The 144,179-nt window shown below is 34.2% G+C and overlaps 11 protein-coding genes across 19 annotated transcripts; 8 read left to right on the top strand and 3 right to left on the bottom strand.

The window, feature by feature from the left end:
- Positions 1 to 9,566: 9,566 nt before the first annotated feature.
- Positions 9,567 to 11,442, top strand: LOC145949224 (uncharacterized). 3 transcript variants are annotated; one of them, XM_083077612.1, is made up of 3 exons: positions 9,861 to 10,141; positions 10,422 to 10,456; positions 11,137 to 11,442. In XM_083077612.1, exons 1-3 carry the CDS (start codon positions 10,065 to 10,067, stop codon positions 11,268 to 11,270), a joined length of 246 nt encoding a protein of 81 aa, XP_082933738.1. In that variant the 5' UTR covers positions 9,861 to 10,064; the 3' UTR covers positions 11,271 to 11,442. The 3 variants fall into 3 exon arrangements, 2 of the variants coding, with proteins under 2 accessions (XP_082933738.1, XP_082933733.1); XM_083077607.1 differs by having other exon boundaries at positions 9,865 to 10,141; positions 10,405 to 10,456; XR_014434881.1 differs by lacking the exon at positions 10,422 to 10,456 and having other exon boundaries at positions 9,567 to 10,141.
- A 41,221-nt stretch (positions 11,443 to 52,663) lies between these two features.
- On the bottom strand, positions 52,664 to 54,984 carry LOC145959136 (sugar transport protein 1-like). The gene is made up of 3 exons (XM_083077603.1): positions 54,697 to 54,984; positions 53,590 to 54,545; positions 52,664 to 53,445 (listed from the first exon to the last, which is right to left on the bottom strand). Exons 1-3 carry the CDS (start codon positions 54,830 to 54,832, stop codon positions 52,999 to 53,001), a joined length of 1,539 nt encoding a protein of 512 aa, XP_082933729.1. The 5' UTR covers positions 54,833 to 54,984; the 3' UTR covers positions 52,664 to 52,998.
- Positions 54,985 to 75,737: 20,753 nt separating this feature from the next.
- Positions 75,738 to 88,454, top strand: LOC109803781 (T-complex protein 1 subunit theta). Its single transcript, XM_083077600.1, has 13 exons — positions 75,738 to 76,022; positions 76,409 to 76,671; positions 76,771 to 76,917; positions 77,008 to 77,169; positions 82,139 to 82,216; positions 83,301 to 83,434; positions 83,553 to 83,625; positions 83,703 to 83,780; positions 83,931 to 84,053; positions 84,266 to 84,360; positions 86,162 to 86,371; positions 86,605 to 86,662; positions 88,106 to 88,454. The coding sequence occupies exons 1-13, from the start codon at positions 75,875 to 75,877 to the stop codon at positions 88,169 to 88,171; spliced, it is 1,635 nt and encodes a 544-aa protein (XP_082933726.1). The 5' UTR covers positions 75,738 to 75,874; the 3' UTR covers positions 88,172 to 88,454.
- Positions 88,455 to 90,054: 1,600 nt separating this feature from the next.
- Positions 90,055 to 93,036, top strand: LOC109804345 (riboflavin biosynthesis protein PYRD, chloroplastic). The gene is made up of 4 exons (XM_020366162.3): positions 90,055 to 90,676; positions 91,531 to 91,829; positions 92,004 to 92,697; positions 92,895 to 93,036. The coding sequence occupies exons 1-3, from the start codon at positions 90,305 to 90,307 to the stop codon at positions 92,620 to 92,622; spliced, it is 1,290 nt and encodes a 429-aa protein (XP_020221751.1). The 5' UTR covers positions 90,055 to 90,304; the 3' UTR covers positions 92,623 to 92,697; positions 92,895 to 93,036.
- Positions 92,762 to 95,118, top strand: LOC109802617 (T-complex protein 1 subunit theta-like). Its single transcript, XM_083067914.1, has 4 exons — positions 92,762 to 92,803; positions 92,899 to 93,104; positions 93,333 to 93,390; positions 94,867 to 95,118. Exons 1-4 carry the CDS (start codon positions 92,762 to 92,764, stop codon positions 94,930 to 94,932), a joined length of 372 nt encoding a protein of 123 aa, XP_082924040.1. The 3' UTR covers positions 94,933 to 95,118.
- A 1,847-nt stretch (positions 95,119 to 96,965) lies between these two features.
- On the top strand, positions 96,966 to 99,921 carry NDF5 (NDH-dependent cyclic electron flow 5). Its single transcript, XM_020365097.3, has 3 exons — positions 96,966 to 97,573; positions 98,337 to 98,798; positions 99,529 to 99,921. Exons 1-3 carry the CDS (start codon positions 97,064 to 97,066, stop codon positions 99,727 to 99,729), a joined length of 1,173 nt encoding a protein of 390 aa, XP_020220686.1. The 5' UTR covers positions 96,966 to 97,063; the 3' UTR covers positions 99,730 to 99,921.
- Positions 99,922 to 100,103: 182 nt separating this feature from the next.
- Positions 100,104 to 103,887, bottom strand: LOC109803493 (protein SINE1). Its single transcript, XM_020365096.3, has 3 exons — positions 103,611 to 103,887; positions 101,704 to 103,033; positions 100,104 to 100,894 (listed from the first exon to the last, which is right to left on the bottom strand). The coding sequence occupies exons 2-3, from the start codon at positions 103,024 to 103,026 to the stop codon at positions 100,400 to 100,402; spliced, it is 1,818 nt and encodes a 605-aa protein (XP_020220685.1). The 5' UTR covers positions 103,027 to 103,033; positions 103,611 to 103,887; the 3' UTR covers positions 100,104 to 100,399.
- A 1,285-nt stretch (positions 103,888 to 105,172) lies between these two features.
- Positions 105,173 to 105,763, top strand: LOC145954158 (uncharacterized). Its single transcript, XM_083067910.1, has 2 exons — positions 105,173 to 105,401; positions 105,477 to 105,763. Exons 1-2 carry the CDS (start codon positions 105,173 to 105,175, stop codon positions 105,761 to 105,763), a joined length of 516 nt encoding a protein of 171 aa, XP_082924036.1.
- Positions 105,764 to 109,126: 3,363 nt separating this feature from the next.
- On the top strand, positions 109,127 to 114,251 carry LOC109804311 (Pentatricopeptide repeat (PPR) superfamily protein). 7 transcript variants are annotated; one of them, XM_083077584.1, is made up of 4 exons: positions 109,127 to 109,600; positions 109,677 to 112,854; positions 113,058 to 113,224; positions 113,546 to 114,251. In XM_083077584.1, the coding sequence occupies exons 1-2, from the start codon at positions 109,502 to 109,504 to the stop codon at positions 112,737 to 112,739; spliced, it is 3,162 nt and encodes a 1,053-aa protein (XP_082933710.1). In that variant the 5' UTR covers positions 109,127 to 109,501; the 3' UTR covers positions 112,740 to 112,854; positions 113,058 to 113,224; positions 113,546 to 114,251. The 7 variants fall into 7 exon arrangements, with proteins under 7 accessions (XP_082933710.1, XP_082933712.1, XP_082933707.1 ...); XM_083077586.1 differs by having other exon boundaries at positions 109,677 to 112,917; XM_083077581.1 differs by having other exon boundaries at positions 109,677 to 112,951.
- Positions 114,252 to 115,406: 1,155 nt separating this feature from the next.
- Positions 115,407 to 116,225, bottom strand: LOC109815344 (subtilisin-like protease SBT1.5). Its single transcript, XM_020380053.2, has one exon. It carries the CDS (start codon positions 116,223 to 116,225, stop codon positions 115,407 to 115,409), a length of 819 nt encoding a protein of 272 aa, XP_020235642.2.
- A 2,363-nt stretch (positions 116,226 to 118,588) lies between these two features.
- On the top strand, positions 118,589 to 120,555 carry LOC145954151 (uncharacterized). The gene is made up of 5 exons (XM_083067904.1): positions 118,589 to 118,916; positions 118,989 to 119,222; positions 119,323 to 119,446; positions 119,525 to 119,664; positions 119,738 to 120,555. The coding sequence occupies exons 1-5, from the start codon at positions 118,589 to 118,591 to the stop codon at positions 120,553 to 120,555; spliced, it is 1,644 nt and encodes a 547-aa protein (XP_082924030.1).
- Positions 120,556 to 144,179: the final 23,624 nt, after the last annotated feature.

Below are 144,179 nucleotides of genomic sequence, written 5' to 3'. Positions count from 1 at the left end.
CCTTGGGTTGAGCATCTAACAATGCAAGGGTACATAAAAATCCATGGAAGAACAAGGACAAAGGAAACCTGAAGAGCAAGGAAGGCGAACGACTGGTATAGGTAATACAGGTATCATCTTGTCTACTCAAACAAAGCATATTCTATATAAAAGTAGATCACATTTGATGCACTAGAATATTCATACATATACCACTCTGTAGAATTAGAACCACAGTACGAAAGCAAATGCAGTAAACCACTAAATCTGAATATCCCTCAGAATGTTGTAAGAAACTACAACGTCTAAAATCTTTGACCGGTGAAGAATTCACATTCGTAAACGTAAATCATAGTCAAATGCGGAATTTACAAGAAAATGAAACATGAGTTTTTCCAAAACAAAATAACAATAATGAAATCCTAAACTAAGCCTAACTATGCCCCGATGCCACATATCCTATCAGAACACGCCCAGCTGAAGCCTAAGCCTCATCACCAACATCCTCATGTTGATGATCACCTGCAACACAATTTAAACACATACAAAGAGAAACAAGGGAGTGAAAAATATCTCACTCAGGTTCAGGTGCAAAAGTAAATATTAGACAACACATACATAACAAACATAATGTGACACCCTCTACCGCACATTCATGATTACACAATAAATAGGAATAATTAAAATCTTTCATAAATGAAACCAAATTCTCAAATATCGTACGTAGAGGAAATTACAATGCCGAAATTACAAAGGAAAGAAATTGAGGTTTTCAAAACAGTTCAATGGAAACAACATTCTAAACTAGTCCTAACTACGCCCCAATATCACATATCCTATCAAAGCACGCCCAACTGAAGCCTAAGCCTCATCACCAATATCCTCATGTTAATGATCACCTGCAACACAATAAAATACACATAGAACAACAAGGGAGTGAGAAATATCTCACTTAGGTTAAGGTGTAAAAATAACGGTCAGGCAGCACACACACAAATCATAACAAAGCACAACACAAACACACGTTAATCAAGCACAAATCAAGTCATACATACATTAGTAACACATACATAGTCACTCATTATGCAATGATGCCATGGACTCGACTCACAAATGCATGCATGTGGCGCTAGTCACATATCACATGGTGCATTGCCGCTAGCAACACACAAATAGTAGTCTAGGAATGCATGTCGGCTCAACCATGCACTCTCAACTAGATGGATGTACTGCTAGGGTCACGTCGGGATAGTGAAGCCGCGCAAGATACGTCCCATGCACACAAATAGGCAGAACTAGGCCTTCCAAACCACACTTGTGACACCCTTACTAGCCCAACACATATATTATAATAATGAAAACTTACAAATAAATTTTTTTAATTTTGGTAAAAGGGTTCACATGAAAATCGTCGAAATTATTCTTCAATAACTACAATAATAAAAATGAAACGCAGGAGTTCACAAATCATTTTCAAAAAATAATAATTACAATCCAAATCCATATAAAAAGGTTTATGTCCTAAAAGAATCCTCTGCCCCGATGTCACAATATCAGAGCATACCCACAATTCAACTGTTGGCATTCTAGATGCCACTCGTAGCCGAATCCTCCTCACCTAAAACATCCACAATTTATACGGTGAGAAAAGAAAATATCTAAATGCAAAGCACATACAAACACACCACAGTGTAATCTCATCATAATTCATTACTTAATGAAACATTTACAAACATTATATGTACATATCATAATTTATCAATCATTCATCATTTTCACATCTCAATTCACAATTTCCTCAATCCATCACAATCCACATAAATCTTACAATTAACACTATGTCAAGACCACGCCACAACTGACACAAGTGATACGGGTTAATTGCCTCACTCATCCCACACCATGCCAGGGGCACGCTCGTCCTTGTAGCATCACTTACCCAAGGTTCGTCTCATCCCTGGTCATTAGTGTGAGGAACCACAATCACATCAAAATCCACACAATCTCTTGCAATTAACCCTATGTCAGGCCTGCCATATTTAACATAAGTGATGCATGTTAATTGTCTCACTCATCCCACACCATGCCAGGGGCACGCTCGTCCTTGAAGCATCACTACTCAAGGTTCGTCTCATCCCTGGTCATTAGTGTGGGGAACCACAATCACAAACATATTTACATTCATACAACATCTCATCTCCTATCTCAATTCTATATTACATACCCAATTCCATATCACATACACAACAGATAAGTCCAAAATAACGGTTTCATACATCTCAAGCAATTCGCATCTAAGTCATGAATTTTTATCAATTAATATAGCAATAACATTCATAAATTAATATAATAAACGATTTAATACAATCTTAACATAAATAGTAAAACCCCCAATTATTTCCTAAACCCAGCTCACAAACAGTTTTCTACAATTTTGTTCTCTCTCCCAGATCATCATTCTTACAAATTAAATATATATTTCTAATCCTCAACACATATTGAATCTAATGATATCATTAATTCCTCAAATAGAAATAATCTAATTTTTTCAAAACCTAACTTACAGACACTTTTCTATAATTTCGTTCTTTCTTCCAGAGCATCATTTTAACAAATTAATCATATATTCATAGTCCTAAATACATACAAAATCAAATAAGACCAATAATTCTCCAAACAGAAATAATTATAAAATTGCTCATAATCCTAAGAGATTCTTCCTCTACCCAATTCCCTCATGTAACTCTACATATAAATAATTCCTTTTTCCCTCGTACCTGGATATGTAGAAGTTGAACCTACACAAGATCTGGTTGGTCTCCCTCGCTGGGTTCCCCTCGGTCTAATGCAGAAAGTAGAGAGAAAAGAAGAGAGAGCAGAAGAAAAGAAATCAGAAAATGAGAGGTGTGCCTTTTGGGAGTGGCAGAGAGCTCAATTTATAGGCCTCAAAGATCGCCGGAATGGCCCGTTCCAAATTCAGAACGGTCCGTTCTGGACCCTAAAATCATGGGTAAAAATTACACCCAGAACGGCCCGTTCTCAAACCAGAACGGCCCGTTCTGGTGTGCATTTATTACTCACAACTGCCATAGCCCGTTCCATGCCCGTTCGAACTTAGAGTTTAAGGCTATTTTAAATAGTCTGGAACGGCCCGTTCCAACTTAAGAACGGCCCGTTCTGGGCTATTAACTCACATACAATTTGGTAGTTTGGAACGGCCCGTTCCAATTCCGGAACAGCCCGTTCCAAGCTACTAAATCACATACATTTTAGTAGTTTGGAACGGCCCGTTCCAATACCAGAACAGCCCGTTCCAAGCTACTAAATCACCCTTATACCTTTATAAAATTACCAAAATACCCTCAATAAAAATAAATAAAAAATGAAATAAAAACTGGGGTGTTACAATTCTCCCCTCCTTTTAGAAATTTCGTCCTCGAAATTACCTGAAGCAAATAAAAATGGATATGACGCTTTCATCTTCTCCTCTAGCTCCCAAGTAGCACTTTCAGGTGTAACTCCTCCCCAAATAACTTTCACCAAAGGAATTTCCTTTCCCCTAAGTTGCTTCACCATTCGATCCTCGACTTTCATCAGGGTAGCTTCCACGGTTAGTTTCTCCTTAACCTCAAGATGATTCGACTCAATCACATGCGAAGGATCATGGATATATTTCCGAAGTTGGGAAATGTGGAAAACATCATGGAGATTTGACAGATTAGGAGGCAAAGCAATTTGGTAGGCAACACTACCGACTCTTTTTAGAATTTGGAAAGGACCAATAAATCGGGGAGTAAGTTTTCTGGATTTCAATGCCCTGCCAACCCCAGTCCACGGAGTGACTTTCAAGAACACATGGTCACCTTCTTGAAATTCCAAGTCCTTCCTTCTCCTGTCAGCATAACTTTTCTGTCTACTCTGAGCTGTCCTCATCCTCTCTTGTATCAATATAACCTTATCAGTGGTTTGTTGCACAATCTCAGGTCCTAAGATAACATTATCACCAGGCTCGCACCAACACAAAAGGGTCCTACATCTCCTACCATACAAGGCTTCATAAGATGCCATACCTATACTAGAGTGGTAACTATTATTATAGGTAAACTCTATCAAAGGTAAAAGACTATCCCAACTACCCCCTTGGTCCAACACACAGGCTCTAAGCAAATCCTCTAAAGATTAAATAGTCCTCTTATTCTGGCCATCAGTTTGAGGGTAGTAAGCAGAACTAAGTCTAAGTTGGGTCCCCAAAGCTCGTTGTAGGCTCTCCCAAAACCTAGAGGTGAATCTAGGGTCTCTGTCTGAAACTATGCTAGATGGTCTCCCATGCAATCTCACAATCTCATCAATATACAGCCTAGCCAATCTCTCAAGACAATAACTAATGTTAATAGGTAAGAAAAGTGCACTCTTAGTCAACCTATCAACTATAACCCAAATGGAATCATGCCCTCTCCTAGTCCTAGACAAAGCAACTACAAAATCCATAGAAATTCTATCCCACTTCCACTCGAGTATACTCAAAGGCTGAAGTAGTCCTGAAGGTTTCTGATGTTCTATCTTAACCTTCTGACACACTAAACAGGCACTCACAAATTCAGCTATATCTTTCTTCATCCTAGGCCACCAAAATATCTTCCTAAGGTCTTGATACATCTTAGTTTCTCCTGGGTGAAAACTAAGCTTGCTCCTATGACCTTTCTCTAGGATCAAACGTCTAAGTGTAGGGTCACTAGGCACGCACACTCGGTCTTTAAATCTTAACACTCCATCTACACCCAAGGTAAATTCTCCTCTAATACCTTGTCCTATAGCCTCACATCAAGCTTCTAGAAATGAATCCACTAACTGTGCTTCTCCAATTTCCCTCAACAACTCACTAGTTACCCGAATCATACCTAGTCTCACACTACTAGGGGTCACCTCACAAGTCAAACTCGAGTCTCTAAATTGAGCCAAAAGGTCCATCTCCCTAATCATAAGAGAAGACAAATGCAAAAATTTCCTACTTAAAGCATCAGCCACCACATTGGCTTTGCCCGGATGATAACTAAGATCAAAATCATAATCCTTAAGGAACTCTAACCATCTCCTTTGCCTCATATTTAATTCCTTTTGGTCAAAAAAATACCTAAGACTCTTATGATCACTAAACACCTCAAATTTTGAACCATACAAATAATGTCTCCAAATCTTAAGTGTGAATACCACAGCTGCTAATTCAAGATCATGGGTGGGATAATTCTTCTCATGTATTTTCAATTGCCTAGATGCATAAGATACAACCTTTCCCTCTTGCATTAACACTCCACCCAAACCCATCTTAGAAGCGTCACAATAAACCACAAAAGTCTTACTATGGTCAGGCAACACTAAAACAGGTGCACTAGTCAACTTTTCCTTAAGGGTTCGGAAACTATTCTCACATTTACTATCCCATACAAACATAACTTCTTTCCTAGTTAAACTTGTCAAGGGTAAAGCTAACTTAGAGAATCCCTCTATCAATCTTCTATAATATCCAGCCAATCCAAGGAAGCTCCTAATCTCACTAACTGACTTAGGTGTCTCCCTTTTAAGCATTGCCTCAACTTTAGATGGATCTACTTCTATACCTCCACTTGAAATCACATGTCCTAAGAAACTCACCTCCTCTAGCCAAAAGTCACACTTAGATAACTTGGCATAAAGTTGTCTCTCCCTGAGGGTTTGAAGTACTACCTTTAAGTGTTACTCATGTTCCTCTTTAGTCTTGGAATAAACTAGTATGTCATCTATGAAGACAACTACAAATTTATCCAAGTACGGATGAAAATTTGGTTCATGTAATCCATAAAAATTGCAGGAGCATTCATCACACCAAAAGGCATTACTAGATACTCATAGTGTCCATAACGAGTCCTAAATGTTGTCTTAGGTACATCCTCACTCTTAACTCTAATCTGATGGTACCCCGATCTAAGATCAATTTTACTAAATACACAAGCACCCACCAACTGGTCCATAAGATCATCTATCCTAGGCAATGGATATTTATTCTTAATGGTCACCTTGTTCAACTGGCAATAATCTACAAACAATCTCATGCTACCATCTTTCTTTTTAACTAAGAGTACGGGTGCTCCCCAAGGTGATACACTAGGCCTCACAAACCCCTTCTCCAACAAGTCTTCTATTTGTTTCTTAAGCTCCACTAACTCTACAAGTGACATCCTATAAGGTGCGATAGAAATAGGTCCTGTTCCTGGTACTAAGTCTATGGAAAATTCTACTTCTCTTCTAGGTGGTAATCTAGACATATCATCAGAGAAGACATCCGAAAAGTCACACACAACAGGCAGTTCATTTACCAAAACATTACTCTCAAAATTCAAAGAAGCTAACAACATGTACACTTGGGCATCCTCTTTTAAAAATACCTTAACTTGGTTGGCAGTCAAATAATCCTTACTCACTTTTTCAACAGGCTCACCAAAAATAATAGATTTATCCGCACAATTCAAAAGGACATGATTGGAAGATAACCATTCCATACCTAGAATAACATCTAGCTGACTTAGAGGCAAACAAATTAAGTCAACCATGAAATCTCTACCATCAATAATCAAAGGACACTTTAAACAGACATTAGAAGTAGACACTGAACCACTAGTTGGTGTCTCTACTATTAATTCAAAAGACAAGGAAGAAACAGGTAATTTTAATTTGGACACACACGCATGTGATATAAAAGAGTGAGTCGCACTAGAGTCATACAAAACAATTAGAGGAGTTCCATTGATCAAACACATACCCTGTATTAAGTCTTTGGATTGAGTAGCTTCAACACCACTCAAGGCAAACACCCTTCCTGTCGCTCTAGGTTTACTAGCGCTTCCTCCAACCTCTGTTGTTCCGTTCTTGTTATTAGGGCATTCATTAGCTTTGTGTCCCTTATGTTGACTGTTGTAACATGTTATTGCTCTTGGTATCCGACACTCAATTGCCCTATGCCTTGGCTTCCCACAGTTGAAGCAGTTGTTGTGTGGAATAGAACTCACATTCCCTCCTCTATACATTTGACTAGCTTGGCTCCTTTTTTGCACAGAATCTTGATTATTCACTTTAGAATTCGAATTCCCGGCAGACTTGGTGTAAGGTTTACCCTTACTAGATGACCCAAACTTATTATTCCTCATGGGTCCTCCACTCTTATAATGAGTTACCCTAGCACGGTTGTCCTCATCATATACTCGGCACTTGTTTACCAATTCATGATAGTGAGTGATCCCTTGATAATTGAAAACTTGTTTAATCTCAGGTCGAAGACCACTCACAAACTTCACACATTTTTCCTCCTCATTGCCCACACCATCATACATAGGGCAGAATCTAACCAAGTCTTCAAACTTAGTCACATACACAGCCACAGAATCCTCTCCTTGCTTCAATTCAAGGAATTCCACTTATTTCTTATGTCTTACATCTCGGGGAAAGTATTTCTCCAAGAATAGCTGCTTGAGATTCTCCCAGTTCACTTGGGTACCTGCAACTATCATTCTTTGCAAAGCACCTTGCCACCAGATGCCAGCCTCTCCAGAAAGCATGAAGGTAGCCAAAGTCACCTTCTGTATCAAATGACATCCCATAGCTTGGAATATCTTTTCAACTTCAAAAATCCAATCAGCAGCTCCATCAGGATTATAACCCCCACGGAAGCTTGGCAGATTATCACTACAAGAATTTCGCGGATTAGCGAGGGAATTTAGCGAGGGATATAAATCCAAGCTATTTCCTCGCTAATTAGCGAGGGATTAGCGAGGAATACAGTCCCTCTCTAATCCCTCGCTAATTAGCTAGGAAATAGCTTCGATTTATATCCCTCGCTAAATTCTCTCGCTAAATAGGATCATTTTGCGACCAACCTTCATCTCCTCGCAAATCCGTCGCTAAAGCTAGTGCTTATTTAGCGAGGAACTGAGGTCCTCGCAAATCCCTCGCAAATCCCTCGCCAAATTATGAGCTAAAATATAAAAATGAATTTTTCATTTAGCGAGGGCGTTTTCTTGTCGCAAATCCCTCGCTAATGAGTTATAAGTATAGCCCTCGCAAATGCCTCGCAAATTCGTCGCAAATTAGTGAGGGAAAAGGTTTTTCGCTAATCCCTTGCAAATAAGAGATTTCGTTGCTAGTAGAATTTGAAATTCAAGTATTTGTAAAATTTATTGAAATAGTATAATTTCAAATTCTCCCATAAAAGTAAGAATTTGAAATTTCTCATATTTTTTTCTTTTTATTTTACTTATATATATTTTATCTTATTTGTTATCTCTTCATTTTTTTAATTATTGAATATTTAAAAATATTTTTAAAATTATAAAATATTATCTAATATTAATTTTAAAAATTATTAAATATTATCTAACATTATCTATTAAATAAAACTATTGATTAAAAGATAAAGTATATATACAAATTTTTAGACTTAATTTATTGAACAAGAAATTCAATATATATAACGTAATTACATTCATTAAATAACTCTTTTAAGAGTTACTTTTGAAGTAACTGAATTTTCACTCATATATATTTTTTAAAACACATACACACAAACACACACACACACACACACACACACACACACATATATATATATATATATATATATATATATATATATATATATCATCATAAATTTTAAATATAATTTATATGTTTACAATATGAATTTAGTCCGTATATGTTTTGTTTTCTTAATTATGATAATTTAAAATATTTTTGTTTATTTTGATTTATATTTGAATTTAGTCTCTGTAAGTTCATGTTTTCTCAATTTTAGTTCTTTAAATTTTAATCCATATAAATATGGATTTTTCAAATTTTAGTTCTTTAAATATATATTATAATTTTCTTTTACTTTAGTTCATGTAACTTCGTACTAACAACTAAAAATTAGAAAGAAAAAATATAAAGTTATATTGACTAAACTTTGAAAAAAAATATTATAAAGATTGAAATTGAGAAAGGATAATCCTATAAGGATTAAAAATAATTTTAAAATATTGGAAGGATCAACATTAAAAAACTTTAAATTAATATTTAGCTTATATTTCATATATAATATTTGAAATATTAAAGTAAGCATAAATTATATATATATATATATATATATATATTAATCAATTTTATCAAGATATTTGTTAATTATCATATTATATATAAAGGAAGTTTTTTTTTTCTAAACAAGTATCACGATTTTTTCAAAAACGTTTTTGCTCAACATGTTTTTTTTCTCTATCTTTTTTAATAAATTTAATTTAATTTACCTTCTCTCCATAACTCTCTCTCTCTCTCTCTATATATATATATATGTATATATAGATACATATATATATATATATATATATATATAAATAAAAGTATTCAAAATAAAAGCAATATTAATATTATAAGAGGTAAAAGTAATAAATACATGAGATTTAAAACAAAACTAATTGTATAGAGTAAATATTTCACTTCATTTTTAATGTATTTTAAATTTTTTTCAAATGCCAATATTTTATTATTTTTAAAACTAAAACAACAACTTATTACTGTATAATTTTTTTCTTATATTTATCTTTTTTAATATTATTTTGGAATTTAAAATAATATGATATTAAAATTATAATAATATATCTTTTTGTATATTTTTATCAGTATTATTTCTATTTAGCTTATTATTAATTTTAATTATAGTTTAAATTAAATTTATTTATAAAGATAAAAGTTATTTAAATTTATCAAATAAAAAGTTTAAAATATTTATATTTAATAATATAATATGTTTAAAAAATTATATTAACTAATATTTTTTATATTTATATAAAATAAATGAAAAAAGAGTTGTTAGTGCCATATTTTTTTAGTTTCCTCCTAAACCCTATGAGTGAAATTACTTTTTCAAAGGTGAAAGGTGAAAGATGAGGTCGATGAAAGGTGCCAGCCCTCTCTTCCTCCGCGTACAAATCGCCAATACGCACGGCGCCTGAATTCATCAGCGTGGGCCTTCCACTGCACGAGTAAAGCTAGAATTCTGACCTGTATTCCTGGGATTATACATTATAATGATACTAAGATTCAGTTACTTGATCTTCCTGGAATTATTGAAGGTGCTTCTGAAGGCAAGGGACGTGGGAGGCAGGTAAAACTAAAATTTCTCATATCTATAATTCTGCATTTTGCACTCTAACTGTTCGTAGAAATGCTTGATCGAGGTTCTTTTATTTTGTCTTTCATTATTCTTCAGCATGCGTGCTTTGTTATTTAGTTCGGGCAAATTGGATAAACTTACAAAATTACATTAAATTAGTTATATATTTAATTTTAAATAAAATTAATTAAACAATTATTTAATTTCCTTTTGCTCTTTGGTTTTCAATCTAACAAACTTCGCTTCCTTCATAGTATTCTTCAACTTGCAGGAATCTTACGAGGACCAGTTATATTCCTTATAAAGGTTCATAATCTATTTACTTTGATTCTTTCTCATGATTTTTTAATCACGTGTCTGCACCTAATAGCAAGTGATGAGTAAATATCATAAATTGCATTATAATATTAGAAATTGAAGAAAAATTATAATATTATAATATTAGAAATTGAAGAAAAATATTCCAAATATGCAACTGGGTCGCTTCATTATAATCAGAGATTAACATATAGTTGTGCTGATTAGTGTTATATTTTTTAAGTCATATGTTTGATTGAATTGATATAGTGCATGTTTCATTATACATACATTTTCCGGGTGTCCCACATTGTCTGTCTCAATTCTCCGGGTGCGGTTTATATATCTTTTGGACAATTTCACTTAATGTTAATTGGTTTTAAGATTAAATCTAACATCAAAAGAACATTTGTGATGTTAATACTGCAATGCACGGTTCACTTGTTTTTCCAAAGTCACCTAGTAGAAGTCCTTACTTCCTTTACAACTCTCATAAGTTAATTCATTTTTCTTTCTTCTCCTCTTCTCCCTTGTTCGTTGCTTTGGCCCCTTGGCTTATTTTATTCTGATCTTGAATTCTCCAATTGCCTACATCTTTTGTCAACGAACTACGTGTTCTTTGTACAGACTTCCCTCAAAACTCTTCTGCCTGTGCTAACAGTTCTAATGCTCTTACACTTCCCTGTTAGGAAAAGCTGGTGGCAAAGAAAAAAGTGACAATGAGATGCAAGGTGAAGAAGATGAAGGAGGTAGTGACGATGAAGAAGATCAAGATGGAGAACATCAAGAGGATAGTGAAGACGAAGATCAAGAACTTGATTAGTCTCATAGTCTTATCTTATGGTGGTGTAGTATTCAGGTTGTGGTAGATCCATACGGAACTGAAAGCTGCCATTGGAAATTTTTCATATGAAGCATTCAGTGGTTGGGCTGTACAATTCACATTTGTTAAAATACATAAATTTAGAGTAATCAAATGATGTTGAGTGTGACTACTTTTTCTAGTTTTTAATAATTATGTAGTTGATTCAGATTTATTTAAAATATCAAATTAAGTGGCATATCTACAGGGATTCATGAGAGAATAATGTATATATATAGATAAATTAGGAAGGTTTCGCAAGATATTAGCGAGAGATTAGCGTGGTATTCGCGAGGGAACTCAATCCATATGCTTTGATGGATTTGCGAGGGTTTAGCGAGGGATTTGCGAAGGACATATTGCGAGGGTTTAGCGAGGGATTTGCGAAGGACATATTGTGAGGGTTTAGCGAGGGATTTGCGAAGGACATATTTGCGAGGGATTAGCGAAGGACATATTTGCGAGGGATTAGCGAGGGATTAGCGAAGGATATATTTGCGAGGGATTAGCGAGGGATTAGCGAAGGACATATTTGCGAAGGTTTTGCGATGTTTTAGCGAGGAAATATTAAATGCAATTAGCGAGGGAATTTAGGTTCTACATTTGCGAGGCGGGTAGCGAAGAATTAGCGGAACAATTTTGCGACGGACTCGCGAAGCTGGTTGCGAGGGAAAAGCGAAGGAATGTAGCGAGGGAATTGCGAGGGATATGCATCCGTCGCTAATTAGCGACTTGAATTTAGCGAGGGAATGATCCCTCGCAAATCCCTCGCTACTCCCTCGCTATTCTGTTTAGCGAGGGATTTGCGAGGGATTTGCGAGGGATATTTCCCTCTCTAATTCGCAATTTTCTTGTAGTGTATTTCGCTGGAATCTCTCCAACCAATCTATCTCTGGTCGTTGGTTCAAATTACCAAGAGTCTGATCCATCGCTTGTAGAGCATCAGCAATTGCACGATCGTTCCTAACTCCTGCCATTACTTTTCTGATCACCAGAAAAGTTAACAATTATACTATACGTAAACAACAAACATAATCAATCATAGTACTAACATATCAACAAATTCCTCAATCAAATCATTCCATCAATTATTTACCAAACAAGCATAGTAGACTCATAACTCACGGTCGATTGGATCGACCTGCTCTGATACCACTAAATGTGACACCCTTACTAGCCCAACACATATATTATAATAATGAAAACTTACAAATAAATTTTTTTAATTTTGGTAAAAGGGTTCACATGAAAATCGTCGAAATTATTCTTCAATAACCACAATAATAAAAATGAAACGCAGGAGTTCACAAATCGTTTTCAAAAAATAATAATTACAATCCAAATCCATATAAAAAGGTCTATGTCCTAAAAGAATCCTCTGCCCCGATGTCACAATATCATAACATACCCACAATTCAACTGTTGGCATTCTAGATGCCACTCGTAGCCGGATCCTCCTCACCTAAAACATCCATTATTTATACGGTGAGAAAAGAAAATATCTAAATGCAAAGCACATACAAACACACCACAGTATAATCTCATCATAATTCATTACTTAATGAAACATTTACAAACATTATATATACATATCATAATTTATCAATCATTCATTATTTTCACATCTCAATTCACAATTACCTCAATCCATCACAATCCACATAAATCTTACAATTAACACTATGTCAAGACCATGCCACAACTGACACAAGTTGTAACATCCCAAATTTTCTACTAATACTACAAATAATTATTATTTATTTTTGTATTTATGAAGATTATTTCCTTATAATTATTTTGATTAAGTAAATGAGTTTGATTGAATTTTTAAAGGTTTTTATTAATAATCATTTATGAAAATTATTTTGTATAATATTATTAATTATGAAATTTTTTTATAATTATTATTTAAAGAAAATCATGTTTTAAATTGTATTGATATGTTATTTTAATTTGATATATATATATATATATATAAGTATTTATTTATTTATTATTTAAAAAAATTCTGGATTTTGATGGTCTCGGAACGGGCCGTTCCACATTGGGAACGGGCCATTCCAATTCGAGCAAACATAGGAAAAATTTCAACCCAGAACGGGCCGTTCCAATTTGGGAACGGGCCGCTCCGGATGAGGTTTTAGAGAACAAGTATTGACCCCAGAATGGGCCGTTCTGGTTTTGGAACGGGCCGTTCTAGGAGAGGTTTTTGCACATGTTTTATTTGTCCAGAACCGGTCGTTCCGGATTCGGAACAGGCTGTTCTGGCCACGACCTGATGCTTATAAATAGAACATTTTTTTCACTCTCTAAAACTCATTTTTTTCATTTTCTAATCTTCTTCCTCCTTTCTCTCTGAAGACGACGGGGAACCTAGAGGGGGCAACCAACAAGATTCGGCTCCTGCTTATCGAGGTAAGGGGGGAGTGAGAAACCTCGCTCTGGGTGTGGGATTGTATGCTGGGTAGTGGGATTGACCCCCAATCCTGTGTTTGTTGCATTTTTTGTATGCTTATGTATGAGGGGTTTTTCCCAATTGTATCTATTTTACCTATTGTTTTCTTATATGTAATTAATTGTATGAATTGAGATTTCTATGGGTTCCTATGGGAAACCCTAAGGGAATGCATTGATAATTGTAAGAGGTAAATTTTAAATGTTTTCTGTTTTACCTTCTGAGTTTTCTGTTGTGTTTCTTGATATTTGCTGAGTGTAAATATGTATATAATCTTGAAAATAAACAAGTTTTGATATGAATTAGAGTGCTCTGTGGGTTCCTTTGGGAACCCTATGAGAAACAAGCAAAATATGAATATTTTCTGTTTTGCTTTCTGATTGTTCTGATGTATTCCTTCTTGAATGAGATGTATAAATATGTGTTTATTTTTGAAAATAGATCAGTTTTGATATGATTTTGAGTGCTCTGTAGACACTATGTGAATATGATGAGATGATGTGAAAAGTGATAATGAGACATGATAATGTGATATGGGAATGAGAAATGATAATGTGATATGAGAATGCATAGAGTCTTGATTGACATGCATCATTTGCCTAAGTGTTTTAAGGGTACGATATGGAATACACCGCCAGAGAAGGCCCCCTAGTGTAAAAGCTTTGGGGATTAGTCCTTGGGGATAGCTCGGTTTGGAAGTCCCAGTCTCGCCCATTGTGTGCATTGGATGTACCTTGTGCGGCTTAGCTATCCCGACGAGACTCTGGTAGTATATCCTTCTAGTGAGAGTGCGCAGCGGGTGTGACCCGGCATGTACTCCTAGACTACTCTTCGTGTATTGCTAGCGGTAATATGCCATGTGATGTTTTACTGGCGCCACATGCATGATAATATGTAGTCCGTGTCCATACTTATGCATTTTAATGTTATATGATAAAGTGATGGTTTATGTCTTGGATGAGTGTGATGTTATTATTAACTTATCTATGTTATACTTGTTTTATTTGTGTTTGGCTATTCGACATACATTTCTACACTGTGAGCTAGAGTGAGATGTTTCTCACTCCCTTTTCTCGTGTTGTTTTGCTTTGACTATTATACAGGTGATCATCAGCGTGAGGCTGAGGATGTTGGTGATGAAGCTTAGGCTTCTATGTTGGGTTTTGCTCTGATAGGACATGTGACATCGGGACATAGATAGGATTAGTTTAAGATGTTCTTATTAAATTATTTTGGAAAATTCAGTTTTATTTCTTTGTAATTTTACTGGCATGTTATTTGGATTAAGTTTATGAGTGTGAACTCTTTACCCTTACGTGGTTGGAAATTTTATTTTTATTGACTTTTTTTTATAACTACTGTATATGTATGTTGGGGTAGAGGGTATCACATTAAGTGGTATCAAAGCAGGTCGATCCAATCGGCCGTGAGTTATGTACTTATCGTGATTCTGTTGTGTACTCTGATTGTGTCTTATTTGTTGTGTACTTTGATGATGTTTTGCTTTGATGATGATGATGTTCTTCTTGTTAAGTTATTTTGTAATTAGAGGAATGATAGTCATGATAGTGTTAGCTAATACCATTATGACCGCTCTTCTTCATTCTTATGATTGCTTATTTGTTTGATACTTCTTGCTTACGGAAGAAGTAGTGGTTGAGTGATATCGCTTGTGTTGCAAGCATATGTGCGAGTAGTGGTAGACGAGATATTGTGCTAATATTATAGGAACTATTGAGGCCTTAGACTTGGGTAAGACATTGATTATTTTTAGTGTATTAAGAGTTTACGATTGGTGGAATTTTTTAAAGCTATAGTTGTAGCGATTGAATCTAAGGATGATATATGTTGAGAATTGGAGTTTTGGTATTCTTAAGGAGTGATTGAAGTGTTGATGATTTCTATAGTTTGATGGTTGCATGTTGACCTTTTATGGTTTAGGTAGCATGTGAATTTTATTTTCTAAGCCTTTTATACTGAATATGTGAGTTGTTTTGGTTTAGGATTGTAGTGGAAAGCTTGAATATGAAGTTGAGGTGTGAGTTTGGAAGGGTTGAGGTATTTTTGTGGGCTTAGATACATTGATATACTATTGCTGTTTGGTGTAGAGGATATTTTCGCTGCAGTCTTGTTGTTCCAGTATGAGTACCATATTGACAGATTTATATTTTATGGTCTTCACAAAAGTTGTAGCCTTGGATGTTATCTTTCCAATGGAACTGGAATCAGGTAAAACGGAGGTCTAGAACTCTAGTTATAGCTACTTTGGTGATCAAAGGTCTAGCTGTAAGCGCTGAGTATATCTGCTGCGGTTTTTGAGATTTTTAGCTAAGAAGATGATTTTTTTAGAATCTTATGTCTTCATAGGAGTTGTAGCTTATTCTCTTAGCTTTCGTTTGATATAGGTTTGAGATCATTTGGATGAGTATAACTCTCTGTGTGTTATTTTCTTTGATAGTTGTTGAAAGGAGAAGTAGGCTGTAATAATGTTTTTGGGTTAGTAGGCAATGCAAGGATAAGAATTGATTTTGTTAAGATGTTTTGAGGTGTTTTCATGTGGATTGAGAGGTTGTTTAAGATTGTATGATGTTATGTGGTAAGGGTTGTTCATGTACATGCTTATGGATGGTATATTTGAAGGTTTAAAGTAGGTATTCTAATATGATTTAATATGCATGTATGTTGATATGTGGATAGATGATCTTAGGGATCAATTGGTGAATGTCGTGTGGTTAGTGAGATTGATCTTAGGGTGTGATATGATCATATTGTAGTTGAAGGTGGAGATATATTCAAGACGGTTGTATGTTAAGTTATCTAAGTATTACTATTTTATTTTATCTTATTTTATTTTATTTTATTATTATTTTTTTATTGTATGAGATAAGTTTTCTAGTTCCTGTAAATTCTAGTTGAGGTAAACATGGATCTGTCTCAGGTAGAAGTTGTGTTTAAGTGGGGAGATATCTAAGCCAGTTAGTGAAGATAAGAGTTTTATGAGGTTAGCTTATTATTATTGGAGATTTATTGAAAAAAATTCTAAGATAGCATTGCCCTTAACTACATTCACTAGGAGGAGTATTCTCTTTATGTGGGATAGTAAGTATGAGAGTAGTTCCAACTCTTAAGGCAAGATTGACTAGTGTTAATATTATTGGATTTTAGTAAGCCTTTTGTGGTATATAGTAGTACTTATAAGATGAATTTGGATGCATTGTTGATGCAAGAAGGAAAGGTAGTAGCTTATGTTTCTAGGCAATTGAAAATTCATGAGAGGAACTACCTTATCTATGAGTTAGTGGTTATGATATTACATTAAGATTTGGAGACACTACCTATATGATTCTAAGCTTGAGGTATTTAGTGATTGTTAGAGTCTTAAATATCTTTTGACCAAAAGAGATAGTTGAAATTTCTTAAGGACTAGGATTTTAATCTCAGTTGCTATCTAGGTAAAGGCAATGTGGTGACAGATGCCTTGAGTAGGATGATCTTTCATCTATCATTTCGATGATTTAAAGGTTAAATTTGATTGAAGAGTTTAGAGATTTAAGCTTGATTTGTGAGCTTACCCTTAGAAGCATTGAATTGAGTATGCCGAAGGTGACTAGTGAATTAATGGATTAGATTAGAGGAGCCTAAGAGTTAGATCCTTTCTTAGTGAACCAAGTGGAGAGGATTGGTAAAGGTATAGATAACCCTTTTCGAGTGGAAGTTGATGGTGTTTTGTGGTTTCAGGATAGAATCTATGTGCCTAATAATCTAAAATTAAGGAAGATGATCTTAGAAGAAGGCAATAAGAGTACTTTTAGTATTCACTTAGGAGCTATTAGATGGATTAAGACCTTAGGAGGATGTATGAGAGTGGCGTAGCGGAAGCGTGGTGGTCTAAGGTGAAGAGAGGAGTAGAGGAAGTTGTGGACTTGTGTGTAGTATTCCAAAAGTCTAAAGTGGAACATTAGAAAGTCTAAGGCAGGAGACATATCCATTTTTATTTGCTTTAGGTAATTTAGGGGACGAAATTTTTAAAAGGAGGGGAGAATTGTAACATCCCAAATTTTCTACTAATACTACAAATAATTATTATTTATTTTTGTATTTATGAAGATTATTTCCTTATAATTATTTTGATTAATTAAATGAGTTTGATTGAATTTTTAAAGGTTTTTATTAATAATCATTTATGAAAATTATTTTGTATAATATTATTAATTATGATATTTTGTTATAATTATTATTTAAAGAAAATCATGTTTTAAATTGTATTGATATGTTATTTTAATTTGATATATATATATATATATATATATATATAAGTATTTATTTATTTATTATTTAAAAAAATTCTGGATTTTGATGGTCCCGGAACGGGCCGTTCCACATTGGGAACGGGCCATTCCAATTCGAGCAAACATAGGAAAAATTTCAACCCAGAACGGGTCGTTCCAATTTGGGAACGGGCCGTTCCGGATGAGGTTTTAGAGAACAAGTATTGACCCCAGAACGGGCCGTTCTGGTTTTGGAACGGGCCGTTCTGGGAGAGGTTTTTGCCCATGTTTTATTTGTCCAGAACGGGCCGTTTCGGATTCGGAACAGGCCGTTCTGGCCATGACCTGATGCTTATAAATAGAACGTTTTTCACTCTCTAAAACTCATTTTTTCATTTTCTAATCTTCTTCCTCCTTTCTCTCTGAAGACGACGGGGAACCTAGAGGGGGCGACCAACAAGATTCGGCTCCTGCTTATCGAGGTAAGGGGGGAGTGAGAAACCTCGCTCTAGGTGTGGGATTGTATGTTGGGTAGTGGGATTGGCCCCCAATCCTGTGTTTGTTGCATTTTTTGTATGCTTATGTATAAGGGGTTTTTCCCAATTGTATCTGTTTTACCTATTGTTTTCTTATATGTAATTAATTGTATGAATTGAGATTTCTATGGGTTCCTATGGGAAACCCTAAGGGAATGCATTGATAATTGTAAGAGGCAAATTTTAAATGTTTTCTGTTTTACCTTCTGAGTTTTCTGTTGTGTTTCTTGATATTTTCTGAGTGTAAATATGTATATAATCTTGAAAATAAACAAGTTTTGATATGAATTAGAGTGCTCTGTGGGTTCTGTGGGAACCCTATGAGAAACAGGTAAAATATGAATGTTTTTTGTTTTGCTTTCTAATTGTTCTGATGTATTCCTTCTTGAATGAGATGTATACATATGTGTTTATTTTTGAAAATAGATCAGTTTTAATATGATTTTGAGTGCTCTGTAGACACTATGTGAATATGATGAGATGATGTGAAAAGTGATAATGAGACATGATAATGTGATATGGGAATGAGAAATGATAATGTGATATGAGAATGCATAGAGTCTTGATTGACATGCATCATTTGCATAAGTGTTTTAAGGGTACGATATGGAATACACCACCTGAGAAGGCCCCCTAGTGTAAAAGCTTTGGGGATTAGTCCTTGGGGATAGCTCGGTTTGGAAGTCCCAGTCTCGCCCATTGTGTGCATGGGATGTACCTTGCGCGGCTTAGCTATCCCGACGAGACTCTGGTAGTATATCCTTCTAGTGAGAGTGCGTAGAGGGTGTGACCAGGCATGTACTCCTAGACTACTCTTCGTGTATTGCTAGCGGCAATATGCCATGTGATGTTTTACTGGTGCCACATGCATGATAATATGTAGTCCGTGTCCATACTTATGCATTTTAATGTTATATGATAAAGTGATGGTTTATGTCTTGGATGAGTGTGATGTTATTATTAACTTATCTATGTTATACTTGTTTTATTTGTGTTTGGCTATTCGACATACATTTCTACACTCTGAGCTAGAGTGAGATGTTTCTCACTCCCTTTTCTCGTGTTGTTTTGCTTTGACTATTATACAGGTGATCATTCGCGTGAGGCTGAGGATGTTGGTGATGAAGCTTAGGCTTCTATGTTGGGTTTTGCTCTGATAGGACATGTGGCATCGGGACATAGATAGGATTAGTTTAAGATGTTCTTATTAAATTATTTTGGAAAATTCAGTTTTATTTCTTTGTAATTTTACTGGCATGTTATTTGGATTAAGTTTATGAATGTGAACTCTTTACCCTTACGTGGTTGGAAATTTTTTTTTTATTGATTTTTTTATAACTACTGTATATGTATGTTGGGGTAGAGGGTGTCACACAAGTGATACGGGTTAATTGCCCCACTCATCCCACACCATGCCAGGGGCACGCTCGTCCTTGTAGCATCACTTACCCAAGGTTCGTCTCATCCCTGGTCATTAGGGTGAGGAACCACAATCACATCACAATCCACACAATCTCTTGCAATTAACCCTATGTCAAGGCTGCCATATTTAACATAAGTGATGCGTGTTAATTGTCGCACTCATCCCACACCATGCCATGGGAACGCTCGTCCTTGAAGCATCACTACTCAAGGTTCGTCTCATCCCTGGTCATAAGTGTGGGGAACCACAATCACAAACATATTTACATTCATACAACATCTCATCTCATATCTCAATTCTATATTACATACCCAATTCCATATCACATACACAACAGATAAGTCCAAAATAACGGTTTCATACATCTCAAGCAATTCGCATCTAAGTCATGAATTTTTATCAATTAATATAGCAATAACATTCATAAATTAATATAATAAACGATTTAATACAATCTTAACATAAATAGTAAAACCCCCAATTATTTCCAAAACCTAGCTCACAGGCACTTTTCTACAATTTCGTTCTCTCTCCTAGATCATCATTCTTATAAATTAAATATATATTTCTAATCCTCAACACATACAGAATCTAATGGTATCATTAATTCCTCAAACATAAATAATCTAATTTTTCCAAAACCTAACTTACAGGCACTTTTCTATAATTTCATTCTCTCTTCCAGAGCATCATTTTAACAAATTAATCATATATTCATAGTCCTAAATACATACAGAATCAAATAAGACCAATAATTCTCCAAACAGAAGTAATTATAAAATTGCTCATAATCCTAAGAGATTCTTCCTCTACCCAATTCCCTCATGTAACTCTACATATAAATAATTTCATTTTCTCCTGTACCTGGATATGTAGAAGCTGAACCTACACAAGATCTGGTTGGTTTCTCTCGTTGGGTTCCCCTTGGTCTAAAGCAGAAAGTAGAGAGAAAAGAAGAGAGAGCAGAAGAAAAGAAATCAGAAAATGAGAGGTGTGCCTTTTGGGAGTGGCAGAGAGCTCAATTTATAGGCCTCAGACTTCGCCGGAACGGCCCGTTCTGGACCCTAAAATCATGGGTAAAAATCACACCCAGAACGGCCCGTTCTCAATCCAGAACGGCCCGTTCTGGTGTGCATTTATTACTCACAACTGCCATAGCCCGTTCCAAGCTCGTTCCAACTTAGAGTTTAAGGCAGTTTTTAATAGTCTGGAACGGCCCGTTCCAACTTGAGAACGGCCCGTTCTGGGTTATTAACTCACATACAATTTGGTAGTTTGGAACGGCCCGTTCCAATTCTGGAACATCCCGTTCCAAGCTACTAAATCACATACATTTTGGTAGTTTGGAACGGCCCGTTTCAATACCAGAACAGCTCGTTCCAAGCTACTAAATCACCCCTATACCTTTATAAAATTACCAAAATACCCTCAATAAAAATAAATAAAAAATGAAACAAAAACTGGGGTGTTACAACACTATCCCCTAGGACTCCTCCAAGATGTTTCACACTCGGAGGGCCTTCCCTAACAGTGTACTCCATATCATACCCTGTCACATAAATGTATATGATGCATGTCATACATTCACAAACTCGTGGACTCATCACTTTACTTGTCATGGAATTTTATGTCTTATCTCATCATGTTTCACATTCTCATAGTCATCTCTTATCTCATTTCATCACGTTTCACATTCTCATAGTCATAGTGTTCACAATAGCACATCATTCACATCATGTCTTATGTCATTTGTTCACATTTCACATAGTCATACTCATAATTATTCCTCATAGGGTTTCGCACAGGAACCCACAGAGCACTCTCATTCATATCAAAACTTATTTAATTTTGAAATCAAACACATATTTATACTCTACATCACACAAGGAACGCAACAGAACATTCAGAAAACAAAACATAAAACATTCATATTTTGCTTGTTTCTCATAGGGTTCTCGTAGGAACCCACAAAGCACTCTAATTCATATCAAAACTTGTTTATTTTCAAAATTAATCACATATTCATACATCACATCCAACAAGGAACACAACAGAACAATCAGAAGGAAAAACAGAAAATATTCATATTTTGTCTGTTCCTAGAAACATGCATCAAGCAAGGGATTCGGGGTCAATCCTGCTACCCAATAATTATTCTCACACCCCCGAGCGATGTGTCTCACTACCCCCTTACCTGGATAAGCAGAAGATGAAGCTAGAGCAGAATCTGGTTGATCTCCTTCTCTTGGTTCTCCTTGGTCTTCAAAAAGTGTGTCCAGAAGTAGTGCTAGAGTCTGTTTTTTATAAATGTCAGAGGTGGCCAGAACGGCCCGTTTCGGATTTGAAACGGCCCGTTCTGGATCTTTTCATCATGCCTAAAATTCACATATAGAATGACCCGTTCTTAAACCAGAATGGCCCGTTCTGGAGTTGAGTTTTAACTCACAACGGCCATGTTTGGAATGGCCCGTTCCAGTTTGGGAACGACCCGTTCTGGGATACTAAATAACCCTAAAATAATTATGAAAATTGAGGTGTTACACATAATACAAGTCACAAGCACAAATCACTTATAAAAAATACACATACACAATCAGCATCACATGAAATGACATTTATCATGCAATGATGTCATACACTTGACTCATAAACGCATACATGTGGTGCCAGTCACGTGTCTCATAATTGTATATCACGTGGTATCACTAGTACAAAAGGGGTAATTTACATATGTTATTTTAAGCTTTTTAAGTTAGAAAAAAGTCTGACGTTAATGCGGGAGACGTAAATTTACGTTTGTTGTGATAGACGACGTAAATTTACATCAGACATTACCAAGACTTAACGTTAAAAAGTTGTAAACCAAAAAAAAACATAACGAGTGCAAGTAGAATGGGCCGTTCTGCTTAGAGAACGGGCCGTTCCACATGATATTAACTAATATATTAACAAAGGATGATCCACCTAAACGCGAAGAAGAGGATAATGTTAACTAATATATTAATAGATCAATACATACATTTATTTTCAACAAATTAGCTAATATATTAAGAAAGAATTTTCCAAACTAACCTCAAACACGAGCCCAATGCAATCGATCAAAAAGCCAAGAACCACCCAAATGCCCAAACGTACACTCAGATGCAATACACTCAAACGAAATATTGACTCAGAAGACTCGTTTTGCACACACACTCAAGATATATATAATTCGAAGCTCTTAGGACGCGGGTAAAGGAAGTGGTGCGGGGGAAATTTGTAGATATTTTACATCGAACCTCATAAGGGCCGACATAAATTGGAAAATCTACGTCGGACACAAGCTATATCCGACGTAGATTTTCAAATTTACGTCGACGCCTATGAGGTCCGACGTAAAAAACTTGATTATAATTTAGAAAATGCCACCGTGTTTTTTTAACGTTGAATTTTTCTTTGCCCGACGAGAATACAGTGACGTAAATTCCATATTTTGTACTAGTGTATGCAGTCAAAGCAACATACCTGGAGTAGTTTAGGAGTACATGTCGGCTTAATCGTGCACTTTCAACTAGAAGGATGTATTGCTAGGGTCTCATCGGGATAGCGAAACCGTGCAAGATACGTCCCATGTACACAAATGGGCAGAACTGGACCTTCCAAACCACGTTATCCCCTAGGACTCCTTTGAGATGTTTCACCTGAAGGGCCTTCCCTAACGGTGTACTCTGTATCGTACCCCATCACATAGAAGCATATGATGCATGTCACACATTCACATGTTCATGGACTCAACATTTCACTTGTCATATCTCATCATGTCACTTGTTCTCATATCACATTATGATACTTATAGTCACAAGGTCACGTATAAGAGATTCCCATCCTCATCATGCTCATAGAAACACATCACTTGCATTAACACAGTAAGGCAGTTCTCACACCATTAGCACCTTCAAACATGGCTTAAAACTTTTATGTTTTCAAAATTATACACATATTCACACTCAGCAAACATCAAGGAACACAATAGAAAACTCAAACATCAAAACAAAAAACATTCATATTTTTCCTGTTTCTCGTAGGGTTTCCCATAGGAACCCACAGAACACTCTAATTCCTATCAAAACATATTCAAACTCAAAATTAAAGATACATTCGTGCTTAATAATTATCAAAGAACACAATAGAAAACTTAGAAGCCAAAACAGAAAACATTCAAATTTTGCCTATTTCTCGTAGGGTTTCCCGTAGGAACCTATAGAGCACTCTATTTCATATTAAAACATATTCAAACTCAAAATAAAACATACATTCATGCTCAATAATCATCAGGGAACACAACAGAAAACTCAGAAGCCAAAACAGAAAACATTCAAAATTTGTCTGTTTCTCATAGTAAAATCATTCCATCATTCATCTACAAAACAAGCATAGTAGACTCATAACTCATGGCTGATTGGATCAACCTGCTCTAATATCATTAAATGTGACACCCTTACATACCATTCACAATATCATGCTATGGATTCTATGACACTTAAAATTTTTTTAGAGTTCTAAGGATCTTTATTTCAAAAACTTTTCTAATATGAATTCTCAAAGAAGTTCCTTGAAAGACTTGCTAATGGGAATGAATCCTATATGCTTTCTTGATTAATCTTGATAAAGCTCAATGTTAAGAACACTTAATATGCAACACTTTGATTCAATTTAAAGCAATGTTATGCATACAAACATATTAATCAAGATTATCCACTTTAACACTCAACCAAGATTTTTGCTCAATGTAAAAGATAAGAGTGAGAAAGAAGAATGCACAAGTCTTTTATCTTGGTTCAGCCACTCCACATGTGACCTACATCCAGTCCTTAATCATAACCTGATCAAGATTTGTTCCACTATCTCAATGAAGAAGTTTTACAAGCATACAACACATGCATATACTCCTACATTCAAGATAACCACTTTCTTGCCCCCAAGAAAGCACTTCTTGTAGAAACCCACTACAAGAACTCCTTACCACTTGAGACACCTACTCAAGATTTCCCTTACACTTTTCACAAAGAATTAAAGGAACGAATTCACCTGGAAGCTGAACAAATCAGACTATGAATTCCAAAAGCAAATCTTAATCTTTCTCACCCAAGAATGTAATGATGATGATGATCTCTTTTCAAAGCATTCCAAAATGTTTTACTTCTTAGTTTCACAAAGAAAACACTCCAAGAAGGTCACAAAGACTTCACAATATGTTTTTTCTCTTTTTGATTCTCAATTCATTCTTTGTTCCGAAGTGTCAAAGTGTGAAAGCTATTTATAAAAATTTTAGAACCAGATAATCGATTATTTTAAAGGATAATAGATTATTTTGTTCTTCATGATTTCTGGAAATCACTCAAGAACAAAATAATCAATTATTTTGCAGGATAATTGATTATTCCAGAGAGTGCTTCCGGGAATAATCAATTATTTCACAAATAATCGATTATTACAGCAAGGCTCTTTTCACTTGTTGCTAGAATAATCGATTACATTTAATGATAATCGATTATTTTGAGTTAATTCTCAAAAACTCAATTTATACTTCAAAAAATCTTTCCAAGTATTTTAAATCATCATCATACTCACTCTTAGTCAATTTAGATTAAAATTAACTCATGCACAAAGCACACACATGCAAAATACGCTAATCAAACCAATACAACTCATAAGAACTTATAAACTATTCCTATTACACATCATAATGGTCATATCTTCTTCTTGACTTGTTTTTGACTTGTTGATGTCCTTGGTCAGCTTTGATTCTCAGAATCCACCCTTTGTTATCATCAAAACTTTCATACTCCAAGTCTGAGTTGATTCACTACTCCATGAATCTCAACACATCATCCCTATGTGAAGTGAGCTAGCCTAAAGGAGCTACACCACCAAACACCATCCATTTCTCTCCTTCATTTTGTGCGTCACCCTTCACCTTCCCAAACACCAAATCCTCCACTTCCATACCCTTGAAGAGATCATCCTTCACATCATATCAACCTTGGAAAAGAGAAAGAATCAACCACTAGCCCTCATGGAAAAGTTAGTTCCATCATGTGGTATTAGAGCCATGGTTGTCTTCAAGAGTTTTATTCGTACTAGTATAAAATAACGCAATACTTATAACTACTCCTCTTACATGAGTACCAATGAAATATAAATCCACAGTATAGTAGTGATCAAATAGTATATTATTTATGTAATATTGTTTTTTGGGTAATATTTTATTTCAATAGTTTGTATTTTATTTAGTTATTTTTATATGCTAAATTATTCAAAATAGTAATAGTAAACTTTAAATCTTTTAAAATTAATAAAATTTATTTTTATTTTAAAAATAGTTTAAAAATAATTGAACTAATTTATCATTTCACATTTCAAAATAAATTTTTTTTAACATAATTGTAATCCTTTTTTAATTAAAATACAAAAAAATTCTCATACATTTTCATAATTGTTTCAAGTAAAATAGGAAATATTTGCAGGTCTATAACCAAATATAAAAACATGAAAATTGATCCCCACTCTTTTACCTTTTAATACTAACACTTAGTTACTATACCAATTTATTTCATTAATATACAAAATAGCGGTACAGTAAAAAATAATTATGAATATATTAGTTTAATGTGTTTAAGTTTATTTTTATAATTTCAAGCTATTGTTAGTTTTAATTTATAACAGAAAAGGTCGATCTAAGAAAATTTATAATTAATGTATACAATAATTAGTTTAATATATTTGTTGATCTTATTATAAATCATCACATTAATTAATATTTGAAATTAAAAAAGATAAAGTAAATAATACTTTGATTTGTAAAATATTTATTTTATGCATTATAACATTTGACATACGTAAATGACTGAAAATTTATTCAACCATGTTATAAATATAAAAAAATTCGAGTAATTCAAAGTATAAACCTATTGAATATGTTGGTAAAAAAATAAATTTGTTAAATATTATATGTATTAAAATACTTATCCAAAATGATATTGCAACACTTTATGAATATGTTAATTTTATGTATTTTATAAAATTCGAGTAATTAAAAGTATAAACCTATTGAATATGTTGATGTCTTTGGTCAGCTTTGATTCTCAGAATCCACCTTTTGTTATCATCAAGACTTTCATACTCCAAGTCTGAGTTGATTCACTACTCCATGAATCTCAACAGTCTTCAGCATCAGACGCTGAGTCTTCGTCTGATCAGAGGATTATCTTTCTTTTAGCTGGTTGTGCTACAACAGCTAGAGATTTGTCTTCTTTGGGAGGCGAAGGGTGAGGATGCTTCCTTGTTGAGCGTGTCACAGCTTGTCCTTCTCTGATCTCTGCCTTAACTTTTAAGGCAATCGTGGGGTCAGAGATTTTGAAGGTAACAGGCATCTTCCCCAGGTTAGCTTTTCCAAAGACAATGGGTTGTAATCTCTTGTCTCTTCCCATTCCCAATATCTTTTGCTTCTCACCTTCTTCAAGAGAGAAGAGGGTGTGATAGACGTTGTGTTCCCAGAGAATTTTATTTAGGAGCATGGTATGAACCACAAAGTCCTTGCAGTCCTTCAAGCATCCTCTCTAGTGATGATAAAGAATTTGTGGTAGATTAAGGGCAAATCCAGTCATCATCTGAAACAGGCAAAATTTGTGCATGTCTGAGATGTTATCCTTGGCTCCCACTTTTATGAAGAATAGACTTGTTTAAAATTTGTTGAAAGATTTTGGCTTTGTCGTCGAGTTTGCTGTAGACAATGGGTCCCTCTTATCCCTCCTTGAGAATGGTCTTGATGACGTTGGTTAAGCCACCAGTGCCAGATATCCATTCCTTATGGTAGAGAAGACTCGTTCTTTCGCACCCAATGGCTTGTGCGATAGAAGTAGGACAGACCCTGACTTTTACTCCAAGCACGGTGCCCTCGAAGAATCCTGGAGATGTCCTAAGGGATTCATAGAACAGCTTTATCAGACTGGGTAAACGACCTCCTTAATGTTGAAGTAGCCAAGGATCCCACAGTCGACCAGGTTTTCATAAATGGGTATTCCTTATTCTTTCATTTGCTCAATGTTGAAGTGATGTTCCAGGTAGATGACTGGTTTTTCCTCTGTAGAGAAGGTATGAGTGCAGGTGGTGGCTTCACGCATTTCACTAGTAATGATGATCGATGCAACTCCTTCATCTTGAGCGGCCATTGTAGTGAGTAGAGAAGGGTTTGCGAGAGGAGAGTTAGGGTTTAAGAAGGAGAAAGTGAGATGCTCAACCCAAGGGGTCAAGCTCTGATACCAACTGAAGTTAGCGGAAAAACACATAGAAGGGGGGTTGAATATGTATGTGTGTATGAAGGAATTTTTTAAATCATTCTCGCAAGAGTAATATTCTTCATCCAATGCACTTTTAAACGTTAGACTGTTATGCAGAACTTGTTTAACATAAGGTCAATATGTCTGCAGGGTTTATCGTCTGTCAGGGAAAATGTTTCATAATGATAATTATTGAAGTTCTTGCATTTTCCTTTTCAAGATAGTTTTTCTTTAGAGTCAAGTAGTAGATAAATCTTTTCAGTGTAATATATCTATTAAACATATTTGCATCTTCGTCTAAGAGATGGTTTTAACGATATGTAAGTATTGGATGAAGTCTTTCACAAGGACTTAATCAGTAGAGAAGGTTTGTTCCTAGTTAAACAAGAAAAATAAAGCAATCATTTTTATACTGGTTCACTCAATTGAGCTACGTCCAGTCTCCTTCAACTGAAGGGTTCGACTAGATATGAAATGAAGAACATTGAGTATTATCATCCACTCCTGGCCCTGAGTATTCTCGACCACTCCTAGCCCGTCGGCTTCACTCACCAACGCTAGTATCCTAAACCACTTCTGGTTCTCCAAGTATTCTCGACCACTCCTGGCCTGTTAGCTTCGCTCACCAACGCTAGTATTCTTAAACCACTTCTGGTTCTCCAAGTATTCTCGGCCACTCCTGGCCGTTGGCTTCACTCACCAACGCTAGTATTTTCTTATCAGCCACTTCTAGCTAGCAGTGAGTATTCTTTGACAAGTCCCTCCGAGCTTTACAAATATTCTTTTCCTAGCCTCTTCAGGCTTTACAACTGATAGATGTGTAGTCGGATTCAAGTGTTTTGGGTTACTCTCACAGAGAGGATACATATATGATCTACACTCACTAAGGTTTTGCTTTCTAAGATGTACACATTTAGAATTCTTTAGTTTACAGAGAGAATTACACTAAGGTACATTTGACTCTATTTGCTCTGTCTCTGATTTTGTTACTTCATGGGCTGAATATAGCTCTTCTTCATGCTTGCACTATTTTGGACTAAACAGCCAACTCTTTAAGGTTTGATGTTGAGGTTTATATAGTCTTGTGAAATCTGCCCGTTGCAATTGTCCGTTGAAGCACATATAGTCGTTTACGACCAGTTTGATCTTCTCATTTAATGCTCAGATTCTTGCATTAAATGTTGCTTCCTGTTCATAGGCAATGCATGAAGTTTCCTTACTCTTTTAGTAGCTATGTCTGAATATAGCAGAGTCCTAGGAAACTTTTGTCCTTTTCTGATCCTATAGTTGTGGAAATATTGTCCTTGCCTGAAAAAGTGATGTACTTTTTCTGACATATGCATGATTTAGCATTTGAGCATGCTCTTCTTCTTTCTTCTTCTCTTCTAATAATTCAAATGAATTCGTGTGTTCTTCTGTGAGTGTACACTACAAGAAAATGACGATTTTGCGACGGCTATATGGCCTACATTGCGACGGTTAGAACTACAGCAAAGACAATATTGCGACGGTTTGGGAACTGTCGAAGAATTGTCCGTCACAAGGCAATTTTGCGACGATTATCAGAATTGTTGCATAAAGCGTCGCAAAATTGGAATTGCGACCTCTGAAGCACCCGACGCACTAACTGCCTCTATATTAATATTGCGACCCTTTTATCAACTGTCGCACCAACTGCCTCTAAATTATTATTTTTTTTTGGATAATCAACTGCCTCTAAATTAATATTACGACCCTTTTTTTAGCCGTCGAAAATTATAATTTTTTTAATTTTAATAAATTTATTAATGTAACAATCCTCATATTTGGCCTCTCAAAGGTTCTATTTCACGATATTTCGCTGTTTAGCATATTTTATCCTTACTTGTGAAATTTTTGGGAAACTTCCCAGAAGGTCATCCATCCCTGTACTACTCCAGGTCAAGCATGCTTAATTGTGAAGTTCTGATGAGTAAGCTACCGAAATGTATATGTATGTTGTCAGTATAACTTGTACAAATTAATTCATTTAAGTCATCCTCAAATATACAATCTCATATTTGTATTATAATAATAATATAATAATTTTATATTACGAATAATAATAATAACAATAATAATAATAATATATTTAGTTACTCTTTATTTATATGTACTTACTTTTATAATTAACATCTACTTATTTCTATTTAAAATTATAATTTAAATTATTTAATTTTATAATTTATAATGATAATATAATTTATAAAATTATAAATATTTATTTATTACATACTTATAAATTAAATTTTAATATTTTAAATAAATTATTAATTAATTTAATATATTTATTTACCTTAAATCAAACATATAAAATTCAAAAAAATGTATTTATCCTTCTTTTATTTTCTAATTATCAACTATTAATAAAATACTAACTTAAAATCTTATCTAATTATATATAATATTCTCATATCAAATTTAAAACCAGATATTAGTTATACAAAAATATTAAGATCATATAGTAAATTGTCAATAAGATTTTAGTTAAATAATTAATGTTTCAATTATATTGTTAATTAGCAAATAATTTATTCCAAAACCAATTAATTTTTTTATATTAATTATTAGTAAAATTTAATAACTTTTAAATAAACAATTAATTGGATCAATGAAATTCAACACACACCATGAGTCATTGAGTGGAATAACTTTACCAAGAGTTATTTTGTAAGTTATCTTAAATCAAACATTTAATTTTCAAAAAATGTATTTATCCTTGTTTTATTTTTTAATTATCAACCATTAATAAAATAATAACATAAAATCTTATCTAATTATATCATAATATTTTCATATCAAATTTAAAACCAGTTCTTACATTTTCGACAAATATAAATTTTTCTGAAATATTCCATCAATAATATAGCTTTCCCTACAAAAATTTTCTCATTGAAAATATAAATTTTCTGACAGATTTAATTTTGTTTTATAAGAAATCATCTTCGATTAATATAACATTTTGCATATATGATTTAAGAGTAAAAGATTTTCAATTTAATGGTTGAATTTACAAAATTCACATTTAATATAAAGTTATTGAGCGGTGTAACAGTTAGTAAAATTTACACCGATGTAATTATAACCCCCCTCATATATATATATATATATATATATATATATATATATATATATATATATATATATATATATATATTAAATGTGACTTTTACTAAGTATTACACCGCTCAATAACTTTATATTAAATGTGAATTTGGTAAATCCAACTGTTAGATTGAAAGTTCATATCTCTCATAGATTATATATACAAAAATTTATATTAATCCAAGATGATTTGATACTTCATTTTTATAAAACAAAAGTGTTGTAATATATTCATTTCAAAATACACTAAAATATAAACACTTTGATTACCTTCCAGTTGTTGTTCAATTTTAACAAAATTTGATATACACTTATAAAGTGATATGAACTTTCAATTTAACGGTTAGATTTACAAAATTCACATTTAATATAAAGTTATTGAGCGGCATAATACTTAGTAAAAGTTACACCGGTATAATTATAACCCACTATATTATATATATATATATATATATATATATATACAGGGACGGATGCACGTTTGGAATAAAATAATATATTTTAAAAAATAAATATAATATTCTAATAAAATAAAAATATAGATTCAACAAAAATGTTTATTTATTTGATATCTGTCAAATTTTTTAAAGAAATTAATTCTCATGTGATAAAAAAAATTTCTTAATAATGAATTAATTTTTTAAAAAAGTTTAATTATAATATATATATATATATATATATATATGTCTTAATGTAATAAATTAAAATAAATAATTTTTTGATAAAATAAAATTTGTACCATGCATGTTTATCTTTTATGTTTTTTATTTATTGTATACGTTGATTTAAAAAATCAAAATAGTAAAATTGTATATATTGATTAAAAAAATGAAAATAAGAAAAATCAGAAGATTTATGTTCCATTTAGAATTGCTATTATAAGATATATTTTAAAATAAATTATCATCTAAAAATATATATTAGATATTAAAAACATATTTATATCATAAATAAATTAAACTGGTTTTTTATAAAATTAAACATATTTATTTTTATATTTTTAATAGTGTTAAAAAGATGGACATTTAAAATAAAATTTATAAAATTTAACATTGTAAATTATTCAATAATATGTGATCTGATAACTCAAAATTAAGTTATAAAATGGTAATTATATTTATTTATATACTCTAACACATCTTACATACAAGATAAATTCATAAGTTTGTTGAAAGATAAATTTATATTCTAGTCACGATTTTGAAATTATATAAAGAAAAAAAAATCGTGTACCTCATGTTAAAGGAAGTATATATAAAATTGTTAATAAAATATAAGTTCATTAAGATAATATACATAATACTTAAAAAAAAACTTTTAAATTCTAATAAAAAAAATTGTCTTGTAGATTGCGATGGTTTATAGTAAACCGTCGCAATGCTGAAAAGTTTGCAACGGTTTATGACTAACTGTCGCAATGTTAAAAAAATTTGCAATGGTTTATGATTAACTGTCGCAATGTTAAACAAATTTTGCGACGGTTTACGATAAACCGTCGCAATGTTGGACAATTTTGTGACGGTTTTGAAAAATTGTCGTATGAAGGGTCGCAATATCAAAGCGACGACGGTTTCTAGATAACCGTCGCAATTTGTCCATCGCAATTTATCATTTTTCTTGTAGTGGTAGACAATATTCAAATTGTCTTTTGAAGCTTGATTTCTCAGGTGATTGCGTGTCATTCTTCGTCTGCGTCTAGTAGTCGACATTTAGTTTAATACATCGACCTTTGTCTGATCATCAGCGTTTTGACTTTTCCTTTTGTCTTGGTCAACCTTGTATATTGTCAGACTTTCCATTTCTTCTGGAGTTTCTTCCTGGTCGTTTGACCATCTTCCGTCTGAGTCTTTATGTTCTGCCTTAGATTGTGCTTGGCATGGTCTTGTTCCTGATTTGGCTTGTTGAGTGCTTATGTTGGCCTTTCATTTTGTATCGTTTGATGTTTATGCCCCTTCGTCATTTTACCTGTTCTTATGTCTTTCTGAAACACTAACTCACTTGTTAGAAATAACAATATATATTGTATTTGTCTCATTCAAAACCTTTTTGGGAATTTCTTCGTTTGACTTAACACTTGTGTTAAGCAAATTCTGCATAACCGTCTAGTATTTAAAAGTGCATTGGACGAAGAAGATTACTCTTGTGACACCCTTACTACCCCCAACACATATATAAATAAATCTTGTAAATAAACTAAAGAATAAAATATTCAACGTTGGTAAAAGGGTTCACATAAAACCTTCATAAATAACCAAAATAATTAAAAATGAAATTTAGAAAGTAAAACTTGAAAGTTTACAAATTGCTTTTAAAAGAGAAGTTATTACTCTAAATACATATAAAAATTTATCCTAGAATTCTCTGCCCCGATGTCACAATATCAGAGCACACCCACAACTCAACGGTTGACATTCTAGATGCCACACACAGCTGGATCTTCCTCACCTAAAACATCCACAAATTGTACGGTGAGAAAAGAAAATATTTTTATATAAAGCACACAAAGAAATTCACAACATCATTTCATCATAACTTGGAATGTTATTTACAAGCTTTTCTATAAATATATCATCATTCTATCAATCATTCATCTTCACATCTCAATTCACAATTACACCAATCCATTACAATCCACACAAATATTACAATTAACCCTATGTCAAGGTCACGCCTGTAGCATCTCTTGCTCGAGGTCGTGCCACCCCCGACATAAGCATTAATTGCCTCACACATCCCACCCTATGCCAAGGTCACGCCTGTAGCATCTCTTGCCCAAGGTCGTGCCACCCCCGACATAAGCATGAGAAATCACACATCTTACATTGTGCCAAGGTCACGCCTGTAACATCTCTTGCTCGAGGTCGTGCCACCCCCGACATAAGCATGAGGAATCACCCATCCCATACTATGTCAAGGTCACGCCTGTAGCATTTCTTGCCTAAGGTCGTGCCACCCCTGGTCACAAGTGTGAGGAACCACGATCACATTCTCATTATTCACATCCACATCCACATCCACATCCACATCCACATCCACATCTCAATTCCACAATACATACACAATCCACACAAAATAGTGGTTCGCATACCCCTCAAGTAATTCACCATGAATCCTCATCGAGATCATCAATTTTATCAAATAATATAACAATAACATTCACAAATTAATATAATAATCAATAGAATTAGCAATTTAATATAATCTTAACATAAACGGTAAAATCCCCAATTCTTCCAAAACCTAACTCATAGGCACTTTTCTACAATTTCGTTCTCTCTCCCAGATCATCATTCTTACAAATTAAATATATATTTCTCATCCTCAACATATACTGAATCTAATGGGATCATCAATTTCTCAAACAGAAATAATCCAATTTTTCCAAAACCTAGCCTACAGGGCACTTTTCTATAATTTCGTTCTCTCTCCCAGAGCATTATTTTTACAAATAAATCATATATTCGTAGTCCTAATTATATACAGAATCACATCAGATCAATAATTCTCCAAACAGAAATAATTATAAAATTATTCATAATCCTAAGGGACTCTTCCTCTACCCAATTCCCTCATGTAACTCTACATATAAATAATTCCTTTTTCCCCCGTACCTTGATATGTAGAAGCTGAACCTACACAAGATCTGGTTGGTCTCCCTCGCTGGGTTCCCCTCGGTCTGAAGCAGAAAGTAGAGGGAAAGAAGAGAGAGTAGAAGAAAAGAAATCAGAAAATGAGAGGTGTGCTTTTTGGGAGTGGTAGAGAGCACATTTTATAGGCATCAGGCTCCGCCAGAACGGCCCGTTCTCAAACCATAACGGCCCGTTCTGGGGTGCATTTAATAGTCACAACGGTCATATTCCGGAACGGCCTGTTCTCACCTCCGGAACGGCCCGTTCTCACCTCCGGAACGTCTCGTTCTCACCTAAGAATCGTAGGCAAATTTAATTGTTTGGAACGGCCCGTTCCAAATCCGAAACGGCCCGTTCCAGGCTACCAAAAGTAGGTCTATTTAGTAATTTGGAACGGCCCGTTCCGGGCTACTAAACCACCTTAATTGGGCTCTTGACCTAGTGAAAATTGGGCTGTTACAATTCTCCCCTCCTTTATGAAATCTCGTCCCCAAAATTTTTGCAATGGTAGACTCCTTGTATCTTGCCTTCTAATTCCTATGCAACCTCATTACCTTATAGATGTACATCTCTATCAATTTCACCAAGGAATTTCTATTATCAATAAGGGTAAAACAAGTAAACTTGGTGAGTCTATCCACTATAATCCAAAATAATCAATTTCTTAAGCATCTCAGATAAACCTATAACTAAGGTCTATCTACACACCATCTCGCTTCCAAAATGGGACGTCTAAGTGCTACAAAAATTCCTAAAGACTTCTAGCATACTAAACACGAGTATACAAATTCCTCTACTCCTCTCTTTATCTTAGGCCACCATGCTTCCGCTACACCACTCTGATACATCCTCCTAAGGTCCCGATACATCTCAATAGCTCCTAAATGAATGTTAAGAGTATTCTTATGTCATTCCTCTAAGATCATCTTTCTTAATTCAAGGTTACTAAGCACCCAAGTTTGTTTTTGCACCTCAAAACAATGTCGATTTCTACTCAGAAATGGTTATTTATACTTCTACCAATCTTCTACACTTGGTTCCCTAAGACAGGATCTGACTCCTAGGCTTCTCTAATCTCATCCATTAATTCACTAGTCACTTTCAACATAATCAATTCAATGCTCCTAAGGATAATCTCACACACCAAGCATAAGTCTCTAAATTCTTCAATAAAATCCAACCCTTAAATCATCAAAAATAATATATCAGAGGTCATCATAATCAAGGCATCTGCCACAATATTGGTTTTACTTCTAAGATCATCTCTAAAGATAAGCACCTAAGCGTAGGTTCACTAGGTATACATATCAGATCTCTTAATTTCACCACTTCATCTACGCCCAAGTCAAACTCTTATCCATCACCTTATCCTATAGCCTCATATCTTGTCACCAAAATGAATCAACTAATTATGATTCTCCAATTTTCTTCAACAATCCATTCGTTACTCAAGTCATACTTAGTCTCACACTACTAAGGGTAACCTTATAAGCCAAACTTAAATTTCTAACTTGAGCCAAAAAGATTCATCTCTCTAATCATAAGGGAAGATAAATATAAAGGTTTCTTACACAAAACATCTATCACCACAATGGCTTTACTCAGATAACAACTAAGTTTGAAATATTAGTCCTCCAGAAATTTAAACTGTCTCTTTTGTCTCATAATTTAACTCCTTCAGTCAATAGATAATTAAGGCTCTAATGATCAATAAATACCTCAAGCTTAGAATCATATAGGCAGTGTCTCTAAGTGTCTCTAAATATTACAACTGCTAACTTAAAATCATAGGTAAGGTAATTCCTCTCATGAATATTCAATTACCTAGACACATAAGCTACTACCCTTCCTTCTTGCATCCATACTCCAACCAACCCATCTCAGAAGCATCACTATATACCACATAAGACTTACTAAAATTTGGTAACACTATGCGATCTTTCCTTTAGAGTTTGGAAACTATCTCACACAAAGACAATAATCTTCTTAGTCAATCTAGTCAAAGGTAATGCTATCTTAGAAAGTTACTCAATAAATATCCAAAAACAATGAGCTAATCCAAGAAACTCATAACCTCACTAATAGACTCAAGTATCTCTCACTTAAGCACAACTTCTATCTTATATAGATCTACGTTATACCTCCGCTAGAAATTACAGGGCCTAGAAAACTCACTTCACATAATCAAAAATCACACTTAGATAACAGCCTAAAACTATCTTGGATACAACTTCATCCTCGTCTCCAATATGATGATATCACACCCTAAGATCAATCTCACTAACCACACTGTAACAACCTATTTTTCGTGGGCCAAAGGCCCAATTCGTGGCCCAGAACGGGCCGTTTCAATTTTGAAACAGGCCGTTCTGGAATAGTGAGTATGGCCAAAATTGTAGAAGCAGAACGGGTCGTTCTGGTTTGGAGAACGGGCCGTTCTGGAATTAGAACGGGCCGTTCTGCTAGGTTTGAGAACGGGCCGTTCTGGTTTGGGAACGGGTCGTTCCAGTTGAAAAATTTACGTAGGTTTGAAGGGCCCAGAACGGGCCGTTCCGATTTTGGAACGGGCCGTAGTGGTAGGTGGGCGAAAAATCCTATAAATAGGCCTCAAATCCTCTCATTTCTACACACCTCTCATTCTCACTCTCTCTTCTCTTCTGTTCTCTCTTTCGTTCCTCTTCTTCTCTCTAAAGACCAAGGGGAACTCAGAGGATGAGGTTCTGCTCCAGTTTTAGTTTCGATCCTTATTTAAGGAAAAAGAGGAGGAGGTTCTGCCCGAGTTCCTATTTATCCAGGTACGGGGGAAAAGGAGATTATTTATATGTAGAGTTACATGAGGGAATTGGGTAGAGGAAGAGCCCTTAGAGTTATGAATAATTTTGTAATTATTTCTGTTTGGAGGATTAATTATCTTATGTGATTCTATATATATTTAGGATTACGAATATATGTTTAACTTGTAAAAAATGATGCTCTGGGAGAGAGAACAAAATTATAGAAAAGTGCCTGTAAGTTAGGTTGTGAAAAATTGGATGATTTCTGTTTGAGAAATTGAGGATCCCATTAGATTCTATATGTGTTGAGGATTATAGATATGCTAATAATTTGTAAGAATGATGATCTGAGAGGGAGAACGAAATTGTAGAAAAGTGCCTGTGAATTAGGTTTTGGAACAATTGGGGATTTTACTGTTTACGTTAAAATTATATTAAATTGATAATTCTGTTGTTTGTTATATTAGTTTATGAATGTTATTGTTATATTATTTGATGATCTAGATGATGAATTACTTGAGGGGTATGTGAATCACCATTTTGTGTGGATTGTGTATGTATTGTGGAATTGAGATGTGGATGTGGATGTGGATGTGGATGTGGATGTGGATGTGAATGTGAATGTGGATGTGAATGAGATGTGATTGTGGTTCTTCACAACTATGACCAGGGGTGAGCACGGCCCGAGATTGTTACATGAGTATCGTGACCTTGGTTAACATGTCAGGGGTGAGCACGACCCTAGGTTAGGGATAACGTGACCTTGGCATAGTGTTATATCAGGGGTGAGCACGGCTCTGGATTGTTACATGAGTATCGTGACCTTGGTTAACATGTCAGGGGTGAGCACGGCCCTGGAATAGGGATAACGTGACCTTGGCACAATGTTATATCAGGGGTGAGCACGGCTCTGGATTGGTACGTGGGTATCGTGACCTTGGTTAACATGTCAAGGGTGAGCACGACCCTGGGATAGGGATAACGTGACCTTGGCACAGTGTTATATCAGGGGTGAGCACGGCCTGAGATTGTTAAATGGGTAGCGTGACCTTGGCATAGTGTGAAGTGCAAGATTTGTGATGATTGGTGTGATTGAGAATTATGACGTGATGACGATGTATGATTGATTGAAATACGATATGTTGAAATATTTATGAATATTAAGTTATAATGAGATAATATGTTGTGTTTTCTTATGTGCTATATATATAGATGTTTTCTCTTCTCACCGTGCGATTTGTGGATGTTTTAGGTGAGGAAGATCCGACTACGAGTGACATCTAGAATGCTAACGGTTGAGTTGTGGTTATGCTATGATATTGTGACATCGGGGCAGAGGATTTTCTTTAGGACATAGATTGTTATATGGAATTAGAATTGTAAATATTATTTTTGAAAATCATTTGTAAACTCTCACGTTTCATTTTTATCGTTGTGGTTATTGAAGAATATATTTGAAGATTCTCATGTGAACCCTTTTACCGAAATTGAAAATTGTTTTTGTTAAGTTTTCATTATTACAATATATGTGTTGGGGTAGTAAGGGTGTCATATTTTGTGGTATCAGAACAGGTCGATCCAATCGGCCGTGAGTTATGAGTCTACTATGCTTGTTTGGTAGATGAGTAATGTGATGATTTGATTGTAACTTATTGATGTGCTAATGTGATGATTGATTTTGTTTGTTTATTTGTGTGCATTGTGTTCTTAGGATTTATTTGGAAGACATGATATAGCTTAGTTGATGATTACTCATTGGTTTTGATATTTCTTACTAATGTAAGAAGTAGTGGTTAAATAGTATCGCTCGTGTTGCGAACACATGTTCCATTAATAGTGAACGAAGCCTTGTGCTAGCCAACTAGAACTTTAGATGTAAGTGATACATTGATTTGTCGAGTGTACTAAGAATTTGCGATTGGTGGAGTTTCTGACATCTATAGTTGTAGCGGTTGAATCTAAGGTGATTGTCTCCTTGGTGAGAGATTGAAATGACGGTAATTCCCTTGAGTGTTAGTACTGGCATGTTAACTATTTATGGTTTAGGTAGCATGTGAGTTGTTTTCATTGAGGATAGTAGTGAGAGACTTGAATGAGAAATTGAGGTGTGAGTTTGGAAAGAGTCGAGGTAGTTTGTGGCATACACTATTGTTGTTTGGTGTAGAAGATATTTTCACTACAGTTTTGTTGTGCCAGTATGAGTATCTTATTGACAGAATTAGATGTTGTGGTTTTCATGAAAGTTGTGGCTTTGGATATTATCTTTCCAATGAAACTGGAATAACATAAAACAGAGGTCTAGAACTTTAGTTATAAATGCTTTGGTGATCAGAAGTTTAGTTGTAAGAGCGGAATACATTTGTGGTGATTTTTTTTGAACTTTTAGCTAAGAAAATGATCTTTTGGGAATCTTATGTTTTCATAAAAGTTGTAGCTTATTTTTTTTAGCTTTCTTTTGAGATAGGTTTGAAATCATTTGGATGAATATAACTCTATGTGTCAGGTAGATATATGCTGTTATGAATGTTTTTGAGATTTTAGGCATAACAAGGTTAAAAATGGATTTGGTGATGTTTTGAGGTTTGGTCATTGAAAGGTTGATTAAAATGATATGATTGGTTCATGGTGTAAAAGATGATCAATTCATACATGCTTAGGGAGGTATATGTTATCATGATGTTTTTGAGTTACTAGGCAATGCAAGGATAAAAATGATTTTGTTATGATGTTCTTAGGTGTTGTCATGTGGATTGTAAGGTTGTTAAAGGTTGTATGATGCTATGTGGTAAAGTTAAGTTCATGCACATGTTATATGGTGTAAAATAGTGATAGATTCATATATATGATTGGGAATGATATATATAAAGGTTTAAATAGGTATTCTAATATGATTTGATATGCATGTATGTTGATATGAGGATAGATGACCTTATGGATCAATTAGCGGGTGTTCAGTAAGGTTGACCTTAAGGTGTGCTATCATCAAATTGGAATTAAGAGTGAGGATTTATCCAAGATAGCTTTAGGCTAAGTTATCTAAGTATGAATTTTGGTTGTATAAGAAGAGTTTTCTAAGCCATGTAATTTCTTGTGGAGGTAAAACGTAGATCTATCTAAGATAGAAGTTGTGCTTAAGTGAGAGATACTTGAGTCTATTAGCGAGGTTATGAGTGTCTTGGATTAGCTCATTGTTGTTGGATATTGATTGAGTAACTTTCTAAGATAGCACTACCTTTGAGCAGATTGAGTAAGAAGAGTGTTATTTTTGTGTGAGATAGTAAGTGTGAGAGTAGTTTCCAAATTCTTAAGGAAAGATTGACTAGTGCACTAGTGTGAGCATTGGCCAATCTTAGTAAGCCTTTTGTGGTATGGGTTGATGTTTCTAAGATAGGTTTGGGTGGAGTGTTGATGCAAGAAGGAAAGGTAGTAGCTTGTGATTCTAGGCAATTGAAAACTCATTAGAGGAATTACCTTACCTATGATTTTTTAAGTTAGCAGTTGTAATATTTAGAGATACTGCCTATATGAATCTAAGCTTGAGGTATTTATTGATAATTAGAGCCTTAATTATTGGTTGACTGAAGGAGTTAATTATTAGACAAAAGCGATAATTTAACTTTCTGGAGGACTAATATTTCAAACTTAGTTGTTATTTGAGTAAAGTCATTGTGGTGACCGATGTTTTGTGTAGGAAACCTTTATATTTATCTTTCCTTATGATTAGAGAGATGAATCCTTTTGGCTCAAATTAGAGATTTAAGTTTGGCTTATAAGGTTACCCTTAGTAGTGTGAGACTAAGTATGACTTGAGTAATGAATGGATTGTTGAAGGAAATTGGAGAGGCATAACTTTGTGGACAAGATATGACGCTATAGGATAAGGTGATGGATAAGAATTTGACTTGGGTGTAGATGGAGTGGTGAAATTAGAGATCTGATATGTATACCTAGTGAACTTACGCTTAGGTGCTTGATCTTTAGAAATGATCATAGAAGTAAAACTAATATTGTGGCAGATGCCTTGATTATGATAACCTCTGATATATCATTTTTGATGATTTAAGGATTAGATTTGATTGAAGAATTTAAAGACTTATGCTTGGTGTGTGAGATTATCCTTAGGAGCATTGAATTGATTATGTTGAAAGTGACTAGTGAATTAATGGATGATCTTAGAAAAAGAACGTAAGAGTACTTTTAGCATTCATTTAAGAGCTACTACGATGTATCAGAGTAGCGCAGCGGAAGTGTAGTGACCTAAGATGAAGAGAGGAGTAAAGCAATTGTATACTTGTGGTTAGCATACTAGAAATCTTTAAGAATTTTGTAGCACTTAGACGCTCTATTTTGGAAGTGAGATGGTGAGTGGATAGACCTTAGTGGTAGGTTTGTCTAAGACGCTTAAGAGATTGATTTTATTTGTGTTTCAGTGGATAGACTCGCCAAGTTTATATGTCTTACCCTTAGAAATCCTTTGATAAAATTGATAGAGTTGTATATCAGTAACGTAGTGAGGTTTCATAAGGAATAGAAAGTAAGAAGAGAGAAGTCTACCATTACAAAAATTTCGGGGATGAAATTTCTTAAAGGAGGGGAGTATTGTAACAGCCTATTTTTTGTGGGCCAAAGGCCCAATTCGTGGCCCAGAACAGGCCGTTTCAATTTTGAAACAGGCCGTTCTGGAATAGTGAGTATGGCCAAAATTGTAGAAGCAGAACGGGTCGTTCTGGTTTGGAGAACGGGTCGTTCTGGAATTAGAACGGGCCGTTCTGCTAGGTTTGAGAACGGGCCGTTCCAGTTGAAAAATTTACGTAGGTTTGAAGGGCCCAGAACGGGCCGTTCCGATTTTGGAACGGGCCGTCGTGGTAGGTGGGCGAAAAATCCTATAAATAGGCCTCAAATCCTCTCATTTCTACACACCTCTCATTCTCACTCTCTCTTCTCTTTTGTTCTCTCTTTCGTTCCTCTTCTTCTCTCTGAAGACCAAGGGGAACTCAGAGGATGAGGTTCTGCTCCAGTTTTAGTTCCGATCCTTATTTAAGGAAAAAGAGGAGGAGGTTCTGCCCGAGTTCCTATTTATCCAGGTACGGGGGAAAAGGAGATTATTTATATGTAGAGTTACATGAGGGAATTGGGTAGAGGAAGAGCCCTTAGAGTTATGAATAATTTTATAATTATTTCTGTTTGGAGGATTAATTATCTTATGTGATTCTATATATATTTAGGATTACGAATATATGTTTAACTTGTAAAAAATGATGCTCTGGGAGAGAGAACAAAATTATAGAAAAGTGCCTGTAAGTTAGGTTGTGAAAAATTGGATGATTTCTGTTTGAGAAATTGAGGATCCCATTAGATTCTATATGTGTTGAGGATTATAGATATGCTAATAATTTGTAAGAATGATGATCTGAGAGGGAGAACGAAATTGTAGAAAAGTGCCTGTGAATTAGGTTTTGGAACAATTGGGGATTTTACTGTTTACGTTAAAATTATATTAAATTGATAATTCTGTTGTTTGTTATATTAGTTTATGAATGTTATTGTTATATTATTTGATGATCTAGATGATGAATTACTTGAGGGGTATGTGAATCACCATTTTGTGTGGATTGTGTATGTATTGTGGAATTGAGATGTGGATGTGGATGTGGATGTGGATGTGGATGTGGATGTGGATGTGAATGTGAATGTGGATGTGAATGAGATGTGATTGTGGTTCTTCACACCTATGACCAGGGGTGAGCACGGCCCGAGATTGTTACATGAGTATCGTCACCTTGGTTAACATGTCAGGGGTGAGCACGACCCTAGGTTAGGGATAACGTGACCTTGGCATAGTGTTATATCAGGGGTGAGCACGACTCTGGATTGTTACATGAGTATCGTGACCTTGGTTAACATGTCAGGGGTGAGCACGGCCCTGAAATAGGGATAACGTGACCTTGGCACAGTGTTATATCAGGGGTGAGCACGGCTCTGGATTGTTACGTGGGTATCGTGAGCTTGGTTAACATGTCAAGGGTGAGCACGACCTTGGGATAGGGATAACGTGACCTTGGCACAGTGTTATATCAGGGGTGAGCACGGCCTGAGATTGTTAAATGGGTAGCGTGACCTTGGCATAGTGTGAAGTGCAAGATTTGTGATGATTGGTGTGATTGAGAATTATGACGTGATGACGATGTATGATTGATTGAAATACGATATGTTGAAATATTTATGAATATTAAGTTATAATGAGATAATATGTTGTGTTTTCTTATGTGCTATATATATAGATGTTTTCTTTTCTCACCGTGCAATTTGTGGATATTTTAGGTGAGGAAGATCCGACTACGAGTGACATCTAGAATGCTAACGGTTGAGTTGTGGTTATGCTCTGAAATTGTGACATCGGGGCAGAGGATTTTCTTTAGGACATAGATTGTTATATGGAATTAGAATTGTAAATATTATTTTTGAAAATCATTTGTAAACTCTCACGTTTCATTTTTATCGTTGTGGTTATTGAAGAATAATTTTGAAAATTCTCATGTGAACCCTTTTACCGAAATTGAAAATTGTTTTTGTTAAGTTTTCATTATTACAATATATGTGTTGGGGTAGTAAGGGTGTCATACACACGACATTCACTAATTGATCCCTAAGGTCATCTATCCACATATAAACATAAATACATAACAAATCATATTAGAATACCTACTTCAATCATTCAATATATATCATCGCTAAGCATGTAGGAATCAATCACCATTTATTCCATATAGCATGTACATGAACCAACTTTACCACATAGCATCATACAACCTTAAACAACCTCTCAATCCACATTACAACATCTCAGAACATCATGACAAAATCGGTTTTTATCCTTGCACTGCCTAACAACTCAAAACATCATGATACCGTACAAATCCAGTCAACAACTGTTAAAGAAATTGATACCTAGAGAGTTATACTCATCCAACTGATCTCAACTCTATCTCCAAAGAAAGCTAAGAGAATAAGCTACAACTCTTATGAAGACATGAGATTCTAAAAAGATCATATTCTTAGCTAAAAATTCAAAAATTACAACAGATATAATCAGCGCTTACAACTAAACCTCTAATAACCAAAGTAGCTATAACTAGAGTTCTAGATCTCCAATTTACCTAATTCCAGTTCCATTGGAAAGATAACATCAAAGGCTATAACTTTCATGAAGACCACAAAATCTAATTATGTCAATACGGTACTCATACTGGCACAATAAAACTGCAGCGAAAATATCTTCTACACCAGACAACAATAGTGTATCAATATATCTAAAGCCACAAAAATACATCAATCCTTCCAAACTCACACCTCAACTTCTTATTCAAGCTTCCCACTACAATCCTAAACGAAAACAACTCACATATCTAGCACAACAGACTTAGAAAATAAAACTCACATGTTACTTAAACCATAAAAGGTTAAAAAACACCAACACTCGAGAAAAATACCAACATTTCACTTTCTCATCAAGAATATCAAAACTTCCAATTCTCAAGATACAACTTCCTTGGATTCAATCACTAAAACTATAAATTCCAGAAACTCCATCAACCATAAACTCTCAATACACTTGACAAATCAATGTCTTACCCACATCCAAGATTCTAATAATTTCTAGTTGGTTAGCACAAGGCTTCATCCACTACTACTGGTACATATGCTCGCAACACGAGTGATACTACTCAACCACTACTTCTTACATAAGCAAGAAGTATAAAAATAAATAAAAAATCATGAATAGCATCAACTAAGCTATATCATGTCTTTCAGCCAAATTCTGAGAAAATAATACACAAGTAAGCACAACACTAACAACACAAGGGAAACATCATCATTATCCTCATCATAATGCAAAACATTGTTAGAGTACACACAATTAAATAACAACAAACAAAATCAATCATCATACTAGCATATCAATAAATTCCACAATCAATTCATTCTATCATTCATCTACCAAACAAGCATAGTAGACTCATAACTCACGGCCGATTGGATCGACCTGCTCTGATACCACTAAATGTGACACCCTTACTATCTCCAACACATATATAAATAAATCTTGTAAATAAACTAAAGAATAAAATATTCAACGTTGGTAAAAGGGTTCACATAAAACCTTCATAAATAACCAAAATAATTAAAAATGAAATTTAAAAGGTAAAACTTGAAAGTTTACAAATTGCTTTTAAAAGAGAAGTTATAACTCTAAATACATATAAAAATTTATCCTAGAATTCTCTGCCCCGATGTCACAATATCAGAGCACACCCACAACTCAACGGTTGACATTCTAGATGCCACACACAGCTGGATCTTCCTCACCTAAAACATCCACAAATTGTACAGTGAGAAAATAAAACATTTCTATATAAAGCACACAAAGAAATTCACATCATTTCATCATAACTTAGAATGTTATTTACAAGCTTTTCTATAGATATATCATCATTCTATCAATCATTCATCTTCACATCTCAATTCACAATTACACCAATCCATCACAATCCACACAAATCTTACAATTAACCCTATGTCAAGGTCACGCCTGTAGCATCTCTTGCTCGAGGTCGTGCCACCCCGACATAAGCATTAATTGCCTCACACATCCCATCCTATGCCAAGGTCACGCCTGTAGCATCTCTTGCCTAAGGTCGTGCCACCCCCGACATAAGCATGAGAAATCACACATCCTACACTGTGCCAAGGTCACGCCTGCAACATCTCTTGCTCGAGGTCGTGCCACCCCCGACATAAGCATGATGAATCACCCATCCCATACTATGCCAAGGTCACGCCTATAGCATTTCTTGCCTAAGGTCGTGCCACCCCTGGTCACAAGTGTGAGGAACCACAATCACATTCTCATTCACATCCACATCCACATCCACATCTCAATTCCACAATACATACACAATCCACACAAAATAGTGGTTCGCATACCCCTCAAGTAATTCACCATGAATCCTCATCTAGATCATCAATTTTATCAAATAATATAACAATAACATTCATAAATTAATATAATAATCAATAGAATTAGCAATTTAATATAATCTTAACGTAAATGGTAAAATCCCCAATTATTCCAAAACCTAACTCACAGGAACTTTTCTACAATTTCGTTCTCTCTCCCAGATCATCATTCTTACAAATTACATATATATTTCTCATCCTCAACATATACTGAATCAAATGGGATCATCAATTTCTCAAACAGAAATAATCCAATTTTTCCAAAACCTAGCCTACAGACACTTTTCTATAATTTTGTTCTCTCTCCCAGAGCATCATTTTTACAAATAAATCATATATTCGTAGTCCTAATTATATACAGAATCACATCAGATCAATAATTCTCCAAAAAAAAATAATTATAAAATTATTCATAATCCTAAGGGACTCTTCCTCTACCCAATTCCATCATGTAACTCTACATATAAATAATTCCTTTTTCCCCCGTACCTTGATATGTAGAAGCTGAACCTACACAAGATCTGGTTGGTCTCCCTCGCTGGGTTTCCCTCGATCTGAAGCAGAAAGTAGAGGGAAAGAAGAGAGAGCAGAAGAAAAGAAATCAGAAAATGAGAGGTGTGCTTTTTGGGAGTGGCAGAGAGCGCAATTTATAGGCATCAGGCTCCACCAGAACGGCCTGTTCCAAATCCAGAACGGCTCGTTCTGGACCCTTAAATCATGGGCAAAAATCACATCCAGAATGGCCCGTTCTCAAACCAGAACGGCCCGTTCTGGGGTGCATTTAATAGTCACAACGGTCATATTTCAGAACGGCCCGTTCTCACCTCCGGAATGGCCCGTTCTCACCTAAGAATCGTAGGCAAATTTAATGGTTTGGAACGGCCCGTTCTGGGCTACCAAAAGTAGGTCTATTTAATAATTTGGAACGGCCCGTTCTGGGCTACTAAACCTCCTTAATTGGGCTCTTGACCCAGTGAAAATTGGGCTGTTACAACTCTTGCGAAAAAAGATTTTAAAATTCCTTCGTACTCACACACAGATATTCAACCCCCCTTTCTATGTGTTTTTCCGCTAACTTCAATTGGTATCAAAGCTTGACCCCTTGGGTTGAGCATCTAACAATGCAAGGGTACATAAAGATCCATCGAAGAACAAGGACAAAGGAAACCTGAAGAGCAAGGAAGGAGAATGACTGGTATAGGTAATACAGGTATCATCTTGTCTACTCAAACAAAGCATATTCTATATAAAAGTAGATCACATTTGATGCACTAGAATATTCATACATATACCACTCTGTAGAATTAGAACCACAGTAGCAAAGCAAATGCAGTAAACCACTACGTCTGAATATCCCTCAGAATGTTGTAAGAAACTACAACGTCTAAAATCTTTGACCGATGAAGAAGTGTAAACTTCTTGGGGTCTGTAGGGCTCTCTAAGCATGGAAGGAAGATTAATGGAAGTGCCTTCCACACTTAGTATATTTTATTGGTACAAGTATAAAATAACTCAATACTTATAACTACCCTTACATAAGTACTAGTGAAATATAAATTGACTATATATTAGTGATCAAATAGTATATTATCTTTTGTAATATTGTTTTTTGGGTAATATTTGATTTCAATAGTTTATATTTAATTTAGTTATTTTTATACACTTAATTATTCCAATAGTAATACTAAACTTTAAATATTTTAAAATGAATAAAATTTATTTTTATTTTAAAAATAATTGAACTAATTTATCATTTCACATTTCAAAATAATTTTTTTTAACATAATTGTAATCCTTTTTTAATTAAAATACAAAAAACTTCTCATACATTTTCATAATTGTTTCAAATAAAATAGGAAATATTTGTAAGTCTATAACCAAATATAAAAACATGAAAATTGATCCCCACTCTTTTACCTTTTAATACTAACAGTTAGTTACTATACCAATGAATTTCATTAATATACAAAATAGCGGTACAATAAAAAATAATTATAAATATATTAGTTTAATGAGTTTAAGTTTATTTTTATAATTTCAAGTTATTGTTAGTTTTAATTTATATTAGAAAAGGTCGATCTAAGAAAATTTATAAATTAATGAATACAATAATTAGTTTAATATATTTGTTGATCTTATTATAAATCATCACATTAATTAAAATTTGAAATTAAAAAAGATAAAGTAAATATTACTTTGATTTGTAAAATATTTATTTTATGCATTATAACACTTGACATACGTAAATGACTGAAAATTTATTCGACCATGTTATAAATAAAAACAAAATTCGAGTAATTCAAAGTATAAACCTATTGAATATGTTGGTAAAAAAATAAATCTGTTAAATATTATATGTATTAAAATACTTATCCAAAATGATATTGCAACACATTATATAAAAAGAATCTAATAACATGTTTTTAATACTTCAAATGATAAAATTTTATATTTAAAAAGAATCTAATTAACAATCTACTTATTTCTATTTAAAATTAATTTTATGATACAATTTAAATTATTTATTATAAATTTAAAAGTTTAAGTAATAATTTATATATTTTAAAATGAGAAGGGTTATGATAACACTGGTATAACTTTTACTAAGTATTACACCGCTCAATAACTTTATATTAAATGTGAATTTTGTAAATCCAACCGTTAGATTGAAAGTTCATATCACTTTATATATTTATATCAATTTTTGTTAAAATTGAACAACAACTTAAAAGTAATCAAAGTGCTCAAATTTTATTTGAAATGTATATATTACGTCAATTTTGTTTTACAAGAATGAAGTATCAAATTATCTTGAATTCATATAAAATTTTGTATATATGATCTAAGAGTAAAAAGTTTTCAATCTAACGATTGAATTTATAAAATTCACATTTAATATAAAGTTATTGAGCGATGTAATACTTAGTAAAAGTTACACCGATGTTATTATAACCCTTCTCTTTTAAAATATTATTTTTATAAATTAAATTTTAACATTTTAAATAAATTATTAATTAACTTAATATATTTATTCATCTTAAATCTAAGATATAAAATTCAAAAAATTTATTTATCCTTGTTTTATTTTCTAATTATCAACTATTAATAAAATACTAATTTAAAATCTTATCTAGTTATATCATAATATTTTCATATCAAGTTTAAAATCAGATATTAGTTATACAAAAATATTAAAATCATATAGTGAATTATTAATAAGATTCTAGTTAAATAATTTAAAATAATTTAAAATAATCAATTTTATCACACAACAATAAAGAAATACTAATAGTTAAGAAAATACATTTGTACTCTTCCTATTAGAAAAAGAGAGGATGTTATAATTCTTTTTTTTCCTTAAGATATCCCATCTCTTCTATCAATAAAATTTAAATATAAAAATTTATTTAAAAATAAAGTTATCATATGTTATAAATATATATTATAGATATGGATCAAAATAAATAAGAAATTTTAAAAAAAAATTCATATACTCTAATTAAAAAAATGTCTTAAAATCCAATCGTAAAAAAAAAAAAAGAAAAAAAAAACCTCTAAATATTTTTTCACATAAATAACTTTTGGTATTAATTATGTAGGAGTGCATATAAATATTTTTTATTATAAATTAATGTCTTACTCTTAAAAAAAAGAAAATTGGATTGATACTCAACAACAATATTATAATCACTTTTAAGCAATTTATAAATTTTTTTAAGTTTTATTTAGCGATCAAATAAAATTTTGTCGCTAATTTTAACTAATATTTAGCGATCGAATAGAATTTTGTTACTAATTTTAACTAATATTTAGCGACCGAATAGAACTCCATCGCTAATTGTAACTAATATTTAGTGATCGAATTTAATTCCGTCGCTAAAAAATCAAAATTCCTAATTTAGCGACCGAATTTAATTTCGTCGCTAAAAAAATAAAAATTTCTAATTTCTTTTTTATTTGTGTGTAATGTGATTTTACTGCTGTCTTCTTTATTATTATTATTCTGAATTTTGATTATTGATAGGAATTCTCTTGTTAGGACCATATGAATCAATTAAAAAAAACATCAGATTCATACTATATAACCACGATGATTCAAAAAAAACCTGAAATCTATGTCCAAAAATTCCCTGAGTAAGAACTGCTGGATCATCACTTATTCAATGAATAAATATATTGAAAAAACAAAATTCAAAGAAACATTTTTTCTTTGATAAAAAAAACGTTGATAAATTTAACTACTATTTAGCGAGCAAATTCAATTCTGTCAGTAATTTTAACTATTATTTAGTGACCGAATTCAATTTCATCGCTAATTTTAATTAATATTTAGCGACTGAATAGAATTATGTCGCTAATTTTAACTAATATTTAGCGACCGAATTAAATTTTGTCACTATAAAAATTAAAATTTTTTATTTAGCGACCAAATTTAATTCTGTCGCTAAAAAAATAAAAATGTCTTATTTAGCGACCGAAATAACGACCGATTTTCTAGCGACGACTTATTTTGGTCGCTAAATCAGTTGCTATTTTGATTATTCATAATCGATCGCTAAATCAGTTGCTAAATAGCGACTGATAAATTTTGGTTGCTAATTTCGGTTACTATTTTGCAATTTTCTAATAGTGATATATTGTTAAATCTCATTCAAAATCAACACTAAAATTGTATGTAACTATATATCTAATAAATTTATATCTACATATAGTGTACCTAAAATAATATTTTTTTTGTATATCACTATATGTAACATTTTTATGATGTTTTATTATTTTTCTTACAAAAAATATCGTTCTCTTAAGATTTTATTACTTTAAATATAATTTTATATGGTTAGTTAATATTGCACAACTATGTTAGGGAAAAAAATGACCTACAATATAGATCTTAATAGTTCCTATATTTTATTCGTACAAGTATAAAATAACGCGATACTTATAACTACTCAGTACTAGTGAAATATGAATCGACTATATATTAGTGATCAAATAGTATATTAACTTTTGTAATATTATTTTTTTTGGGTAATATTTGATTTCAATAATTTGTATTTAATTTAGTTATTTTTATACGATAAATTATTCGAAATAGTAATAGTAGACTTTAAATGTTTTAAAATTAATAAAAATTATTTTTATTTTAAAAATAGTTTAAAAATAATTGAATAAATTTATCATTTCACATTTCAAAATTAAAAAAAAAAAAAAAAAACATAATTGTAATCCTTTTTTAGTTAAAATATAAAAAAAAAAATTCTCATACATTTTCATAATTGTTTCAAATAAAATAGGAAATATTTGTAAGTCTATAACCAAATATAAAAACATGAAAATTGATCCCCACTCTTTTACCTTTTAATACTAACAGTTAGTTACTATACCAATGAATTTCATTAATATACAAAATAGCGGTACAATAAAAAATAATTATGAATATATTAGTTTAATGTGTTTAAGTTTATTTTTATAATTTCAAGTTATTGTTAGTTTTAATTTATAACAGAAAAGGTCGATCTAAGAAAATTTATTAATGTATACAATAATTAGTTTAATATATTTGTTGATCTTATTATAAATCATCACATTAATTAATATTTGAAATTAAAAAAGAAAAAGTAAATAATACTTTGATTTGTAAAATATTTATTTTATGCATTATAACATTTGACATACGTAAATGACTGAAAATTTATTCGAGCATGTTATAAATAAATAAAAAATCTCGTAATTCAAAGTATAAACCTATTGAATATGTTGGTAAAGAAAATAAATCTGTTAAATATTATATGTATTAAAATACTTATCCAAAATGATATTGCAACGTACATTATATAAAAAGAATCTAATAACATGTTTTTAATACTTCAAATGATAAAGTTTTATATTATTAAAGTTTGTTAAAATAATCAAAGAATTATTTTAAAAAGTTTTTTTTAGAACATCACACATTAGATAATATAATAGTGGAATTAAAGTTTATATTAAATACTTTAATAATAAAAAAGTCAATATATCTAGACAACTGTCATAAAAAATTACAAAATGTGATATATTATTGTTCCTAATGATAACTTTAAGAAACTACTACAGCCAATGCATGTAAACAGAATGTCGCCAATAAACAAAAATAGAAAGTTGCATTTTAACAGTGAGTGTCAGCTTGCTTCTCAGCGGGTTTCACAAATTTTTTCCAATAAGGGTGTTGTTGCCACACACAATGCATTTCTTCTATTGGGACACCTTTAGTTTCTGGCAGAAGCTTGTAGATGAAGATATTCATGACCACCACGAAAACACCAAAGAAAATGAACAATCCAAACTTCATGTGACACAGCATGGCAGTGAAAATTTGAGCAATGGCAAACGTGAAGATCATGTTGGTGGAAACATTGATACTCTGAGCAGCAGATCGAACTTCAAGAGGGAAAATCTCACTGGGTACCAACCATCCTAGAGGACCCCAAGACCATGCAAATCCTGCCACATACACGCATATAGCTACCACCACTGCTATCGCATACCACGTTGGCAACACACCAGGGTTTCCATTTATTCCGAACTTATATGCAATTGCCACTGTAATCAACATCTGCATATATAAATACCCAAAACATATTTAATTACTCAAATCATGTACACATTAATTAATGTAAACAAAGAGATAAGTAAAGATGGAATGGCCTAGTGGATGTAGTGTTACTATTTAAAAAAAACAAAAAATGCATGAACGTACCTGACAAACGAACATTTGAGCACCACCAAGTAAGAAAAGAGTACGTCTACCAAACTTGTCAACCGAAGCAATGGAAACAAGAGTGGCAACAGCGTTACAACCTCCAGTGATCATAGCAGACATGAGAGAAGCATTGGCACCGAATCCAATGGTTTTGAACAAAACAGGAGCGTAGAATGTTATGACATTCATGCCAGTGAGTTGCTGAAAGGCTGGAATGGCAATGGCCATGGTGAGATGAGGCCTGTAGTGCCTGGTCAGCAAAGAAGCCCAAGGGTGTTTCACAGCTTTGGATGATTCACTCGCTGCAACCAAATCCTTAAACTCCTCCTCAACGTCACTAGTGCCACGAATTTTTATCAACTCTTTCTTTGCTTCCTCCTCTTTACCACGCTCAATCAAGGAAGTGGGTGTGTCGGGGAGAAAGATTGCACCCAAAATAATCATTATGGCAGGAACCGCAGCAAAACCCAAACTGTAGCGCCAACCTTGTCCATTGTCCATGTTGGAGAAAACATAGTTGAGAACATTGGCCACAAATAAGCCTATGGTGATCAACAACTGGAACATCATGTTAAGAGCTCCTCTGTACTTGTAGGGAGCAACCTCAGACACGTAAATTGGGACAGACTGATTGGAGCATCCGATTCCGCAACCGAGAAGCAAGCGACCAACGATAAGCATCCACACACGTTGGGCGAATGCATTCAATCCAGCACCGCCCAAGAAAAGCACACCACCACAAATCATGGTCAGTCTTCTTCCGAACACTCGAGTTACCGTCGATGCTCCGATTGATGACACTAGAGCAGCCAAATATAGAGACGAGGTAAATAATGTTAACACTTGGCTATCGAATTTGCAGTACTGGTTCACCGAGGCTGTTATGTTGTGCTCCTTTTCATACACATCTGGGAAAAATTTCTTCAAGAATGGATCCATAGACGTAACTCCACCTGCCAGTAGTCAACAAATTATTAATCATCATACTTATAATTAAACAAAACATTATAATCATATATCTTTCATGTGTCTCTTATCTTTCATTAAAAATAATCAAATAAAAAATAACACATTATAACGTTAATTTTGTATGAAATTACAAACCCGAGATGCCGAGATCGTAGCCAAAAATTAGCCCTCCAAATGCAGCCACCAAACAAGTGATGAAAACCCTGAAAGTAAGCTTTCCAGGATAATCTTTTCCAGAGGCATTGCCTCCAACTATCACGCCTCCTGCCATTTTCCTAACTGATGGAGAGAGTAGAAAAGTGTCAGTAGTAACTGAGGGAGAGAAGACTGAGTGAGTGCAGAAGAATCCTTCCACCTTCAAATATATAAGCAACTAAAAAGATAATAACAAAATATTATATATATTATATATATAACTAAATTTTATAATATTATATATATAATTAAATATATTATATTTGAATATATAGACTATATTTAAAATTTATATTTTAAATATATAAATTATATTTTATATTTAAAATAAATCATTTATATTGTGAAAAAAGATGATTTTTAATTATTGATAATTTTTTTAAAAAAATATTAAATTTTTATTCATGTGACACCTTCTATCCCGCATACCATAATACATAATAATAAAATTTGAATAACATAACATTTTATAATTAAAATATCAAACGTGTTCAGATAGAGAGTACTACATCCATAACTTAACAAAATCAGCGGAAATTATAAAGAAATAAAACTAAAGTTTCCAAAATAATTTAATAAGTGAAACATCCTAATCTAATCCTAACTACGTCTCGATGTCACATGTCCTATCAGAGCAAAGTCCAACTCTGAAGCCTAAGCTTCGTCACCTACATCCTTAGCCCCATGCTGATAATCACTTGTATAACGGCCAAAGGAAAACAACAAAAAGAAAAAGGAGTGAGAAACATCTCACTCTGGCTCACAGTGTAGAAATACACACCGGATAGCCAAACACAAACAAGACAGGTATAGCATAGATATATTAAAAACAATATTACATCTCACTCATCCAAGACATAAAAATATCAATTTATCATATAACATTAAAAATGTACATGTATGGACACGGACTACATATATTATCATGCATGTGGCGCTAGTAAAACATCACATGGCATATTGTTACTAGCAATACATGAAGAGTAATCTAGGAGTACATGCTAGGTCACACCCTCTGCGCACTCTCACTAGAAGGACATACTACCAGGGTCTCGTCGGGATAGCTAAGCCGCGCAAGATACATCCCATGCACACAATGGGCGAGACTGGGACTTCCAAACCGAGCTATCCCCAAGGACTAATCCCCAAAGCTTTTACACTAGGGGGCTTTCCCTGGCGGTGTATTCCATATCGTACACTTAAAAATATTTATGCAAATGATGCATCTCAATCATCAAGACTCTATGCATTCTCATATAACATTGTCATGTCTCATTATCATATCACATCATCATGTCTCATTATCACTTTTCACATCATCTCATCATATTCACATAGTCTCTACAGAGCACTCAAAATCATATCAAAACTTGTATATTTTCAAAAATAAAGACATATTTATACATCTCATTCAACAAGGAATACATCAGAATAATCAAAAAGCAAAACAGAAAACATTCATATTTTGCTTGTTTCTCATAGGGTTCCGATAGGAACCCACAGAGCACTCTTATTCATACAATAAACATTTAAAACAATACAATTAACTCATACAATTACCTCTTCGATCAAACCATCTCCTCTTACAATCACCAATGCGTTCCCTTAGGGTTTCCCATAGGAACCCATAGAGATCTCAGGTCATACAATTAATTACATATAAGAAAACAATAGGCGAAACAGATACAATTGGAGAAAATCTCTCATACATGAGCATACAAAAAAAATACAACAAACATAGGATTAGGGGTCAATCCCACTACCCAACAGATATTCTCACACCCAAAGCGAGGTTTCTCACTCCCCCCTTATCTCGATAAGCAGGAGCTGAAACTGAAGAAGGATCTTCCTGGTCTCCTCCTCTGGGTTCCCCTTGGTCTTCAAAGAATGTAGAAGAAAAGAAGTCAGAAATGAAAAATGTGCTTTTGGGAGTGCTAGAGCGTTAGATTTATAGATGTTAGGTGTGGCCAGAACGACCCTTTTAAAATCCGGAATGGCCCGTTCTAGACTCATGTGTCATACGTAAATTTCATATTCAGAACGGCCCGTTCTGGCTTCGCATTTTACTTAGAAAATCATGTGATGGAACGGCCCATTCCAATCTAGTCTTTATAAGCCGTTTTAGTAGTCTGGAACGGCCCGTTCCAATTTGAGAACGGCTCGTTCTGGGCTACTAAAAATCAAAATATTACAAAATAATTTTCATAAATATTTATTACTAAAATACTAATAATTATTAAAAACCTTTAAAACACCTTATAAAACCCATTAAAATAACTATAAGAAAATAATCTCCATAAATATAAAAATAAATAATAATTAACCATTATACTAGTAAAAAATTTGAGATGTTACAATTCATAATTAAATGTGATAAATAAAAAAGTAAATTAGATAAAAGATAGGAGTGTTCATTGGATTAAATCAATATGAAAAATCCAATGTTTATAGCTAAATCATTTCTAACAAATAATTTCTTCATGAATTTATATTCTTTAAAGCTAAATGATTTGAATTTATTACTTAAGACATGTCTTAATACTTTTTTATGATAAAATGTGTCTAGGATTGGGCGGGAAAACAGGATGAGGGAATATCTTATATATAGAATTATTAAGATTATTATATGATTAAGATTACAACTAAATAATTTGAATTTATAATTGGTTGTAATTACTTAACACATGTCTTTATTTGTGTTTTAAAAAATATGTATGAGATAGTGGGATAAAAGAATATTGAAAGACTATCCTGAATTTAGTATTATTAAGATTAAGATAAGATTTTTATTTAAAAAATGTGTTTGAGAGAGAATGGGATAACATGATATAAGACTATCCTAGATTTATTATTACTAAGATAAAATTAAGATTACAACTAAATAATTTGAATTTATAATTAGTTATAATTACCTAACACATGTCTTAATTTTTGTTTTAAAAACATGTATTTAAGATTTAGCGAGAAAACAAGATGGAAGGGAGACTATACTAAATTTAGTACTATTAGAATTTATAATTAGTTATAATTACCTAACACATGTCTTAATTTTTGTTTTAAAAACATGCATTTAAGATTTAGCGAGAAAACAAGATGGAAGGGAGACTATACTAAATTTAGTATTATTAGAATTAAGATTTTTGTTTAAAAAAATGTGAAGATGAAATGTGTGTGTGTGTGAAATCCAAATTTGCAGATAGACTTATTACGATTAAATATAAAAAAATAGTATTAGTATAATTGTTATTTTTTTAGTATTATTGCATATATAAAAAAATTATTTTAAAATGCTTTAAAATTATTTAAGATATATAAATGATAAACTTCGCTGATGTATCAAAAGAATATATATATTATATATATATATATATATATATATATATATATAATTTAAATATTGCATTGATATCAATAAAATTATGACTATATTATTATTTTTTTAAAAAAATTTATTTTACTCCCTTATCTTTTAAAATATTTATTTTTTTCTTTTATTTCCTAAATTTGGATCTATTTAATCTTTTTGAAACATTGATTATTTTAAACTTTGAGAGAGGATTTTGAATCTTTTGTTGACCAATTAAAAATTAAAAATTTATTTCATTAAATTTACATATATGAAAAGTATAAAATACAATTAACGTTTGTATAAAAGAGTTATAAACATAGTCAAAATCATATGAAAATATATCTCAGGAGTAATTATGGGACACTCTCTACCCTACACATAAATATACAATTATATCAAATAATAAGAGTAAATAGAAACCTTTGTAATTAGAACAACATCTCAAATAGCATACGAGTAAAAGGCTCACATTCACATCTTAAAACACTTTGATAATGAAGTAATTCAATAATCAAAATCACCTAAGTAAATAGACAACTTAATTATAATTAATGAACGAAATAACATATAAGTAATCCAATTTAGAAAGTAAAAAAAAATCCTATTCTATCAATTAATGTCACATGTCCTAATCAGAGCACGCTCAATACACACTACAAGAAAATTGCAAAATAGCGACCGAAATTAGCAACCAAAATTTATCAGTCGTTATTTAACGACTGATTTAGCGATCGATTCTGAATAATAGCGACTGATTTAGTGATCAAAATAAGTCGTCGCTAAAAAATTAGTTGCTATTTCGGTCACTGCTTGATTTTGTTTCATGAACACAAAGGTTGCGACGGAACCAGCAACCATCTAGCTACTAAATTGTAAAAAACATTGCGACCAAATTAAATTCGGTCGCTAAATAAGAAATTTTGATTTTTTTAGTGACGAAATTGAATTTGGTCGCTAAATGTTAGTTAAAATATTGATGAAATTGAATTCGATCGCTAAATATCAGTTAAAATTAGCGACGAAATTGAAATCGATAACTAAATATTAGTTAAAATTAGCGATAGAATTGAATTCAGTCACTAAATATCAATTAAAATTAGTGACGGAATTGAACTCGTTCGCTAAATATTAGTTAAAATTAGCGACAGAATTCAATTCGGTCGCTTAGTTAAAATTAGCGACATAATTCTATTCGGTCGCTAAAAATTAGTCAAAATTAGCGACGAAATTATATTCAGTCGCTAAATAAAACTTAAAAAAATATATAAATTGCTTAAAAGTGATAATAATATTGTTGTTGAGTATCAATCCCATTTTCTTTTTTTGTAAGAGCAAGACATTAATTTATAATAAAAAATATTTATATGTACTCCAACATAATTAATACCAATAGTTATTTATGTAAAAAAATATTTAGAGATTTTTTTTTACGATTATATTTTTAGCCATTTTTTTAATTAGAGTATATGAATTTTTAAAATTTATTATTTATTTTGATCCATATTTATAATATATATTTCTAACTTATGATAACTATTTTTAAATAAATTTGTATATTTAAATTTTATTGATAGAAGAAATGTGATATCTTTAGGAAAAAAAGAATTATAACATCCTCTCTCTTTCTAATAGGAAGAGTACAAATGTATTTTCTTATAACTATTAGTATTTCTTTATTGTTGTGTGATAAAATTGATTATTTTAAATTATTTTATATTATTTAACTAGAATCTTATTAATAATTTACTATATGATTTTGATATTTTTGTATAACTAATATCTGATTTTAAACTTGATATGAAAATATTATGATATAACTAGATAAGATTTGAAATTAGTATTTTATTAATGGTTAATAATTAGAAAATAAAATACGGATAAATACTTTTTTTGAATTTTATATCTTAGATTTAAGATGAATAAATATATTAAGTTAATTAATAATTTATTTAAAATGTTAAAATTTAATTTATAAAAATAATATTTTAAAAGAGAAAGGTTATAATAACATCGGTGTAACTTTTACTAAGTATTACATCGCTCAATAACTTTATATTAAATGTAAATTTTATAAATTCAACCATTAGATTGAAAGTTTTTTACTCTTAGATCATATATACAAAATTTTATATGAATTCAAGATGATTTGATACTTCATTCTTGAAAAAAAATTGACGTAATATATACATTTCAAATCAAATATGAGCACTTTGATTACTTTCATGTTGTTGTTCATGTAACGTAGCAAGTTGTTTTAGAAAGCCCAATATAGGTGATTTAGTAGCCTAGAACGGGTCGTTCCCAATCTGGAACGGGCCGTTCCAAGCTATTAAATTGACCTATAAATTGTAGTTGAGAACGGGCTGTTCTGATTTTAGAACGGGTCGTTCTGCATGTGATTTTCGAACATGAAGAAGGGGTGCAGAACGGGCTGTTCCGGTTTCGGTACAGGCTGTTTTGGCCACTCCAGAATGTCTATAAATAAGGGTTGGGGGCAGTTGAGGAGAATGAGTTTTTAGAGAGAAGTTTTAGAGAGAAGGACTCTAGGTCTGTGAGCTCCTTTGTCTCCCAAATTTCTCTGTATGATTCCTTTTCTCCTCTAGATCACTAACGCCTTCTGGCTTTTCTTGAAATTCAGACTAGGAAGCTTGCTTTGGGTGGATTGAAGTTCCGGGTTGAGCTTCGGAACGAAATTCTACTTTTTCTCAGTTATTGGCTATTTTGAGCCAATCTTCAGGTGAGGGAAGCTAGAATGTTTGTTATTTACGTTGCATGTGAGTTTAGGTGGAATTGATGCATCAGATGGGTGCATGTAGATTTTGAGTTTGTTTTTATGTTGTATGGAGCCTATGCATTGTGTTTTTGTGTTTGCATGTGGCTGGATTTCTTGGTTTGGATGAGAGTTTCTGAACTCTCTGACTGGGATTAGGCTAGGCGCATGTTGAGCGCGCCAGGTGTGGAAGAGCTTAGGGCTCTCGGGTTGGATGTTGGGCCAGACGTGATTTGGTTGCGTCAGGCGTGGATAGTCTTAGGAGTCTCTATTTCAAGGGCACCGAGCGTGAGTTGAACGCGCTAGGAGTGGATGAGTCTTAGGACTCTCAGGTTGGGATTAGGCTGGGCGAGCTCAGGCTACGCAGGGCGTGAATATGTTTATGAATGAATTGATGCTTATGCATGTTTAAAGTTGAAGTTTTAGATCATGTATGTATGATATATGATGTATGGTGAGGGGTGATTCATATGTATGCTTTGTGATGATACTTATGAATGTTTAAATATGATATGACATGTGTATATGTTCATATGGTTATGTTTATTGATCATAATGGTGGTAGATCATGTATGATGTATGATGCATTATTGCATGTGATGCTTTATGGCATGAGTATGTTTATTGATCATGATGGTGGGTAGACCATGTATGATGCATAATTGCATGTGATGTCTTATGACATGTGTATGATTGTTAATCATGATGGTGGGCAAACCATATATGATGTATGATGCATAATTGCATGTGATGCCTTATGGCATGAGTCTAGCCTAGGACTTGAGGAGAGGAAAAATATTTTCGAACTGGAAGAGCTCACATAGAGTCTCTTGAGAGTGGTGCTTGGATAGGCCACTGATATATGAGAGTGGTGCTTAGGGAGGTCACTAGTTCGGGAGAGTGGTGCTCAGATAGGCCACTGGGTTGGGTGAATCTCCTCTAAGTCCTTAGCTAGTGTTGGAGCGGGGTATGAGGTCGAGGGTTATTCCCTTAACCAAGTACTCGGGAAGGTGCGTGGATCCTTGCGGATATATAGTCGGCGGGCGAACTCCACAATTGACTTGGTTATGCATGCCAAGGTCGTGGTAAGCCCGTACCCAGCTGTGCTATACCTGACGGTGGATCTGGACTTCCAATTGTGTAAGTGACATCATCTGAGTAAACCCGAGTGAGGATTATATCCTATTTAGCTGTGACCGAGCGGGGGCATTGGGCGTGAAAACGGTTGGGGTGGTTTCGGTAGGATGGAATGTCACTTATACAGCTCTATTGTTATGGAGATCTCCTAGGTGTATGCGTGACGACGCATTAGATGATTGATATGCATTGATATCTGTCATGAGATGTATTTATTGCATGATTATTAATATGATGAAGTGTGGTGTTTGACTTCATGATTGGTGGATTGTATTTTATGCATGAGTAGTATTGGATAGAGTGTATGGTGTGACTCTATGAATATGATTGATAGTTGGATGATGTGTAGTATAGATTTTATTATGTACTTGTATGATTGGTTTTGAACTCTAGCTTACCCTTCTGTTTCCATGTGGTGGAACTGCGATGATCATACTTGGTATGGGAGCAGGTCAGGGCTAGCTTGGAGTTGAGGTGTCCGCTGCGAGACGGGGAGTTTTGATCCTCGTGTTAGAGTTACCATTTTGGGTAACGATTTTGTCTGTGCTTGACCGGCACTAGGGAATATTATTTTTGGGATGACTGTACATATATGGAGTTCTATTTTATAACCAGAGACTTAGTTATTTCATTTTTTATTTGTACATGTATGTATGAGTTATCCAACTTAATATTTCTCTTAGTTTCACTAGCAGTAGTGCGATTTCACTAAGTGTATAGACCATGACGGGTCGTTATAGTTCAATTTTAACAAAACTTGATATAAACATATAAAGTGATATGAACTTTCAATCTAACAGTTAGATTTACAAAATTCACATTTAATATAAATTTATTGAGCGGTGTAATAATTAATAAAAGTTATATCAGTGTTATTATAACCCTTCTCATTTAAAATATATAAATTATTACTTAAACTTTTAAATTTATAATAAATAATTTAAATTGTTTCATAATATTAATTTTAAATAGAAATAAGTATATTGTTAATTATAAAAGTAAGTATATATATAAATAAAGATTAATTAAATATAATATAATTATTATTATTAGTAATATAATTATTATATATATTATTATATATTTATAACGGTCCGGATACACCAAAATGAGAAGGATCCAAAGATAGTATAAGTATGAGATTGGATAGTTAAGGATGACTTAATTAAATTAATTTGTACTACTTATAGTAACAACATGCATATGCTTTTCGATAGCTTATCTCATCAGAACTTCACAGTTAAGCGTGCTTGACTTGGAGTAATATAGGGATGGAGGACCTTCTGGGAAGTTTCCAGAAATTGTGTAATTAAGGACAAAACATGCTAAAAATTTAAGTATTGTGAAATAGAATCCTTGAGAGGGCAAATATGAGTGGTTCATAGCGACCAAATTTGCGACGTCTATAAAATTTAATAAAATAAAAAATAAATATTTAGCGACCGATTTATTCGATCACTAATTTGGTCTCATATACTTCAGCGACCAAAATCATTACAACCATTTTGCGACCGAAAATTTTTTCGTCGATAAACAGCTTTGTGACCAGGGTTTTAGCGACTGCTTAAATTCTGTCGCTAAGGTAAATAGCGACTGATTTTAGCAATTTAGCGACCGATTTTGGTGGTCGCTAAATGCCATATTTTTTGTAGTGACAGAAGCCTAAGCTTCATCATTAACACCCCCTGTTCATGATCACCTGCAATACAATTTTAAACATACATAAACAAACAGGGGAGTGAGAAACATCTCACTCGGGTTCAAGTGCAAAAACAACTGTTAGACAGCACACACATAACAAACATAATACAAGTCACAAGCACAAATCACATATAAACAATACACATACACAATCAGTATCACATGCACATTCATTTATCATGCAATGATATCATGGACTTGACTCATAAATGCATGCATGTGGCGTCAGTCACGTGTCTCATAATCACATATCATGTGATATACTACCAAAGCAACATACTTGGAGTAGTCTAGGAGTACATGTCGGTTCAACCACGCACTCTTAACTAGAAGGATGTACTGCTAGGGTCTCGTTGGGATAGCAAAGCCCAGCAAGATACGTCCCATGCACACAAACGGGTAGAACTAGGCCTTCCAAATTGCGCTATCCCCTAGGATTCCTCCAAGATGTTTCACACTTAGAGGGTATTCCCTAACGGTATACTTCATATCGCACCCCGTCACATAAATGCATATGATGCATGTCACACATTCACAATATAACACCGCGATTTTTCATACTTTATATAAATAAATTTTGAAATTATTTTGATTTTAATATAGTTATTTTAGAGTTTTAATATTATTTAATTAATCATATGAGCTTTATTTTATATATGAGACATGATTTATAATGATTATTTTGATTAGTGATATATAGGTAAATTTTATGAAATGTATTTTATTAATAATATGTTTGTATTTATTTTAATATTTTAATGTGTTTATTAGAAGGATTTTTAATATTATTTAGTTAGTAGATGTTAGTTCTATTTTTATATAAACATATGTTATTTTACTAGAAGGGAGAAATATATTTTATATTATTTATCTATTTTATGTGAACTCTATTTTATTATAAAAATGATTTTCAATTAATATTTGGATTATTTGCTATAAGACTACTTTTATGAAAAATATATTTTTATCAAGAATTATGTTTATGTTATTTATTAAAAAGAGGAAATATGTTTATTTTATGAGAAGGGAAGGAGAGATGTAGTGGTCTTTTGCTAAATATTATCATCATTATTATTATTTACTTTTATTATTTTTAAGAAAGGAGTTGTCAAGAGTTACTTTTCACGCTTATTATTTCTCTGGACTAATCTCTCATTTCTTTTCTACGTGCTCTGAAGACTCAAGAGAACTAGTGTGCCACCTTCTACCCCAACATATATATACAATAATTATAAAAATAAAATTCTTTATCATTAAAACTCAAATCTCCAACCACATAAGGGTAAAGACTTCACATTCATAAACTCAATCCAAATAACATGTCAGTGAAATTAAAAAGAAATAAAATTGAGTTTTCAAATAGTTTAATGGAAATAGCATCCTAAACTAAGCCTAGCTATACCCCGATGTCACATATCCTATTAGAGCATTGTCCAACTGAAGCCTAAGCCTCATCACCAACATCCTCATGCTGATGATCACTTGCAACACAATTTAAACACATACAAAGAACAAGAGAGTGAGAAACATCTCACTCTGGCTCACGGTGTAGGAATACACACCGGATACACTACAAGAAAATGACGATTTTGCGACGGTTATATGGCCTACATTGCAACGGTTAGAACTGCCGCAAAGACAACATTGCGACGGTTTGGGAACCGTCGCAGAATTGTCCTTCACCAGGCAATTTTGCGATGGTTATCAGAACCGTTGCACAAACCGTCGCAAACTTGGAATTGCGACCCTTTCATCAACTGTCGCACCAACTGCCTCTATATTAACATTGCGACCCTTTCATCAACTGTCGCACCAACTGCCTCTAAATTAATATTACGACTCTTTTTTTACCTGTCGAAAATTATAATTTTTTTTTAATTTTAATAAATTTATTAATGTAACAATCCTCATATTTGGTCTCTCAAAGGTTCTATTTCACAATATTTCACTATTTAGCGTGTTTTATCCTTACTTGTGCAATTTCTGGGAAACTTCCCAGAAGGTCACTCATCCCTGTACTACTCCAGGTCAAGCACGCTTAACTGTGAAGTTCTTATGAGTAGGCTACCGAAATGTATATGTATGTTGTCGGTATAACTTATACAAATTAATTCATTTAAGTTATCCTCAAATATACAATCTCATATTTGTACTATAATAATAATATATAATAATTTTATATTATGAATAATAATAATAATAGTAATAATAATAATAATAATAATATATTTAGTTATTCTTTATTTATATGTACTTACTTTTATAATTAACATCTACTTATTTCTATTTAAAATTATAACTTAAATTATTTAATTTTATAATTTATAATGACAATATAATTTATAAAATTATAAATATTTATTTATTACATGCTTATAAATTAAATTTTAATATTTTAAATAATTATTAATTAATTTAATATATTTATTTACCTTAAATCAAACATATAAAATTCAAAAAAAATGTATTTATCCTTGTTTTGTTTTCTAATTATCAACTATTAATAAAATACTAACTTAAAATCTTATCTAATTATATATAATATTCTCATATCAAATTTAAAAACAGATATTAGTTATACAAAAATATTAAGATCATATAGTAAATTGTCAATAAGATTTTAGTTAAATAATTTAAAATAATTAATGTTTCAATTATATTGTTAATTAGCAAATAATTTATTCCAAAACTAATTAAATTTTTTATATTAATTATTAGTAAAATTTAATAACTTTTAAATTAACAATTAATTGGATCGATGAAATTCAACACACACCATGAGTTATTGAGCGGAATAACTTTACCAAGAATTATTTTGTAAGTTATCTTAAATCAAACATATAATATTCAAAAAATATATTTATCCTTGTTTTATTTTTTAATTATCAACCATTAATAAAATACTAACTTAAACTCTTATCTAATTATATCATAATATTTTCATATCAAATCTAAAACCAGTTCTTACATTTTCGACAAATATAAATTTTTCTGAAATATTCCATCAATAATATAGTTTTTCCTACAAAAATTTTCTCATCAAAAATATAAATTTTTCGACAGATTGAATTTAATTTTATATCATCTTCGATTAATATAACATTTTGTATATATGATTTAAGAGTAAAAGATTTTCAATTTAACGGTTGAATTTACAAAATTCACATTTAATATAAAGTTATTGAGCAGTGTAACACTTAGTAAAATTTAGACCGATGTAATTATAACCCCCCTCATATATATATATATATATATATATATATATATATATATATATATATAGATATATATATATATATATATATATATATATATATATATATATTAAATGTGACTTTTACTAAGTATTACACCGCTCAATAACTTTATATTAAATGTAAATTTGGTAAATCCAACTGTTAGATTGAAAGTTCATATCTCTCATAGATTATATATACAAAACTTTATATTAATCCAAGATGATTTGATACTTCATTTTTATAAAACAAAATTGATGTAATATATTCATTTCAAAATACACTAAAATATAAACATTTTGATTACCTTTCAGTTGTTCAATTTTAACAAAATTTGATATACACTTATCAAGTGATATGAACTTTCAATTTAACGGTTGGATTTACAAAATTCACATTTAATATAAAGTTATTGAGCATCATAATACTTAGTGAAAGTTACACCAGTATAATTATAACCCCCTATATTATATATATATATATATATATATATATATATATATATATATATATACAGGGACGAATGCACGTTTGAATAGTGGGGCACTTGCCCTCCCTACTATTTGACATATGCATAATTTTTTATCTAAAAAATAATATGTTTTAAAAAATAAAAATTATATTCTAATAAAATAAAATATAGATTCTGAAAAAAATATTTATTTATTTGATATTTGTCAAATTTTTGAAAGAAATTAATTCTCTTGTGATAAAAAAAATTTCTTAATAATGAATTAATTTTTAAAAAAGTTTAATTATAATATATATATATTGATATATATATATATGTCTTAATATTCACATATATAATGTAATATATTAAAATAAATAATTTTTGATAAAATAAAATTTGTCCATGCATGTTTATCTTTTGTGTTTTTTATTTATTGTATACGTTGATTGAAAAAATCAAAATAGTAAAATTGTATATATTAATTAAAAAAATCAAAATAAGAAAAATCTGAAGATTTATGTTTCATTTAGAATTGTTATTAAAAGATATATTTTAAAATAAATTATCATCTAAAAATATATATTAGATATTAAAAACATATTTATATCATAAATAAATTAAACTGGATTTTTATAAAATTTAACATATTTATTTTTATATTTTTAATAGTGTTATAAAGATGGAATTTAAAATAAAATTATAAAATTTAACATTGTAAATTATTCAATAATATGTGATCTGATAACTCAAAAATTAAGTTATAAAATGATAATTATATTTATTTATATACTCTAACACATCTTACATACAAGATAAATTCATAAGTTTGTTGAAAGATAAATTTATATTCTAGTCACGATTTTGAAATTATATAAAGAAAAAAAATCGTGTACCTCATGTTAAAGGAAGTATATATAAAATTGTTAATAAAATATAAGTTTATTAAGATAATATACATAATACTTAAAAAAATTTAATTTTAATAAAAAAAAATTGTCTTGTAGATTGCGGCAGTTTACTATAAACCGTCACAATGCTAAAAGTTTTGTGACGGTTTATGACTAACTGTCGCAATGTTAAAAAAAAATTGCGATGATTTATGATTAACTGTCGCAATCTTCAACATATTTTGCGACGGTTTATCAAGGTTTAACAAATTTTGCGACGGTTTACGATAAACCGTCGCAATGTTGAACAATTTTGTGACGGTTTATGATAAACCGTCGCAATGTTCTACAAATTTTGCGACGATTTACGATAAACCGTCGCAATGTTGAACAATTTTGCGACGGTTTTGAAAAACTGTCGTATGAAGGGTCGCAATATCAAAGCGACGACGGTTTTTAGATAACCGTCGCAATTTGTCCGTCGCAATTTATCATTTTCCTTGTAGTGATAGCCAAACACAAAAAAACATGTATATATGTACATAGCATAAATAGATTAACAACAATCATTCCACTCATAAAAAAATCACTTTAATATATAACCTTAAAATGCACATGCAATGGACACAGACTACATATTATCATGCATGTGGTGTCAGTAACACATATCACATGGTGTATTGCCGCTAGCAATACACGAGAGTAGTCTAGGAGTACATGTTGGGTCACACCCTCTACGCACTCTCACTAGAAAGACATACTACCAGGGTCTAGTCGAGATAGCTAAGCCTGCGTAAGATACATCCCATGCACACAATGGGCGAGACTAGGACTTCCAAACCAAGCTATCCCCAAGGACTAATCCCCAAGCTTTTACACAAGGGGGCCTTCCCTAGCGGTGTATTTCATATCGTACCTTTAAAAACATTTATGCAAATGATGCAGTAAATCAAGACTCTATGCATTATCATATCACATTATCATGTCTCATTATCATATAATATTATCATGTCTCATGTCTCATATTCACTTTTCACATTATCTCATCATATTCACATAGTCTCCATAGAGCACTTTAATTCATATCAAAACTTTTCTATTTGTGAAATTAAACACATATTCGTACATCTCACCCAACAAGGAACACAACAGAACAATCAGAAAACAAAACAGAAAACATTCATATTTTGTTTGTTTCTCATGGGGTTCTATTAGCAACCCACAAAGCATTCTAATTCATTTAATAAACATTTAAAATAATACAATTTACTCATATAATTGCCTCTTCAAACAATCTCCTCCTACAATCACCAATGTATTCCTTTAGGGTTTCCCATGGGAACACCAAAGTCTACAATTATAATCCAAACACAAACACTACTCATACATACATACTAATTACATCAATTAGAACATTCAGGGAGAAGCAAAGATGAAATAGATACAATTGGAAAAAAAAACCCCTCATTCATGAGCATACAACAAACATAGGATTGGGGGCCAATCCCATTACCTAACATACATTCCCACACCTAGAGCGAGATTTCTCACTCCCCCTTACCTCGATAAGTAGGAGCTGAAACTAAAGCAGGACCTTACTGGTTTGGGTTCCCCTTGGTCTTCAGAGAGTGTAGAAGAAAAAAAAGTCAGAAGTGAAAAATGTGCTTTTGGGAGTGCCAGAGCGTGCTATTTATAGACGTTAGGAGTGGCTAGAACGACCCATTTCGAATCCAGACTACTAAAAAGCCCTATAAACCCTAGATTGGAATGGGTCATTCCAACAGAGGCTGTTATGAGTAAAATTCTAGCCCAGAATGGGTTGTTCCAAACATGGTCGTTGTGAGTTAAAACTCAACCCTGGAATGGGTCGTTCTAGTTTTAGAACGGGTCGTTCTAGATGTGGCCCGTTCCAATTTGGGAACTGACCGTTCTAGGCTACTAAATCACCCTTATTTGGGCTTTGAGCCTTCATATAATTTGTGAAAATCGAGGTGTTACAATTCTTCCCTCCTTTTAGAAATTTTGTCCCCGAAATTTCCTGCTAAGAACAACATCGGTACTCTTACATTTGGCTCTCAAATTCGTAAGTCGTACTCTCCCCAGTTCCCTTTCGGAAACTATACTAGTTGGAAAACCCATATAACCTTGCTACCTCACCGATGTACAACTCTATCAATCTCTCTAAAGAATATCTAATATCAATAAGGGTAAGACAAGAAAACTTGGTGAGTCTATCCACTATAACCCAAAAAGAATCAAATTTCTTAAGAAACCTTACGAGAAACAAGTAAATTTTGAATGTTTTCTATTTTGGTTTTTGAGTTTTCTATTGTGTTCCTTGATGATTATTGAGCATGAATTTATGTTTAATCTTAAGTTTGAATATATTTTGATATGGATTAAAGTGCTCTAAGTCCCTATAGGAAACCTATGAGAAACAAGCAAATTTTGAATGTTTCTGTTTTGGCTTTTGAGTTTTTTATTGTGTTCCCAGATGATTACTGAGCATGAATGTATGTTTAATTTTGATTTTGAATATGTTTTGATACGGATTAGAGTACTCTATTGGTTCCTATAGGAAACCCTATGTGAAACAGACAAATTTTGAATATTTTCTGTTTTGACTTATGAGCTTTTTGTTGTGTTTCCTGATGATTACTGAGCATGAATGTTTGTTTAATTTTGAGATTGAATATGTTTTGATAGGGATTATAGTGCTCTATGGGTTCCTACGAGAAACCCTATGAGAAATAGGCAAAATATGAATGTTTTCTATTTTGATGTTTGAGTTTTCTGTTGTGTTCCTTGATGTTTGTTGAGTGTGAATATATGTTTAATTTCAAAAATAGAAAAGTTTTAAGTCATGTTTGAAGGTGCTAATGGTTTGAGAACTGCCTTAATATTGTGTTAATGCAAGTGATGTATTTCTATGAGCATGATGAGGATGGAAATCTCTTATATGTGACCTTGTGACTATGAGTGTGATAATGTGATATGAGAACAAGTGACATGATGAGATATGACAAGTGAAATGTTGAGTCCATGAACATGTGAATGTGTGACATTCATCATATGTATCTATGTGACGGGGTACGATATGGAGTACACTGTTAGGGAAGGCCCTTCGGGTGAAAAATCTCAGAGGAGTCCTAAGGGATAGCGCGGTTTGGAAGGCTCAGTCCTACCTATTTGTGTGCATGGGACATATCTTGCGCGACTTCGCTATCTCAACGAGACCCTAGCAGTACATCCTTCTAGTTGAGAGTGCGTAGTTGAGCCGACATGTACTCCTAGACTACTTCAGGTATGTTACTTTAGCAGCATACCACGTGATATGTGATTATGAGATGTGGCTAGCGTCACATGCATGCATTTATGAATCAAGTCCATGAAATCATTACATGATAAATGAATGTGCATGTGATACTGATTGTGTATGTGTATTGTTTATATGTGATTTGTGCTTGTGACTTGTATTATGTTTGTTGTTTGTGTTGTTTAACATTTATTTCTACACATGAACTTGAGTGAGATGTTTCTCACTCCCCTGTTTGCTTTATGTATATCTTGTTATTATGTTGTAGGTGTGACACCCTCTACCCCAACATACATATACAATAATTAGGAAAACATATTCTTGGGCTAAATAAATCTTTTGGATTAAAACCATGGTTCCACTAACATGAGAGTAGAGAATTCACATTCGTAAACATAATCATAATTCACTTGCAAAAATTACAGAAGAAATAAAGTTAAAGGTCTTTCCAAAAAAAAAGAAAGAAACTAAATTCCCTAACTAAGCCTAACTATGCACCGATGTCACATATCCTATCAGAGCATGCCCAACTGAAGAAATAAATGTTGATGATCACCTACAACACAATTTAAACACATGCAAGAACAACAAGGGAGTGAGAAACATCTCACTCAGGTTCAGGTGCAGAAATAAATGTTAGGTAACACACACACAACAAACATAAGTCACAAGCACAAATCACATGTAAACAATACACATACACAATCAGTATCACATGCACACTCATTTATCATGCAATAATGTCATGGACTCGACTCATAAATGCATGCATGTGGCGTTAGTCACATATCACATATCACTGGTGTGCTGCCTAAACAACACACCTAAGGTAGTCTAGGAGTACATGTAGGGAGCTACCCATACACTCTCAACTAGAAGGATGTACTACTAGGGTCTGGTCGAGATAGTGAAGCTACGCAAGTTACGTCTCGTGCTCACAAACGGGCGGAATTGAGACATCCAAATCGCACTATCCCCTAGGATTCCCCCAAGCTGTTACACAAAAAGGACCTTCCCTACGGTGTACTCCACACCATACCCTTCACATAGATGCACATGATGCATGTCACACACATTCACACTTCATGGACTCATCACTTTACTTGTCATAGACTTTCATGTCTTATCTCATTTCATCACGTTTCACATTTTCATAGTCATAGTGCTCATAATAGCACGTCATTCACATCATGGCTCATGTCATTTGTTCACATTTCACGTAGTCATACTCATAAGATCATCATTTGGAGATTCTTATCCTCATCATGCTCATATATATTCACTTTTCACATTGTCTCATCATTTCACATTTCACATTTCTCATAATCATACTCATAATTGTCCCTTATAGGATTTCGCATAGGAACCCACAAAACACTCTAATTCATCTCAAAACTTATCTATTTTTGAAATTAAAAACATCTTTACACTCAACATCACACAAGGAACACAACAGAAAACTCATAAGATAAAACAAAAAATATTGGAAATTTGCCTATTTCTCATAGGGTTCTCTCAGGAACCCACAAAGCACTCTAATTCATATCAAAACATATTTATTTTCAAAATTAATCACATATTCATACATCACATCCAACAAGGCATACAACAGAATAATCAGAAAGCAAAATAGAAAACATTCATATTTTGTCTGTTCCTAGAAGCATGCATCAGGCAAGAGATTGGGGGTCAATCCTACTACCCAATAATTATTCTCACACCCTCGAGCGAGGTTTCTCACTCCCCCTTACCTGGATAAGCAAAAGATGAAGTTAGAGTAGAATCTGGTTGATCTCCTTCTCTTAGTTCTCCTTGGTCTTCAGAGAGCGTGTCCAGGAGTAGTGCCTGAGTATGTTATTTGTAGAGGTCAGGAGTGGCTAGAACGGCCCATTCTGAATTCATTCATCATGTGTTAAATTCGCATCTAGAACAGCCCGTTCTGGAGTTGTGTTTTAACTCATAACGGCCATGTTTGGAATGACCCGTTCCCAAAGTGGAACAACCTGTTCTAGGTTAGAATTTTACTCATAACAGCCTGTGTTGGAACGACCCGTTCCAATCTAGGGTTTATAGGCCTTAATTTCTTCTTTTGTAGTTTCTACATTGGAGTTATGGTTTATGAATTATGAATGTGAATCTTCTACCTTATGATATTTAAGACACTTGTTTTATCCATGAAAGATGTTATCAACTATGAAAGATTTTATTTACTCGAAAAATTATAGTTTACATTTATTGTGTATTAATGTTGGGGTAGAGGGTGTCACACCTAAAATCTTTTTAGCAACACAAGTATATAAAAAACAATACTTATGATATCATTTCTGAAGTCTTAGTCCTGCAATGTGGGATAATTTAATTTAACTTATTGCATTTGGCAATAACATTGCTTTTCATTTTCAACCTATATATAAATTGAAGAAAAATTTAAATAAAATAGTTTGATATAAAGCAAGCCTAGTTACTATAATTTGATTTATGATAATAGTCTAATCTATTCTTTGAAATAGCTTTCATTAAATTTTCCCTAAACAAACTTCAGTTAAGAAACAATTATCTTTGACAAAATTCAATGGCATTGGTGTTTAAGACACAACACAATCTCGATGACCAAGATGTCTTCCTTTGAAGGTAAAAATAATTACTACAATTTTAGTAATTACTGTAGTCAAGACTTAGCATTAACAAGAGTAAGGAAGTCCATGTTCTTAGTCCCTCCTCACCAAAGTTAAACCTTTCTCAAAACTTTACACCAAAACTCAATAAGCAAAATGATTTCTCATATATATATAACACAGACATTCCATCAAACATATGATAGACATCTGGATCCTTATATATGATTCACAATATGTGAAGTTATTTCAATGCCACCAAACTAAGCAAAATGTGTTTTTGAATCATTCGAAAGGTACACAACTAGGTGTCTTAGATTTAACCTACTAATTAGGACTCTCGTAAAGGTACGTGATTGGGTATTGATTTGGTCATGTGACTTATTTAGTGATTTTATCATAAACATTGGATTAGAATTAAATCAATCGTAATAATAAGTATAATTATATATATATATATGTATGTATATATATATATATATCAATTTATTAAATTTTTAATTAATTTTTTATATCATGATATTGATAAGTGAATTTATCGATTTTGTCAAAAATTAGCCTTTCTCAAGACTTTAATTATATTAGATTTAAAATTTTGAAGTTTAAGAATCAATCGCATGAATAATCGCCTGGTCGGATCAACAAATATCGGTCTCAAATAATTAATTAATTATACAAAAAAAATATTACTACAAATAATTTTTTATTATGAAAATAATTTTTAAGTATAATCACAACAAAATAATTAAATTATAAATAATTTTTACTTATATGTATAAATATATTTATTTCATACAATAAATTATAATTATAATTAGAATCACTATGCACATAATAAATTATTAAAATAAGAATAAAATAGTTCATAATAAAAATATCATCGGTTATATATTGTCATTCAATTATAAATTAATACACGTAACAAGTTTTTTTACTTTTCTATTTAATGCTTTAAAAGTTACTCTTCAGTATACTTTATATCAATTATATAATAACTATATTCTTAAATATATATTTTTTTAAGTGGAACTAATATTTTATTTTATATAATTTATATATATTAATAAATATTATGTTTGAATATATAAATTATATTTAAAATTTGTATAAATAAATATTTTTAAATATACAAATTATATTTTATATTTTTAATAAATAATTTATATTATAATATAATATTATTTTATTTATTAATAATTTACTTTTTAAATATTAAATTTAATTTATAAATAATTATAATAAATAAAAATTAAATTATATAAAAAATAAAAAAAATCTCTAAAAACTCTCTCATAATTTTTTTTTTTTAAATGGTCTCGTTCTATAAAGGCATACTGTGTTTGATATATTCATATAGATATTTTGTATATTCAAAAGTTTGCTATTATATTGTTTTAGTAAGTCATGAATTTTTATTTTTATTTTAAATGAGCGAGAGTTTTCTATTATGTTATGGATTTAGTTTAATTATTTTTTATTTAGCTTTTCCACATTCTTCTCACTCACTGCTTTTTTCCTATACCTCGTTGCGTTATAAGAGTTTAGTGAGATAGCGCGGAGCAGTGATAGTGTGTAAGCACAAAATTTCAAAGTTGAAGCGAGAACTTGCCATTTCGAGGGTTTTAGGATTAGGGTTTTTCAGATTGCAAGAAGATGGGTTTCAACATTCAACCCTACGGGATTCAATCCATGCTCAAGGAAGGGCACAAACACCTCACTGGTCTCGATGAAGCGGTTCTCAAGAACATCGACGCCTGCAAACAACTTTCCACTATCACTCGAACTTCCCTTGGACCCAATGGTAACAATTACGCTTACCCTTTTGTCATTTCCACTCATTTTTGTTCATCCCAAGTAATGTTGCATCTTCGGATTCCAAAAGTTTGGATTTTTATGATGTGGGTATGTGTTCGTTTGCATCTTATGTTGATCGAGGTTTTTCACGTAATAAGTGCTAAGTGTAACTGTGATGTGCTTGAAAATCTGAGGGGGATTGTCAATAAGTAGCTTTTGTTTTTGTTTTCCATTTACAAAGAGAATTTGCCAATTTGGGTTCTGTGGAAGTTTTTGTTTGTTCGTGTGTGAATCTGTTGCTGGGTCTTGGTTTTGAAAGGAAGTGTTTGTTTGGATAGATTTAGAATGTTGGTGGTGGTCTTGTTTCTAAATGTTTTGTTTGATCTGCTTCAGGGATGAATAAGATGGTTATAAATCACTTGGACAAGCTTTTTGTCACGAATGATGCTGCTACTATTGTGAATGAACTTGAAGTTCAGCATCCTGCTGCCAAGGTTTTGGTTTTGGCTGGGAAGGCGCAACAAGAGGAGATCGGGGATGGAGCTAATTTAACTATTTCATTTGCTGGGGAGCTCCTGCAGGGTGCAGAGGAACTTATTAGGATGGGTTTGCATCCTAGTGAGATCATCAGTGGATACACTAAAGCAATCAACAAGGTTTTTCAGTTGTTGACTACAGCCTTAGTCTTATTGATTTGTCTTTAAATGTCATACTGCCCTTCTCTCTCCCTTCTAATTTTTTTTTTCTTGTTTCAGACTGTTCAAATATTGGATGAACTGGTCGAGGATGGTTCAGAGAATATGGATGTTCGCAATAAGGAGCAAGTTATTTCTCGAATGAAAGCAGCCGTTGCTAGCAAGCAATTTGGTCTAGAAGATACCATATGCTCACTTGTTTCTGATGTGAGTATATCCTAATTTACCCATTTTACCTTGATAAAATGCTTTGGTAGCACAACACTGTTTACATTCTGATCTATTTGGAAAATATAGGCATGCATCCAAGTGTGTCCAAAAAACCCTGCAAACTTTAATGTAGACAATGTCCGTGTTGCAAAGCTCTTGGGAGGGGGTTTGCATAACAGTACAGTAGTTCGAGGAATGGTTTTGAAAAGTGATGCTGTCGGAACTATAAAGCATGCAGAAAAGGCAAAGGTGAGCTTTCTATCTGTTGGAATATTTTTAGTTTTATTGGAGAGTCTACTGTATAGTTTGTTTGTTGAGAATGAGATCCTTTACAACTTTGAGATGTTTCAAATTTGTTGTTTTCCAAACCTCTGTGCTAGATGGTTTAGATCCATATACTCTCTGGATTGCTTGTGCAGTGTGTGTCCTTCATTGGTTAATTATTTTAATATTTTTGATTAATGGGATGGGTATTTAGGGTTTAGACTTTCAGTTTTACCTGCTTTTTTAAGTTTTCAACAAGTTAATCCTTTCTGTTAGCTCCTCCAACTCACTTAATAACTCTGGTAGTGGTGTAAGTTGTGTTCTAATATAGCTTACACTGTTTCAATATAGTCCCCCAACTTTTAAATGTCAACAAGTTTGTCCATTTATTATTTTCTTCATTCTTTCCCATTCCTTCCAAAATAATTCCAATCAACTGCAACAATGAGTTGGAAACAGGGGTTCTATCTAGTCTTGAGGGTGAAACAAGGAAACCTATTGAAATGCATCCACATCTTTATCCTTCCTTTCCATTGTTTGCTTTTATTCAGTTTTAAGTTTTCTTCATTGGTCATTGCTACTTGTTATCTTTTTTCCCAATGGGGAGGTATTGTTGCATTTCATTTGACATTATATGTTGTGCAAAGAAGCAAATGCATTCTACCTCTTAGTTGCAACTATAGAGATTCACTTCAAGTCTCCTCCATGTAAGCTATCAATGACCCATATGTCCTCCCAAACTGCATCTCCACCAAGGTTATCAATAAGGTTATACGGCGGATGGTGGCAAGGACCTTTAAGTGCCATATTGCCATGGCGGATGCCATGGCGGTCTATGGCGGACAAAAAAAAAAAAAAAAAAAAATATATATATATATATATATATATATATATATATAATATGATGCAAAAGCAGAAAAATAACAAACACAGTCACATATTAAAACCAACAATATAACAATCTAAAATTCATGGCATTTATAATCTATTGATAGTCATCATAAAGAAACATAAACCCCTAACCAACAAAAACAGCCATCAAAACAAAGCAACAATGTTAAAAAATAGCAAAACACAATTGTCATTCCTAAAACTATTTTGTTTAATCCTCTTCACTCTTCATCCTCATCAATGTCTGCATAATTAATTTCCACATGATGATGTTGCTCATTCAAAAATCCTTCAGCTTCTTCTCCATCTGAATGTATGAAATTAGCATTTGGTTCCTCCTCCTCACTGCTAGTGCTAGAATCTTTTGATGCCTCAACTTCTTCAACCCTTTTCCCCTTATTCTTTGAAGCTAATCCTTTGGCTCTTTTAGAAGGATTAGGAGATGTTCCTACTTGCTCCTCCCCACTTGCTCCTCTCCTTTTGTGACGCCTAGTGTATTGTCTAGGCTCATCAAGTCCCGAAGCTTGATAAACTTGTCTCCAAGTAAGGTCATCATCTCCTTCATGAACCCTCTCATCTTCACCTTCTTCCTCATCCATCTCTCCAATTAGCCACTCATTGCAATCATCAATCCCATTGAGACTAATGGGATCGATTTCATCCTTAAGGCTATACCTTTGATGGAGTGCTTGATTATACTTGACAAATACCAAGTCATGTAGTCTTTTATGCTCGAGTCTATTCCTTCTCTTGGTATGAACCTAAAACAATTAAATAAATACTTATTACTTAAGGAATAATAAGCAAAACATTGATTATTAACTTTAAATTGGAATTAAGAAATTAATTACTTGCTCAAAGACGCTCCAATTACATTCACAACCCGAAGCACTACATGTCAAGCTAAGGATCCTTATTGCAAGTTGTTGCAAATATGGAGTATCTGAACCATACATCCGCCACCATTGAGCTACAAATGCAAACAAAATATGTTAACACAAACACTTGAGCAAATGACTTAGAGAATAATAGTTCAAAAGTTGCAATGTTTTGTCTCTTACTCGGTGCAACTTCACCCCTCATTGCTATAGCAGTTGTGGACCCAAACATACCACTCGCAGCTTTATAGTGAGCCAACTCCTTATGAACAATCTTTTCCATCTCCAAATCTCCCAGCAATTTATTGATACAATCATACAAACCCCTAATAATCTCACCATTAAACTCCATCTGTGGGTTGGCATAAAAGAACTCTGGGTTCAAAAAGTGACCAGCAGCATGTAAAGGGCGATGAAGCTGAATATCCCATCTTTTATCAATGATTTCAAACACATCCTTGTATTTGCTTTCATTTTTAAAAGATTTCATAATGGTTTCCTTTGCCTTGTCCATTGCCTCATATATGTAGCCCATGGCCGGTTTTTTCTCACTATCCACAAGCCTAAGCACTTTTACAAGAGGAGCCATCACTTTCAGAATGAAAACTACATTCTTCCAGAAACTAGGCATCAATACAGTTTTTGTGGCCTCCTTTGCTAGCTTGTTTTCATTCCACTCTTCTGACACAAACATCTTTCGAAGATTAGTTTTCTCTTGATGAATCCTCTCCAAGGAAAGATAAGATGTGGCAAATCGAGTTATTGCATGCCTGACTAATTCCCTCCCCCCAGTAAGGAACCTCAACATGCTCAAAGTGCTTGAATGGCTATAAATGAAGCCAACAAGAGAGATAGCTCGCTGAATGGTCTTCTTTATATGGGGCAACTTGCCAATGTCCTCTAACATCAAATCTATACAATGTGCAACACAAGGAGTCCAATAAATTTTTTTTCTTTTCTCCTCTAGCAACCTACCAGCAAGAACATAATTACTTCCGTTGTCCATTATAACTTGGACAACCTTTTCCTCTCCAATCTCCTCCACAATAGAATCCAGCAACTCAAATATCTTTTCACCGGTCTTTACATAATCAGATGCATCAACCGACCTTAAGAACATTGTCCCAGAAGAGGAGTTCACCAAAAAGTTGATTATGCTTCTTTGTTTCCTATCAGTCCAAGCATCTGAAATTAAGGAACACCCAAAACTTGCCCATTGATATTTTAGTGGCTTCATTAATTCATTAGTGAACTCCACTTCTTTTTGAAGGAGTGGTACTCTAATGTCATGATAGGAAGGAGCTTTCAAATGCTTCCCAAAATGCCCAATTTCATGAATCATATCTTGAAAACTTTCCAAGTTTATCAAGTTGAAAGATATGCTAGCTTGATACCAAAAGCGTGCTATATATTGGTAAACCCTTTCTACAGCTTTTTTATCACAAAGCTCTCTTATGCCCGCTTGCACCACCTTGTCTTTCCTATTTTTTGCAGCTGTAGATTGAGGTTGATTGTAAAGGTCCATAGGTCCCTTCCTAATATCCTTCAATCTAAAATCACCAATTGGAGGTAATCGAGAATCAGAACCTCCAAATTCCATAAATCCTTCTTCACATTGTACCTCAATCTCTTGCATTGCCTTCTTGAATGCTTCATTTTGCCTATGCTTCTTACCATCCATAGTTGCCCTTATTTCAACTTTGACAATCAAATGTTGTTTCACCCTTGTGATACCTCTTTTCATAACCTTCCGGCAATAATTACAAAGAATCTCATTTGTATCATTCTCTCTGACCGGTGTACAATGCTTCCAAGCAACGTCACTCCTCTTAGAATTAATGGAACTAGAAGATGACATTGTGGGTGGCCGAGAGTTTGAATCTGCCTCCCCTAACGTTGTCGGATTGTCGGATGTGGTGGCAGTGGTGATGGAAAAACTCAAAGGAGGAGGAAGAAAATCTCGTCGGAGGTCACGATGGTGTGGTCATAGGTCACGGTGGCGCGCAGAGGTGACGGCGAAGGTGGTGGTGGCTCGTGGGGAGGCTAGGGTGGTGTGCGCGGAGGCAGCGGCGGTGGTGGCGGAGGTTATGGTGGCATGACAGTGATGCAAGCGGAGGAGGAGAAGAAACTCACTTCTCACGTGATGGTGGCGGCTGCGTCGGAGGCGGCAACAGTGGCAGCTGCGTCGGAGGCGACAGCGGCGGTTGAGTCGGAGGCGACGGTGGCGGTTGCGTCGTCGGCAACGGTGGCAGATGCGGCGTGGCAGTCAGCGCAGTCACGAGGGGGAGGTTTGCACGAAAGGGACTCTAATTGATTTAGGGTTTCTAATGCCCTATTTCATCTGTTGGGTGCCCAACCCGGAAAACAAACCCGGGCCCAAACCAGAAAATAAAAAAAAAAAGGCCCAAAACGAAAAACAAAAAAAAAATGGCCCAAAAACGACGCCATGTCAGCCATTCACGCCACGAACTGCCATGCAAAACCTGCCGTAACGGCCGCCATCTCCAAAATGGCGAAACCCCGCCATAAACACCCTAAACTGCCATAACGGATTGCGGCCGCCGCCGCCACGCCATTATGGCGCCGCCATAACGGTTATTTAATAACACTGATCTCCACCTTACCACCACTTTCTCTGTCTCACATTCTCACTGAGACTTAAACAATTGGAAACCCACCATTCAACAGCACTTGATTTTTAGTAGTGTTCTATGATGAAGCAACTGTCATTGTCTACCCTATCACAATACATAATTTATTTAATCGTGTCCCTTTTGGATTTGTTTGAGGCTTTAAATTCAAGTCTACACATACTACCTAAGTAGCAAAGGATTGAATAGAAGTATGGATTGGTTGGTTTTCTTTTATTGATATAATGGATTGGCTGATTTTGAGATGTATTTGGCCGACTATTACCTACTACTTATACAGAATTATTGGTGCCTCATGTATGTTGAAATTATATAGTTCAACTTTAAAGCTCTAGTCATTTCAAAAAAGTTATTTTTTCTCTCACTATCCTTTTTTGTTGACTTGTATATTTTCCTAGCATCATGAGCAATATCTGTTTCTATATTGATCTGATTTGATAAAAAAAATCAATATATCATTTTTTTTCCCCAATGAAAAGATATTGGCAAATTTGTATTATCTAGTACTGAGGCCTTTTGTCTGTTCTGTTCAAGGTTGCTGTGTTTGCTGGTGGTGTTGATACATCTGCAACTGAAACTAAAGGAACTGTCCTCATACATACAGCTGAGCAGGTATATGAAAATGTCTAGAGTTCTGAATTTGGTTGTTTGAGTGGTGAAGCCTATTTGTGTTTTCTGGTATGAGCTAGAGATCTATTTCCTCTCTTAAATAAGAAGGTTGAAAGTGGATTATGCTAAATCCTAATGCAGTAATGCTGATTGTAAACTTGTGTCATTGTTTCTTCTCACATAGTTTTAAGTTTAATCCCCCTGAAAATCGGAATGGCTCTAATAAGATATTATTTTGGGCCATGTCATTATCGACTTGTAGATTTTGTGAGGTGACATTGTTCATGAAGTTTCTGAGTTCATTTGCATGCTTTATTGTTTCTACATATTTTGCTAATTGTTAAAACTCAAAATATTTAATAGCCTAACAGGTCTGTAATACTTGGTCAACATTGTTGTTAAATGGTGGCACCATTGCTGCTATAGAAGAATGGCTTGGCGGTGTTTTGCCAACTGCCATAGGCAATTTGTGAAGGGAGGCCTGCTATGGTGGTGCCATAGGGTGCAATGGTGTGTTTATATGGCAAAATTTTGGCCTTACACTATCCGTCATTAATAACATTGTTGATCAATTGTTAATTCAAGTTGATAAAGAACTGAGGATGCTTTTTCAGCTCTATGATCAAATCTGCTATGTATTTGTAATGCTAAGCTATAATCATGTTTTAAGTGCAATGTTTTTATATAATGTGTATATAGCATCAGTTAGATTCTTCAGCTTGAGGCCTTACTTCTTTAATGCATACTAGCATGGGATTTCTCAAACTGTGCCTTTATTTATGCCTTCATCTATTGCTGTCATGCTGAACTTTATTTGAAGTGATTTGTTGCTAGAGATTTGATGGGAAAGTGGAAAAATTTTTGAGTGTAAATTTAAACTTGTAAACAATTTGGCAAATAACTTTTAGGACTACTTATTATTTTGCTTTCAACTGTTTCTTGCTAGATTAGGCAATGACTTTATTTGTTACCTGATGTACTAGTGAAGCCTTGAGATTTTATGGACCAAGATATTCCTCATGTTTTGATTTCTATTATTTGATGCTTTTGCTAATTGGAATTGTTATCTTAATTTTGATTTATATAGCTAGAAAATTATTCAAAAACTGAAGAGGCTAAAGTTGAGGAGCTAATCAAAGCAGTAGCAGATTCTGGTGCCAAAGTGATTGTCAGTGGAGGATCAGTAGGAGAGATGGCTTTGCATTTTTGTGAGCGTTACAAGTACGTTAAGTTTTTATCCATGTTTGATTGTTTAATTGTCTCTTTCTGTTGAATTAATATGAATGTTGCAAGTGTACAAGTGTAGATTGTTTTCTAATTTCAAAATTCCTGCTTGTAGACTTATGGTTCTCAAAATCAGCTCAAAGTTTGAACTACGTCGATTTTGCCGGACAACTGGTTCTATTGCTATGGTTTGTGCTTTTGATTATTCCTCTACATAATGGCGTTTCCTACTTTCTGTCTAACTCATTTTATTTTCCTGTAATAGCTGAAACTTGGCCAACCAAATCCAGATGATCTTGGATATGTAGATTCTGTTTCAGTTGAGGAAATTGGTGGTGTTAGGGTATGTTAAAACCGGATTGTTTGGGTTCTGTCATTTTTTTGGTTCCATATGTCTTTTATATATTAGCTTATTCCCCCTTTTTTTTGTTCTTCTCATTTCCAAGTATAGCATGCAATTTCCTCTTTTTTTTGATGATGATATGATATGCAGGTGATCGTTGTGAAAAATGAAGAGGGTGGAAATTCTGTGGCCACTGTTGTTCTACGAGGAAGTACCGATAGTATACTAGATGATCTTGAAAGAGCAGTTGATGATGGAGTGAACACATACAAGGTAATTTCCTATGTTTTGTAATTTCTAATGATCTTGAAAAGGTAATTTTTCTGATGTTTCCCTCCATCAGTCTTGTAAAAATATGGCTGCAAACTTAAGGATCTTGGATTGCAATTTTGAAGGCCATTTATTTTCTTTAAAAAAAAAATTCATGTTTAAGCAATTTTTATTTGAAATACTGATTAGTCTTTTTATATGCAATTATTTATCAGGCCATGTGCAGGGATAGCCGTATTGTACCTGGAGCTGCAGCAACTGAAATTGAGTTAGCTAAAAGGGTGAAAGATTTTTCCTTCAAGGAGACAGGGTACTTTTATTTCCCTTTTCACTGTAAAAGAGAGTGGTTTGCATTCTTGGGGATACATTGCTGTGTTTTTTTCATGCAGAAGCCTTTTTCACTCATTATTTAGATATTTTAATTACAGGAGGGGTTTTGTTTGTATGATTTTTGGCATATGGTTATGGCATATTGTTTCCAATTTTATGTTTACATATTTCCATTTGTGGAGTATGAAGCGTGAGCATAATTACATGTCAAGATGTTTTTAGAAGTATACCTCAACAAAAAAGCCTTATCTTACTAGGGTGAGGTTGGCTACATGAATCACACGATGTCATTTGGCTTAGATTATAGACCAAATCTTCAGATAAGGCTTATTCACTATCAGATTCCTCCTAATAACTTCCTCCAATGTCCTTGGTCTCCTTTTAACATGACTAAAACCATGCAATCTTTTATTCTCAATGATACTTCTAGTTGACTTTTTTTGTATCCAAACTACCTTAACTGACTCACTATCATCTTTTCTTCAATTGGTGTTGCACCAATATCTTCTCGTGTACAATCATTTTTGTATCTTGTCCTTTTTGGTGAGGCCACACATCAAGGGTATGCAAAAATCAAACTAAACTGATCCAAAACTAAATTGCACCAGATTAGAAAGCCAATTTTTGAGGGAAAAACCCGAACCAAACCACGTAAAAATAGTTCGGTTAATAGAACTGCTTTTATAAAGTGGATAATGAAACTGGACCGAATTGAGCCATTTTGAAAATGGTTCGGTCCGGCTTCGTTTGTGTTTTTTTTTGAAAAAACCAAACTGTGCACAGATGTAATACACATTCATCTTAACATTCTAATTTCTGCTAAGCTCAACTTTACCATATACTCCAATTGGGCATATAGAAGTATGATAAAGTTTTCCTTTGATGTCTTTCTCTATTTTAGCTATCCCCCGTGAATCTTGTGTCACATTTTCATTAATTTCCCCATTCTTTTGTCGTATTTAACTTAGATATTTAAACTTAGAAACATGTGGTATGACATCTCCCATGTTTATTTTCAAGTCATACTTTTCTGGTCACTTGATAAAATTGCAATGAATATACACTCTAGTTTAAAGTTAACTGCTTCCCTCTGTTCCTCAATCAAAACTATATTATGCAAAAGACATGCAATTAGTGATAATCTTTTGCCTGACCCTGTTAAATAAATCCAAAACTAGATTAAAGAAATAAGAGTTTAAGGCCGAGCCTTAATGTGATCTTTTATAGGAAATCTTTAGTCCCGTGGCTCTTGCCCCTTGGAGTTCTCATACTAGTATTATACTTGTCTTTTATAGCCCAGATAGTCATATGCTGAAGTCCATGTAACTTGTAATATGTAAAGCATTTTTTAGCAAGTGCAATATTGAAGAGATGCACATGTGGGTAAAGAAGACTTGTGGACTTATACCATTATTCTAATTTTGATTTTAAACAAAAAAGAAGTTTCTAATATGTTTATTTTGGGACCTCTGGCAATTTTTGTTTACTAAATTGTCTGCATCTTGATACCAACATGCTTCAACATCCAATCATTATTATGTATTTGGATTTCATTGGCTTTTGGCCCTTTGGGATTATTCACTGGTATGCCTAATGTATCGTTATTATACTCATTATCATCCTGGATATCTCTTTCTCTGTTTCAAAGGTGTGGCTCTTTTCTGATCACCTGTCTGATGTAGTTTATTGGGTTATGTCAATACCATGTCTATTTTGTTCAATGCATATTTGATATTTGACACGAGAATGTGATGGACTAAATGTTTGCAATGGCTCTGCAGGTTGGATCAGTATGCTATAGCAAAATTTGCTGAAAGTTTTGAAATGATTCCAAGAACTTTGGCTGAGAATGCTGGGCTAAATGCAATGGAGATCATATCTTCTCTATATGCAGAACATGCATCTGGAAATGTCAAAGTTGGCATTGATTTGGAAGAAGGTGTTTGTAAGGATGTCTCAACCTTGAGCATTTGGGATCTCCATGTGACTAAGTAAGCTTTGGTCTAACACAAGCATGTTTTATCTAGTGGCAACCCCATAGTTTGTGTAAATAATGAACTGGCTTTTCATCATTGTAGTGTAGATTTCTCTAAAAAGCCTTGTCATATAAAAATTATGGAGCTAATGTATTCTTTCAACTGCTAAGATTGGAAATACTATGTTGAATCAGACTTTATCTTCATATTGCCTGATAGCCTAGTTTCATCTTATTGTTTCTGTTCAGGTTCTTCGCTCTTAAATATGCTGCGGATGCTGCCTGCACTGTACTTCGGGTGGACCAGGTAATCAACTAAATAATTGTTCCTAGTCAATTCCAGATTGCCACATTAATATGTACCTCAGAAGCACATTTTTCTTTCAGAAACAAGCTTAGAAACACGATTTTTTTATGGTTAATAAATATATTTTTGAAGGAATATCCAACAGTGGGCAAGCTGTATTGATGATGTGGACTTTTCCCCCTTACTTGTTGTGTCTTGTCCCATTTATTTTCAGTGAGAAACTTAGGAAAATTGAAACCTGTAGTTAAGAATAATGTTAATAATATGCAGCTTCTGTAAATTAGCAACTATATTGAAGAGTATGGGTACATGATGTATGTGCCATATTCTGACACGGGTTCTGATAATCCAGAATGGAGCAATTGTTGCTTTGGCACTTCAAAGTGCATGAGGGTTCACAGTTTCTTTAACATATAGACATAAATGTCTAGAAGCAGTGATGTTGACTTTACAGTGGGAGATTCCTGTCTCCACTTGATGGGGCCAGAGAAAAGTTGAGAGTTAGTATGGTATGACAGTTAAAGTCGTAAAGTTATGGAATTGGCTTAAATGGTTGGAGAGGGTAGAAAAGTGAGCTTTCTGTTTTGTTGTAATTTGAGAAACTGAGCATTTGCTCTGTCGTAGAAAGGGAAAGCCCTGGAAGGAGAACCTTTTCCTCAAGTTCGTTGTATATCAATGAACATCGCCAAAGCATTTTTTTTCTCACCATTTTTCTCATCTCTTCCTAAAAGCTCAAAACACTTCCTAACAGCACATAATTTTATGCACTGATGGATAGGAAAAACATTTTGGTAACAGCTGTTTGTGTAGACTTGAAGTTGAAATATTAAGGCTTAGTTTGGATAAACATCTCTACAAACACCTGTGGGAAAAACAAAATAAAATGGACCAATAAAGTAAAATGAATCAAACATCTCTCACAAGTTAAAATTAACTTATGTACCTCAACATATTCAGAAGTTTTCCATAGATTGAGGTACTTAAGTTGATTTTAACTTAAGGGAGAAGTTTGATTCATTTTACCTAAATTCATCTTATTTACTTTTAGTTCAAATGTTTGTGAAGACATTTATCCATAGCTAAATCAAAGATAATTTTCCAATGCATAGACTGGATTATACATCATGAGCACACAATGGCAGTAGTGTAGAGGATTTTACACTGGCAGTAGTATACTACATTGTTTCATCTCATGTTTTTAAGTAGTGGAAAGAATGTAATGGAATTATGGAAGTGAAATATTGTAGTTATTCCAAGGATATGAAACCTTTTGGTTTCTACCATGTGCAACGGTTAGAGACTAAATGACTGAACCTGAGGCGTATGGTATGCCGTTGATGGTTATTGACAATTGCATTTACAGCTTATGTGAAATTGGATGCAAATTTTGTCTATTTTTCTCAGCATAAATTTATGGAAACTGATTTTTAATTATTTTGTCAGATTATTATGTCAAAACCCGCTGGTGGTCCAAGGAGAGAGCAACCTGCAGGCATGGATGAAGACTAAAATTGTGGGAATTGATTGTTTTCTTTGGTCATGTTTGTATGTCAACATGATGGCTTGAATTTGGCGTAGGCATGTTTTTCTTTATTTAGACTTTAGTAGTGGTGGCGATCTTAACAAATTTTGAATTTTGTTTTGCCATGAAATGAAATACAAAGAGATGTCTGTAAATTTACATTTTATTTTTAGCCCTATTGTTAGTGGCGATGTTCATTTGTTGAGCATTTTTGCCCTGACCTATGTTTGAGATTTTTTTATATATATATAAAAGTTTTGTTGGATATCAGGACTCTATTATCAAAGCATCCCTCTTTTCTTCTCCTGCAAATTGCAATCTATTTAGGGAAATTTTCTACTATTGCATTTTGCATGATGCAATCAGCTATAAATTAATGTGTACTAAATAGAAAACTTCACCCAAATTTAACCCAAGGTTGTCACTGTCTTTTGTGTAAGATAACTGCTAGCTAGGGATGAAAATTCTATTGGGACTTCATGGATACTAGGAAAAAATACCCAAAAGTAGGGATTTACCCACACAATGGGGATGAGTTTGGGGTTGGATATTTACCTGAAAAATTTAATATGGATGGGTATGAATTATAGTATTCAATTTGTTCTATATTTGTTTATTTGTTTATATTAATTGAAATGGTAACTTCTAGCAATTTTTATAATATTGAAGATGAATGAAAGATTATAATATTAATAATCATATTTTAACTAGTATTGTGCTCCTCTAAAAAAAAAACTAGTATTGTACAATCACAGGTCGCATTGGTATTTACATTTGTATCAAAATGGTTGTTAAATTTAAGTAAAATGTCACCAAATTTTGTTTTATGATAAAAATAAATAATGATTTTAATATGTAAAAATAGAGTAAATAGCTATGTTGTAATAGGTTACATATTTTAAAAATATAAGTGCTACTAAAGCAACGTGAATAAAATCAATCTAAAAAATAAGTCATGCAATTAGATTCAATGTTATGTAACAAAAAAAAATACAAATATTAATATAGTGATTGATTGAGTTCTATTCGAGGGTGGAAAGGTTCAAGAGAAGACTTAATACTTATGGAGAGGCAAATTTCAAAATCGAACTCTTATTTGTAATTTATTTTATTTTATTCTGTATTATTTTTATCTTTAATCACAATTAATTACTTTGTAAATGAACTATATACTTATTTGTTTAGAAAGAAGTTTTTCATATTAACTCATCAAGTAGTTTATCAATACCATAAGAGTATAAAATATTGCATCATTTGTAATTGTTAATTATTTATTATGAGTTTTTATTATAATATACAGTAAATATACACAAGTTTTTATTTTGATAGACATACTTAAAGAAATTTTTTAACGTCAAAGATAAAATTTCTTTGATAAATCTCTTTTGATTCTCAATTTTTCAAATAAAATTTTGGATTAAGCTAAACATTGTTAAACTTTGACTAACTATTAAGTAAATTGTGATATTTAATTTAAAGATTCTTAACATGTTATTAATGTTTTATCCCGTAGTCATGAAAGTGTTATTTCTTATTTACTATTTTATATATAAAAAAATACACAAATACTTAAAATAACAATGAAATCATAATGTATGGTAACTAAAAATTATCACATTCTAAATACTTTAAATTAATAATAAAAGAAAAACAAGTCATTTAATATTATTAAAATGGAGCTAATAATAAATTTTATACTAACAATATGAAAAGTAGATATGCTCTTCCATTAGATTGAATTAATATAGGGACAAAAATCATTCATATTATAATTTTATTGATTCCTTTTCATTACATGAAAAAGAAAAAGAAAAATAAAAACTAAAATCTCAAATATGCAACTTTTGTTGTGTCTAGAACATTGTAAGGTTTTAGGCCGAATTTGAGTGGGTGTTGTCCAATAATATAATTTATTGATTTTCATTTTCCTAATTTTATTAAACTGAAAAATTATTAATGAAAATTTTTTAATCTAGTAATTCTAATAGAAGTATTAAATCAGCAGTGCATACTCTTCGACTTGCGTTCTCTTCGCCGTTGCGTTTCTCTCGCCGTCACGTTTTTCTTCAACCTGCGTTCTCTTCGCTGTGGCGCGCTTCTTGCTTTACGTACACAACACTATGCAAGCACTAGGTTCTTCACTCACAGTCCCAGATTTCACTCTTCCGGTGCCCAGATTCTCAATTAATTCCACTCCTCCAAATTTTGCATCTTTTGTATCCACCCTGAGCCCCTCCAAGGTTGGAATCAGATTGAGTTTGACTTTTGGTTGTGGGGTTAGGAGGAGTAGGTGTGATAGTTTTGGGGTCCAGTGTTTAGGGTCCAATGGAGGAGAAAATGATGATGGGTTTTACATCAGAAGATGTGTAGAGCTTGCAAGGAAGGCTCTTGGGTTTACCAGCCCCAATCCATTGGTGGGATGTGTCATTGTAAAAGATGGGAAAGTTGTTGGTGAAGGCTTCCACCCTAAAGCAGGGCAACCTCATGCTGAGGTAACTACTTTCTATCTATCTCTCTAAATTGTTCTATGTTATGTAAAATAAAAAAATTTGGCGAAAAATTTGTATGTTTGTTATCTACTCGTTGTACTGTGCTTGTGTTCTGTTGATTTCATTGAATTGGTGTTTTAAACTGGTGATAAGCCTAAACAAGGTTTTAAATTGCGGTCTAGGTTGCGATTTCATTGCATTTCCTTATATCGTGGAAAATTGCAGACTAATGCGGTTGAGGCTGAAATTGTGGTCACCAATTGTTTTTATAAAATCTTTGTCCTTGAATTGTGGAAAATTGTGACAAATGTGGCCGCAACGATTATGGTTGCAAAGACCCCAAAATCCTTGATATGGTAGAGAGCCCCTAAATGTTTTTAGGAATATTTATAAATGTTGTCTAGGAATCAAATATTGTCACTCTCCATTAAATAAGCAAATAAAGGTAATGCGATATTTGTCCCACATTAAAATTTTCTTTTTAACTAGAGAATGTTATTTTCCCCCCTTTCACGTGGGAATAATTTTGTGAGAAACTTGTATAAAAAGTATTTTCAGAAAATAATGTTTCTTATGAATGTTATTATTTGAATAACAATCACACATGGGAATTCCTAACTTCAGATTTTCTAAAAAGTAAAAATTTTCCATATACCATGTCTTCTTAATGTTGTGGCTAAAAATCATTTAAAACCTTGAGCCTAATTTGAATTTAGATGGTGTTTTTTGTAAGAAAAGAAATTAGGAGATATTCTAGGGAACATGCTTTGATCGTTAGATGTTACTCTTCCTTAGAATTTAGATAGGGAGTCTGTGTTTGTTGCTGAGTATGTTGAGTCAGGATATGAGATTGCCAGGTGTTTGCTCTGAGAGATGCTGGTGATTTGGCACAAAGCGCAACGGCTTATGTGAGCTTGGAACCTTGTAACCATTTTGGTAGGACTCCACCTTGCACTGAAGCTCTAATTAAAGCCAAAGTGAAAAAGGTTGTTGTTGGGATGGTGGATCCAAATCCCATAGTTGCCTCCAAAGGGGTGGAAAGATTGAGAGATGCAGGAATTGAAGTAATTGCGGGTGTAGAGGAAGAACTGTGCAAGAGCCTCAACGAGGCATATATTCATCGCATGTTGACTGGAAAGCCTTTACTTACTTTGAGGTAATTAAACTATAGCTCTGTCCTTTGACACCTCCACTTGCTTTGCATTAACGATTTGTGTATAGACGCTCTTTGGGTGCATAGTGGTGTTTGGTTTTAGATTTATTGATCAACATATGTTATTTTTCTTAGATAAACATGCATTTCATAGCTCAGCCTGTTCCTGCATCGCAGATATTCTCTTTCTGTCAATGGGAACTTCTTGGACTTACTTGGAAATGGAGTTACAGACTGTGGTGGATATTACTCAAGGCTATTACAAGAATATGATGCAGTCATAACCTCTTATTCCTTATTCAGTGAAAATTTGTCAATTCCTACATCTCAAGAACCTGGGGCCAACCAACCAATTCGGATTATAATACATAAAGATCATAGTTCTTCGAATCAAATTCCACTTGCCATCAATGAAGTTGCTGGCAAAGTGATAATCTTTACGGACAATAAAACAGAAATAGCTCTAGAAGTGGCTCAACAAGGAATTGAAATTGTAGCTCTGGATCAAATAAATTTGGATGTGATCTTGGATTATTGTAATCGTCAAGGATTGTGCAGTGTTCTGTTAGATATTAGAGGGAGTTTCAGTGAGTTTGAAGAGCTTGTTAAGGAGGGTATCAAGAAGAATTATATTAATAAATTTGTCACAGAAATTTTGCCAGTTTGGAACGGATGTGCTGAGCCAGATCCTCTGCAGACATTGAAGAGCTTAGAGCTAGGAGTAAAAGTGGTAAATTTGAAGTCCAGGGCCTCTGATCAGAGTGTTGTAATTGAGGGGTGTTTTAAAGTTGAGTAAATGGGATCACAGGTGCCTACCAACTCCCATTTACCAATCTCAGTGTCATGGATTTTGTCGAGGCATTGTTCACGGGTATGCCTATTGCATCGTTATTATACTCATTATCATCCTGGATATCTCTTTCTCTGTTTCAAGGATGTGGCTCTTTTCTGATCACCTGTCTGATGTAGTTTATTGGGTTATGTCAATACCATGTCTATTTTGTTCAATGCATATTTTGTATTTGACACGAGAATGTGATGGGCTAAATGTTTGCAATGGCTCTGCAGGTAGGATCAGTATGCTATAGCAAGATTTGCTGAATGTTTTGAAATGATTCCAAGAACTTTGGCTGAGAATGCTGGGCTAAATGCAATGGAGATCATATCTTCTCTATATGCAGAAAATGCATCTGGAAATGCCAAAGTTGGCATTGATTTGGAAGAAGGTGTTTGTAAGGATGTCTCAACCTTGAGCATTTGGGATCTTCATGTGACTCAGTAAGCTTTGGTCTAACACAAGCATGTTTTATCTAGTGGCAACCCCATAGTTTGAGTAAATAATGAACTGGCGTTTCATCATTGTAATGTAGATTTCTATAAAAAGCCTTGTCATATAAAAATTATGGAGCTATTCTTTCAAGTGCTAAGATTGGAAATACCATGTTGAATCAGACTTTATCTTCATATTGCCTGATAGGCTAGTTTCATCTTATTGTTTCTGTTCAGGTTCTTTGCTCTTAAATATGCTGCGGATGCTGCATGCACTGTACTTCGGGTGGACCAGGTAATCAACTAAATAATTGTTCCTAGTCAATTCCAGATTGCCACATTAATAAGTACCTCAGAAGCACATTTTTCTTCCAGAAACAAGCTTAGAAACACGATTTTTTTATGGTTAATAAATATATTTTTGAAGGAATATCCAAAAGTGGGCAAGCTGTATTGATGATGTGGACTTTTCCCCCTTTCTTGCTGTGTCTTGTTCCATTTATTTTCAGTGAGAAACTTAGGAAAAATGAAACCTGTAGTTAAGAATAATGTTACTAATGTGCAGCTTCTTTAAATTAGCAACTATATTGAAGAGTATGGGTACATGATGTATATGCCATATTCTGACACGGGATCTGATAATCCAGAATGGAGCAATTGTTGCTTTGGCACTTCAAAGTGCATGAGGGTTCACAATTTCTTTAAAATATAGACATAAATGCCTAGAAGCAGTGATGTTGACTTTACAGTGGGAGATTCCTGTGTCCACATGATGGGGCCAGAGAAAAGTTGAGAGTTAGTAAGAATGGTATGACAGTTAGAGTCGTTAAGTTATGGAATTGGCTTAAATGGTTGGAGAGGGTAGAAAAGTGAGCTTTCTGTTTTGTTGTAATTTGAGAAAATGAGCATTTGCTCTGTCGTTGAAAGGGAAAGCCCTGGAAGGAGAACCTTTTCCTCAAGTTCCTTGTATATCAATAAACATCGCCAAAGCATTTTTTTCTCACCATTTTTCTCATCTCTTTCTAAAAGCTCAAAACACTTCCTAACAGCATAATATTAATTCAATTTATGCACTGATGGATAGGAAAAACATTTTGGTAACAGCTGTTTGTGTAGACTTGAAGTTGAAATATTAAGGCTTAGTTTGGATAAACATCTCTACAAACACCTGTAGGAAAAACAAAATAAAACGGACCAATAAAGTAAAATGAACCAAACATCTCTCACAGGTTAAAATTAACTTATGTACCTCAACATCTTCAGAAGTTTTCCATAGATTGAGGTACTTAAGTTGATTTTAACTCAAGGGAGAAGTTTGATTCATTTTACCTAAACTCATTTTATTTACTTTTAGTTCAACTGTTTGTGAAGACATTTATCCATAGCTAAATCAAAGATAATTTTCCAGTGCATAGACTGCATTATACATCATGAGCACACAATACTTTTCCACAGTTAATTTTGGTACATTAGTGTAGAGGATTTTACACTGGCAGTAGTATACTACATTGTCTCATCTCATGTTTAAGTAGTGGAAAGAATGTAATGGAATTATGGAAGTGAAATATTGTAGTTACTCCAAGGATATGAAACCTTTTGGTTTCTACCATGTGCAACGGTTAGGGAATAAATGACTGAACCTGAGGCGTATGGTATGCCATTGATGGTTATTGACAATTGCTTTTACCGCTTATGTGAAATTGGATGCAAATTTTGTCTATTTTTCTCAGCATAAGTTTATGGAAACTGATTTTTAATTAATTTTTTTCAGATTATTATGTCAAAACCAGCTGGTGGTCCAAGGAGAGAGCAACCTGCAGGCATGGATGAAGACTAAAATTGTGGGAATTGATTGTTTTCTTTGGTCATGTTTGTATGTCAACATGATGGCTTGAATTTGGCTTAGGCATGTTTTTCTTTATTTAGACTTTAGTAGTGGTGGCGATCTTAACAAATTTTGAATTTTTGTTTTGCCATGAAATGAAATACAAAGAGATGTCTATAAATTTACATTTTATTTTTAGCCCTGTTGTTAGTGGACGATGTTCATTTGTTGAGCATTATTGCCCTGGCCTATGTTTGAGATTTTTTTATTTTATATATATATATATATATAAAAGTTTTGTTGGGTATCAGGACTCTAGTATCAAAGCATCCCTCTTTTCTTCTCCTGCAAATTGCAATCTATTTAGGGAAATGTTAGTAAAGAATACTCTGGTTAAGTTTTATACTATTGCATTTTGCACGATGCAATCAGCTATAAATTAATGTGTACTAAATGGAAAACTAACTTCACCCAAATTTATTTTGTACCATCCAAGGTTGTCACTGTCCTTTGTGTATGACTGCTAGGGATGAAAATTGTAAAAAATACCCAAGAGTAGGGATTTACCCACACAATGGGGATGAGTTCGAGGTTGGATATTTACCTGTAAAATTTAATATGGATGAGGGTATGAATTATAGTATTCAATTTGTTCTATATTTGTTTATATTATATTGAAATGATAACTTTTAGCAATTTTTATAATATTAAAGATGAATGAAAAATTATAATATTAATAATCATATTTTAACTAGTATTGTGCAATCACACGTCGCATTGGTATTTAAATTTGTATTAAAATGGTTGTTAAATTTAAATAAAATGTCGCCAAATTTTGTTTTATGATAAAAATAAATAATGATTTAATATGTAAAAATAGAGGAAATAGCTATGTCGTAATAGGTTACGTATTTTAAAAATATAAATGCTAGTAAAGCAACATGAATAAAATCAATCAAAAAATAAGTCACGGAATTAGATTCAATGTTATGTAACCAAAAAACAATTATTAGAAATATTAATATAGTAATTGATAGAGTTCTATTTGAGGGATGTTATTTGAGAGGGTGGAAAGGAATTCAAGACTTAATACTTATGGAGAGACAAATTTCAAAATCGAACTCTTATTTGTAATTTTTGGATTTTATTTGTATTTTTTTATTTTATTTTGTATTACTTTTATCTTTAATCACAATTAATTACTCTGAAAATGAACTATATACTTATTTGTTTAGAAAGAAGTTTTTCATATTAACTCATCAAGTAGTTTATCAATACCATAAGAGTATAAAATATTGCATCATATAATTATTAATTATTTATTATGAGTTTTTATTATAGTATACAGAGAAATACACACAAGTAAAGTGAACAATGATATTTAGTTTAAATATTCATAACATGTTATTGATTTCTTATCCAATAATCATAAAAGTGTCATCCTTTATCTATTATTTTATGTATAAAAAAACACACACTCAAAATAACGATAAAATCATAACATAAAAATTATCATATATTTTAAATTAATGATAAAAGAAAAAACAAGTCATTTAATATTATTAAAATGGAGTTGATATGGGGGACAAAAATCATTCATATTATAATTTTATTGATTCTTTTTCATTACATGAAAAAAAAAAGAAAAAAAAACTACGATCTCAAATATGCAACTTTTGTTGTGTCTATAACATTGTAAGGTTTTAGTCTGATTTTGAGTGTGTTTAGTCCAATATAATTTATTGATTTTCATTTTCATTTTTCTAATTTCATAAACTGAAATTTATTAATTAAAATTTTTTAATATAGTAATTCTAATAGAAGTATTAAATCAGTGGTGCATATTCTTCGTGCACAAAAATGCCATCTCTACCCTACCCTGTAGTTGAATGTTGTACCAGTTGCCACATATTGCATTAATTATTGCCAAGTATTTTAGAAGAGAAAACAAAAGACCAAGTGTTTTAGAAAGGGACAAATTAAAGGCCATAAAAATATCTTGAAATATCCAAGATGCAAAAACAAGATAACATGCATCACCTTATCCACTTATAAACCAAATTTGAGGCATGCCAACAAGAACAAGAAAACGTTCTCTTCTTCCTCCTCAATGTGTATAGCAGCACCCCATTTGGTATGAATCATGACCATGATGATGGCTTCAACTTCACTCTTTTGCTCCACTCATTTCATCCCAACACCAACCATCACTAGAAGCACACCTTCTCTACACACTTTTGCTAGTTACACTCCCCACAAGCCGTGCAAGAGAGGGTTTCCACTCCCTGCAGTGGCCTCAGTCCCTTACCAACCCATCAACTTTGACTACCTTAAAGAGGAGTTCAGTGGACATGGAGTAACCTTTGAAGGAGTTGGTGAGAATTGCATTGCCAAGATGGAGCTGAAAAATGGGAGCATTGTGACCATGATGCTGCCAAGTGGATTGATCACTTCATACAAGGCTCCTATGTGGCATGGTGGCAAGGTGGAGTTGCTCCATACTACTGTGTCCGAGGGAGAGGATGGTGATGCCCTCATTCAAGGAGGGGTGTCTCTAAACTTCAAGTTTCAAACTGATGATGGTGAACTTTCATGGTCTCCAACTAATTGGGTTATACATAAGATTCATGGCAATGCTGAAGAATCCATTCAGGTCTGGTTTCCCCATATGTAATTCAGAAGTGTGTAACATAATAAAGAAACTTCCAATTGTTTTTCATATTTAATTTTTATGCTCGGTAATTATAAAGATTTTACAATGTCAGCAAATCAGAAATAATTTAGATATAACTTTTATAGTAATCTGTATCTATATAATCTATAAATCTATAAAATTAATGAAGACAATGCAATCATTTAGTGTACACATTTTTTTTAGACCTTTTTACTTATTATGATAATTGTATACTGTCTCTTTATTGTAAGGTGTAATTTTATTTTTTTTTGACGAACCTTTTTTCCTCAACACAACCAGCAAAATGAAAGAACCCTGATATATGCAAACTATCCAAAACTGCTTAGATCTTTCGATTATTATCCGCTCAGTATTTTTTAAAGAATTCTGTTCCTCTTTTACATCTGTTATTATGAAAGTCAAGAACTTACTATATGTGAGAATTTGTGACTGGATGACATTACACTGTCAGAGTATTTCAATTAATTTTTTTTTTCTCTTCATTGTTTGTTCCATGATTTCATCTTCATTTGACAAGGAAATATATCAAATTCTTTTGGACATCATGGGAACTTCCCTTTAGAGTTTAGAGTATCACTAGAATTAGAACTAGCTTGTGTTAGACAAAAGGATATTGAAGCATGCCTATTAATATCCAAAAATGTAAGAGTTAGTGGTCTGCTTTCTTGCAATTTTTTTGTAATACTATTTACTTACACAATCTTGAGGATATCTCATGCAGGTAGAATTAACAAACAGAACATCAGATGGAAAGATTGGATTAAAATACATTGTGACTTTGGAAGAAGATTCCTTAAACTCAGAGCTTGAAATCTCAAACAAAAAGTCTTTACCCCTTCAGATGACAGGGTCCATCCTGAGTCATCTGACAGTAAGCTCACCAGAAGCAACTTATGCAATAGGATTAGAAGGATCAAGTTATTGTAGCAAGCCCCTGTTTGATTCAGAATTTATGTTGAGTCCTTCAGATTCAGACCAGGAAGAAGGCTTTGGAAAAATATTTCAGCAACTTTTTCCTGACTGGGGTACAAAAAGTCAGAATAATGGATCAGAAAGTAGCCAAAGAAATAATGAAGAAATATATGAAGAAATGGTTGAAGAAATGGACAACTACAAGCAGTTAAGCGAGAAACTAAGCCTTGTGTACACAGATGCGCCACGAAATTTTACAGTGATTGACAGGGTATGTAATTACCATTCTCAACCGGTAGAATGAATAATGATACGTAGAAATACACACTCTTACACACTCCTCACCTATTTTCATTCACGCCATTAGATAACACCCTAGAAATTGTTGAGATTGTACATATACCCCACATAGTTTATGCAATAGTCTTTTTCAATAGAGTCTCTTTGGATATAAATTTAGAAGAGTTTTTGAGAGTTTCTCTATTAAAAACAAGGAGCTTTTTTTTTTCCAATAGAGAACTTAATAGAGAAACTCTCAGAAGTACCTTTAACTTATATCTAAACAGGCTTATATTCTAGTGTGATATCAGCGTAGTCTATGCATATGATTATGTGCTTCTTGATATTCATTACCTTTGACCAAGTTCACTTTCAAAGTTCCATTTCCTTAGACTCTGATTTTATTGAATAGGGATTACAACAATTTCAACACAGATTTAAAAATTTCAAAATCAATCATAGCTCCATATCTTCACTAACTTTCTAATTAAAGTTTAGTGTCTAGCTAATATGAGTCTGTTTGTATATAAATTTAGAAAAAAATTTCTACTTAAAATAAAATATATTTTTTTTCGGAGAGAAACTCTCAAACTATTTTCAGTTTATATCTATTTGGGCTTTATGTCATTAAATGTAAGCTTACACCTAACACTTATGGCATCAATGATATATAGGTCAACAGTATTATAGTTTATTTTTAATTCTTCACATGATTTTATCAGGGTAGAAGAAACTCGGTGTCAGTTGGAAGAAAGGGATTTGATGAAATGTACCTCTTCAGTCCTGGCTCTAGGGTTGAAATTTACAGCAAGTATTCTTACATATGTGTTGGCCAAGCTGCCATCCTCAAACCAATAAAACTAAGTCCTGAAGATCTATGGAAATGTGGGCAGTATATACACAATCCAAATCTTGATGCATAAGCTTGACTTTGCGATTGTCAGGCAAATTAATTGGATAGAAAAGACACAAATATGCCTTATGTGTAAAATTTCGGTGTCCTTTTTAAGCTGTATTTTTGGTGAATTGGATAAAAGGGTAAGACCACAACGGGTTGATGAATACAGAAGACCGACAAATTGAAAAGGGTAATATTTATTCATTATTTTCCATTATTTTAAATGGCATAACAATAACATTGTACAATTACTAATGATAAAATTGTTCTATTTTCCTCATGTCTTCAACAAGGTTTGTAAAGCTTAATTCTAATGATAAATTTAACCGTTCAATATGGTAACCAAAAGGCTAAATTTTTCATGAAAGCAGAGATAAACCTTCAGATATTACACAAAAATTAAAATAAAATAATGATATCTAGTCTACATATCCTCGACTTCTATATTAAATTTGATTAAATGAACTGATCCATTCAATTCCCAATACAGCATTTGTGCATCCACTCCACTAGAAGGTAGAATTCAGCCAAAAGTTCTTATAGACTCTACCAAGAAAAATAAAAAGCACATTGAGAGTGCACAATTTACAGATATATTATTTCTACACTAAGCTTCCCAAATTTAGTTGGAATTAACAAATACTTTCATAGAACCATATAACTCAGATTGTACACTACATGCTGGAATGAGCAGATTATGTCGGGACAAGAAAATGGCCTTCTTCCTGACTATTGATCCATAGTAAAGGAGCAGCTATTGCCAGAAGAGCAAAAGAAAGGCCACAAACTAATTTATGTTTAGTCTTTCGAAAGGGCTTTCCAATGAGAACTGTTTGAGTACCATTTCTGCTTTCAAGAACATCCTCAGAAGGACTTGGCAAATCATTATTAGCAAGCAAGTCGTCCGTTGATGAGACTGACTCCGGTCCACCTTGGAACTGATCTTCACCATATAAGCTTCCATTCTCTTTAGAATCATAGTTGACATGTTCTGCAATACCATTTTGATCATATTTAGAATATGTTGCTGGGCTCCACTTAACATTGCCTGATGATAGACTCTTGATCCTTCTATTTGGTTTCTCAGAGCAATCTGAAATCTCATCATTTGGGTCTTGAAGAGAGTGAATGAGCTTCCTAGGAGTTATGAAGAGTTTCATGTTGTCAACATTAACCTGAGTGCGTGATCTCTGAGTACAGGAGAGAGGACATAATCCGTTAGCTCAAACGAACTTGTGATTTTGATCACAGACAAGTATAAGACATCGTTTAAGTTTCAATTACCAAAAGTACATCATTTGTGTGTACTGCCCATAAAATCGGCAGCCTTAGTAGTAGTCCACTAAAAAAAGTTTGCATAACGTTTGAAACATTCATGTTTATGAAAATACACTCTTTAATGGTGCATGAAAAGCTAAAAACATCAAGCTAAGTAAATTATCACACAAAACTATGTTCTTTCTGCTTCCTATTCCTAGGTTTTTTCTTCTTTTAACTATACCATTGTTAAAATTATTTCGAGAACTAATGGTTAAAAAAGAATCTTCCTTATGTAATATTTTTTTCATTAAGCTGACACAGAAAGCATAACATCAAAGATATGTAGTAGTTAAAGAGTAAAAGAACCAACAGTTTGGGTTAAAAATAGAACAGTAAGTATATAGAAAGATAAAAATCTGATACTAGAAACATTTAACAAGTGGAAAACTAATAGATCATTGAAGTGCTGAAAGTGGCAAAGAAGTGCAGTACAGAAGGTAAAGGGGATTAGGAAATGGAAGGGGAAAGAAAGCTCCGTAGTCTAAAATACAATTGAAATTGGTTATGCAATGTGACATGCAACTATTTCATGTTAACAATGCAAGGGACGGAAAGAACCACTTTGGAAATGGATATTTATAAATTTTTGTGAGGGAGGGCTGTATAGTTGTCCATATAGCATATGCAAATTCATTTCCAGAATTTCAACAAAACATGACTAATATCTGTTATACTTTACCAGGGGACTTGTGCTGGCACTTCTGGATACTCCATGCCAAGGACTTTTGTGCATGAAACCAGCAAACTCTCTTGTTAAGTCTCCCCCTCCATTAGAAAATTCATGATCCATAGTGTGGTCCAACAAGGAATTTCCATGCTGTGACTTGGAGAATAGACCATCCTTGAGAGACACATCAACCCCTCCATTTTCATGACTCCAAAGCTTCCTATTCACACTCCTTCGTTCATAGAAGTTCTGAGAAGGCAGACTTGTTGAAATGGAAGACTCAATAGAGGATCCATATCCATGGAAGAAGTCCAAGGAACGTGATTCTGGAGAAGTAGATGTAGGAGAACGATCTCCATCACCAGAAAAACTTTCTCCTTCCATGTAGTCTTTCCTACTGAAATTTGATCCTGTTACAGAAGCAGGACTCTTCACACATCTTGATTTTTTATCAGTGGCAATTATCTTAGCAGTCTGCAAAGCTTCAAATGCAGCTCCTTTGACATAAGCCATTTTGTCTGATTGACACATATCCATCACCTCAATTATCTGTTCAACCTCCGAAAATATGCTTCGGGGATCTAAACATTTCATCAAAAAGTTCACCATTTGAATGGCTACAAATAGCTTCTGAGAATTTCCCTCCAAAGGTTCACCATTTAGTATTCGCAATCCAGATTGTATGAGCAATCTAGCATAAGCTTCAACAATCAAAGCATTGCGCTTTGCCAGGGTCATTACCAAACCCATGTGTGAATTGGTTTGAGTAGACTTCCCCTCTAATGCCACAGCAACATTTTGGCAAACCCTATTAACCATCTCATCCGAAGCAAAACGCCAGTTATCTGAATCCACAAGAGCCTTCAAGCAAAGGGCCGCGCCACATGTCAAACTCTCTTGAGAACTGGAGAGAGAATCTGAAAGTGGCTTACAAAGAGAGTGAATTATATGTCTTTTCTTCTCTTCTGGAGTTGTGGGGTCAATTCCATACCTTGCTATGGCTGGAACCACCTTTGAGCAAGCCTGCTGGAAAGGGAAAGACCCTGCACTTGAAGCCAAGGTCTGAACTATGGATTGCATAATGCTGTCTATCATGGGAACAATTTTGACTCCGTGAACCCGAGCAAGAACCTCATACAGTGAAATTGTAAATTCTCCAGACAAGGAACCAGATTCCTTGGTCTCAGAAACTTGCGCAAGAAAGATAGGAATTGTCTTCATGTCCAAATCTTTCACATATGACTTCAATGCCCTCATTGCAGATTTGCGGCTATCAGAATCTTTGTCAAGATTTTTTATCTCTCTTTGTAGCATTGGACTCAAACTCCTCCCCATTGTGAAGCTAAAAGCAAAAGCAAACTCCATAAGCAAAACATAATAATGACAATGAACAAATGCAAAGCACAATGAGAAAACACAAAAAAAAAAAAAAAATATCACTTTGGGTATTCCAATTGCAGAACACCCCCCACCCCCAACCCCACCCTAATTCCCTTCATCAACAATAGTCTAAGTTCATAGTTTTGAAGCTGAAATGAATAAATCATTAATCTTATAACTGGGACAGTTGTAAAATTCAAAATCGAGTGACAAAAAGGCAACTATTTGAATTTAAAAAAAAATTATCAATCTTGCAAAGGAGACGGTACAAATCTTGAAAAAAATAATTACAATATAATGAAAAAACCACTGACTGCAAACCCAATTACTTCCCTTGCGGTTTCAAATCTTTGGCAATCAACCAAAAATTGAAAACACAATCTTTTATCTTTTGGGGCACCCACAACAGTTGAGAGAAACAAAAACAAATTTTGACGAAAAAAAAAATAGAAAACACAAGAAAGAAAGATTCCAGCTTCTAATGTAAATCAAACAGACTAAAACAACAAATAAATATATAATTCAATTGAGAAAAACACCTGTTTTGTGCAATTGTGAGTAACACTCAGCAGCAAAGAAGAACAAGAGGAAGAGAAATAAAAGGTTGTGCAATAGAGTGGTAGAGAGAGAAAGAGAGAAAAAAAAAAAAAAAAAAAGATGCAATGTCTGAATGAGTGTGTTTGTTTTGCTTATTAGGGCTTCATTCAGATTTTGAAAAATTAAACATGTTTTTAGGGATTGTGTAATGACAGCTGTTCCTTATTTATTTTCCATTTCTGGATTAACGTTGTTGGAATGTCTGAGTGAGTAAGTGAGTGAGAGTGAGTGACTCATTCATTTGAAATTGAATCGCTTTCGTTTTCAAAACTCTTTTGTCCAAATTCCACCGCTATCCTTTCCCTTCTTGGGTCCCACCACAATTTGCAAATTAAAATTCAAAATGCTTTCTTCCACCGGAATACCCTCCAACAATCCTTTCCACATTTTTTGAAAAGATTCTGATTCGAATTAATAAACAGATAATTATATTGAAAATCAAATCACAGCAGAAATATATCGATAATGATTTTTAATGAAAAATTATTTTAGGTTCAATTAATTCCTAGAATTTTCCTTTTTGTTTTCAAAATTTTTGATAAAAATTAAATACAATTGCTTTTTGAAATTGAATTACCGGCTAAATTAAACTTTTGATTTCTCATTTTATTTAATCAATTTTGTATTTTTCTTATTAAAATATCTAATTTGATCGTTTAATTTTAAAAAAAAATCTAATGTGATCTTATATGTCAAATTAAGCCTAACAACATTAAATTCTTGTAATCTAATATATCATTGGTGTCAATTAAATCAAAATAATTACATTAATTTAAATTTATATATTAGATTGTGATTATTTAATACATGCCTTAATTTTCTCTTCCTAATTGTTGTCGAAGGATTGAATGGGCTCTTCAAAAAAGCTAGTCGGTTGAACACTTTCACGGGATATGAAGTCGGGAGAAACCAACAGGTGGATGTTCTACGGTATGCAGATGACACTATCATCTTGGCAAAAGCAAAAAAGTCAAACATTTGGGCTATCAAATCCATCTTAAGACTTTTTGAACTTGCATCTGGGTTAAAAATCAATTTTTTAAAAAGTCAATTACTCGGATTCCATGTGGATACTCTTTGGCTACAATCAATGGCAATGTTTTTGCATTGTCGGATAGGGAGTCTACCTTTTACTTATCTTGGGCTACCAATCAGTGCCAATCCGAGACGATTAGATACGTGGCAACCTGTAATTGAGAAGATTCAAAAGAGATTATCTAGTTGGAAGCCTGATTCCCTGTCTTTTAGTGGTAGAATTACTCTCTTAAAGTCTGTACTACATTCAATTCCAATTTACTTCCTCTCCTTCTTCAAGGCTCCAAGAGGAATAAATTCTCAACTTGAATCTTTATTTAAATCTTTTTTATGGGGTGGGGATGCTGATCATAAAAAAATACATTGGGTAGCATGGGATGATGTATGTAGAGAGAAGAACAAAGGAGGTTTAGGGATCAGGGATCTAATTGCTTTCAATTTGGCATTACTGGGAAAGTGGAAATAGAGGATGTTAGTGGAGACTAATAGTTTGTGGGTAAAGGTTATTAATTCCTTGTATGGAGACCATTTGTTCCTTTCAAGTGGGTCAAGGGTGAAAGGTTCTAGATGGTGGGCTGACTTGTGTAGCATTGAAAATGACAATATGGTTACCAACAATTGGATGACAAATAGGTGTAGAAAGGTGGTTGGGAATGGGAGAAATACATATTTCTGGGAGGAAGATTGGTTGCAAGGAGGTAGGTTGTCACAAAGGTATAATAGATTGTAGCTCATTGCAGAAAATAAGAAAGCTAAAATCTCATATTTGGTAGTTTGGAGGAATAGAGGCCCTGAGTGGTGTTGGAGATGGCGTAGAGAGTTATTTCAGTGGGAAGAAGATCTATTGAATTCTATTACAACAGAAATCAGTGAGCTAAATCTGAAAGTTGAAGTAGAAGACTGTTGGAGTTGGACTGCTGATCCTAGTGACATTTACTCTGTCAAGTCTGCATATAAGGAGATTAGAAAGGAAAGTATTTTTGCATCCAATAAAATCTTTTCAAAAGTATGGTTGCAAGTAGTTCCAAAAAAGGTTACAGCTTTCGCTTGGAAGATATAATATTTTATGTTATATTAATATTATAATATATATATATATATAAACAATTTGGTATAATTTAATTATACTATATTAAATTAATTAAAGACGAACTATCAATAAAATTATTATTTTTATTGGAAGGAATAAATTTAAATTGAAAAACTAACTTATAATAGAATCAAAGTTTTTTTTGTAATTTATTATTTTTTAATATATATATATATATATATCTTTGTAAAAATAAAATATTAGTTTTCATTATAAATTTATAATGTTTACGCTTGATTATGATTACTTTTTATAAATAAATAAAAAAAAGGTGAATGTGTTATAATATTATTATGTAAGAAAAGATTTTAACTAGGTTAATACCTCACGTCACATCTATCATATGAAGTATATCAGGAGAACTATCATTAAGAAATGAAAAGAAATACAAAATAGGGGACCAAACCTACTAAACAAAAATACATTAAAAAAAAAAAGCGAGAAAGTACAAATATACAAAGTAAGTACAAATGTAAATAGAGGAATATGAGATCTAAAAGACTCCAAGTCAAATCTTCTAAAGAATTAAGAAAATTTAGTAGACATAGAAACTCGAGACCTAGTCCTAACCTTAGAGCAACCATTGGATTCTTCGTTTTCTTTTGATTTGTAGAAGATTTGAGTTGGAAGGAGTTATCCTCCATTGGGGCATTCCAATCAAAATTAATGTTTACAAGTAAAATTATGTCACGTCGGACTAATGAAGCAAAATCTAACAACTCCTAAACCATATGAGAATTAGAAATAAATGTAATTGGCTAATCTAAAATCTAACTAGGCTAATCAACAATAGGGCTCATGTCCTCCAAGGGATTCATGCCTTCCAACGAGCCACTAACAGTAGAAACAAAAGGTGATACTGATACAACTGTAAAAAAACTTGGCTAGAACCTGCAAACCAATCAACTTATTAGGATTTTGAAGATTTGCAGGATTAAGAGGCACCTCATTATTCAAAAAAGACGAAACCAATTTTTGACTGGTTGAATGTTGTAAGATTTGCTTGTGCACAATTGAATCAATATTAGAAACAAATAAACCAAATCTAAGAGAGACTACCATATCATTGTCAGGTTCAAAATCAGAACCTGAATTAGCCTTTGAAATTACAATAAAGTCCCATCTATTATGCTTGACGATGTCCACAACAACTCCAATTTTATCACCAATTAAAAATTGGCTTAACTAGCTAGTTGTCAACGTGATCACATGCAACAACCATAGGTTCTAAATCAGCACCAATATCAAATCCATCATTGAATACATGTATGCTTGCACACCCAACAACCAGAAACCAAAATTGGTGTAGGCCCAATAGAGAAAGGATTTGTTGTTACAACAAAACCCAAGACTACACCAAAATGTTGAGGACCAACATCAAAACTAGGGTCTACAATATGTTGTACACCAAGAAATGTTGCACCAAGGTCTGAAACAAGGTTTGCATTAGGAACATTGACAACAATAACTAGATCAACATTATATTGAGTAGTAGCCTAAGTAACTAAGTCTGCATCATGATTTGACACAAAGTTTGCACGAAGAATAATTGCAACAATAATTAGATCAACATTAGGTTGAACAATAGCTTAAGCAACTAAGTGAGTATGATGCAACTTAGCAGCAACACTCGAATAAAAAACTCTACATGGATTAACAACTTGAACTGGTAGGATGGAAATTTGTTTTGCCACGATAGGATCCCCAAGAGCATAAACCACCCTTTGATTAATACCAACCAGATTAACAATTATAACAACATCTAAATTTTGAGCACCAAACATAGAGCCATAAATATTTGTAACAACCTAATCACTAACTAGATCAGCATCTGCAACAACACCAAAGAATGGAACAACATCTGTCTTAGGGGCATTTCTTGGCTGCCAGTTAGAAACTCCCTCATATGGCTTAGTTCCAATAGCTCCAAGAATAATAGATTGAAAAGCCTTAATAAAGATGGACTTTTTCCTTCCAATAACAACATTAGGCTTAAGGTTAAACCTTGTTTTCAACATCTTTAATTGCATATTAACATCAAGCACATCACTCATTGTTGGTGTAATCGAATCAGTTCCTAGTTGCCTACCATCTATACCTGATTTAGCAACCAGATCCAAAATAGGATCAAATTTTGAGTCAAAGTCAGATTTAGATTGATTAAAGAGAATTATCTTCCTTTAGTTTTCTATATTTCCAAAACCAACAACACTAACATCAACAATTTCTACTATGGAACCCAATTCAACAATGTTTTGCTTGCCATTATTAGTACCAACAAACTTAAAAAAAATGTAATTGTCTTGAATCTTTTATCTACAACACCATTATTTGAATCAGACTTGCAAGAATTCATAAAATGACCAATTTTGTAACAAGAAAAGAAAATTTTCAATAATCTCTTATACTCCAAAGCAATAAAGAAAGCAAAACCTTCCCTTTTAACAAGGATTTACTCAATAATTTCCTCTACTAGATTAATCTCAACAAGAACTTGGGCAAAGTGGCCATATGCGTGTAGCATAGTGGCTTGATCAATAGAAAATGGAACACCCACAATTGAGGCAATGGAAAAGATAATTCTTGGACTACAATATTTTTGTGGCAGGTCATAGATCCTCATCCAAACTTGCACATGAGAAGTTATATGCGGCCTTGGATTTCAATCTTTTTTCCACAATGAGAGCCTTAGAATACCAGGATACAAGTTTCGAAGTCCTATTGCAAGATTAGTTTTAAGGTTTACATTTCTTTGAAATTCAAACTCAAAGAAACCTCTACCAAGAGAGATGAGTTTCCATCCAACAATCTTGGACCAGATTTTGGACAATTTAGCATGTAATTCCCCAATCTTGAGAGGTTTCTGACCCTTAATGAGAAGAACCCTTCCATGTAGATGAAATTTGCATCTAACCAAGCCATCTTGGTATGCTTCCTCAAGTATCTCGACTATAAGAACATCTCCTTTTCAACATAGTTGTGGTAAATAGACTAGAATCGTTATCCGGAGGAGAAGAAATTGTAGGAGATGAAATGGAAAGACATGGTCAAGAATAAGAAAATTTAACATTAAATTAATGAATTAAATTAAGAATTTTTTCCCTCTCTACCAAATATACCTAAAAGATTACATTGAACCTTTTAAAAATAATGAGAATAAATTGAATCTTAAAAATAAATAAAAAAATTAAAAATATAAATTTCATCTTAAATTACAAAAATAAATTTTTACTTTTTAAAGTACATCATTGTTTCATATACTATGATGCACCATAAATAAAAACTCTCATATTAATCTATTTTTCATTTATTTTAGTGCTCCCTCATAACAATACATTTTGTTCACATGATTCACCTCCCCTTTATCCTTTGTGACTCTTGCTCCTCCTTGGTTGCCTCCTTCACCCTCCTTTTCTCGGTTCACCGTTCACACTATTGTTACAAGGTGGGAGGATGCATCATAATAAATTAAATTCATATTAATTGAAAGATAATTATTTATTGTGTATCATTGACCACACGATGGAGTGGTGCACCATAGAATTCATCTCCATTAAAACCACATCATTTTTTTTCCATTTGAGAGTGGATGAGAAAACAACGGTTGTTGACACTTGGCAGAACAAAACAAGAGTTATCAGTTGTGTTAATTCTAACAGTTCCATGAACGAAGTCGAAACAGCACTTTTGTTGTGACAACTACCCTCAATGGTTACTCTCCGTCCCTTCTTCTTCCTATGTCCCAAGTCCTATTCTTTTCCACCAAAACGCAAATTCCCACTTCAAAATTTTCCCAATCATCACAAGGTAATGCCAAATCCCAAGCTACTTCGTTATACTCACGGTTCTTGTGCTGAAAAAATTGTCTCCTTTCTCCATGCAGTTACTGCGTCAACGTTTCGGTTTTGCTGCTTTAAGCAACACTGCATTGAGCTACGACGAAGGGGATGCAAATGGAATCGATTTCTTGCACCTCATGGAAGAGCGTGGGGTTCGTGCGAATTCCCAAACATATTTGTGGCTTTTAGAAGGGTGTCTGAATTCTGGGTCGTTTTCTGATGGGCGGAAGCTTCACGGGAAGATTCTGAAGATGGGTTTTTGTGCAGAAATGTTTTTGTGTGAGCGTCTTATGGATTTGTACATTGCCTTTGATGACTTGGATGGTGCAGTAAAGGTGTTTGATGAAATGCCTGTTAGACCCTTGTCTTGTTGGAACAAGGTTTTGTATAGGTTTGTTGCTGGGAAGTTGACGGGTCATGTTCTGGGTTTGTTTAGGCGAATGGTGAGGGAAAAGGTGAAGCCTGATGAGAGGACTTTTGCCGGGGTTTTGAGGGGGTGTGGTGGTGGTGATGTTCTTTTTCACTGTGTGGAGCAGATACACGCATGGGCTATAACTTATGGTTATGAGAATAGTTTATTGGTATGTAATCCTCTGATTGATTTATACTTAAAAAATGGGCTTTTGAATTCGGCTAAGAAGCTTTTTGACAGTTTACAAGAGAGGGATAGTGTTTCTTGGGTAGCTATGATATCCGGTTTATCGCAAAATGGGTGTGAAGAAGAGGCGGTTCTTCTGTTTTGCCAGATGCACACATCGGGAATCTGTCCTACCCCTTACATATTTTCGAGTGCTCTAAGCGCCTGTACAAAAATAGAGCTTTTTAAGCTTGGAGAGCAGCTCCATGGCCTTGTTCTGAAGCAGGGGTTCTCTTCTGAAACCTATGTTTGCAATGCGCTAGTGACATTATATTCCCGTATGGGGAATTTGTTATCTGCTGAGCAGGTTTTTAATTCAATTTCACAGAGGGATGGAGTTTCATATAACTCGCTCATCTCAGGTCTAGCTCAACAAGGATATAGTGATAGAGCTTTAGAATTGTTTAAGAAAATGCGTCTTGATTGCTTAAAGCCTGATTGTATTACAGTTGCAAGTCTTTTGAGTGCCTGTGCATCAGTTGGGGCTCTTTTGGTAGGAAGGCAATTCCATTCGTATGCTATAAAGGCTGGGATGTCTGGGGATATTATCTTGGAAGGTTCATTGCTTGATCTTTATGTAAAATGCTCAGATATAAAAACAGCGCATGAATTTTTCCTTTCAACCGAAACTGAAAATGTGGTGTTGTGGAATGTGATGCTCGTGGCTTATGGCCAGTTAGACGATCTAGATGAATCATTAAAAATATTTACTCAGATGCAGATGGAAGGCATTGTACCAAATCAATTCACCTATCCAAGTATTTTGAGAACTTGCTCTTCTTTGAGGGCTCTTGATCTAGGAGAACAAATTCATACTCAAGTCCTAAAAACTGGCTTTCAGTTCAATGTGTATGTCTCTAGTGTGCTTATTGACATGTATGCCAAACATGGAAAATTGGATACAGCTATGAAAATCCTTAGAAGACTAAAAGAAAAAGATGTTGTTTCTTGGACAGCCATGATTGCTGGGTACGCACAGCATGAAAAATTTGCTGAAGCTCTTAACCTCTTTGAAGAAATGCAGGATCAAGGGATACAATCTGATAATATAGGATTTGCAAGTGCAATTAGTGCTTGTGCAGGTATCCAAGCACTTAATCAAGGGCGTCAAATTCATGCTCAGGCATGTGTCTCTGGTTATTCAGATGATCTTTCAGTTGGTAATGCACTTGTTAGTCTTTATGCTAGGGGTGGGAAAGTACGAGAAGCATACTTTGCTTTTGATAAAATATTTGCTAAAGATAATATATCATGGAACTCATTGATATCTGGTTTTGCACAAAGTGGACATTGTGAGGAAGCACTGAGTCTATTTTCTCAAATGAATAAAGCTGGACTAGAAATCAATTCATTCACATTTGGCTCTGCAGTTAGTGCTGCTTCAAATGTTGCTAATGTTAAACAAGGGAAGCAGATTCACGCAATGATTATAAAAACTGGCTATGATTCAGAAACTGAAGTTTCTAATGTGTTGATCACACTATATGCAAAATGTGGTAGCATTGATGATGCTAAGAGACAGTTTTCTGAAATGCCTGAGAAAAATGAGGTTTCTTGGAATGCTATGCTGACTGGTTATTCTCAACATGGTCATGGATTTGAAGCATTAAGCCTTTTTGAGGAGATGAAGCAGCTTGATATATTGCCAAATCATGTCACCTTCGTGGGAGTTTTATCAGCATGTAGCCATGTGGGGTTGGTTGATGAGGGAATTAGCTATTTTCAATCAATGAGTGAAGTTCATGGTTTGGTTCCAAAACCTGAGCATTATGCATGTGTTGTGGATCTTCTCGGGCGGTCTGGTCTTTTAAGCCGTGCAAGGAGATTTGTTGAGGAGATGCCAATTGAACCAGATGCAATGGTCTGGAGGACACTTTTAAGTGCTTGTATTGTTCATAAGAATATTGATATTGGAGAGTTTGCTGCAAGTCATCTTCTGGAACTGGAACCCAAAGATTCAGCAACTTATGTTCTGCTTTCAAATATGTATGCAGTGACTGGGAAATGGGGTTGTAGGGATCGGACAAGGCAAATGATGAAAGATAGAGGTGTTAAAAAAGAGCCTGGTCGTAGCTGGATTGATGTTAATAATTCAGTTCATGCATTTTTTGCTGGTGATCAGAAACACCCTTGTGTGGATAAGATATATGAATATCTCAGCAATCTGAATGAACGGGCAGCTGAAAATGGTTATGTACCACAGTCCAATAGCCTTTTGAATGATGTAGAAAGGCGTCAGAAGGGTCCAACACAAATAATTCACAGTGAGAAACTGGCAATTACTTTTGGATTGCTTAGTTTGTCTAGCTCTACTCCTATCCATGTTTTTAAAAATCTTCGTGTTTGTCGTGATTGCCACAACTGGATTAAGCATGTATCTAAGATTTCAGATCGAGTGATTGTAGTGAGAGATTCATATCGCTTTCATCATTTTAAGGGTGGTATTTGTTCCTGTAAAGATTACTGGTAAGATGGCAGAAGGTTCACTAAAATGGAAGAACTCTCCTATGGCCTAGACTTATGGGATGGACCAGAATTTATGGCAAATGTTGCTGAAAATTTTTCATTGGTCACCTATGTCATTCGTAAGAAAGTGACTTGAAACTTGATGCTTATACAGTGTTCTTCAATTTATGTGTACATAGCATGTATTGTCCTATATCTTTTCTTCATCTGAATCAGGTTCTTGAGTACTTTATCAGGCTCTCTTGTATTGAAAAATCCACATTATGTTAGTTATTTTTTCAGTAAGTATTGTGAAGCCATGTTTCTCTATTCTCCTTTCCAGGTGAACAATAAAACTGAAGCATTTCGTGAGATTTCTCTGCATGCCGCCTTTTTGACCCATATATCATGCTTAAAAGCTTTTGGTGACATTTGGTTTGACCCACAAAGCTGATTTGGATATATCTTCCACGGATATCAATACTGAGGATCTTATAAATAGGCTTGGAGGTATTACTTTTAATTCTTCTAGGAGATTTTTACATGAATATCTGCTTTTAGTTTCTATTTATATAATTAACCGAATATATTATCTTCAAATAGAAGTGGATCTAACTTAGAATAATGCAGAGTGGATAATAATTTTGAATTCAATTCTAGATTAGTATCAATAGGGGGACGCAAGTGGAAACCTGGTTAGAATTTATAAATGAGGAGTGTTTCTTTCTTCTTTTCCTTCTTGTTATGAGCTTAATTGAGCTGAAGTCCATCTCCATTTTATCAAAATTTCACTAAATGGAGAACACCCTGTACTGTTTTATCTGATGATAGGTGACTGCTTGTGCCAAATGCAACTCAAAGGAAGGTCACAAATTGTAGAGAAATGAGGTTGATTAAGGTCTCCAAGGTACTGCCTTCTAACTAACTATAACAATATGCTTCATTATGTTTATTTATTTATTTTTAGGTATAATAAATACATCCCTCAATCAATAGTTAGAGATTAATTCTTTTCGAGACATAAGAGAATAATATCAAATTTGGTTGTGAACCAAAGTCACCATTCATATCATTTCTGTGTTCTTGATTTGATCCTGCTATTCATGTCCTCATTAATTAAGGCTTTTTAGCTTCCAAGAAAGTGTTGCCAATGTTAAAATTCTAAACTTTAATTTCCTTTACCATTTAAAACATGCTACCTATTTCAAGAGATGTTTTAACTTTTTGTGATAATTTTTCCGTTATGACTACTAAGGTTCTTGTTGTTAGTCACGTTCCAAAGGACTATGATATACTTGCTATGCCTTTTAATTAGTGCCGCGCTAAAATTGCCGACAGTAAAAGGTGAACACCTGAAGATTGGTGTCAGTATCTGTCAAGATCATCTTCAGAACCATGAATTAATCCTTGGTGGAGGTTTCTCTCTTGTATGTGTGTAACTGTTACACACATTGTCCTTGTTCATGTAAAAAAATGAGAAAAATATGTTTATTCCTTATAAATATGGTTAATTTTAATTTTTCAATTTATTTTGTTAGTTATCGTCTTTATATGTTTTTTTTAAATGATCCTTATCACTATTCATTAATGATGTTACATGTATATAAATATATTATGGCATATGTTGTCTTAAAATAGTTAGTAACATGACATGTATCTAAACATATATCACGTCGTTCCAAAGTGATGACAAGAATAATTTTTAGAAATTTTAAGGCTTAAATTTGATTTTGGTCCTTATAAAATGAGGTGGTTTTAATTTTGGATTTTGTATTTTTTTTAATATTTTTTATCCCTAAAAAATAATAATTATTTTTAGTCCCTATTATCATATGATATTTGTTAATGGTATATGTTTTACGGAAGGTCAAGTGACTATCACAAGAGACATGTAGTAGTATCCATTGTTCTAATTTTTTTTAGATCCTTAAAATGAACATTATCTATCTTTCTACCTTTAAATGAATGTTAGAGAACAAAAATAATTATTTCAAATTTTGGAAGGATGAAATCAAAGAAAAAATGTATGGGAACCAAAATCATTTTTTTTTAATTTTGTAGAGACTAAAAATATAGATTTAAAATTTTATAGAAAAAAAACATTTTTTTTATAGAGAGTTGTTCGTCTCACCAACTCGACCCAATCCAAAGGGACTTTTGACAAATTTAAGTTTAAGAAATTAGACCTGACATATTTTGAGGACGAGTTTGAATTAAATTTTGAAATAATTATGAAGATAAATGATAAATGATACTTGTACAATATATTGTATAATAATGGCTGATTGACCATTGTGGTGTTGTTTTAAAAATATTTTACGTAAATGGGACTGTTTTGTAATTAATTATACATTTGGGCTGTTTGCAACGGTGTCGCTATGACCTATAGCAATACCTATGACACGTGGCTTTTTTTTTGTTACTGGGTTGGGCTGGAATGAGCTACACTGGCAGATGATAAACACACTTCCACTCTCATATAAACACCTCCTTTTTAAAAAAATATATATAAAATGTCTAAATTACCTTTAAAATAAAATAAAATTCTTAAATTTACACCTCCTTCCCCGCACCCCACACCCCCCTTCCCCGCACCCTCACACCCCCCTTCCACAAGATTCCTGGCAAACGCGGTGGCTCCATCCCCGTCCGTTTTCTCTCTCTTTCAATTACGCCTTTCCTTTCTCTTCCCTTAATCACTAACATCAGGCTTCAAAATCTCAGGTGAAACAGGGTTAGGCCCTCTTGCCGAAAATGATGCCACCACAGGAGCTGGCCTTACACCAAGCCTAGTCCCTTTGAACACAATTGTAGCGGTCGCTGGCGACCGCGAATTCCCAATGTACCTCCGGATTTCGTCGTCGCTGGTGGCACCGACCGAAGTGGCGGGCAACGCGTGGCAATCAGCCACCAATCCTTCACCATCAAACACACCATTGGCCAAAATCATGCCAACCCCTCCATTTTTTTTCACCTCCGCACCCTTCGCAGTCCTTGAATTAATGCCTCTATCACACACAACAATTTTCCCCTTCACAAGCTTGGGATCCAAGGAACCTTCTAAACAAAGTGAAGATGAATAACCATCACCACCACCAAATTGTTCTACACCAACATACACGATTGGGTACATTCGACTCGGAGTTAAACCCGGTCCATCGTAGATGCCAACCCCAGGTACAATTTTACCATTTCCAAGCTTCACATCCGCCAGAAAATCCCTATCCATGGTCCCGGCGCCGACAGTGGTCACCCACGGCACCACATTGGTCACCGTAAGCCCGCCGGGGCAACCGTTTCTGGCGGAGGCGGAGACAAAAACGCCGTTAGAGGGCGCGCCGAAGGCGCCAATAGCAATCACATCAAGGTGGTAGGGAACCACCATGCCGCCGACGCTCAATGACGCCACGTCGATGCCGTCTGCGACAGCGACATCAAACGCGGCGAGGATGTCGGAGTCGAAGCAGCCGCTGCTCCAGCATACCTTGTACATGGCGAGGTGCCACCGCATTCGCCGGGAATCTGGTGGAAGGGGGGTGTGAGGGTGCGGGGAAGGGGGGTGTGAGTGTGCGGAGAAGGGGGTGTGGGGTGCGGGGGTGGGGGTGTAAATTTAAGAATTTTATTTTATTTTAAGGATAATTTATACATTTTATATATTTTTTTTTAAAAAAGGAGGTGTGTTTATATGAGAGTGGAGGTGTGTTTATCATCTGCCCTAAAGTCGCTATAGGCTCGGTCACCATATTTGATGGACTACCAAAAGTAATGTGGCCCATAGCGACACTGTGTAGGAAAAGATAAAAAAAAAAATAATAGAAATATAAAATAAAAATAAAAAGTTGAAATATTTATTTTATATTTGTAAAAATAAAATTGTTTTTTAAAAACATATTTTAAAATTAAATTATATGATTTTTTTAAAAGAGGCGCTATGGGCCATAGCGACACCATGTCGCTATGGGCCATAGCGCCAAGCCTTTTGTATTTTTTTGTTTTTTTGCAAATATTAACGTTTTCTTTTAAAATTTTGGTTTTTATATTTTTAATTAAAAGTACACAAATTAAAGAATTTAATTAAATTTATATTATTATATGTAAATTTAAAAAAAATTGAGGAAAAAATAAGTAAATAAAATAAAAGGAAAAAACTGGAAAATTAGGTGTCGCTATGGGCAACGACACCATTCTCGTATATTATTTATTTTACTTATTTTGTAAATATTAACATTTTATTTTAAAAACTTGTTTTTTATATTTTAAATTAAATAAGTACAAAAATAAACAAATTTAATTAAAATTATATTTTCAGTATTTTGTTTAAAATAATAAAATTTATATTTTCAGTAATTTGTTTATAAATTTAATTAAAAATAATTAATTGTGTAGTTTAAAGAAAATTTATTGTTTATGTGTATTAATAATTTTTTTATATGTTAATTTGAAAAAAAGTGAGCAAAAAATAAGTAATTAAACAAAAGAAATAAAAAAGGAAAAATAGGAGTTGTTATGGGCAGTATCACCTTTTTTAATTTTTTTGTTTTACAAATATTTACATTTTATTATATTTTTCTGTAATTTTTTTATTTATATATTTTTTTATATAATTTTTATTTTATATATTTATGGTTCAGTTTATTTATTTTTCATTTTATGTATTTAAATATTTAAGTGAGTGGCGCTATGGCCTATAGCGACTTTATTTTATTATTATTTTTTTATAGAAAATTTATTTACTTATATTATATAAATTATTTATAATATATATTTCATTAATTGTTTTTTCAGTGTTTAATATTTAATATATTTTATGTTTTTTAGATTTATTTGAATTAATTGAAAAAAAAAACATGCACAGAAATAAGTATAAATTTTTTTTATAACATTAAAAAAAATGATGTCGCTATGGTCCATAACGACTCTATGTTGCTATGGCCCAAAATGACTATTGCAGTATATATACCCCTCTTGCCAGTTCCGTTTTGTTCACATTTGAAATCATCATTTGAAATCATTTATATACACCTCCTACCAGTTACGTTTTGCTCTGATTGAAATTTGTGAGTAAAATTTTGTTGTTGTTAAAATATAAATTATAGCTATTTGTACTATTTTTTTTTTGCAGATATTATGGATCAAATTATTGCTTATATTCACTGGAAAGATGTATAAAGGTTCTCAATGTGTAACATTTGATGGACCAAGAAAAGGAATGTATATTAAACGAGGTATAACTTTGGATATATTAAAGAGAAGGATTCACAATAAATTTGGTCTTAAGTCAAATCAAGTGATATTATTTATAAGTTACAGATTTTTAGTTTCACAAGATGATAACAACATATATTCTTCATTGGAATTGAGTGACAATGATGATGTACAATGCATGATAGAAGCATTTTAGAGCTAGAATGTGATGCCAATAATGGAATTATATGCTGAAATAGGTATGCAAGAATCTTCAACTTTTTCATTAGAAAATTTGTCAATTGAACGATCACCTTTGATCACAAGAGACGAAGATGAAAATGAAGAAGCAGATGAAGACTATCATGTTTCATTATCATATGAAAGCATTGATGAATCCAATGAAGATGAAATTGATGATTGTGAACCATCTGATAATGAGGTGGAGCCGGATGTTATTGTTAATAGTCCAATGGTTGAACAATTTCAATTTATCCATCTCTGAAGGTAACATCTGAAAATTAAATTTGTCAATAATTTGTTATTTGTTTAAAAAAAATTGTTGAAATTGATTTTATTGAAATTACTAAATTCATTATTATTAAAATAGGTAGAAGTCAATTTTGGGGTAATTTACCCCACTACACTAACATCAATTGGAATCATCCAGATGAAGAAGATATCCCAGGGATGGATCTGCGTAATACTTGGTCAATTGGCCAAGATTTATATGTGGGGTTGGAGTTTGAGAATAAAGATGCGGTTAAAAATGCAGTAAAACAAAATGTAATGAGAATGCATCAAAGTTTTTATGTGGTTGAGTCGAAAAAGACCAAGTGGGTTGTTAGATGTCCAAATGCACATGATGAATGTGGATGGTACATGAGAGCCATTGAGTCAAAGAAATCTGATAAGTCGAAAGTGACTCAGTGGGGTGGACGTCATACGTGTTTGAACATGTCTTTGTCACAAGTTCATAATAAGTTAAATTCTGAGTTAATTGCATCATTTATACAAGGTAAGTTCTGCAAAGTTTATAGTTTATATTAATAATAATTTATCTTACTCATTACTAATATTTAATATGTAGGAATGGTTAACCAAGATCCAGCAATCAAGATTAGCCTTATCCAAGAGAGAATAACATCTCAAATTGGGTTTAAAATATCTTATAGAAAGGCTTGGATGGCCAAACAAAAAGCAATTGTTAAAATTTTTGGAGATTGGGAAGAATCGTATGCTTATTTACATCGATGGCTCCAATACATGAAAGAAATTGCTCCAAGGTCATTTTATGATCTGTGTCATGATGAGTTTTTTGTTGGTAATCGTTGTGATCGTGGTTACCCGTCAATTTCATAGATTATTTTGGACATTCAAGCCGCGTTGTGATGCATTTAATTTTTGTAAACCCTTGATACAAGTTGATGGCACTCATCTATATGGCAAGTACCGAGGTACATTGCTCATTGCTACAACACAAGATGGTAATAACAACGTTTTTCCTCTTGCATTTGCTGTGGTTGAAGGAGAAACATTACTTGCGTGGTCGTAGTTCTTGTTTCATTTGCGTTTACACGTTACAAATAAATAAGGAATATGTTTAATTTCTGATCGACATCGTAGCATTAAATCGGCCATTGACAATGAGACACTTGATTGGAGACCGCCAAATGCATATCACAAGTACTGCATTAGGCACATTGCAAATAATTTTAATAATCAATTCAAGGATGTGAAACTAAAACAACAGCTTGTGAAGTTAGGTAAGAAAGCTTATTTTAAATTATTTAATCATTTCAAAATTTTTATTGTGCATTAATTATAATTTTTATGCAGGGTATACACTATGTAGACACATTTTTGATCGCAATTTGCAAAAGTTTTGTGAATCTAGCCCTGATGTTGAAAGGTGGATAGGAGGGATATCAAAAGACAAATGGAGCATGGCATATGATGCAGATGGTCGAAGATATGGTCACATGACAACAAATTTGTCTGAATGTGTTAATAAGGTTTTAAAGGATTGTAGAAATCTCCCTATCACTACATTAGTTCGGTCGACTTATACCAGGTGCGCTGAGTATTTTAGTAATCGTGGTAGTCGCGCTTTAGCCGATGTTTCATCCAGGAAAGTTTTCGTTTCAAAGTTGGTTGAAGCTTTGCAAAAAAATCAAGAAGAGGCTTGTTCCCACCAATTTTGTAGATATGACATTCAATCTTCAAAATTTGAGGTTGAAGAGGCATTTGATCCAATAACACAAACAGGAGGTAAGAAATGGGTAGTAAATTTAAAGGAACGATACTGTCAATGCGGAAAGTTTACAGCATTTCATTATCCTTGTTCTCATGTTATAGCTGCATGTGGTGTTGTTAGCATTGATTACTACCAGTTTATAGATCCTATTTATACCAGTGATTATGTTTTAAAAGCATACTCTGGTCCGTGGAAACCAATCGGAAATGAAGACTTAATCCTTCCGAGTAATGAGGATTGGATACTTGTCCTAGATCCAACGGGCGACCAAAATCAACAAGAATTAGAAACGAAATGGATAGGGTTGAAAGCTCACAACGACGACCAAAATGTAGCATATGCAAACAAGAAGGTCACAATAGGCGCAATTGTCCGTCTAACTCTAATAATCAGTCTATAAGTTTTGAGGATGTTTTGCGTTTTTCAAAGATAATGTAATTACTAATGTCTATTCATGACGGTCATTGTCAAAGATAATGTAATTACTAATGTCTATTCATAATTATACAATGTCTACTCATCATCGTCTTCCTGATCTTCCTCATAATCTTCTGCTTGCCGCTGGTCGTCATGATGATGCCCTCTAACAGTACCAGGAGTTAGAATACACCGTCGTGGCTGTTCCTTTGCTGCCCTTTGAGGATTTCTTCGAACACGTAATTGTTCTGGCTGTGATGGTGGATGACTAGCCTCCGTAGAAAATTGTGGACGCAAATCAACACCTGTAACGTCAAATTTAACACATAAATTATAAATATTCATAATAAGTATAAGAAGAAAAGAATAACAAAATAATTAAATATGATACGACCTGATGTATAAGCATGATTGATATAATCATGATCATATGGAATATGAAAAGGTGCTTCCTGACTCTATTGTGTGGCATCCTGTGGTAGACTTGGATGTGGAGTTATTATAGGGGATTGTCTAAAAATATCATCCATCATTTTTTATGACATAACGGGTTTCGGTGATGAATTTAAACCAAGTGACTCACAGATATGTGTTGTTGTCATCGAAACTGATGTCTCAAAACCTGGTGGGCATGGTGGTGTGTACCAATATGTACATTGGGATTGAGATGGATAATTGGGCTCTTGAGAAGGAATATAATATAAGCCTGATGCTCTGTCTGGAAATGTAAGGTACGTGTGATTCATAGCCTCAATTGCCGTTCTTCGTCGAGATAAACCTACAGCTTCCCTAGACTGTGGAGGAACGTTGAAAGCCCCCAAGTCATATGAATCAGAGGGAGGGGGTGCTTCTTCAACTGACTCAACGAAACGTGCAACATAGTCATCAGATATCGATAATAATCGATAGTTTGCTCTGAGACAGATTCCAGTGAAAAGTCTGCCCTGCCATTAGGAGATGTCAAGTATGCCAAACATTCTATTACGTCTCCCTACATATAGAAGAAATCATAAAATTAGTTTACAACTTTATAATCTAACAAAATAATATATTAAAATATGAGTTGTAATATGCACATACCACAATTGAGTCTTTAATTTCACCGGGATCAATGTACAACTTCCCTTTTCTACGATACCACCTCATGTATTCTGAATTTGGACCTAATAGTCCAACTTATGGAGGAGTAGGTGCAAAGTGGTATGCATATCGATTGGCCCAATGCTCAAGTGCTGGACTTAATATTGTAGCCCAATTATCATCAGCCTTTCCGCGCAGGGTCAACGCATGCACATGAGCAGGAGTCAGCGGAGGATTTGGAATTGGTTGTTGGCAACCAAATTGCCTCATGACACTATCTGGCTGATGCCATTCACAAATACATAGGGAAAGTAACGGGATTACAGAACCCCAAATACGAATTCCCTGTGTGCAGTCCTCGGGCATCTGTTCAAAAGGCGGATATGGTTGCCAAATAATCTGTAAATAAATTTTTTTAATTAGTTTATATTAAAATACTAATAAGTTACATAATGAATTTTTAAAACTGTTAAAATTTGAATTACTTACAAATTTTCTGGTCAAACGGTCAAAGAATTTGCAATAAAATTTAATATCATCGCTCATACTTATTTTAGTGGCTGTGTTCGACCACCTGTAATCAAAATGTAAACAATTAAATTCTCTAAAACTTATTGAATAATTATAAAAATGTTAATATTTGAATTTGATCATACCTTAAACTAATAGGACTGCCTGGAGGAATAGGTGGGAATGGTGAAGAGAGAATGCTTGGGAATCGTTCCCATGCCCATAACTGCAATAAAAGTGTAAACCCACCACAACTTGGCGTTTTGTAATCAGTAGAGTTGCATAAATTGCGATACAAACATCCAAGCACAGCTGCACCTCATGCACATGTCTTAATAGTTTGAAAGTCACCTAAAAATGCCAACCACCTTAATGAGACATAGCTTGAAGATCTATTAGGAACAAGAAGTCCTCCTAGAAAAGTAATATCCAAGCTCTAGCATAAGGAAGCAATTGATGTAGATCATTGATGTCATATGCAATGTCATTAAAGTTTGTTGCCAACCAAGATAACTTAACGCGATGTCCTTTAATTTTTGACTGAGGTGGAACAATCCCTAAAAAATCGTGAGCTGCATAAAATAAAACAAATTATTTACCGATAATTAATATTATAAAGAACAATTAGTATAACTTTAAAATTAACTTAAAGTAAAGTTATTTTAGTACCTAATCCCAATATATTAGTACTGCCTCGAGTTAACACTGATTCACCGTCAACTGGAAGACCAACAAGCATACCAACATCTTGAAGAGTAATTGTGCATTCTTTGAATGGCATGTGAAAATGTGTGTTTCTGGTCTCCATCGTTCTACCAAAGCCGTTAACAAATCAGGACTAACTTTGATATAACTTACACGAGCAATCCATCCAAATCCTGCTTGCTCTAATAACGGAACTATTTGGTGTGGAACTCCTTCAATTCTGGTGCGCGTTGGAGCAACACGTCGTGCTATTAATCTCCTATCATTTTCTCTATTCCAAACATGTTGTGAAACATGTATATTTTGCAATGTCAATAAATCATCCTCAATGGGTCCACATGTCACACGCATACCTGTAGAAGATGATGTCATCTATAACAAAATATAACAACACATTATTTCATAATTTTAATTAATTTTAACAACAAAATAAACTATAATATAAATATTTTCCATTTTTTTAGGACATATAATTTTTTTAACACTAATTTTAAACCATTATAAAATATTAATATCTATCATTTAAATATTATGATAACACTAATTTTAAAACATTATATAAAATATAAATAAACTAATATAAAAAATTGTAATATAACACTAACAACCTTAAAAGAAATTATAAATATAAATAAATTACAGATTAAAATTATTAAATTTACAAGTTAAATACAATTATTTCTGAAATTAATTATTTAACATGATATAGCCCTCACCATATTTATTACCAATTTTTTTAAAATGATTTTAATTAATTAAATTTAATTTGGACTAATTATATAAGTTAATTTCATAATACATTTTAGCATTTTTAATATCTGATATAACACTAACAAATGTAAAATAAAATATAAATATAACTAAATTACAAATAATCATATTCAAAATTTTATAATTTAAATACAATTATTTATTAAATTAATTTATAACGAGTTTAAAATCATTACAGAAAATTAAAAACATTATATAAATATAACTAAATTATACAGAATCAAATTAAAAAATAAAGAATTTAAATAAATTTATATATTAAATAAATAAATTAAAATGATATAGCCTATAGCGACTTTACAATCATTACAGGAAAAAAATATAAATATAACTAAATAAATTAAACAGAATTAAATTAAATAAATTTAAAATTTAAATAAAATTATTTTTTAAATAAATTATTTAAAATGGTATAGGCTATAGCGACTTCACAATCATTACAGAAAAAAATATACTTATAACTAAATAATTACACAGAATCAAATTATAAAATCTAAAATTTAAATAAAATCAATTTTTAGATAATTTATTTAAAATGATATAGTCTATAGCGACTTTATAATAATTACAGAAAAAAAATTATATAAATATAACTAATTAAATTACAGAAACTAAAAAAATAGAAAATACCTAAAACAGAAAATACCTCTGCGTATATCCCAAAAAAACAGAAATAACCTGAAATAATAATTAAAATATATAAAAGTTACATAGAATTTAAAAATAAAAAATAAATTATAATTAAATTAAAGACATAATAAAAAAACGCATACCTGATTCTCGGAGATTTGTGGGGGAGAGAAAGGGGGGACCAGCATCAGGTTAAAATCCCTTAGAACATCTCCAATGGGGGTTGCTTATAAGCAACTCCCATTGTAGATGCTCTTATATATAGGGGTGTTTTTTTTTTACTGTTAAACGCCACGTGTCAAGCTACCATTGGATAAATCCGCGGTAAATTGACACGTGGCTAGCGTCATTAATTTTTTTCAACCACTACTAGTGTCGCTATGGCCTATAGCGACATTGTGTCGCTATAACCCATAACGCCACTATTTTTTACGTTTTTTTTTTAATTATTAACTTAATTTATTTTTTTAAAATTTTATTTTATATTATGAATTAAATATAAATTTTTATTTATAAACTTATCTTTTCTGTAATTTATTTATTTTATTTATATATATATATATATATTTTTTTTCCCTTTTTATGTCTTTAAATATTTATGAAAGTGGCGCTATGGCCTATAGCGACTTTGTGTCGCTATAGGCCATAGCGCCACTAGTTTTTACGTTTTTTTTTAATTATTTACTTAATTTATATTTTTCACATTTTAATTTATATTATGAATTTAATATAAATCTATATTTATATATAAATCTTTTCTATAATTTCTTTATTTTATATATATATATTTTTCTTTTTATGTATTTTAATATTTAAATAAGTGGCGCTATGCCCTATAGCGACATTGTGTCGCTATATGCTATAGCGACCTCCTTTTTCATTTTTTTAAAGTATTTACTTATATTTTATTTTTATTTTTATTTTATATTAAACATGAGGCGCTGTAGGCTATAACAACTTCATTCAAGCCGTTTTGTGTCGTCATAGGCTGTAGCGACATTGCAAATATGGCTTTCATGGCTTCTTTGGAGTTAAAAAAATCCACGTGTCAATGGTGTCGCTATGGCCCATAGCGACACCACTGAAAAATGCCCCAAAGGTGTATATAGTTTGAAAACAGCCCCATTTACGTAAATAGTTTGGGAAAGTGCCCCAAATTGGTCAATCAGCCCCCTTTTTCTTCTTATTGAAGAAAAACTTCTTTTTGTCCTCCTCGAGGTTGGGACATTCTGACTTGAAATGTCCAAGCTTTTGGTACTTGTAGCACACAACTGGACTTTTATCTTTAGAGTCTTTGTTGAACTTTCAGTTGAAGTTCCTTTGCCTTGCTTCAAATTTCTTCTTCCATATGGTGTGGATTTTCGTTGAGATAAAGGATATCTCATCCTTATTCGAGCCTTCTTAAAATTTTACATTTGATGGCTCTTCAACTTGTGGAGCTTTAGATGCCAAGACTTTGGAGTTCTTTTGCACTTCCGATGCTATAGATTTGTTCCTCCTTTGACCAACATCTTTAAGCTCCAACTGATGCACCTTAAGGGTTCCAAGGAACTCTACAAGAGGTAGGAATTTTAGATATTTGGACAACCTTAGATTTATAACCTGAAATCTCCAATGTCTAGGCAAATCTCGTAGAATTTTAGTAACATGATCATAATTATCACAAGTTTTGCTAAGAGATCTTAGGTTATTAATGATGGTTTGAAATCTATTGAACATCCAAGAGACTCATTTTCATCCATTTTAAACAGTTCATACTGATGCACAAGGATATTGATTTTAAAAGTTGTGAAGTTCCCTTATAAGTTAGAGATAACTTGCCCCACATCTCTTTTACGGACTTTCAACTATGAACTTTCTCATACTCATTCAGTTAATGTGCAATGAAGTTACAAGCTTTAGAGTTAAGAAAATATAAAGTTTTCTACTCATCTTACCACATTGATTTGGGAAGATCTATCCATCCTCACTTTTAGGTAGGAAGTTTCCATTCTCTATAACGTCTCACAGGTCAATATGATAGGCATCAAAGAATTTTATCATATTTCGTTTTCAGTTGTCATAGTTCTGGCCTTTAAATAAGGGTGGCTTGTTCACAACATGACCTTTATTACTTTTCAAGGATTTTTTCCTTTGCAATGTTAGATACTTAATCCTAGAGGCTGGACTTTGATACCAATTGAAATTCACAAAGTAACACACAAGAAAGGAGGTTTAATTATGTGTTTAAAATACTTTTTTTTCAAACATGTTAGTAAGCATGTTGTTAAACAATGTAGGCACAAGTGGATAATGTATAGAGCAAAGGAAAGAGAGAATCATACAAGAATTACATAAAACTTAAGAGCTACATTCAGTACTTTCTTAAACAAAAAGAATTCACTACTTGACAAGAGTACAACACCAAGAATTACCACTAAGGTTGTCAAACTCGAGAGTCTACACAAACTCGTGGAGCTCTAGTAAACTCGACTTGTAGACTCGTAAAAGTCTACCTAATATTAAAAAATATTAAAAAACATGAACACACACAATATAATATCACTAATTCAACATTCTAAGTCTGAAATAAGTCAAATAACAACAATAAAATGTCATAATACAAATCTTAACCATACATGAACAACCGAAAGTCCAACATACATGAAGAAAAGCTCGTCGAAAATTGCAGGGACGATGTCGAAAGCTACAACGACGACGGTGGGCGGATAGAATGAAGTCGGACGATGTTGTTTTTGTATGCGGCGGAGGGAGAGAGATCGAAGAACGCAGCAGAGGCAAAGTGTTATTTTCGTATGCGGCAGAGGGAGAGAGATCGAAGAAAATAGAGAGGGGATTAGAAACCCTCTCTGAAACAACTTGCAATTTTGAGCAAGTCTACCCGAGTCTATCAAAAACCAATTTTATTCGCGAGTTAACCAGTTTTGCTACCCTAGACTCTTAAACTCGTACGAGTCTACGAGTTAACTCACGAGTTTGACAACCATGATAACCACTTCTCTAGGCTTGCAAATTGTCAATTACAACCATGTACTAAACTTCTAAAGTATTCTAAGCTATCAAGCCTTTTCAAGCTGACCAACGCACAAAGCTTAATGATTGTACAATTAACCTAGTGGGGTAAGATATCGACATTACAAAGACTAGGATCTTTCAACACTCGCTAACTCAAAAGTCATAAAGAGTTTCAAGGATCGTCTATTACGAGCATCTACTCAAAATAGCTTGAGTTAGGTATATATGATAACTTGAACTCATAAAAAAATTGTGAGGACTATGATTCATCTAGGAAAGAGAACTTTGCTATAGCTGAATTATGCAGGCTAATTGTGCACTCTACCATATTTGATTATTTTTCCTTTTGGATTTACCTAAAAAGGTAATGCCAAAGCATGTTCACTACATAATACAAAAAAATTGTCACTATTCTTCTTTAAAGAATGTGTATTTGCTAATGGCACAAAACTCATAAGTAAAAATATATTCATTTACAAAAATGAGATCATTACATAAGGCATATCATTCGAAACCAACACTTAGCACCAAAACAATAGATATATACTAGACACTTGGTTGTGTGTGGACCACTAGATGGTCTTATATAAAAACGTTGACTAGACAACTTGTTTTTCTGTTTTAAGCTATCAAAATCTTCATTTTATCAAGACTTTTTATGATGGAAACATGCCAAGGCTAAGAAAACCAAGAGGTGATATATTAAAAGAACCAAGAGGAATGAGATGATTTTGAAGACCTTTCATATGTTTGTAAATATAATAGTTACTTGTATAAGTTTATTTTGCCTTTGTTTTAGTGAGGCACTTTATTTCCTTTTATAGACTATTGTATTATGAATTTAGAGTAGGTTCTTTGGAGACTTTTACTTCATTTGATCTTGTATTAAGGGTCACTCTTTTTCCATTTTTTAGTAGTAGAAGTGAGGTGACAATTAGCAAGGTCTAAGGGTGTAACTAGTAAATGGGCCAAAGTTGGGCCTAGGCCAAATTTTACATATTAGGTTTGTTTTGTTTCATATTTTTTAAGGAATTGATTTAGCTAGGTCTCACCATCATTTGGTGAACCTAACTAAACTAAATCCATGATTTTTGAATTGGACTTAGTATGGAACCAAGCCCATGGCCGCCCACCCTCTCCTTGGCTGAATTTGCTTGTTTCTCTTAGCACCTTGAGGAAGCTTATGCTACAAGCTTCTAACTTAGCTTGCTTCCCAATCAAGCTAAGATAGAAGCTTGCTCCACAGGCTTCCTGAACTAAGGTGAATGGTCAAGCTAAGACAAGCATGGTTCACTTGAACCATGGTTAAGCTTAGCTTGCTCCACAAGCTACCTACTTCTATAAATTCCTAAACCTCACTCTTGTACTCACTTTTGAAACTCTCTCCCTTAGGAAACCTTCACAAAGGACTTTCTCCTTTGTGCCTTGGTTTCTCTTTTCTTCTTCTTCAAGAAGAAATCGAATCACAAGTGTGGCTTCTAAACAAGCTTTGGAGCTTGTCTTGCTTCCGCATTTTCACCATTGAAGAACCTCTAAGAGCTAGATTGGACGCATGGATGGAGCTTGAGGAAGAACAACAATCACTTCACCAAGTCTATTCCATCACTTTAGCATAACTTTTGAATACCTATTATTATCATTAAAATCTTAGGAGATATAAAACTTCTATGTCTTTGGTTCCATCATTTTTATTTTATTTTATTTTTTATATTTTCATATTTACACAATCACATAGATTTCTATTCCTTACATCATTGTCCATATGTAGTAGGTTTTAATCTTCTATAATTTTTTTTTGTAATTTGCTTAATAATCACAAAAATTTTGGAATAGTAGGGAATTTTAACTAGTATGGATTAAAACCTAATACACATGGTTGATGACATACATTGAGTAGTAATCTAATATGGTTGTTTAAGTATGAAGATATAAAAAGTATTTCGCCAAATTTCATGAATTATAAACAAATCTCTATCAAAGAGACTAAATTACATAAAAAGATTAAGGACCTTATTATAGTTTTTTTAGTTTAAGAGCCTAATTAATTTTTTTAAAAAAAGTTTAGGACCAAAATATATATTAAATATTAATTAAAATATGTATCTATTTTTATGTTATAAATGTTTAAATTTAATAGGGGTGTTCACGATTCAAGTTGGTTCGAGTTTGAGTCAAAATCTATCAAACCAATTAAATTTAATTAGTTTGGATTTTATAATTTTTGTTGCTTAACCTGAACCAAAGCAACCTAATATGATCATATTGGTTCAATTTGGGTTAGGTCATCGAATATCCAATTAAATTTAATAAAAAAATAAAAAATGATTTTTTCTCCAAGTAAATTTTATTTCCAACATTAACTAAATTGATTGATTGTAAAATATTAACTAAATTGACATAATTGTGATATAGTTCCTTGTCTTACTCTACATAAAGATTTCAAATGCACTATACTGCAAAAAGATGACATGTCAATATATTGCAATATAGTTTCTTTTGATTTCTTTGAGTCTTTGAGAAAAGGAATGAAAAATTCTACATATTGTAACAAAAAAAACGTCTTAAAAAAAATCAAGACACATATATGTTAATTGTTAACCAAATTTTTTAAAAATAAATTAATTGGTTTGGTTTGAATTTTAAATATATAAATTCGATACCCAAATCAATTAATGTTGGATTTATCTGAATAAAACAAAATTTGAACCAATTTAATTAGTTCAACTTGAATTGTTGGATTGATTTAATCTTATGAGCACTCATATATTTTAAAATGTTTATATATAAAAGTTTATATTTATTGTTTTGCTTGATGACCTTGAAATGTGAAGATGGGCCTTTGTGAGAGCAAGGTACATCCAAATTGAAAGTTGGCACCTTTAATAAATACAAATGATTAGACTCAAACTGGCCTTGCAACTTTCAAGTTACATTGCTTGAAAAGTTGCATATTTGTTATCTCTTTGACAAATATACCAAATCGTATAAATAATTTAATGATAAGTATGAGTATCATCTTCTAATGAATTTGCACAATACTTGGCAGAAATCACTAATTATACTAAATTAAACTATCAGGAATGAAAATATTAATTGATTGCGGAAGATAAAGTGCTTAAACAAAGACAAATGTTTTAAGAAATCCTTTTGGTTTTTTACGAACACTTAGAAAGCAAAAATTTATTTTAACACAATAAAGAAATATGTTGGAGTTTAACTTCATCAAACTATCTTCTCATGTTTAAAAACAAGTTTTAATCCAATTATAAGTTCAAAAATTATCATTCGACTCACATATATACTCAAACCTTAATTCCTTACAAGTTAAATTTTAAGCTTCTTAATTAAGTGATCAATTTCTTGCATAACTTAACCAAGAATCCAACTTTAGGAACAAAAGCTTATGAATGACTAGTAACATTTACTCTATTCTTAGAAGTAAACGTTATTAGCTGATCTATTTCAGTTTTAAGGTTCACAACCATTTTTCAATCACTTTAAATCTACAAAATCAAGTTAAGAGAGATCAAACTATAACAACCATTAGGCAAAGAAGATAGAGTAATAATATCGAATAGCAAATGAGATTAATAACTTAAAATGTTAATATGAGAATAAGTATGGTTACATCAAACCCTAACAAGGGTGAACTTAACTACACATAGACAAGGGGCACAACAAAAATGGTGAAAAAAGCAAAAAAAAAAACTTGATCTTGAAGACATGAGAGTCCTCCAGTCGTCACATATACACTATAAGAAATATTTCCTAGTTATGTATTCTCGAATATACCTCACTTTTGTCATAAACCCTTTTGCCTCTTCTCAATAATGACATGTCAGCATTTCTATCATTAAACATAGATATCCACGCTTAGCATGAGACAGGAAACAAGAAATGGACCTCTGGTGTAACACCCCGAATTTTTCTACTAATACTACGAATAATTATTATTTATTTTTTTATTTATGAAGATTATTTTCTTATAATTATTTTGATTAATTAAATGGGTTTGATTGAATTTTTAAAGGTTTTTAATAATAATAATTTTAATTATGATATTTTGTTATAATTATTATTTGATGAAAATCATGTTTTAAATTATATTGATATTTTATTTTAATTTGATATATATATATATGTTATTTATTTATTTATTAATTAGTAATTCTGGATTTTCATAGCCCCGGAACGGGCCGTTCCAATTTGGGAACGGGCCGTTCCAACTCAAGTATGCATGGGTAAAATTTCAACCGAGAACGGGCCGTTCCACTTTGGGAACGGGCCGTTCCGGATGTAGTTTTAAAGAACAAATTATTGACTCAGAACGGGCCGTTCTGATTTTGGAACGGGCCGTTCTGGGAGAGACTTTTCTACATGTTCTATGTGCCCAGAACGGGCCATTCCGGATTCAGAATGGGCCGTTTTGGCCAAATTTTTATGCCTATAAATGCGTTCCAACACTCCAGAAAAATGCATTTTTTCACTTTTGACCTTTTTCTTCTACACTTTCTGGAGACCAAGGGGAACTCGGAGGAGGAGATCCTGCTTCAGTTTCAACCCCTGTTTATCGAGGTAAGGGAGGAGTGAGAAACCTCGCTTTAGGTGTGGGATTGTATGCAGGGTAGTGGGATTAGCCCCCAATCCTATAATTGTTGCATGTCATATTTTTCTTGTATGTTCCAATTACTTAATTAATATGCGTGTATGAATAGAAACTCTGTTTAGGCTATGATTGTGGAATTTGGTGCTTTTATGGGTTCCTACGAGAAACCCTAAGGGAGTGCATTGGTGCTTGTATGAGTAAATTAATTGTGATAATAATTATATACGTGAATTGTCTTATTTTAAATGTTTATTGCATAAATTAGAACGCTCTATGGGTTCTTGAGAGAACCCTATGAGCAACAGGCAAAATAGGAATTGTAACACCCCGAATTTTTCTACTAATACTATGAATAATTATTATTTATTTGTGTATTTATGAAGATTATTACCTTATAATTATTTTGATTAATTAAATGGGTTTGATTGAATTTTTAAAGGTTTTAATAATAATCATTTATGAAAATTATTTTGTATAATATTATTAATTATGATATTTTGTTATAATTATTATTTGAAGAAAATCATGTTTTAAATTATATTGATATTTTATTTTAATTTGATATATATATATATATGTTATTTATTTATTCATTAATTAACAATCCTGGATTTTCATAGCTCTGGAACGGGCCGTTCCACTTTGGGAACGGGCCGTTCCAAATCAAGCATGCGTGGATAAAATTTTAACCCAGAACGGGCCATTCCACTTTGGGAATGGGCCGTTCCGGATGTGTTTTTAAAGGACATAGTCTTGACTCAGAACGGGCCGTTCTGGGTTTGGAACGGGCTGTTCTGGCAGAGATTTTTGTACATGTTCTATGTGCCCAGAACGGGCCGTTCCGGATTCAGAACGGGCCGTTCTGGTCGCGGCCTGATGCCTATAAATAGAGTGTTTTTCACTCTTTAAAATTCATTTCTTCATTTTCTAATTTTTTCCTCCTTCCTCTTTGAAGACGAAGGAGAACCTAGAGGGGGCGACCAACAAGATTCGGCTCCTGCTTATCGAGGTAAGGGGGGAGTGAGAAATCTTGCTCTGGGTGTGGAAATATATGTTGGGTAGTGGGATTGGCCCCCAATCCTATGTTTGCTGTATTTTTGTATGCTCATGTATGAGGGGTTTCTCCCAATTGTATCTGTTTTGCTTATTATTTTTCTTATATACAATTAATTGTATGATTTGAGATCTCTATGGGTTCTTGTGGAAAACCCTATGAGAAATAGGCAAAATATGAATATTTTCTGTTTTGATTTTTGATTGCTCTTTTGTATTCCTTGTTAAATGTAATGTGTAAGTATGTGATTAATTTTGAGAATAAATATGTTTTGATATGATTTATAGTGCTCTATGGGTTCCTGCGGGAAACCCTATGAGAAATAGGCAAAATATGAATATTTTCTGTTTTGATTTCTGATTGTTCTGTTATATTTCTTGTTTAATGAGATGTAAAAATATGTATTTAATTTTATAAATAAACGAGTTTTGATACAAATTAAAGTGCTCTGTGGAGGCTTTGTGAATATGATGAGATAATGTGAAATGTGATTGAGATATGAGATATGAAATGTGATAATGAAATATGATGACGAAATGTGATAATGTGAAATGACCATGGGAAATGATAATGTGATATGAGAATGCATAGAGTCTTGATTGACATGCATCATTTGCATAAGTGTTTTAAGGGTACGATATGGAATACACCGCCAGAGAAGGCCCCCTAGTGTAAAAGCTTTGGGGATTAGTCCTTGGGGATAGCTCGGTTTGGAAGTCCCAGTCTCGCCCATTGTGTGCATGAGATGTATCTTGTGCGACTTAGCTATCCCGACGAGACTCTGGTAGTATATCCTTCTAGTGAGAGTGCGTAGAGGGTGTGACGCAGCATGTACTCCTAGACTACTCTTCATGTATTGCTAGCGGCAATATGCCATGTGATGTTTTACTGGTGCCACATGCATGATAATATGTAGTCCGTGTCCATACTTATGCATTTTTAATGTTATATGATAAAGTGATGGTTTATGTCTTGGATGAGTGTGATGTTATTATTAATTTATCTATGTTATACTTGTTTTGTTTGTTTTTTGCTATTCGACATACATTTCTACATTGTGAGCCAAAGTGAGATGTTTCTCACTCCCTTTTCTCGTGTTGTTTTGCTTTGACTATTATACAGGTGATCATCAGCGTGAGGCTGAGGATGTTGGTGATGAAGCTTAGGCTTCTATGTTGGGTTTTGCTCTGATAGGACATGTGACATCGGGACATAGATAAGATTAGTTTAAGATGTTCTTATTAAATTATTTTGGAAAATTCAGTTTTATTTCTTTGTAATTTTATTGGCATGTTATTTGGATTAACTTTATGAATGTGAACTCTTTACCCTTACGTGGTTGGAAATTTGATTTTTATTGAAAAATTTTATTTTATTTTATTTAAAATTACTGTATATGTATGTTGGGGTAGAGGGTGTCACAGGAATATTTCTGTTTTGCCTTCTGTCTATTCTGTTATATTCCCTATTAAAGGAGATGTGTGAATGTGTGTTTAATTTTGAAAATAAACAATTTTTAATATGAATTAGAGTTCTCGGTGGGTTCTTGTGGGAACCCTATGAGAAATAGACATATTTATAATATTTTCTATTTTACCTTCTGATTGTTCTGTTGTATTCCTTGTTGTACGAGATGTATGAATATATGTTTACTTTCGCAAATAGATGAGTTCTGATATGAATAAAAGTGCTCTGTGAAGATTGTGAATATGATGTGATAATGCGAATGTGATGATGAAATGTAATGAGGAGATGTGATGATGAGATGTGTTGAGACATGATAATGTGATATGAGAATGAGACATGAAAATGTGATATGAGAAAAACATGGAGTCTTGATTGACATGCATCATATGCATAAATGTTTTTTTAAGGGTACGATATGGAATACACCGCCAGGGAAGGCCCCCTAGTGTAAAAGCTTTGGGAATTAGTCATTGGGGATAGCTCGGTTTGGAAGTCCCAGTCTCGCCCATTGTGTGCGTGGGATGTATCTTGCATGACTTAGCTATCCCAACGAGACTCTAGTAGTATATCCTTCTAGTGAGAGTGCGCAGAGGGTGTGACCCGACATGTACTCCTAGACTACTCTTCGTGTATTGCTAGCGGCAAGATGCCATGTGATGTTTTACTGGCGCCACATGCATGATAATATGTAGTCCGTGTCCATGTATGTGCATTCTTATTATTAAATGATGATAAATTACTATTTGTATGACTTGGATGATTGGATAAGCTATTGTTGTTGATTGATCTATGAGGTAACTGTGTTGTTTGTGTTTGGCTATCCGGTGTGTGTCCTACACCGTGATCCAGAGTGAGATGTTTCTCCCTCCCTTCTTTTGTGTTGTTTCTCTTGTTTGATATACAGGAGACCATCAGCAGCATGAGACTGAGGATGTGGATGATGGAGCTTAGGCTTCTATGTGGGATTTTGCTCTGATAGGACATGTGACATCGGGACATAGATAGAATTAGAATATGATGTTGTTTATGTTTTATTAATATATATATTTTTGGAAAATTCAATTTTTATTCTTTGTAATTTTATTTGCTATTTGGATTAAGGACATGAATGTGAATTCTCTACTCACATGATTATTGGAATTGTCGTTTCAATTTTTAATATTTTTTTATCCAATAAGATATTTCTTTTTTATTATATATATATATATGTTGGTGTAGAGGGTGTCACATTAAGTGGTATCAGAGCCAGGTTGATCCAATCGACCGTGTGTGTTATGTGCTTATCAGAACTCTGTTGTGTACTCTGACTGTGTCCTGTTTGTTGTGTACTATGATGATGTTTTGCTTTGATGATGATGATGTTCTTCTTGTGTTGATATTGTTGAGTTTGATATTGTTAAGTTATTTTATAATTAGAGGAATGATAGTCATGATAGTGTTAGCTAATACCATTATGACCGCTCTTCTTCATTCTTATGATTGCTTATTTGTTTGATACTTCTTGCTTACGTAAGAAGTAGTGGTTGAGTGATATCGCTTGTGTTGCAAGCATATGTGCGAGTAGTGGTAGACGAGATATTGTGCTAATATTGTAGGAACTATTGAGGCCTTAGATTTGGATAAGACATTGCTTTTTTTTTAGTGTATTAAGAGTTTACGATTGGTGGAATTTTTGAAAGCTATAGTTGTAGCGATTGAATCCAAGGATGATGTATGCTGAGAATTAGAGTTTTGGTATTCTTAAGGAGAAATTGAAGTGTTGATGATTTCTAGAGTTTGATGGTTGCATATTGACCTTTTATGGTTTAGGTAGTGTTCTTACCGGAAATCTGCCGTAGAGGTGATTCGTTAGGTAAGATCGGTGAGCCTCCTTCACGGGTACGCTGGTGTTCCAAGATGGGGGTGGTACCTGCAAAAGAGACTCCGATGCTAAAGTTAGTGTTTGTGTGAGTATTAGTCTCGTATAAGTAATGCACGTACCTAGGTGTGAATTAGGGTTTCTTTGGGCCTTGGGCCTGAGATGAGGTGTAATATGATTAGATAACGGACCTCGTCCGAGGCGAGATCCTCGGGGATCAGCTATGATTCGCTTAAGTACCAAGCTGATATCACGCGATGCGTGTCCGAGGTCGGCTTGCGTTATAGTGCCGAGCTCGGAGCTCGGTTACGTAGTACGGATAGTACACTAGCCCCCCGAGCTCCGAAGACCGTAGGTCGAGGAGTTGAGACCGAGCTCGTCAGGGAGCAATGACCTTTCGCGCATGCTTGCCTGTCAAGATGCCATGTGTTGCAACTGTCGCCTCGTTCTCGAGAACGTGCAGGCGGCGTGGTAACAAAATTGTATTTTTATCTGTTTGATGACGTGGCCTCTTTGGGCCGATGTCGCATTCCGATGTCCATATTTCATGGCCGAGCCGAGGAACTCGGCAATGATGAATTTACTACTTGGTCAGGCTGGTAAACCTTTGATTGAGTCAATAGATTGGTGAAGGACGAGTCGGCAACTTGGCTGGCCAGTACACTTGCCCCCCAAGCACCGAGTGATGTAAGAGCGAAGGGGCTTCTGAGGAGCCCCCCAAATTTTTTGTTTGAAGGTTCGAGCTCGACCTTGGTTAAGAAAATGTGATCTCCAGGTTTGGACTCGACCTTGGCATATCAAGGTTCGAACTCGACCTTGGTTAAGAAAATGTGATCTCAAGGTTCGGACTCGACCTTGGCATATCAAGGTTCGAGCTCGACCTTGGTTAAGAAAATGTGATCTCAAGGTTCGGACTCGACCTTGGCATATCGAGGTTCGGATAGTACACTAGCCCCCCGAGCTCCGAAGACCGTAAGTCGAGGAGTTAAGGCCGAGCTCGCTGGGAGGAGTTGACCTCTCGCGTACGTTTGCTCGTTGTGGTGACACGTGTCGCGACTGTTCATTTCCCGGAAACGTGCAAGTGGCGTGTCATGGGAAATGACGGTTATGCAATGATGAATTTGCGATTAATTGCGTTGTCAGGCGTGCCCTTAGGTTGACATGTGGCATGGCCGTTTTGAATTTTGGGAGAAAACCTTCTTTTCTCTCATGCGCTCCTCTTTGCTTCTCACTTTGCTCACTTTTCGCTTTTTCAGCTTCTTGCGTGCGCTGTTCCTCTCGTTTTTCTGCTCGTCTTCCGTCTCCGTTTTCTCCATTTCTGCCATCGTTTCCGGTAACCCAGTCATTATTAGGGTTAATTTCTGAGGGAGAGTACCAGGTACTTCCTTTCTACAATCTTCTTTTTCCTTCTTCCCCAATCCTTCTTCAAGTCTTTCTTGTGTTTTTCATGGCTGGGGGAAGTGGTGCCGGTTCTTCTGCGCCTTCTCGGGGCAAGGCGCGTGGTAAGGCGGTGGCTACCGGGAAAGCCGCCGCCAAAAAGAGGGATCCGCCCCGGGGCCCTGAGCTGGGCATTCCTGGCTATGCCTCGGTCAAGTGCGAGGTGGGGGGCATCCAAAGTGTCTTTCGGACCTTTCTTGAGGTCAACAGGATCGCCAGGTCGTGCAGGGTTTGCGACCCTTCTATCTCCCGAATGATCCGGCTTGAACCCTGTCAGGATGGTGAGGGTGTGTACATGGGGAAGTCTATCGATTCTCCCCATTTCTATATGTACTATTGTTTCTTTAGGGATTTAGGTGTCTGTCTTCCTTTCACTCAGTTTGAGTGTGATTTTTTGAACCATGTCAACGCGGCTCCTTGCCAGTTGCATCCCAATAGTTGGGGTTTCTTGAGGGCTTTTCAAGTCCTGTGTACAGTTTTAGGGATAGAGGTATCCCTTCCCGTCTTTCTTCATTTTAATCAGTTGAAGTTAGGCATTCCGCCATATGGCATTCTGTCCTTGAATGGGAGTAGGGATGGGGTTTTGTTTACCCTCTACTCCCAGTCATATAAAAATTTCAAGCAAGAGTTTTTCTGGGTTGCTCTTGTGAATGTTGACCCTTTGGAGGATGGGGCGTTTTATTTCGGCGGGCTGCCGAAATTCCCTTTCTACTGGTGCCCCAAACCGTCTAGGTTTCATGGGGTAGGCCAGGTGAAACTAACGGCCTCGGAGGTGGCCGCTATCGACAACCTCGCTACACTTCCTCGCCCGCTGGATTGCAAGCTCGTTCTGTCGCTTGCGAACTCGGCATACAGGGAGAGGGGTTTGGAGAGTGAGTATTTTCTTTTTTGGTGGCTTGGAGTTTGTGTAGCTTTCTTTTGCTGATGTGTTTTGCTTCTTGTCTGTAGGTATCATGGGGAAGAATTTGTGGCGCGAGCTCAAACATCGCTACAATGTCACAGAACTCGAGGTCCCCGAGCCTCAAGAGGAGGATGTTCCCCCTCTAAGGGTCAACCGAAAGAGGAAAAGGGGAGCGAAGGAGGTCGGGGGGACCTTTGCCCCTACGGATGCCGAGGAGGTGACCTCCACGGTCGCTGATGCGAGTGCGATGGACCTTATTGAGAGTCCTCCGCCGAAGGAGGCCCCTCGGGTGGCTTTTCAGGAGGTGGTTTGGGCTGCCAAGGTGGTGAGAACCCTGTTACTGTTGCTTTTTTAGTGTCGTTTATTATGTTTTTCTGTGTTCTGACCTAGGGCCGTCTTTTCCAGGCAGGAGATGCTGCCGAGGCGGCGACACAGGCTGCCGGGCGGGTTGTCCAGGCTGTCGAGGTGGCAGTTCCGGTCACCGAGCAGGTTGTTCTTGCTGCTGAGGTAAGTAGTGTTCCCTGACGTTCGTGGTTTTTCGTATGCCACCTTATTTTATCTTTTGACATGAGGCTAGTTTTCGCAGGCGAGGTCGGAGGTTCCTATTGCGGACCTTCCAGATACCGAGTAGGGGACGCCGGCTTCCGCCTCTGTTGAGGCTCGTGAAGGGGGTCCGAGCCGTGAGGTTCCCCCACCCACCGCTGCAGCTTTGGCGCCGCCGCCTGGTTCGTCACAGGGGGTTTCCCGGAGCCGATACCTAACCCATCGCTTCGGGAAGGGCCTTTCAAAAGTGCGGCTGGACCACGTGAGCGCTTCGGCCGACATGGGCTCGCTGTGGAGCGCGGGGGTGACCGCCGAGAAGTTATTCCCTCAGGGCGCGTTGAGCTCCGAGGACCAGGGGTTGATAGACGAGGCCGGCCCCGAGGATAGTTTCGACGCTGCCCAGGTCCTTCTACAGAGGGCTATGGGCATCCTAGGCCACTGGAAGCCTAGGTGGGCTAAGCAGCAGGAGGACCTGGCCAAGCAGCAAGAGGAGCTGGCTAAGCTGAGGGGCCGACTTCAATCCTGGAAGGATGCAAATAAGATCATGAGGGAGGAGAACAAAGCTCTCAATGTTACTGTTGGTGAGGCGAGGCGGCATGAGGTGGAGCTTTGGTTTGCGCGGGGCGATCTTGCAATGGTGCAGAAGTCTCTTGAGATCGCTTTACGATCCAACGAGGCTTATGCTTCCCAGGTGGGGGAGTTGCAAGAGCTCGTCGCCTTCTCTCGGGGTCGCACTCGCTCTTTGGAGGATGAGGTGACGTCTTCTCGCAGCCAAGTGCGAGCTCTGGAGGACGTTGTGATCTCTCTTAAGGGAGAGTTGGCGGCGGCGGTTGAGGAGCGCCTCCGTAGCGAGGTCATTCTTGGTGGCCGTGAGGACGAGATTGCCACCTTGAAGGCGGAGCTCGCGGAGCTGGCGGCGGGGAAAGCGGCCACGGAGAAGAGGCTCGCGGAGGTCGAACGCTCCGTTGTGATGGAGCACAAGAGGGGCTTTGAAAAGGCTGCTCGTCAGGCACGTCTCCTGGCTCCCGGGTTTGACTTCTCCTCCTTGCATGTGGAAAAGGTCGTCCGCTTTGGGAGGCTGGTCAGGGAGGATGATGTCGATGACAGTTCGAGTGGAAATGCCTCAGCCTAGGCCGTTCGTGTTTTCTTTTTTGCTTTATGTTTTCCTTTTCTTGACTTGATGTATTGAACCTTGGAAACTTTGCTTCTATGGATATATGTGTTTTTCTTCATCTGCGACTTCGTCTGATTTTCGACACTTGCGTGCTTTGAGACATATGTTTGACCCATTGAGAGTTCGCACTCGTCGTTAGATTAATATGTTAGGTTTTGTATCCGATCATAGGTGAGGGTGTTGGGGTTCGAACTCGACCTCAACTTTGAGGGAAAATGATTGAGTTGCGCTTGTGCTCGATTTCCGTTGTGTATGCATTCTGATGTTTGTTTTCTGAAACTTTCATGAGGGTGCGGATTTGACCTTGATAGCGCGAGGTTCGGACTCGACTTTAGGTTTTCGTGGGGGTTCAAGTTTGACCTTAATAAACCAAGGTTCGAATTCGACCTTAGATTTTAAATTTGACCTTAATAAACCGAGGTTCGAATTCGACCTTAGATTTTCGTGAAGGTTCAGACTTGACCTTAATAACCGAGGTTCGAATTCGACCTTAGATTTGAAATTTGACCTTAATAAACCGAGGTTCGAATTCGACCTTGGATTTTCGTGAAGGTTCAGACTTGACCTTAATAACCGAGGTTCGAATTCGACCTTAGATTTGAAATTTGACCTTAATAAACCGAGGTTCGAATTCGACCTTAGGTTTTCGTGGAGGTTCAAGTTTGACCTTAATAAACCGAGGTTCGAATTCGACCTTAGATTTTAATGAGGGTTCAAATTTGACCTTAATAAACCGAGGTTCGAATTTGACCTTGGATTTTCGTGAAGGTTCAGACTTGACCTTAATAACCGAGGTTCGAATTCGACCTTAGATTTTCGTGAAGGTTCAGATTTGACCTTAATAAACCAAGGTTCGAATTCGACCTTGGATTTTCGTGAAGGTTCAGACTTTACCTTAATAATCGAGGTTCGAATTCGACCTTAGATTTTCGCGAAGGTTCAGACTTGACCTTAATAAACCGAGGTTCGAATTCGACCTTAGAATTTAGATGGACTATTTAATTAAGGGTCGAACTCGACCTTTAGCGAGAGTGTTGAGGTTCGTATTCGACCTCGGGATTTGCATTTGCGCGTTTAAGGTTCGTTTTCATCTTTTATATAAGCAGAAAGATAAGAGTATGGATTGAGCAAAATGAGTAATTTTATTTGTTATGCCTGTGTGCCTCATTAAAAACCGTCACAGTCAAAGACTGGGGCGGGAAAAGAGTGCACAACTTTGTTCAATACTGAAAAAAGAAAAGAAACTTAAGAAGCTGCGGTGGGGGGATCCCCCTTGCTTTGCTTGCTGGACGAGGAGACCCTTAGACTTTCGGCATAGCATTGCCGAGCCGTTTTCTGATTAGCCTTGACGGAGATGATTTTACCGTCCTTGCCCGGGAACTTCATGGTGAGGTGTGGGGTTGACACTATCGCTCCGAGTTGGTTTAAGGTGGGCCTTCCGATGATGATGTTGTAGGAAGTGTTGGCTTCCACGAGGAGGTATCAGACCATGACCCGCCTTGTATCCGGTGGTGTTCTGAAAGTTGTCAGTAAGTCTACGTACCCTCGAGTGTGAACTCGCTCTCCTGCGAAGACGACTAGGGGCTCAGTGTGAGGTTGTATGAGAGAGTGGGGGACGTCTAGATTTAGGAACGTTGGCCAGTACAGGACGTCGGCCGAGCTCCCTTGGTCGATGAGTGCTTTCTACACCTCCCAGTTGGCTATTTCTACGACGATGACCATGAGGTCATCTTGGTTAGGGCTGACGCCAGCGTAGTCCTCGTCAGAAAAAGAGATCGACGGTGAGCTTTGATGCGGGGCCGAGGTGGTAGAGTGGACGCAGTTGATGCTTCGCAGGTGTCTTCTTCGAGCCGAGCTGTTGGCGCCTCCCCCCGCAAAGCCACCCGCAATTGTGTTGATTACTCCCCGTAAGGGAGCCGACTCTATCTCTTGGCTTATCTCGGCTTGCACTGCGCCACTAGTATTTTGTTGGGGACCCGGGTGTGGGTCAGTGCGAGCTCCCGAACCACGGCCTCTGCCCCGTCCCCGACCGCCGTAGCCGCCTCGGTTACCCTGCTGTCGCTGGACATACTGGCCGAGGTGGCCTGCCTGAATGAGTTCTTCGATACGATCCCTGAGTGTGCGACACTCCTCCATGGTGTGACCATGGTTCCTGTGGTACCGACAGTGCTTGGACTTGTCGGCGCTGTTGGGAGTGTGGCCTGGTGGTGGAAGGGCGAGCAGGTTGCTGTTGCTGGCTTCCTCCAGGATGTGGACTCTAGGTGCGTTTAGGGGAGTGTAGAAGTCGTATCTCCCTCCTCTGTTTGCCCTAGTTGACTTCTTGAACTGGTTGTCGTTGTTGACTTTTATTTTGTCCTTATGCCCTTGTTCTGACTTTGCTGGACCTTTTCCGCGAACCTGGTCACGGAAAGCGGAGTGTTCCTCCATCTGGATGTACCCGGCCGTGCGAGCGCGGAGCTCGTCCATATCACGGGGGGGGGGGGGGGGTTTCGGCATAGGCTGTCGACGAAGGGGCCGACTTTTAGAGCCATGAGCATGGAGTGCAGGGCGACCTCAGGGTTCAAGTTCCGGATCCGCACCGAGATGTTGGAGAAGCGTTCCATGAAGGTTCGTAGAGGTTCATCGTCATTCTGCCTGAGGTTGGCCAAGGCGGTCGAGGTTGTGTGATGAGGTCGGCTTGTGGCGTATTGCGCCATGAATCGCCAGACCAGGGTGCTGAAACTGTCGATGGATCCGGCGGGTAGCTGGGTGTACCAGTGGAGTGCGGCTCCTTTGAGCGAGGTCGGAAAAACCCTACACATGATAGCGTCACTGTTAGTGTAGAGGTTTACCTGGGTGGTGTACAGGTCAATGTGCTCATCGGGGTCCGTCGTGCCGTCATAGCGGTCGAGGTGGAGAGGTTTCCATCCACGAGGGAGTGGGGTCTCCATGATGCCGTCCACAAAAGGATGTCGGCGGAAGGTTTCTTGGCTTTCTGTGGCATGAGTGGATGCTCTGCTGGCGTCTGGGCCCGACTTGTGCGTCGATACATGAGATCGGTGCGTGGCGGGTCGTGAAGTCGGTGCCCTAGTCGCGGTCCGGGATTGAGAGGCCGAGTGTGCCTCGTCTTCATGGATGTTGCTCTCGTGAGGAGAGTGATCAGAGGGGCGCTGAGGGAGTTGGGCGCGAATGCGCTCGTTCTCGGCGCGTAATGCCGCTAGGTCCGCTTCATTGGCAGTTCTCATCGCCGCTAGGTCGGTTTCGTGCTGAGCACGCATATTGCGCAGGTCAACATCATGCTGTTGTCGCATCTATTCGACCTGATCAATTAGTCTCCTCAATGCTGCTTCGTTATCCATGGTGGTTGCGTGGTTTGCGTCGTCTGTTGTGCGTCTACTATGGCTTCTGGTGAAAACCATACAGGTGGCCGATAAGAGCTGTCTTGATCGGCCCCACGGTGGGCGCCAAATGTTCTTACCGGAAATCTTCCGTAGAGGTGATTCGCCAAGTAAGATCGGTGAGCCTCCTTCACGGGTACGCTGGTGTTCCAAGATGGGGGTGGTACCTGCAAAAGAGACTCCGATGCTAAAGTTAGTGTTTGTGTGAGTATTAGTCTCGTATAAGTAATGCACGTACCTAGGTGTGAATTAGGGTTGCTTTGGGCCTTGGGCCTGAGATGAGGTGTAATATGATTAGATAACAGACCTCGTCCGAGGCGAGATCCTCGGGGATCAGTTATGATTCGCTTAAGTACCGAGCTGATGTCACGCGGTGCGTGTCCGAGGTCGGCTTGCGTTATGGTGCCGAGCTCGGAGCTCGGTTACGTAGTACGGATAGTACAGGTAGCATGTGAATTTTATTTTCTAAGCCTTTTGTA

Source organism: Cajanus cajan, chromosome 1 (assembly GCF_000230855.2).
Source record: "Cajanus cajan strain Asha chromosome 1, NIPB_CcT2T_4, whole genome shotgun sequence".
Taxonomy (NCBI): domain Eukaryota; kingdom Viridiplantae; phylum Streptophyta; class Magnoliopsida; order Fabales; family Fabaceae; genus Cajanus; species Cajanus cajan.
The sequence above is the reverse complement of the archived record's forward strand: the minus strand, read 5'-3'. Positions and strand labels throughout refer to the sequence as shown.

Bases quoted from the DNA above. Each gene is read 5' to 3' on its own strand.
- LOC145949224 (XM_083077607.1), top strand. From the start codon at position 10,065: ATGATACTAAGATTCAGTTACTTGATCTTCCTGGAATTATTGAAGGTG. The intron at 10,142-10,404 runs GTAAAACTAAAA...CTTCCTTCATAG, and splicing joins GCAAGGGACGTGGGAGGCAG to TATTCTTCAACTTGCAGGAA. The intron at 10,457-11,136 runs GTTCATAATCTA...CTTCCCTGTTAG, and splicing joins CAGTTATATTCCTTATAAAG to GAAAAGCTGGTGGCAAAGAA.
- LOC145959136 (XM_083077603.1), bottom strand. From the start codon at position 54,832: ATGGCAGGAGGCGTGATAGTTGGAGGCAATGCCTCTGGAAAAGATTAT. The intron at 54,546-54,696 runs GTTTGTAATTTC...GACTACTGGCAG, and splicing joins CTACGATCTCGGCATCTCGG to GTGGAGTTACGTCTATGGAT. The intron at 53,446-53,589 runs GTACGTTCATGC...TTATATATGCAG, and splicing joins CTCAAATGTTCGTTTGTCAG to ATGTTGATTACAGTGGCAAT.
- LOC109803781 (XM_083077600.1), top strand. From the start codon at position 75,875: ATGGGTTTCAACATTCAACCCTACGGGATTCAATCCATGCTCAAGGAA. The intron at 77,170-82,138 runs GTGAGCTTTCTA...GTTCTGTTCAAG, and splicing joins AGCATGCAGAAAAGGCAAAG to GTTGCTGTGTTTGCTGGTGG. The intron at 83,435-83,552 runs GTACGTTAAGTT...TCCTGCTTGTAG, and splicing joins CATTTTTGTGAGCGTTACAA to ACTTATGGTTCTCAAAATCA.
- LOC109804345 (XM_020366162.3), top strand. From the start codon at position 90,305: ATGCAAGCACTAGGTTCTTCACTCACAGTCCCAGATTTCACTCTTCCG. The intron at 90,677-91,530 runs GTAACTACTTTC...TGAGATTGCCAG, and splicing joins CAGGGCAACCTCATGCTGAG to GTGTTTGCTCTGAGAGATGC. The intron at 91,830-92,003 runs GTAATTAAACTA...CCTGCATCGCAG, and splicing joins AAGCCTTTACTTACTTTGAG to ATATTCTCTTTCTGTCAATG.
- LOC109802617 (XM_083067914.1), top strand. From the start codon at position 92,762: ATGTGGCTCTTTTCTGATCACCTGTCTGATGTAGTTTATTGG. The intron at 92,804-92,898 runs GTTATGTCAATA...CTCTGCAGGTAG, and splicing joins TGTCTGATGTAGTTTATTGG to GATCAGTATGCTATAGCAAG. The intron at 93,391-94,866 runs GTAATCAACTAA...AATTTTTTTCAG, and splicing joins CTGTACTTCGGGTGGACCAG to ATTATTATGTCAAAACCAGC.
- NDF5 (XM_020365097.3), top strand. From the start codon at position 97,064: ATGACCATGATGATGGCTTCAACTTCACTCTTTTGCTCCACTCATTTC. The intron at 97,574-98,336 runs GTCTGGTTTCCC...TATCTCATGCAG, and splicing joins ATGCTGAAGAATCCATTCAG to GTAGAATTAACAAACAGAAC. The intron at 98,799-99,528 runs GTATGTAATTAC...TGATTTTATCAG, and splicing joins ATTTTACAGTGATTGACAGG to GGTAGAAGAAACTCGGTGTC.
- LOC109803493 (XM_020365096.3), bottom strand. From the start codon at position 103,026: ATGGGGAGGAGTTTGAGTCCAATGCTACAAAGAGAGATAAAAAATCTT. The intron at 100,895-101,703 runs GTAAAGTATAAC...TCCTGTACTCAG, and splicing joins GTGCCAGCACAAGTCCCCTG to AGATCACGCACTCAGGTTAA.
- LOC145954158 (XM_083067910.1), top strand. From the start codon at position 105,173: ATGTTAGTGGAGACTAATAGTTTGTGGGTAAAGGTTATTAATTCCTTG. The intron at 105,402-105,476 runs GTAGGTTGTCAC...CATATTTGGTAG, and splicing joins GGAAGATTGGTTGCAAGGAG to TTTGGAGGAATAGAGGCCCT.
- LOC109804311 (XM_083077584.1), top strand. From the start codon at position 109,502: ATGGTTACTCTCCGTCCCTTCTTCTTCCTATGTCCCAAGTCCTATTCT. The intron at 109,601-109,676 runs GTAATGCCAAAT...TTCTCCATGCAG, and splicing joins ATTTTCCCAATCATCACAAG to TTACTGCGTCAACGTTTCGG.
- LOC109815344 (XM_020380053.2), bottom strand. From the start codon at position 116,225: ATGCGGTGGCACCTCGCCATGTACAAGGTATGCTGGAGCAGCGGCTGC.
- LOC145954151 (XM_083067904.1), top strand. From the start codon at position 118,589: ATGGATCTGCGTAATACTTGGTCAATTGGCCAAGATTTATATGTGGGG. The intron at 119,223-119,322 runs GTAATCGTTGTG...CCTTGATACAAG, and splicing joins TCATGATGAGTTTTTTGTTG to TTGATGGCACTCATCTATAT. The intron at 119,447-119,524 runs GTCGTAGTTCTT...TCGACATCGTAG, and splicing joins GGAGAAACATTACTTGCGTG to CATTAAATCGGCCATTGACA.